This window comes from Coregonus clupeaformis, chromosome 7, assembly GCF_020615455.1.
Source record: "Coregonus clupeaformis isolate EN_2021a chromosome 7, ASM2061545v1, whole genome shotgun sequence".
Classification (NCBI taxonomy): Eukaryota; Metazoa; Chordata; class Actinopteri; order Salmoniformes; family Salmonidae; genus Coregonus; species Coregonus clupeaformis.
The window spans coordinates 8,708,694-8,852,872 of NC_059198.1; the positions used below are offsets into that span (position 1 = coordinate 8,708,694).

Genomic DNA, 144,179 nt, shown 5'->3' on the forward strand with positions numbered 1-144,179 from the left:
GAGTGTTTTCCATGGATGAGGACTCGCTGTCTCGTGACTGTGAACCATTCTTTGAGTCCGATGGAGAGGAGGAGAGTACTGATGGTGAGTGTATGTGTGTAGTAATATTAGTTAATGATGATCTAAGGATCTTAATGTGACTCCTCTCTGCTCCAGGCTCGTTAAGTGAGGATTGTCCTCCTCCCCCGCGCAGCATGGCCATGGGACAGTCGTTCTCATCCCGACACCCCAAACCCATGAACATGGCCCGCTCCCTCCCCGTGTCTGTTCCTGTATGGGGCTTCAAGGGCAACAGACCCCCCCAGGGAGAAGGCCACAGTGGGGAACGGGTCAGTCAACCTTAATTTAAAAACACACATCCAACATACAGCTCACTTTCTGTCTGTCAATCAGTCATTCTGACACACATACCCACTAACTGTCTCTCTGTGTTGCAGGCTGGCGTAGCTGACCTGGATCATATTGCTGCCAGCATGAAGGCCCTGTTGGCCCCAGGAGCCAACGATGGAACAGAAATGTTTGGAGGACTACCTCGCCCTCGCCTCAACACGGGAGACTTCTCCCTCAAACACTGAGAGCCAAAGAAAGTGAGGGAGTGAAGGAGTGAGAGAAAGAGTGTGTGGATGAAAGCAAGCTAATTGATTGGCTGGCAGGTGGGCAGTATATGATACTAACAACAGAAAAGTACCCCAGTGTATTAGCTAATCACTAACCAAACATTTGGTAGTAATAACCGTGTACACCGAGAGGATTAACTGACATAACATATGCTGGTATACACACTAAGATAATTTTCAACACATTACACCCATACACTACAAGACAACTCACTACATGCAACTTAACTTCAAATGTGCTCATAGTGACCCACTGTACTGACCAACATGGACACTAACATTATTTGAAATTATTCTAACTGACACAGGCGCTGACTCTGTACGTTGTGGGACTTTCCAAGTAGAACCGTGAAGGATGGGTCACCCTTCTAGAAATGGTTGGCTCTAGGGGGCTTTTTAACATGACGCCTGTAGCTTTTCAAATTGTGAGTGAAGGGCACTATGCCTCCATGAAACACGCCTTTTTGTATTTCTACCTTGCCAATGAATGAATGAATGAATGACTGGTAGAATGATTACTGTTACTATCTGGGATATAATGACACTATTATAATAATATACTCCAAATGTCTTGAATGAGTGAGTTGGAGAGCGAAAGAAAGCAGTGGAAGCGAACGGAGATGTATCCATCTCCCAACATTTCAAAAGCAGATAAATGTTTAATTTGATTACCTGAATGGATTAAATAAACGTAAGGAGCAACATCAGTGAATCAGGCTGTTGGTTTTCTGTGAGTCTTTTGACACTGAATGTTATTTGGGTGCGGTATAATGGCTGTCCTATAGAGGGCAGTATCAGATTAAGAAGTATACTGAACAAACATATAAATGCAACATGTAAAGTGTTGGTCCCATGTTTCATGAGCTGAAATAAAAGATCCCAGACATTTTCCATATGCACAAAAAGGTTATTTATCTCAAATTTTGTGCACACATTTCTTTACATCCCTTTGGGGGAGCATTTCTCCTTTGCCAAGATAATCCATCCACAGGTGTGACATATCAAGAAGCTGATTAAACAACAATATCATTACACAGGTGCACCTTGTGCTGGGGACAATAAAAGGCCACTCTAAAATGTAGTTTTGTCATACAACACAATGCCACAGATGTCTCAAGTTTTGAGGGAGCGTGCAATTGGCATGCTGACTGCAGGAATGTCCACCAGAGCTGTTGCCAGACAATATAATGTTCATTTCTCTACTATAAGCCGCCTCCAATGTCGTTTTAGAGAATTTGGCAGTACGTCCAACCGGCCTCACAACTGCAGACCACGTGTAGCCACGCCAGCTCATGACCTCCACATCCGGCTTCTTCACCTGCGGGATCGTCTGAGACCAGATACCGGACAGCAGATGAAACTGTGGGTTTGCACAACCGAATAATTTCTGTCAGAAACCATCTCGCGGAAGCTCATCTGCGTGCTCGTCGTTCTCATCAGGGTCTTGACCTGACTGCAGTTCGGCGTCGTAATCGACTAAAGTGGGCAAATGCTAACCTTCAATGGCCGCTGGCACGCTGGAGTATTCTCTTCACGGATGAATCCCAGTTTCAACTATACCGGGCATATTGCAAACCGTGTGTATGGTGTCGTGTGGGCGAGCTGATGTCAACTTTGTGAACAGAATGCCCCATGGTGGCGGTAGGGTTATTGTATGGGCAGGCATAAGCTACTGACAACAAACACAATTACATTTTATCGATGGCAATTTGAATGCACAGAGAAACTGTTACGAGATCCTGAGGCCCATTGTCGTGCCATTAATCCACCGCCATCACCTCATGTTTCAGCATGACAATGCACAGCCCCATGTCGCAAGGATCTGTAAACAATTCCTGGAAGCTGAAAATGTCCCAGTTTTTCCATGGCCTGTATACTCACCAGACATGTCACCCATTGAGCAAGTTTGGGATGCTCTGGATCGACGTGTACGACAGCGTGTTCCAGTTCCCGCCAATATCCAGCAACTTTGCACAGCCATTGAAGAGGAGTGGGACAACATTCCACAGGCCACAATCAACAGCTTGATCAACTCTATGCGAAGGAGATGTGTCGTGCTGCATGAGGCAAATGGTGGTCACACCAGATACTGACTGGTTTTCTGATCGACACCCCTACTTTTTTTTAAAGGTATCTGTGACCAACAGATTCATATCTGTATTCCCAGTCATGTGAAATCCATAGATTAGGGCCTAATGAATTTATTTCAATTGACTGATTTCCTTATATGAACTGTAACTCAGTAAAAATGTTGAAATTGTTGTAGTTGCGTTTTATATTTTTGTTCAGTGTAAATAGTTGAACTTTATTGTTACACAGTTGTATTTATTCATCACATTCATAAATGAACACAGTTAAATCTAATATAAAATGTTACAAGCTACACACTCTACTCTAACACTAACTAGTGCTGTAACAGAAAGGAGTCACAGTACTAATAAATAGTAATACTCAATACAATTGTAATTCTAAAAATTATCATAATATAACCTAGTAATTCATACTTAAGTTGTCCTCATGCAACAGAGAGATAACAGCAACACTTAAAACCGTAGACATGATGTGAATCTATTACAGATTACAAATGATTTCATGTTGTGAAGATTCCATTATTCTCTGCTTCAATTCTGCATTCTCACACCAGTGCTTGTTCTCCAAATATTAGAAACGTATCTTCTCTTCTGTCCATTATACCTCCCTCTCTTACTCCTTCCCTGACCTGTTATTCCATCCCCCTCTCAATCTCTTCATCTCTCCTTTCTTACACCCTTCCTGTTATTGTCCCTCTTTCTTCCGGATCCAACAGAAGGATTTACTGCCAACCCAGAAACAAGGCAGAATCTTCTCTTTGAGGTTAGTTTTGAACTTGTGTATCAGTCGCACCTCCTTCTCCGCCTCCCCTTCTCCTTCCACGATGAAGAACTTGATGATGCCAGCGGGCTGGTCCAGGTATATGCTCATGGTGTTGCACAAAGGGAGCTTGACCTCCACATTCTCCCCATTGTGCCAGACGTGGTAGCAGGAGCCGGCCCAGCCCGCACCCCATGAGCTCTCATTCTCCCCCAGCCCACATGGCCCGTCCTTCCGGCGCATGCTCTCGTACACTGCCCCAATCACCACCCACCCTCTCTGCCCCAACAGCCCTTCCTTACACAGCACCTGCACAGAGTAGAGGGCGGATAGTGGAAAGGGAAGATAGAGATGTCTTAGAGGCAGGCATGCACTGATGGCATGTCCAAAAATGTAGGCACACTTTAGTTACACAATGGCACTATGATGTGTGCCCTGTAACTGAGGATGGCAGACCAACCTGTGGTGAATGCTCATATCTCTCCGGTCTCATGGGGTATGGACACACCTCCTCTGACATACGCGACACCTTGAGGTTGCTCTCGGATATCCACAGCAGCTTCTGGGCCGTTTTGTCATCCAGGGAGAGGGGGATCCAGTCTGAGGGGAGAAAGAGGAAGAGAAACGATGAGGTAAAGAGAGAGGAATTGAGTTGAGTGGTAGGATGAATATGGATGAGATGAAAGGGTCGGAGAACAGATAAGGTCAGATGAGTACTGTGATATTATTGAGATATGTACAATCTCTTGTGTGTAAGCCGTAAAGCGGATATACTGTCAACCAGGTCATAATTGTGCATTTCAACATTGTATAGGCTGTGGGCAAGCAGGATTTAGCATCAAATGCATTACATAGAGTGAGGCCCAAACTGATAAAGAGCCAATTACATGGCCTTACATTTCATGTGGTCAGCCCTGGTGGTGGGATCATGAATATTGGGCTCGTACACCGGCGGCACCTCTGTGATGAGGAGAGAGAGAGAAAAGTGTGAAATCCAGTAACGGTATACTGATGAGATGATCCAGTTTGAATTACACCACCAGTCTAATGTAATTCCTGGGATGCCATTGTTAGTCAGGCTTTTCAGTAGTAATACATGCAGTATTACAGAAATCATACCTGCAGGAGCGGCCTGGGATTTTCTTCCTACAGAAAAGAGGCAAAAATAAATGTTATCTTTTAGATTTTTCCCAGATAGAACATTATCTTGTGTCAGATGGTTGTTATCTATTTATTCACTGTGCATTTGTAGAATTTGTGCTAGTTGCAGTTACTGTCCATGATTCCTTCTCTCCATTCCTTCTCATCATCTCTCCTATCCTTGCCTCTACCTCCCTGCTCCTGTCACTCTCTCCCTTCACCCCCACCTCCCTCCCACTACTTGCCTTTATGCCGTATATCACTGTGGAGTGTGTGTGCTATTCTGAGTCTTTTCTCTTAACACTGATTAATGTAGTTTACCCATACCAGCCCAGGTTTGGGTTACGGCTTAAAGACATGCCATGACTAAACTTACATCCGCTAAGGACACACATCACAGCCACTGACACCAGGGGTCAGGCCGTTTATAAGACTACACGTTGTGTCTGATGGACGTTATTTCACGTCACTGATGGTATGTTTGTCTCTGCTGCTGCAGTACTCTGGCTGTTGTTTAATCTCTGGTTCTCCCTCATGTCCATTCATTTTTCATCCCACTTTCTCAGAAAACTGGGTGCTATTGCTGTCCCGTTTCCACTCGGACTGTCACCGTCCGTCAGTCTCCTTTCGTCTATGGGCGACATTAGCTCAAATTACTGTTGATTTTCAAAGGGTCATCCATCTCCCTCCTTTCATCTCATCTCTCATTCTTACCTATCAGACTGCGTCATTGCTCTGGAGCTGGGGATCCCTGGACAAGAGAAGCCATCTCATATATGGCAGACCCTCCAGGTTTCAGGGCGTTTAGTGATATTTGCAAGCAAAATTGCTTGATTTTGCTATGGCAATTTGCAATGATTTAGTCAATTTCGTCACCAAAATGCACTGACTGGGGTAAAAGTTTGTTGACGTGGCTTGATTGAACCATTTTATACAGTAATAGTGTGGTGATTGGTCAAATTTGCAACCCCTCGCATAATATGCAGAATCGCAGAATCCTGGAGGGACTGATACGGGTATTTTCTCCTTTACGTGACACACACATGCACACATAGGATACCGGTATGCACGTGTACCCTACACACCCGCCCACGTGAGAACTAGATACAGAGTGAGCGTTTCCATTTCTTTTCTACATCCATTGGGATGCCAACGTGCTCTCAAATGCCCCACATGCGTGTTTGAGGATGTCACTGGATAGCAAGCTTTCAGTGATGGAGGGGATAGCAGAGAGCGTGAGCGATATGTCTTAATGGTTCTTCCTGACAGTCTGCACCATTGCAGGAAGCCAGGCCCTTCGTTAACACCAATGGAGTGGTCAACTGGTCATTGATTACGCCGGCCCTGCCAACACATCGCTGGAAGGATTGGCCAGTCTGTCCTTTTAACCCGGCTCTTTTGCTCAGGACAGTCCGTGCTGGCACCCGTCTGAGGGAAACCTAACTCTCCAGCTTTCACGACTTGTCTTCCCAGTAGCGGAGAGGCAGCCGACAGGATGATGACCATGAGGAATAATGTGAGCTTGTTACCACATCGGCAGAGGCCAAGAGAAACTGGTAGGATGAGCAAGGTAAGAATAAGGCTGAGAACATCGCTGTCTTCCTTGCGTGAAGCATGTGTGCCAAAGAAGCTGCCACCTTACTGTAGAGGTTATGATGTCTTTCGACAACTTCCCATCGTGGTTGGCTGAACTCTGAACCACTGGTCTTTCCAATCAAGCTTCCATGTTTGTGACTTAAAAGCATAAACTAATATATGGCATTACGAGATGAAAATGAACATTCTAAATATACATTACACCGGTGTCAAGGTCCATTATGTTGCAGCACCCCTGCTTCCCATGGCTATGTAGCATACAGCAGTAAATTCACTTGTAAGTGCCATCCAGAGTGTGAATTATGCCTTGACATTCGGGGATCTCTATTTCTTTAACTGGACCTCCACGTGAATTTGTTTTAGGGGCTTTATAGTAAAGACGTGGTTTAACTGTAAAAATGTATTACCAATGAATGTGTCATGAACACAACCAGTCATAATGTTTTCATCTGATTGTCAAAAAAAGTAGGTTAAGTAGGTTACCTGCGCACGTTCGTCTACTCCAAAATAAGTCCAGCATCCGAACAGTGCACTGTGCACCAGGTAATAGAGACATCTATTACAAACACCATAAGTCTAATGACCTTCAGCCTACAAAGTGACGTGTATTCATGGATGCCAAGGGAAGCCAGTCTTCCCCAACAATGTTAACAATAAAATAAACAAACTAATTAAATGGAGTGGCCAATCAGATTTAAAGGGGGGGGGTGCACTCTGGATACGCCACTGTATGTATCCTGAAAGACTGAACAGCTGCACACTGCCCAAAAGAGATTCAAATGACTTTGACAGAAGGTATGCATATAATGTGTACTGTACTGAACAACAAGTAGAAGTAAAGATCAGGAAAGGTTTGGCAAGAGAGGAAGGGAGAAGGTCATCTGATCTCGGGAGTCAGGACATGGGCAGTAGGGAGGAAAGAGGTTGATGACAGGTCACTTCATCCGTCATCCCTCTCCATACTCTCCCGGAATCCTCCCTTATAGGCACAGAGGGATGGGAGAGGGAGGGACACAGAGAGAAATAGCAAGAGTCAGCTAATGGGATAGCCAGGGACAGTTAGTAGATGGCAAAAGTAAGACATTGATGGAGGGTGTCATCAAGGGATTCAGGAGAATCATTGCGAGGGTAGAGAGATTTAAGAGGGAGAAACATACATTTTAAAGCAGGGATGGGCAACTTGCGGTCCCAAAATGTTTTAAGTCTTACTGTTGCAAGTTAGAATAGTAGAATACACAAGGTGCAATTTCGAAATTTGGTTGTGCATTAGCAGTTTTTCCCTTGTTATGTCAGTCGCTGATAGTCGCTTAATTAGCCCATGTCAGCATAACATTTGTATATTGGCAAATTAGTTAAGTGGCCAGCTATCTAAACTTAGTAATCATGGTTGAATTATCGGCCGGGGGGCCCCATTGATTTTGTTAGTCAGTGATTTTGTTAGTCAGTCTCACTCAGATATCAAAAAACCTGCAAACATTTCTCTCCAGCCTATGGAAAAATTTGTAGAATTGCATGAAATGTGTTATAAAATTGCTAAATCCTCTCTCCAACCCCATGGCAAAATGTGTAGAATTGCAGCAAACTTGCTTTAAAACTTCAACATTTTCTCTACGCCCCATGGCAAAATGTGTGGAATTGCACGAACGTAACTCTAAAATGTAAAATGTTTCTCTCCGCTGTCAAGAGGGGCGCTGCTAAAATGTTTTGCTCGCAAAGTAGTGGTGGTGGGGGTACGCACATATGGGTACCCGCGAGCAACTGCGGCCCCACATGAGTTCAGATTTTTTGTGGCCTCCACCCCCATCAAAGTTGCCCATCCCTGTTCTAAAGTAACATGGGATGGAGCATTTGATAGGCAATCTTGCAATTTGAAAGTGTCTGATCCTCATTTTGAAGAGAATGCTTCACAGGCAGTGCATTCGTAAAGTATTCAGACCCCTTGATTTTTCCACATTTTGTTACGTTACAGCCTTAATCTAAAATGCATTACATTGTTTTTTCCCCTCATCAATCTACACACAATACCCCATAATGACAAAGCAAAAAGGGAAGGGGTCTGAATACTTCCCGACATCCAGAAAATATCCAGAGTCACCATGGAGTGAGACATCACCCTGCCTGGTTACTATGAACAGGGCCGGGGCCCGGCAGGGGTGAGGGGGGATATGAGGGGGCTCTGGCTCCCCTGTGGAGGATAAGCTCAGCCAGATACCCTGCTGCTCTTAATGGGGTCACTAGCAAAGCCCCGGACAGTTCGACAGATGGATAAACAGATACTCAGAGAGATTGATGAGTTGACACAGAGATAGAGACATTTTAAAAAAGAGAAGATGGGTGGATGAATGTTCAGGCACATAGAGACAGTGGCAGAAAATGACAAACAAGGGAGGTTGCTACCTCAGGTCAAACATAGGGGTCAAGCGCATTGGAATCCATTGAACCAACAATCAAATTGTGAAATCATATGATGGAATTGGCAGGGGAAGGATTGGAATGGAAGTTCAACAGTATTGGGGACAGCATTTGAATAGATTTCTTCTGATCTTGGAAAAGCAACACATTTGTCTAATAAACCAACATTTGTCAATTTCTAGAGATGTTTTTGAAGATGAGTATGATGTTTATTCACAGTAACAACGACATTCAGGTCACATGATAGGTGTGCTGCGGATGGACAGAAGCTAATCGGAGAATGAAATGTAGACTCGTCTTCTCCTCCCTGGTAATTGGAGGAAGGCCAGTCGGCCATGTTGAGGACATCTGTAGATGCCTTTCAGAGGCCAGGACGATGACCCCTCTGACATGGTAGAAAAGAAGCTGCTTATGTTGGACGTGCTCGTCAGTGGTCTGCGCGACCCCCCTGGATGAGATGGAGCTCTCTGCCCGGATCGGGTTCGGGAACAGCGGGATCTCCACTGATAAGGAGATCACGAGATGTGACAGAGAGAGGTGAAGGGAGCTGGCCAAAGCTCAGATCCATCCCTCTGCCCTCCGTTATGAAGTGTGTAAAAAAACCCTCGCTGTGATCCATGCCGATGATGAAATGGAGATGGATGGAAATAAGCATGGACAGACAGATGTACAAACAAACAGGAGGATACATGACAGCATTCTAGAAGAAAAAGAAGAAGAGAGAAAGTCATTGGGACGATGTCAACATGAGATGAAATGTGATGGGCTCCAATTAGAGGTCTTCACGGGTCTAAAAAGTTGGACCAGGACCCGAGGACAATCAGACCCGAACCCGAATGGACCTGAGGACAACTCGACCTAGACCCAACCCGTACCCTAACTGGTCCGAATCTAGACCAGACCCGAGTGACAAAAACAGTATGTTTATCAGCCAAGTTGCTCTTCTGGTTAACAAATAGGTCTTTACAGTATATGTTGGCTAGGCCTTCTATAAGTCAATAAATTCACCTTATTAGCATAAAATAAATATGCTATAGGCTATGCAGAGCCATGGTCAGGTCCAATCAAACAGGACCAGACCCGGACCCGAGGGACAAGTTAGAATTTCAGACCCGAACCCGATCGGGCTCTGGACCGAACTCGGGTATATCGGGTCCACCCGGACCCGTGAAGACCTAGCTCCAATTGACTTTGAAATAATCGATGTTTAGTTGTACATTGTCATGAAAAGCAATGCAACTGTCTAAATTTGAATTGGCAATACGAACCTCAGAGGTCAGATTTTCACAGAATCAAACAGGCATAAATAAAACGTTGTGTTTCACAGCCAGGTACTTAAGTTACTGTCCATGACTTCACACTTCATTACTATGGGAGCCAAAGGATGGCAGTGATGGGGAGTGATGGGATATTGAGGGCACACTGGGCTAGGGCTGGATACATGTGAAGGATCCATAGCAGGGTTGGACGGACAGAGGGATATATGGAGAAGCACAGAGTAAGAGGAGGAGGAATATAGCAATATAGAAAGGGTGGACGGGATCATTGGCAGCATCGAGAGAGGTTAGTTTCATGGAGCGAAGTGACAGACAGAGATGAGGTGTGAGACCTGACATGGCCAACGGGCCAGTGAGGCTGTGTGAGAGCTGACTGCTGAAAGAATGGATTTGATCCAGTTGGAACATTGTGGTCTGGAGAGGCGAGGGGAAAACAGTTTGATGAGCTGATTGATGAGATGAGGGAGAGATTTGGCAGCAAGACAGGCGGAGAGAGGTACTTGGCAAAGTGGGCCTGTCAAAGGAATATGATACAGCTTGTGTAATTGGTGGCCAATAAACAACATGTTATCGACATCATAAATTCATAATAAAATACCCAGTGATGAGCACTGTCTATCTGTCTGCCTGTCTGTCTCTCTCTCCTTAGCTAGCCTTATATATAATAAAGTCCATATGCCAAAACAGTAGTTAACACTTAAGATTCCCAGTAGCTTAACCATAACTGAACAAGCAGGTATTTCACAACCTGACACTCTTATATAGACTCCACCATGTCCCATAGTCTACATATAGACTTCACCATGCCCCATAGTCTACATATAGACTCCATCATGTCCCATAGTCTACATATAGACTCCACCATGTCCCATAGTCTACATATAGACTCCACCATGTCCCATAGTCTACATATAGACTCCACCATGTCCCATAGTCTACATATAGACTCCACCATGCCCCATAGTCTACATATAGACTCCACCATGTCCCATAGTCTACATATAGACTCCACCATGTCCCATAGTCTACATATAGACTCCACCATGTCCCATAGTCTACATATAGACTCCACCATGTCCCATAGTCTACAGATAGACTCCACCATGTCCCATAGTCTACATATAGACTCCACCATGCCCCATAGTCTACATATAGACTCCACCATGTCCCATAGTCTACATATAGACTCCACCATGCCCCATAGTCTACATATAGACTCCACCATGTCCCATAGTCTACAGATAGACTCCTCCATGTCCCATAGTCTACAGATAGACTCCACCATGTCCCATAGTCTACATATAGACTCCACCATGCCCCATAGTCTACATATAGACTCCACCATGCCCCATACACCAGTGCTAAAATGTGTGTTCCAGTACGACACAGTGAAATGGAGGTCGGTTCCTTTGTTGATTTAAAACAACGACTCGTTTCTTAATCCTGGGGCTCAGAAGAGCGGTTTGTCAGGAAAGACAACACTAGCAACATTACACAATACGGATGTTGTTTTTAGTGCGAGGAAGGCATAGTAACTTGATTAACTTGATGTTCAGAAATACACCAGCCGCAATAATCATAATTTCACTAGTGTATAGTGTCATCTCAAAAGTGTTCTAACATTTTTTACTCAATAGTAATGCAATTATTTCCCATTTATTATTTAGTTGAGTTACTGGCAAACTACGATTAATCATTTGGGACATAACAATAAAATGTCAATAACGTAACAAAAATCCTAAATTATTAATTATTTGCCTGGTGTATGATAAAGCAAAACCATTTATAACACAACAAAACGTAAAACATGTATTCATGGGAATGTGAAATATACATAAAAAATAGTAATTTCTATCATGTCTCAATCGGGAAAGCCAATAAAATGTATTATCAATGTAATGCTGATTGACTGATTATTACATTTGCTTTGGTTTTGGTCCGCTTTCAATTACATAATTTATTGATACACAGAGAAGATCATGAACCCTTACCTGCTTTCTTTGGCACAGGCATGCTTTCGTTACTGCTTGGAGCGTAGTTTGGCAATGGCATGGTACCCTATGGTCTTCAGCAGAGATAGTGGCTGGTCCTCTCTCCATGAACACTCTTATTTCCTCAGGGAGAACAGGGAGGGGGTCAGGACAGGAGGTGCCCAGGTTGGGAGAGGAGGGGTGTCTGGGTGAGGGTTGGTTAGATGTAAGGGGTTACCGAAAGGGTTGGTCCTGTCATCTGAAACTTCTGCAACTCTAGTGAACCTTTCTAGAGCACAAAAATGGACACAAGCAAACACATACTGTACAGTATGTCATAAACACTATACTCCTTTTACATACATACTGTACAGTATGTCATAAAACTATACTCCTTTTACATACATACTGTACAGTATGTCACAAACACTATACTCATTTTACATACATACTGTACAGTATGTCACAAACACTATACTCCTTTTACATACAGTGAGGGAAAAAAGTATTTGATCCCCTGCTGATTTTGTACGTTTGCCCACTGACAAAGAAATGATCAGTCTATAATTTTAATGGTAGGTTTATTTGAACAGTGAGAGACAGAATAACATTTACACAGAATCACATTTACACGCTGACACTCAGGGGCAGCAGAATGTAAAGGCACCACATATGAGATTCTCCAATCTGAAACGTGTAGTGGAGAGAGAGACAGGATGTGTATTACGTTATGTAACCATGGAAACCGTGCATTCTTTGCCTTTGACCGCTTAGCCAATGAATTTTGACGTGAGAAGCGAGGGACGCCGATCCCAAAAGGACTTTGAACAATTTACATTGACCCTATGACAAAAACAGTCCACAGTGTGAATGTATTTATGTAGTGTACAGTGGATGTGTAGTGTGGAACTAAGTGCAGAGCTATTGAATTACGATTACATTGCCCTTGCAGATACTGTATGATTCTTGGTCTGCGGGCTTGTGTTGAAATGTTCTAGCTTGTGATGTGAAAAACCATCCTCAGACACTGACTGGGCAGGTGCACCTGACCTGCTACCTCCTATCTCCACATCATTTCAAACAGGAGGATTTCCCCTCATCCACAAGTCTCTGTTTCTGTATCAAAATAACTTCCTGTCAGGACACAGTGTTTCATTTGGAGACATCTAGCTATTAGAAGAGGCATTTTAATTAAGTGTAAGTGCCCGCTTACCGCTGGCCTCCAGAAGACCAGATATGTTTAGTGTGTGGTATGCTAATAAACATCAGTATTCAACACCCACAGCTAAATACTGTCAGTGTGTGGACTTACAGAGTATTACACTAAGACCTTTCAGCACTCCCAGGGTTGCTCTGCATCATTATTATACAGACTAATACCGCCACGGTATATTCCATACAAGTAAATGTCCACTGACTGAGTTATCTGATAGCCAGTGTTGCATTCCATTTGTTACATGTTATGATAATGTTATAGTGGTATGGTGAAATGACTAAAATAATGGCACACTATGAATACTGTACCTTATAGATTTAGAAACATCATTGTATGTGGGACTGTAATGCTTTGTATGCCCTTGCGATCCTTTCCCTTTTTTGACGCCCTGTTGGGAGCCTGTCACAAGCTGATTGAAAAGCCAGGTGCTTTCCTCCTCTTACATTTCTCATTGACTTTGCTTTTTAGTCCAGGACAAGGCTTGATCTGTGTCTGGGAAACCGCCCCATGGTGTACCGTGTATACATGAGTTACAAACAGTTCACTAAATAGGCCCTCAAAGGAATAGGACTTGGTATCCTACATTGTACTTACAGAGTAGGGGTACAGACTAGGTACACATTAACCAGCATTAAATATGTTTTCCCTATAGCTGCGGCAGAGCAACATAAACCCCATAATACTCCTTAATCACAGGACATCCCAAGCCGGGGGTCCCTGTCCACACACGGTGTCATGGTGACATTGTTGGTTTCTTAGCGACAGGGAGCCCAGAGATTTATGTGGCGCCACCGGCATGCAGGCGGCAGCCCATTTGGTCTGTACAATTTATCTTGCTCTCTTCACCCTTCACCCTCTACCTTCTCTACCCTTTCATTTATTATCCTTCGATTTGTCTATTTTCCCCCCTTTCCCCTTTGGCCATCCTCACTTTTCCTAATTTATTTTGGTTTATCTTGCTTAGTTATCTGTGGACTGTGATATATTCTCTGTCCTTGACACCATACATCACTCCATAGTGCTATGCAGAGCCTTATATTGAGAGGCTTTGGTTAATATACACACATCCATGGGACCCTGTATTACCCACTACTGCCTTCAGATCTGGAACCCAACGTGTGTGTGAGTGGGTAAGTTAAAGCATATGAGCTGGACATGTGTAATGGGACATTTTTATTGTATGTGTCCACATAACTGAGTATGTGACTAACTGTGTGAAACTGTCCTATTATAATCTCCTGTTCTTGGGAGTATCAACGGGAACTGAGAGTTCCGCCCAAGAACAGAAACTATAAAGATATGTGCTTATCACCCAATGCTTCAGAATTCAGACTGTCTGCACTGTGCTGTGTAACTCTGTTATTCTCCTGAGCTCAGAAAAATAAAGAATCTTAGTTTGACTTGGACTCAAGCAAATCCTTATCTTATAATATCCACCACACATGGAAGGAAACATTTGAACTCCTCACATAAAACATCAATATACCGCTCACTTTTGCTGGTAGACATGTTCTGTAACATAATTATCCAATTTGATCATACATCAAAACAGTGTTTCATCTAGAAACTACAGTAAGGACTTATGTATGCATTTTCCTGAATCCCTTTTTAAAGCTAAGCAAAAAAACTCAAAGATTCCATTCTTGAAGATTCCAACTCTCATGTGCACCTGTGTCATCTTCCCCCTGCTTCCTGGTAGACAGGCATTCATCAGGCCTGGTGCTGATAGGCTCCTCTGGATGCAACCTGGACTCAGAGGTAACGTAACATAGTTAATGTAAATCCGACACCCCCCCAATTAGTATGATATGTTACGTTTCCTATGGTAAGTATTCATTTGTGGATGTCCATCATCCATTTCGTATGATATGTTATGAATTACAATTTGTATTATGTTACAAATTGCAATTCGTACAATATATTATGAATTGAAATTTATGAATAAGGATGGATTTTTCATTCAACAAAACAAAACATCGGTGGTTAGTTTGAGAGAGATTGGAAAGCTGCAATAAAAAAATTGTGACCAACTTTTTCTTTAGTTTGTAATTTTTTCAGAAGTGGGTTACAGGTACAACATTCAAAATCATATAATTCAGATACATTCATACATTCAGTTATATTTATATTTCATACTTCCCTGTACCTGTGGGCTGCCAATCAGAGACATATTTTTCTGATATAACTTTGCTTGAGTGTTTTCTACTGTCATATGTATGGATTGACCGCCAATCCTGCCTTCCCACCTGACACAGTGGCATATCTTTTTACTAACAAATGACTTTGTCACGCTCTCCCTTCTACCATTCAAGCTCTCATCTTTCCCTTAGCTGTCCTCGTTGCCTCATCACTTCCTTTCTCAAGTTAACAGAGCGAGATGGGAGGAACATGGAGATGGGGATAAGGATAGGGTTGAGGGGAAAGGTTACAGGGCGGAGCCTAATGTAATGCTGTGTGTTTGTAGGACCAGTGGGTTATTCTGAGAAAGTGGTAGCTGCTGATGGGGAGGGACAGAGGGCACTAAAGCGATGGAGCTCAACACTGATCCTCTGAAAATAAGGGGCTATTCCTCACAGCTGCAGACATAGACTAAAAACAGACGAATGGATGTTGAGATTGACTGACGAGGGGTGGCCATGTTGACACAGGGGTTCCAGAACATTCTGTCTCTAAAGCTATACTGCTGGGATTCTACAATCCCCCTAGCCTGACTCATACTTATAAATATGAGGGGGAGGAGAAGTGTGATTGGAAGACTGAGACAGAGTGAGAAGGGTAGCGACAGAGAGGGAGATGGGTAGAGACAGAGAGGGAGAAGAGTGGTAGAGAGACAGAGGGAGGAGGGTGGTAGAGACAGACAGAGAGGGAGAAGAGTGGTAGAGACAGACAGAGAGGGAGAAGAGTGGTAGAGACAGACAGAGAGGGAGAAGAGTGGTAGAGACAGACAGAGAGGGAGAAGAGTGGTAGAGACAGACAGAGAGGGAGAAGAGTGGTAGAGACAGACAGAGAGGGAGAAGAGTGGTAGAGACAGACAGAGAGGGAGAAGAGTGGTAGAGACAGACAGAGAGGGAGAAGAGTGGTAGAGACAGACAGAGAGGGAGAAGAGTGGTAGAGACACAGAGGGATGAGGGTGGTAGACACACAGAGACAGAGTGAAGCTATGGCTTAGAATTCAGCAAAGATGAGATGGGAGTAAAGGCTGAGCCAGGCAGAGAATTAAATAGAAGATGGGAAGCAGAAGGATTTTTACAAGGAGGAAGAGGATGGACAGAGCAGCAGATCAGAGAAGACATTTTAGGATAGGGGTTGGACTTAACTGGTGACACAATAGTGTCCTGGCAACACTAATCTGTCACTGTATTATTGGACTGTGAAGCATGACTGCTTTGATGTGGTTTTATGTGCCCGCTTGGATATGCGTGCCAGTCAAGCCATGCAATAAAATAGAGATGAATGGCAGGACAGGGTATGTGGTCTGAATGACAGGAGTTCTCTGACACTGCAATAGCTAAACACATGATAAACACACCTAATTACACTCTACTGTCTACTGCTATTACACAATGTACTTTTAAAATGACCACAAAAAAAATGCTGCAAATATTGTCCATGGTGACATGTTCACGAAAGTGACAATTTCCCTTCTGTCATCCTCTATCGAATTGCATTCATGTTGAACAAATCTTCAATAAGGCATCATTATGGATGGGCAGAGAAAGAGGACATCTAGTGGAGTAGAGTAGACTGAAAACAACTCCCATTTCTCTCTTTACCCAGCATGTCCCCACCCACCCCTCTCTTGAATACATATCCAGTGGCATCATACTGGCTAGTGGCTATCAATACAATAGTCAGACAGACACAGTTATCAGGTAGTAATAAATACTTTATTTCTCCCATCACATCAATACTAAAAGTTCATGACATACGTTCTCAAGGTTAGCTCATCTGTTCATATTAGTCTAATTATGTGTAACAGTGTGTTGAATGGTGTGAGTGCATTTCTCTACATAATTATGTACAACTAGAAGAAATTGCTCCACATAAATCATGTTGGCATGGCGATCATCGGCCTCCTCCATTAGCTGCTCCACCCCCGGACTGATCCTGAGCTCCTGACATCATCAGGAAGAGAACGAGGGGAACAATGTACATCCACTGGAGAGAGGGAGAGAGATGTTGATGTTATCATCAAATGATACCCTGAGTTAGATTAACATCTTGTAAGACTACAAGCTGTGATTAGTGATGCTTCTCCTGCACAACAGTCCCACAGTTTCATCCCGTTCAATGTCCACCTCACTCAGCAAACGAGAGAAGGACAAAGAGAGTGGCTGAGAGAGTGAGGTGAACAGTGAAGTGAAACACATCTCAGGGTCAATGCCAATGCAAGTGTGTAAAAGAAGGAGGCACAAAATGACTGTGGTGACTTTGGCTACTTAAACTGTGATAATCTAATCCAGTTTAGCAATGAGCAATGTGTATGTTATCCAATCCTATTTTACCAGAGTGCTTCCGTTTATTACTAATCAAATGGGACACACCTGGATTAATTAAGGTCTGCGGTGACAAAAAAACCCCATCATTAGTACTAGATCATTAGCATTGACCCTGAATGACAAGGACAGGAGAGGAGGAACAAACAGGAACAATTATTAGTGAAAAATGTGTTAATCAAATCAGTGAACAGTATTAACACACATATACATAGGCTTGCAAGAAGCAGAAGAGACACGGCGCGCGGCACAGACATAGGCTGACAGCCCAGAGTGAGTTGCTGAACGAGCCAAAGTGAGAACAGTACTTGAGTGGGAATCAGCTCTGCTGCTCTTCGGCTCCCCCTGCTGAGGGTTGTGCCGAACTGCTGGCCATGAGGAAGATTGCGCCTCCCAGAATCAAATACCACTGGAACACAGCACAGCATAGCACTAAGTCAACAAACGGCACAGCACAGCACAGCACTGAGTCAACAAATGACACAGTCACAACCAGCAACACAGACTCATAGACAACAGCACTGATTAAATCAAACACAGCAATGGAAGCACTGTACATATAACAATACAGCACAGAGCCCTATACTATGAACGCGGTTTGAGGAGTTAGCGAGGTAACTTTGGTCTACTGAGTTCAACTCGGGATAACCGGTACCACGAAAGTGGCTCACTTTTTAGCCAGGTACATTTCTATGGCAACGAATCCTTCAGAACTACCCTGCTCCCATTCAGGTTAACTCAGGGCTAACTCCATTTATCCTGAATGAAGTGTCTAAGCTGCGAGTCGAGGAACAACGAAATCAGATTCCCTCCCTCTTGCAAAGATTGCGTCATCATCCCCTTCTTTTGAGGAAGACGACTTTGTGTGTTAAAATACGTAGAGTTAGCAGCAGGCGGACGACCAATATCCACCGTCATAGTACAGATAAAGCCTGAGCTGGAATGTGAACCTAACTGAAGCTGGCTAGCTTTAGAAAACCCTTAGTAGCGTCAATCGTAGTATGCCCCTCAGGACAGGACATATCCTGTCCTGAGTAGCTCTGTTGTTAGAGCATGGCGTTTGCAACGCCAGGGTTGTGGGTTCGTTTCCCACAGGGGGCCAGTATGAAAATGTATGCACTCACTAACTGTAAGTCGCTCTGGATAAGAGCGCCTGCTAAATGACTAAAAATGTAATATCCTGACTGGCAGAGGACAAAACAAAAAGACAAACAACAACATGCAGATAGACACTGAGTATACCAAACTTAGGAACACCTTCCTAATATTCAGTTGCACTTTTTTGATGCTAGTGGTTGTATTCATTTGGGATCTATCCCATCACACAACTGTCCCATACTATGTTTGGAATATTCATTTATCGCACAGAATAGGTCAACTTTTGTACTGTGGGGGATAGTAGATTGACATAGGCTAGTGCTTTTGCTGTTTGTTAGGCCTACTCATCTTGCTGGCTGACGAAAAGTAAATGTGGACAGTTCTTCCAATATCTTCAATATGCGCCTCGGAATTGGATAAGGACGCACGCAATTGGATTAGGACGCACGCAGTTGCATCCCTGATGTGTCGGTCTTCACTTGTAGCCTGTGAGAAAGACGTGATCACGTGACGGAGAGCCATTTGAGTGAGAGGTGCTTTAGAGCATGCAGCCGGGAGAAGGGAATTATAATTATTATATTCAGCCCAAGGGCACAACGGAACTTTTTTCAAATCATTATTAAGAGTCGCATCATGCAGCCTTAGAATGTATTACAAATCAAAACATATAGCCCAACGTTTGTATCACAACTAAAGTTACATAAATAACTCTAAATTAAGCATGTAGGAGTACCTGTTTCTTTGTTAACTGCTCAACACAGAATAGCCGCATGTGCGCACTCCCTCAAATCGTTTGGAGAAAATATCCTTTCTATTTTATTCAGCTATGTTCAATTGTGTTCTTCATACTATAAAATAATGCCACGGAATTCTAAGCAAATATTGTCTGCTAAATGAACTAGTGCAGCCCACAGCCATATGGCATCGTCAGATCAGGGCCTAACATAAGGACAACTCAGTATGCTTTTCTGTTCTTCTGAAATAGACTACATTTTCTTCATATCATGTTTCTTTAGACCTGTCTAAAATAAATAATGGATTTATTGTGAATGTATAGGCTATATTTCATGGATTTATTAGACTTTTTTAAAATGTAGATGTTCCAAAGGTCTGCATCAGTGGCTTGTAGGCTATGCGTGGAAGACAGGAGATGCTAAATGTGTTTATGTTAATTAACGGTCAATTACCGTGAGACCGGCAGTTATTTCCTTGACAATCACTGGCTGACGAAATTTCATGACCGCCACAGCCCTATCTACAAGATGTCAAAAGCGTTGATGTCCTTTGGGTGGTGGAACATTATTGATACACATGGGAAACTGTTGAGAGCAAAAAACCCAGCAGCGTTGCATTTTTTAGACACAAACCGGTGCGCCTGGCACCTATAGTCCCTTTCAAAGGCACTTAAATATTTTGTCTTGCCCATTCACCCTCTGAATGGCACACATATCCAATCCATGTCTCAATTGTCTCAAGGCTTAAAAATCCTTCTTTAACATGTCTCCTCCCCTTCATCTACACTGATTGAAGTGGATTTAACAAGTGACATCAATAAGGGATCATAGCTTTCACCTGGATTCAACTGGTCAGTCTAGTCATGGAAAGAGCAGGTGTTCTTAATGTTTTGTACACTCAGTGTATATATAACGGAAGAGAGCAGCTCAAGACTGAACAGCAGAGCAGAGAGTTTTAAAGACTTGAAGAGCCCAGGGACAGTCATAATGACACATGGCACAACCACAGTGCATGACACAAACCACAGATGTCTATTCACACTTACATATTTGGCAAAGAAGGATTTCTGCTCCTGTGGCTTCCCTTTCTTTTCATGTTCTATGTCCATGCGCTCAATAAACAGAGCAGTCTCCGGCCTGGGGGAGAGGATGATGAAGGATATTGTTAGACAGAGAAAGAGAAAGGTTGAAGTCGACCACAAAGAGTTAGAAAATCTAATCAAATGATGATTTGATAGATCCAGAATCATATTTCTGTGGCCAGAACATCAATGAGGACTGAGGACTCACTGGGGTGCATTGGTAGGCGCTATGACAGTCAGCGTAGTGTTAAAGGCCTCCAGATCAACTTCATCCTCCACCTCTGTCCCCCGACACGCGCCTGGAATGGTCACTATGGAAACGCCGATGAGGTAGCCAGAGACATCAGTGTGGAGGGTGATGACATCGCTGAGGTGGGACTCAACCAAAGAGCACTGAGGGAGACAGAGAAGAAACAGATATGTTTACAAAAGAAAATGCCAATGAGGTGTGTTGTCTTTATAATTTCAGCCTGCTATGAGTGTGAGACACATACCGCTCTGACGAACGCCGTCAGGTAGCCATCCATCTGGCGCTCTGTCTGCCTGTCGGTCGACAAAGACACTCTGGACACTCTGATTTTGTACAGACCATCCACAGCAGCCACTTCCTGTGTCAGAGGGCAGTATGGATACAGATTCAGAACAAAATCCTGAATGCTGACAGTAAACTCCAAACCACATCTGCCTCTCCCTTCCTCTCCCACCTTCAGAGTGTTCCTGTCCTCCTCTGATAGCTGGCTCTGGGAGAGGGACACACTGGTCTCCCTCCCGCCCCTCAACTGCAGAGCTCCACGCACACGGAACCGAGACACATCATCTGAAAGAGAGAAATGGTATAACAACACATGATGAGCACCAAGAATGTGACCTCAACATCTGCTTCATTTGGTAAATGGAACCTTGAAGAATAGCGTATCATCACAGATAGACAATACATACTCACCAACTTCAAAGGAATGCTCAAGAGGCACAGAGAATCCACTGAAGTCTGTGTCCAGCCCATCACCAGTCTGTGGAGAAGGAAATACAGGCCGTTTTACTAGCCAGAATAGATTTCAACCCTACTCTTGCATACAGGTGCACTGGGGTTGGACAGGCTTCCTGTTTAGATTAAGACACCGCAGAGCCGGAGCGAGATATGGCTTGGAAAACGTACCTCAATCCAGGGATGAGAAATGGTGTTATAATCACATCAATAAATTGGTTATAACAAACTCTGAACACGTGACAGCAAAATGGGTGCAGAGGACGTGACAAATAAACTCGAAGCCGGGGAATATGAAAATGTATGCACTCACTAACTGTAAGTCGCTCTGGATAAGAGTGTCTGCTAAATGACTAAAATGTAAAAATGTAAAAAATGGAATGTTTGCTGATTGCGCAGGAGGTAAAGGGGAAGTCAGATGCGTGGAATTAATTTGACTAGTTGTGTAAAATACTGGAGATCAAGAAAAATAAGGTATGGAGCAAGCACTGCGTGCATATTAGGCCTATGTGTGCCAAACAGGTGTTGTTAGATTACAATATAATTTTTCGGACCGTTTGGAACAACGTAAACAACACTAAATAAATGATAGAGTCTGTTGTAACAGTTTTTTGTTGTTTTTTGTAAAGCCTTTATTGCAGCAAAGACTAAAAACAGTCTCACTCATTCGTGAATCTAATTTCCGAAATGGAACGGTTTAGGCCTATGTATTGTTTACGCTAATTATTCAATGTTCGCTTTGTTATTTTACTTTAAAACTAAAATGCTTGATTGTATTTCACATCATGATTGACTCGTATGCTGTATGATGACATGAACTAATAAATTATTGATTGATGCTGTAGCCTATATAAGTATTGAAATATAGGCCTAAGTAAGTTAAGGTATTAAGACTAAACAGGATGCACTCTTAGGCCTACAGCTCAATGGTGGTTACACAAGGCTGCTATACTAAGCCTACTAATGATAATTACATTACTTATTATCATAATGATGATCATAATAATAATAATAATAATAGTAATAATAACAATAAGAAGGCGATCAAGGAAAAAGGAGGGTTATTATTATCATCATAAAGAAAAGAAATCGGACTATTTGGAACAATGTAAACATCACTAAATAAATTATAAATAATACCAGAGAAGCTGGTCTAATGAAAAAAAAAGTGTAAAGCCTTTATTACAGCATAGCAAAGATTAAAAACAGCAGAATTTGTGAAATTGTTGTGAGGCTTGGTGCTCACGGAATCAGTAGTCTATCAACCAAACACTCAAACAGGCAACAGAAGCAGGATCTGTCTTATTTCTGTAGATATATATGGATGATTTATAAAGCCAGGCACATTTAACAGTTAGTCTATTGATTATAGACCTAATTAAATGAGGGTTTCCTCTCTCCTCATTTTTCTTAGACAATTAAGGCAAAGGATGTTTTCTCGTCTCCTAACTCTGCTACTGCCTCCGCAGCATTGTTCTCAACACCAATATGCTGGTTAACTTTGCTATTATGCACATAGCAACATGGTCTAAGAAAAGGTGCCAATTCAACAGAGGACTGATGTGTTTCTGAACCAAGGACAGTGACTACTATCCAATGCGGGAGAAAGCGCATTTGTTATAAAATAACAATTTTTATTTGTGTTGCACCATTGTTCTTACATAATATAACCATATACAATTTTAGTAGCCCGTCTTACACTGATGGCCTGTGCCATCCCAATGGCCTCCACAATGGATCAGTACACTCAGACAGGTGCGAATCAGATAGGTGTCTTGTATACCATGATTTTTTTTATTTTAGAAATCTCGGTCGACCAACAGCCTATCGACCAAACAATCGACCAGTCGACTAAATGGGGTCTTAACCTAAACAGGAAGCCTGACCGACCCTAGCGCAGCAGTAAACAAATGTAGGGTCGGAATCTATTCTGGCTAGCAGTTTTACTTACTGCATGGGCAGTTCCCAGGTCAGATCTGCGGAGCAAAACATTTTCAACAGAAGTGCTGGAGCAGAAAGTACAATTAGCTAGCTAGGGCCCCTTGGATGATGTAATAGAGAGATCTACCCTGGGAACACTATACAATGGGCAGTTTAGATGTAAGAAGACATTTCCACAAATTGGTCCTGCCATTCAAACATAAAACATGGTGGTATTGATCTGAATTCTTGGCTTGATTAACAGCGCGTAACGTTATGTGTTGGACACATCCGTGCAATATTACAAATGAAAGCCATGGCGTGACAGATAATCAGCAGCACCACCACCAAGGCTGTCAAAGCCACCGACAGTACCTAGATAGCTAACTTAACTAACTACGGCTAGCTAAGCAACATAATAGCTTCATATCAATCTAGCTAGCGTTACTGTAATTTTAGTGTTTTACTGTAACGCTAGTTTCGCTGACTACTTAGCTACGTGTTTGATAGACGGTGAAAACATTATTTGCACAGTAACTAAAGTTGTATTTGCTGCATATTGAACACCTGTTTTGCATGCAAGCGTTGTCTTCATTAATTTGGTTAGTTAGCTAAGGTCAGACGGTTAGTAAGAGCTAACAGCAAGCACATTAGTTGTCTAAATTTATGGAATTAGATAAATAACAGTGGTTTTGACATACCCTTCTGCCAGTGTTGCAACACGCAAAATCAGCACACAATATAAGTATTGTGCCAATAGTTGACAGCAACAAAAACGACGGTCGTAGTGAAGCCATTTTGTCGGTCTGTGTGTCTCTTGCGTCAAAGTGAACATGGAACTACAATGTTACGCGATGACGTGATAGACTGGAGAACGAGCACCAACCTGTAGTAAACTGCAGGTGGCGATAGAGTAGCGTTGATAGCAAACTTAATTCAGGACTGTTGATATGGAGGACTAAAAGTGCCACAATTAAATAAATAAATACACCATTAAATAATTACTTAAATGTGTCATTAATTAATTAAATGTGTCATTAATTAATTAAAATTAGAATTAAATACATAAATGTGTAATTAAATGTATCATTAATTAATTCAAATACCGATTCATTTTATGTAAAATACATATATAATTATTTCACTATTTACATTTACATTTCATGGTCCTGCGTTGGAGTGATTCATGAATTACTTAAAACTGTCAAACTGACCCATCAAAAGTTGGTAGGCGGAACCTAACGCCTGATTGGTTACCCTCTGCATCAAGCCAAAACAAATCAATTCCGGATAATGGATTGATGCAGAGCTACTGAACACATTCCAATACACTGGGTGGCGCTATTCACCTCTACGTTGGTTTAGTTACACGGTTAAACAGTACTTTCATTGCAACGGCTAAAAATCAAGAGAAGACTCGGTCCTGCTAGCCCCAATGTTGAGACGCTGTGTAGGTGCAGGACAAAATGTCTAAAAGTTGCCCGGAGCTGCTGAGAGAAGCAGCGAATTTGATTGAGGAAGCTCTGAGCAGAAGTCCAACGGCTCCCGCGGCACCGGTGACTCCGGCAGCTCAGTCACAGCAGATACCGGCGCTCAATCACGTACACCTGTCCAAGGTAAGCTAAGTAATTTCATGTTAGCCAGGTGTGCTACTATTTAATGATTCGGGACACACGTGTAGGTTAAATTAGATCGACTCGAACATGTATTTGCATGCGGTATTATGATGCTTCGTGCGTGACACGTTTATTGTTAATGGGGGGAAGCATAAACCTAGCTAGTTCGCTAATCGGCTAAATGGTGTTAGCTGGCTTGAGCATCCCAAGATAGAAGTAGAGGCTGTTTTAGCTGACTGGTGACCATTGAGCTGTTACGTTTTTCTGTGTTGCAGCGGAGGTAGCAAGGCTCTTTGCGCCATATAACATTGGAGCCAGAAGGAATATGACGAGACGACCAGCACAAGTCCAAGTTAGTCAAGAAGCTACACACACACTGTCTGTTGTTTGGCCGACCACAATGCGGATAAAATTCCAAGCGTACTGTTTAAAGCTGAACTTCTTACTTCAGGACTTGGAGAGCAAAAAGTAACACTTTCAGGTCAGTGCTAAACTAGGCATTTACCAAAAGTAAAAAAAAGTTTGTACTGTCTGTGGCTTGTTGAAATTATTTGCATTTCTTTTTATAGTGACTCAAACTTAATTGGTGTTCATAGTGTCAATAATAGTTATCACAGGCTTATTTGCTTAATTTAAGGTGAGGTGAGTTATGATTTTGTTTTGTTTTTTTCTCAGGGAATGACCACGATCCCATGGTTATAACAAATAAACTGATGGAAGTGTTTCCGAAGCTCCAACAAGGGGAGGCTTTGAATTTCTAAAACTTGTAGGATCTACTCGCAGTCTAAATCTTGCGTTGCTTCAGTGTCCCAGCACTGGATACACCCTTGCCTATCTGAAAGATCCATCGACGATGATTGGACAGGCTACAATCTACATACGTCCACTTCAACAGGATCTACCCTTAGATTGTGTACATACATTTACAGAGACTTAGTTTAATTCATAATCAAAACAAAGATTACTGGTGACTTTTAATCATTAATTAAAAGCCATTTGTTGTTGTTGTTTAGGAGAGCTCACGTCCTGCCTCTGGTCCAGTCATCCCCTGCATCACTTGTCAGAAGGAAGTTCCCTTTTCAGAGATGAAGCTGCACAGATTGAGCTGCAATGGGTATGTACTTCTTAAAGCAATGCAAGGGTAGCATAATTTATTTTCTTTGGGAATATGTCTCTCTTATTGTTGTGCACACAAATAAGCGAGTATGACCATCATTTCAATTGTGTTAACTTCAAGGACACCCATGCAGGAATCAGAAAGAGAACAAGAGGGAGGCCAAAGTGAAGAAAATGATAGTGAGACAGCCCTAGTCAGTGACAGTGTTCCAGTGAGGCCTGAAACATCAGCTGAGAGTGCAGTAGTACCGGCAGTGATTGTCAACGAGGAGTTGGATCGCAAAGAAACAGACAGTGGTTTGTGTCATCACAATAGTGTTGCTATAAGATTGTGTGTAACTGAAAAGTTAATAGAAAGATAACACCTGTAGGATATAATTAGATAAGATAATACAGTTACAGACAATTAATAACATGCAACTGGGTTTTTCTATTTTTCTAATATTTAGTTGTAGTTGTTTAGTAGTGCTGTTTTTATGTCAACTCAGCGTTGTGACAGGTTCTGAAGATGTTGGGTCTCACGTTTTGTCAGTGAAATGAACAGAATTTTCCTCCTGTTCTGTAGAGTGAGAGGATATCTGTATATGCAGGTAACATGCCAACCTCACAATATGTCTCTCTGTAATAGATAACTTTATTGTTGTTGTTTGTTTAGAATGGAAGCTTATTAAAGAACCCACTCAAGCTGCCAAAGTTTTCAAAGAGAATCTGCTAAGGGAACATGCAACTGGGAAACCACTTAGAATGAAGATGGATGTAAGGGACTCTGAAGAGGACAGGGAACGGGAGCTTCTCTTATTCTATAAACAGCAGCAAGAATGGGCATGTCCACTTCATTGTACTCTGGTTGGTAAGTAATATAACATTTATAATATAAATACATTGTTACGAACCCCGTGGCTCTAAACATCTAGGGTGGATGGACATGAGACCCGTAACATAAATTCATGTAAATTATTAGTGTGGCATGGAATAGTGAGAACAAATAAGACACAACTACCATGAACTACCGTCAAACACAAAGTGTTTATTTATGAACACACGGTAAGGGTTTGGGAAAAAGGGCTGAGCAGGACCCAAGAAATGAAACAATAGTGTAAAACCCCCTAAACTGATCTAGCCTGCCTGAAGAACCGCTAGGCTACTGCTAGTCATACAAAAGTACAGTGGGTGGTCCGCTCAGGTCTAACTAGTGTTTTTAGACAGATTTCTTCCTACGGGTAATGTACGCCCAAGGGCAACTAGCTTAAACTCCCCTTTTCCCAGAAACACACAAAGCTACCAAACAGGGTAATCAGCAATTAAGTAGTACACAATACACAGGACACCACAGTATCCGCACTCACCTAACAAAACAGTAGTCTAACAGAATTTACCAATCATAATAAACAGCAACTTAGTGAGTAACCAAAAACAGGACACCACCGTGTCCATACTCACATCCGGAAATATTCTCTCTCTACAAACACAAGACTGGTTTTTATACAAGGGGATGTGTGATTGAACAAACGAGTAACAGGTGGTGCAATGCACAGGAATGTTCACTGATTGGTCCAATCAGCAGACACCTCAACGACCACCAATCAGGAACATACAGGACACCTGTGATTAGGGCAGAAGGAGAAAAAAAACACAGGACACAGGATACCTGTATCCGTAACACTCCCACCCTTAAAAGAGCAAACCACAATGGTTTGCGACACACATACTATCACAACATCCAAAATTCACAAATCATCCTCCCGGGATAACAAAAAAAACCTAGATCATTACACACGAGACAAAGCGTCTGCCAACACATTATCCAACCCCTTCTTGTGGCGGATCTCCAAATTATAATTTTGCACGACAAGTGCCCAACGCATAAGGCGTTGGTTCTGGTTGTACATCCGGTGGAGAAAAACTAAGGGGGTTATGATCAGTATACACTATCACTGGTAATGCACTGGAACCAACATAAACTTCAAAGTACTGCAGAGCTAACAACAAAGCTAGAGCTTCTTGTTCAATGGTGGAATAGTTTGTCTGACATTTGTTAAATTTCCGTGAAAAATAACAGACAGGATGGTCCACTCCACTCTGGTCTTGCTGCAGTAGAACAGCCCCAGCACCTCTGGCACTTGCATCTACCTCCAGTTTAAACGGTCGTTCAAAATCTGGCGCAGCAAGAACAGGAGTACTACATAAGAGTGCTTTAGCAGTGTTGAAAGCAGTACAACAATCTTCAGACCATACAAATTTTCTCGCCGGACTGAGCAAATCCGTTAATGGAGCAACTACAGCAGAGAAATTTTTTACAGAAACTACGGTAGTAGCCAACCATCCCTAAAAACGGCGTAGCTCTCTTCTGGTGGTAGGTGCGGGAAATGCGTTTATAGCCGAGACCTTGGCATCTACAGGGCGCACCTGACCATGGCCGACCTGTTTACCAAGATAAGTAACAGTGGCCTTCCCAAACTCGCACTTTGCTAAGTTCAGGGTTAGAGAAGCGGTTGCAAGACGTTCACACACTACCCTTAGAGTGTTAACATGATCAGACCACTCAGTTGAATAAATGACCAGATCATCAAGGTAAGCACTACAATTAGGAACTCCAGCCAATACTGTGTTAACCAGGCGTTGGAAAGTGGCTGGTGCGTTCCGCATCCCAAATGCCATGACAGCATATTGTAGGAAGTGATCTGGGGTCACAAAGGCAGAGATGTCGGAGGCACGTGGGGTTAACGGCACCTGCCAGTAACCTTTTAGAAGATCTAGTTTGGTTACATAAGTAGCAGCACCAACAGTATCAATACAGTCATCCAGTCTGGGTAACGGAACGAGTCGGGCACTGTGACAGCATTGACCTTCCGATAGTCCGTACATAATCTGGATGTCCCATCAGGTTTAGGAACCAGAATGCACGGAGAACTCCAAGGACTTGAACTTGGCATAGCCAGGTTATTCTCCAGCAAATAACCGACCTCACCCCTCATTATCTTTCTCTTAGCGACGTTGACACGATAAGGATGTTGCTTGATAGGTGCAGCGTTTCCAACATTAATGTCATGTTCTAACACATTTGTACATGTAGGAACATCATTAAAAAGACATGGAAAGCTGTGTAATAGTCTCACAATATCATCTGACTGTCTGTCCGTTAAATGAATCAGGCTTGACGGGAGAGACAGCAGCATCTCTGAATTGGGCAATCTAGCACACTGCTGCTGAGTATTGCGCAACTCCAAACCATCTCCGTCCACATCATTAACATGACCTCCCACTACAGCCGTAGCAGCAACAGAGACAGCCGACTCGGCCAGTTTCTCTGGACTGTCTACCTGAGTGACGGGTCTGGTGTGGTATGTCTTCAACATGTTAACGTGGCACACACGAGATTGGCGTTTTCTATCAGGAGTCTGTATCACATAGTCAGTTTCAGTTAGTTTCTTTTCAATGACATAAGGACCAGAGAAACGTGCTGACAATGACGCTCCTGGCACAGGCAACAACACCAGAACTCGGTCACCTGGCTGCAGTGAACGAGAAACAGCCTGTGTGTCATAGCGTCGTTTCATCCGTTTCTGTGAGGAAGACAGCGCTTCCTTTGCTAGAGCACAGGCAGCATGTAGGCGCTCACGAAAGCGACTAACGTAGTCCAACACATTTTCTTTCACACACAACTCTTGTGACAAAAACTGATCCTTAAGGACTTTCATAGGTCCTCTCATGGTGTGTCCAAACACCAGTTCAGCTGGGCTGAACCCTAGGGATTCCTGTACTGTCTCACGGACAGCAAACAACACTAGAGGAACTCCCTCATCCCAATCTTTCTCAGATTCCAAGCAATATTTACGGAGCATAGACTTCAGGGTCTGATGCCAACGTTCAAGCGCACCCTGAGACTCTGGGTGATATGCACTTGACACACGGTGTGTAACTGACAAGGATTTTAACACTTGTTTGAAAAGTTTAGAAAGGAAATTCGTACCCTGATCAGTTTGTATCACCTTAGGTAATCCAAAAGTTGAGAAGAATTTGATCAACGCTTTACTCACCACCGGAGCAGTAATCCTTCGCAGAGGAATGGCCTCTGGGTACCTGGTGGCCACACACATAATTGTCAACATAAACTGGTTACCAGATTTTGTTTTCGGTAATGGTCCAACACAATCAACCATCACATGTTCGAATGGTTCACCTATGGCCGGTATGGGACAAAGAGGCGCGGGGGAAATAACCTGGTTCGGTTTCCCAACTACTTGACAGGTGTGGCAAGTCCGACAGAACTGAGCCACATCTTGTTTTAAGCCAGGCCAAAAGAAATGTCGCAAAACTCGATCATAAGTCTTGGTGACTCCCAGATGTCCGGACCACTGGTGATCATGAGCGAGGGATAAAACATTTTGTCGAAAGGCTGTAGGAATCACTATTTGGTAAACAGCATTCCAATCTCCACCAGCGTCAACATGGGATGTCCATTTACGCATGAGGAGATTACCATCAATGAAATATGCCATGTTTTTCTTCTTTAGCTCGTCCTCTGAGACAACACTAGAAAAACATTTAGCCAGGCTAATGTCAACCTGTTGGTTAGCGATCAGCTGCTCACGAGTAACTGGTAACTGTATTGCCTCAGCAACAAGTTCCACATCCTTCTTCCTTTCTCTGGGCTGTTGGTCAGACTGCACCAGCTTACCAGAGGTAGCACCCGAACTATCCTCTGGGTCACACTCTCTGAATAGAATCGTGTTTGACAAATCTATCACTTCACCCACTTGTCGTGCTTGAGCACGTGTGACAGCACAAGCGGGGAACACATCTGGATAACCCTGTGCCAGCTCCTCGGAGAGAGACTGGTCACTTTTATCCAATACCTCCAATACGGGTATCACCTTTCCTCCGGCAATATCGTTGCCCATTATAAATGTCACACCTTTTACTGGCAACATAGGACGTACACCAACTCTGAACAATCCACTGACTAACTCAGAGTGTACGTTCACAAAGTGCAATGGCACTGGGACGAAACCCATTTCAATTCCTTGTACTAACACACTGGAACCACAATATGTATTACTGGACAAGGGCAACACATCAGCGAGTATGAACGACTGCGCCCGCACCAGTATCTCTGAGGATTCTAACTGGACGCTGAGACGCTTCGTCATCTGATATAGAAACAAACCCCTCAAAAATGAACGGTTCATAACTGTGATCTGGGACAGGGACTTTCAAACCACATTCAGTATGAGGCCTCTGTCTTGATTCCGGCCTTACAACCGTACGAATCAGCCCAACACCCGTTGGCGGCCTGGCGTGCTGAGGCATCCCCGGTTTGCGTTTAAGCAAAAAGCAATCACTAACCAAATGTCCCACCTTATGACAATAGAAACAGTGATGCACATCTTTTGGGCGTGCTGGATGTACTGCTGGTCGATTAGGATTAAAAGTTAGCAACTCCGCAGCCCTGCTCTCCGTACGAGCCGAAAACACGCTCTTATGCGTCAACACAAACTCGTCTGCCAATACAGACGCTTCCGACAGTGAGGATACTTTCTGTTCGTTCAGATAAACTACAATGCGTTCCGGTAAACAATTTTTAAACTCTTCTAACAAGATTAACTCCCGTAGAGAGTTAAAATCAGTTACCTTACTAGCACTGTGCCATTTGTCAAACAGATTTCCTTTGTCTCTAGCAAACTCCACATACGTCTGAGTAGGAGACTTTTTATGAGACCTAAATCTCTGTCGATATGCCTCAGGAACAAGCTCATAGGCACGAAGAACAGTAGCTTTGACCACTTCATAATTCAAACTGTCTTCAAGAGGTAGCGCTGCCAGAACCTCTTGGGCTTTACCTGTTAGTTTACACTGAAGTAATAGGCACCATACCTCTTCGGGCCATTTCAATGCTACCGCTATACGTTCAAACACACTGAAATAGGAATCAACCTCTGACTCCCTGAACACAGGTACCAAGGTGATCTGCCTACTAATATCAAACGTAGCAGATGACACAGCTGGTGAGGATGGCTCACTAGCAGGCATAGTATGAGCAGAGACTAACCTCGCTGTTTCTGCCTCCAGTTCCATTTTACGCAACTCCAGTTCCATCTTACGCGTCTCCAGTTCTTGATCAAGCCTACGCGTCTCCAGTTCCATCTTACGCGTCTCCAGTTCCTGATCAAGCCTACGCGTTTCCAGTTTGTCTAGCCTGATTTGTGCCCGCTCTTCCGCCTCCATTTGGAGCCGTGTCAAGCGGACATCCATCCTGGCATCACTGTCAGTCAGTGGGGAGAGTGGGTCATAACGGGGCAATGTGGCTGGAGCCTTAGTCTCGTCCTCAGACACTGATGGGCTTACAGGAACAGCAACCACCTCCTCCACAGGAGCAGCAGACTCAGGCGGCGGTAACTCAAGCACTCGCTCGTTCAACAACATCGCTAGCACTACTTCCCTAACTTCTGCTTTCACTAAACCCCTCGGTATGGGTACAGAAAAGTGGTCAGCCAAAACCTGTAGATCCACTCTACGGCAATTCTCAAAAACCCCCCACGTAGGGTTTTCCAAAAATGCCTCCAACTCAAAAGTAGCCATCCTACTAGCAACACGAGCCGTCGACTACTGAACACACACAAAAAAAAACAGGTAGTTACAGCTGCTAAGCTCAACACTGAACCAGACACTAACTAATTTACATGAGTAGCATGGGATAGATAGGATCCCGGATGAGCCCCCACTTTATGTTACGAACCCCGTGGCTCTAAACATCTAGGGTGGATGGACATGAGACCCGTAACATAAATTCATGTAAATTATTAGTGTGGCATGGAATAGTGAGAACAAATAAGACACAACTACCATGAACTACCGTCAAACACAAAGTGTTTATTTATGAACACACGGTAAGGGTTTGGGAAAAAGGGCTGAGCAGGACCCAAGAAATGAAACAATAGTGTAAAACCCCCTAAACTGATCTAGCCTGCCTGAAGAACCGCTAGGGCTACTGCTAGTCATACAAAAGTACAGTGGGTGGTCCGCTCAGGTCTAACTAGTGTTTTTAGACAGATTTCTTCCTACGGGTAATGTACGCCCAAGGGCAACTAGCTTAAACTCCCTTTTTCCCAGAAACACACAAAGCTACCAAACAGGGTAATCAGCAATTAAGTAGTACACAATACACAGGACACCACAGTATCCGCACTCACCTAACAAAACAGTAGTCTAACAGAATTTACCAATCATAATAAACAGCAACTTAGTGAGTAACCAAAAACAGGACACCACCGTGTCCATACTCACATCCGGAAATATTCTCTCTCTACAAACACAAGACTGGTTTTTATACAAGGGGATGTGTGATTGAACAAACGAGTAACAGGTGGTGCAATGCACAGGAATGTTCACTGATTGGTCCAATCAGCAGACACCTCAACGACCACCAATCAGGAACATACAGGACACCTGTGATTAGGGCAGAAGGAGAAAAAAAAACACAGGACACAGGATACCTGTATCCGTAACACATCAGTACAGTTTATACCACTCAAGTAGCTTATATGTAATTGTTAAATGGGAGAATGGAATGCACAAAATTATATAATTGATAAAAATGTTATATGTATGTATGTGAATATTGTGCACAATATACTCTTGTTATCTGGAATAATCAATATTAAGGATGCTATTCTAGAATTACAGCCAATAGAAGTTTTTCTCCCTTTCTTGTTAAATGTTACCAAATCCAGTTACCTGTATTAGGCCGCCACTTTTTTTTCCAGTGTTATTATCAGTATTTTATTTCAGGTGATGTTGCTATCGGAGAGGGAGTGATGCGGTACTTTATGACAACAATCATATCCAAACTCCAGTTTGGATTCAGTCTAGATCTTGGTAAGTATCTTACTAATTTTTTGAAGGTTAATCCATCTATAAATTGCAGAAATGTCTGTCTGTAGCGCATGTCTCTCAGTTAGTCCGATGGATTTCAAACTTGACAGGTGTCTTGCTCTGGTCACGAGTAAGTGCAGTGCCAAGTTTGACGACGTTTGGATAAACGCAAAAGATAGCGTTACATATATAGGTAAAAGAAGCACACATTGGCTTTTGCCGCTCTTGCTGCTTGCCATTCTCACACTGCATGCAACGCTGACTGAGCACCTGTTTGTGTCGTGACTCACTCTACACCGCCTCTCTCTATGCGCGCGCACACACACACACGCGTACACGTACGTTCTGGTGGTTGATGAACGCGGATATGTGCTGTTTAGCGGAGGGCCGGTGGGCAATGTTTTGTGTCAGGTAAGTCTGTAGTAGGGTATACAGGGGAATTGAATTTGAAGTGGTTTGGGGTCCTTCTGTAAGTCATTTTGGAGTAGGCTACAATTTGGTTTAAGTGAATTCTACAAGCAGCAATACCACAGGCCAAGTAATCGCCACTAGTATGATGTAATATATCTATCTATCTATCTATCTATCTAACTATCTATCTATCTATCATACATTTTTATTTAATGTATTTAAGAGGTTAATTGTTGTGACTTTATTCCCTGCTCTCTTGGTACTTTACAGGAGGAATGGGCCGAACACTGCTATTTGAGGGTGAACCTGACCATCTTGTTCCAGCAGCATCAGAGGCACTTATTGAAAGCAACCTCTTCCGGGTTGCAGGAAGGATGTTGGGCCACACCTTTCTGCATGATGGTCCCCATGTCACAGGACTAAGTCCTGCTGTAATTCATGTACTGTTCAATGGGGACCCTGAAATGGCTACTGTTGTTACAGAAGAGTGTCCTGATCTGCACATCAGGAGCATCATAGAACTGGTATGTAACCTAAAAGAAACTTTGCCATGTAAAAAATATTGCTTGGGCAGATATAATAACTTGTATGGTCTTAATTCTAGCTTGAACATGAAGATCTTACACCGAACAGAAGGACACAGTTTCAGATCTTTCCATGTCTTGGGATCTTCCGGCAGTCACCAAAACAAATCGGAGATGGCTACATAACAAACTTCTACTCCATGCAGTGAGTTCCTGCTGGTTAAGTGACAGAATTCATCGCTGTACTTGTTGAAATTATAGAATGTGTTGTGAACCCTGGCTTGTTATGTTAACACGAGAGTTTAAGTACTAGAGTTTTAATGGATTTTTATAAAGCACTTTATTGTGTTTATTAACATTTTTCCTACTGTGCCAACTTTTGTCAAATTTGGGTTAAGGATTTGGGCTGTAATATGGGTCGGTCTGTCTCTTAGGTCGTTGGGAGGACCATGCGCCAAATTAAACAGTTGAGAAAGGGACTGAAAGATGTGATGGTATGGCCCCTGCTGACATCTAGGCCGGATGTTGTACCACTTCTTTTCCCCAAAATGGCTGAAATGCAGTTCACACCCCAGGTAAGTCAGTAATTTAGTTATATTTGTGACTTAACTTGATGAATTTACGTGTATTTTCAATGACTGAGATGGATATTTTTCCATTTTCTAAGAATTTGATCTGCATAGTCCTTCACCAAAATAAGTTCTCCCTTTTTTTTAAATTACAATTTTTGTTTTCTTTAAGATGCTCCTAGAAAAAATCACATGGCCAGTTGAGGACAGTGATGATGAAGACTTTGACTTAGACACCACCTGCCGCATCACTGGCTTTCTAAGGATGTTCATTGAAACAGGTATAAACCTTATTTTCTCTCTTTACAAATGCTTCTATGTCTCATGGATAGATATGATCAATTACAGTTGAACTAAATGTCTTTAATCCATTTTATGACTTTTAGCTTCATCAGGTACCCTGGCCCAGCTGCTGACATTCTGGGTTGGCTGGGAGATGCTTCCTCCTGAACTGAGAGTGGAGATTTCTGGGGAACCCTTCCTACGTCCTCCACATGCTTTGAAACCCTAAAGCTGCCAGCTCATTTCAAACTCTACATGGACTTTGAGAAAGCACTTGTCGCTGCCATAAAAAGTACTGGATTTGGGCTTGTTTAAGTTTTTTCAGACGTCAATTAGGGCTGGGCAATATTTTAATATTATATCTATCGTGATATAAGACTAGATATCGTCTTAAGGTGCTTTTCCATTACCAGTACCTACTTGACTCGCCTCGCCTCGACTCGCTGTGCGTCCGTTTCCCATTGCAGATTTTAGGACGAGGCGAGTAGGTACCATGTAATGGAAAAGCACCATTAGATTTTGAAGAAGTGTAATATCGTTACATGGTAAGTTTAGTCTTTTCCTGGTTTCAAAGGCTGCATTACAGTAAAGTGATGTCATTTTCTGAACTTACCAGACTGTTCTAGCTGTTCTATTATTTGCCTTTTACCACTTAGTCATTATATCCACAATATGATAGTTATTTATCCGAAATCTAAATGTGGAAGATATTTTGTGAATGCACCAATTGTCAACCTTACAATATCGTTGCAATATCGACATCAAGGTGTTAGGTCAAAAATGTGATATTTGATTTTCTCCATATTGCCCAGCCCTAATGTCAATGCATACACAGTTCAGATGAATTGACACAAGTTCAGTGTCTTTGAAAACATTAACACACTGTGCAGTAGTTGACTTTTTTTTCTTCCATTTACTAAAATCAAACTGTTCTGCACCTTCAGTGCTAACAGTACAGCATTCATGTTAGTCATTCTGTGGACCATAATGAGACAGGAAGCTTCAAAGAAACAGCTTTTTTTTCCTTTCTTTTAAAAGGAAAGTAAACTTTCAGTTTTTCCTTGCTTGTTCTAACACAACAAATAAAAACATGGGTTGGACATCAGTCTAAGATTCTTGATAACACTTCCACAGTCTCTACATATAGTCTAAGTGCATCAGTAACAGAAACTCCTGGAGCTGGCAAAATTGCAACCTCTTCATCTGAGAGCTCACGGGCCAGCTGAACCTCGGGGACTGACACAGTGCCTCGATGAAGGCAGTGAGGTCCGTTCCAATCGATCCCATATTCTTCAGGAACCTGAATGGATGACAAGCATAATCAGTCTTGTACTTAAAACTAGTTTGACATGTCCTTACACAAGATTGTTATTTTTGGTCACCAAGGCAGTGAGAAATGAAATGTTACTTATTCCGTTTTTTAAAATAATACAGCTTTGCATAGTATGCACTGTAGAAACTACAGCTCACAGGTTGATGTCTTTCCATAAGCGGGCTTCCTTCACCTTTCAAAGGGGCAGAGCTCCAAATTAAAATACATTTAAATAATGCCCATATTATTATCTACTCACTTGGAACATGCACACCTCTTGCATTCAGGTGACCACGCATTAGCTTGTAGCCGGTGTTTGGATGACTTTGTGAATTTCACTTACAATACGGTCTAACTCCTCATCATTCACAGCTGAATAGAGATCTGTCTTTCTGTACAAACAAGAAAAACACAACATCAAGTAATGTTACCTTAAACGTCATATTCTTTCCGAGTGTATGAGAGCAGCAATTCATAAACAGAAAACTCATGAATTTAGTGTAAATACCTTAAACTGTATTGTTGCATGCGCCTCCTGATGGTCCTCTTTGACACACCGAACATCGCTGCAAATTTGAACTGCGGGAACTCCACAAAGAAGTTGATGCTCCAGAACTGCACTCGGTATGTCAAACGCCAAACGCCCCGGTCCCTGTGTGTGTTGGGCCTGAAGTGCCCTGGTACCAGAGAAGCGGTGGACAACTTCTTCTAGATTTGCAATCACTCTGTGGTCGATATCTTCGTCGGAAAGTGCGGAAATGACTCCAACAACTTCAATAAGTTCCTCTGCTTTACTAGCTACATGCTCTGGGTCAGCAGGTCCTGCTTCTACATCCTCTGCTAAGTTTAAAATGTCTCTAACCAACTCCCTGGAAAGTTCACGGAGATCCTCCATTGTCTCTATCCAGGTTGGCCTACTCTACTTCAGACCAAAGCAATGGATCAGACTAGATTCGCGTTAGCCCCGCCCACTGACTTTGATGGGTCAGTTTGACAGTTTTAAGTAATTCATGAATCACTGCAATGCAGGATCATGAAATGTAAATGTAAATAGTGAAATAATTATATATGTATTTTACATAAAATGAATCGGTATTTGAATTAATTAATGATACATTTAATTACACATTTATGTATTTAATTCTAATTTTAATTAATTAATGACACATTTAATTAATTAATGACACATTTAAGTAATTATTTAATGGTGTATTTATTTATTTAATTGTGGCACTTTTAGTCCTCCATATGTTGAAACGTCTAAACAGGAGATTGAAAAACGAAAGGTTGGCTTACTCTTTGGTGACTCAGGTGTGAAACGTGTCGCCAACCCTCACAAACGACACAATTCAAGAACGCTTACCTACATGTAGGCCTAAATGTCAGGTAAATGATATCTTTAAAAAATAATCATTATTACAGTTCCTCAGTGTAGGATTAGGAAGCAAGCTCAGTTTGCGAGCATTTTTGTAAACGTGTGGTTAGCGTGTATTTGAATCAATTATTGATATTTTAAAAAACGTCGAATAAGATAAAATAGTACTTTATTAATCTCCCAAAGGGGAAATCTGATGGCACCAGCCAATACATGCAACACCAATAAATACACAATAAAACACAACAAAGGAAGCACACAGACGCTAAAAGCAGAACATCAAACGAATATAAAAAACAAATGTGTTCATGTGTTAATGTTAAGTGTTCATGTGACTTATTGAAGAACACGTGATTAGTCTTGTTCAAAATGTGTATGGAAATGGGGCTCCCGTTCTTTGCGTTTTAATTTCACTGTCTTAATATATTACCCTTCTTTAACTAAATAATGTATAGGCCTAGGGTTATCCATGAGTCTAATGATGTATATTATGGACTTGAAATATATTATTTACTATATGACATAGAGAGGGAGAGCATCATTCTAGTAGATAGGTTACACAGATACTCTCACATTGTCACACATTCAATACAAGCAACAGGGGCCAGGAGGGTTTTCATGTACTATCCCGTCTCTCTTGAAACCACGTTTCTGTCTGAATGTGTGAGTGTTCTGTATGGGGCATGGCAACCCCCCCTGCCATGTGATTCTCTCAAATTCTCCCTTTGAATCCATTCCCTCTTGCAGGGGCTGCCCATTACTCTCTGTCACCACTCTCAGACAATGGTACTGCCTTCCTGTACACCCCTCCATGCTATTCTTAGGACAATCAGCACCATGTACACAGCACATCCCTTCATGTGAAACTGTAGGATGACCTTCAAAAGGAATAATCTGTTAGGGTGGTTCATCACGAAACTAGAACAAAATACGATTTTCACGTAATTTAATCCATAGAGGGGTCCTCTGGAGGAAGGATTGTTGACATATATTTGACATTTGTATCTTAAAGCATAATTGAGAAATAATTAATTGAATATGGAATATTTGTGACATTTTGGCCTTACCCAGGCCTCCTTTAAGACTCCATAATGTTTCATCTGTAGCTGCTACAAAGCAACAATTGGTGTCAACAATCTTTCCAAAAGACCCTTCTATGGATTACATTTTGTTGAAATCCCCGAAATCATCTTCTTTTGTTGTAGTTTCGTGAGGAATCAACCGTTAATATCTTATGAGCCCCTACTGAGAAGTTAAGAACCTTGAAAGATGAGAGTGGGTGGACCAGTTGGCGTATCGTCCTTAACATGTATCTCAAATTAGAATTTGAATGTTAAAAGAATCGAGTGTCAACCTCTACTATGGATCATTCAGTCCTCTCAGGACAGATCTATAGTAGCAGTTCACATCTTTTAATATTTCATTAATTTACAGTATTCAGCTGAGTTTTATGGTAATGAAATTTCATGTTATGTTAATTAGTGAAATGTGAAATAGCCTGAATGGAGTTATGAATAGTCATATTAGAATGACCAAGATCTCATAACAAAACATTAATACATGACAGAGATTGAGATCTCTTTGCATCTCATTCACCCCTCCTTTCTTCCTCACTCCATTTCACCCTCCATGGACATTGTCATCTGAAGTTGCACACACAAAAAATTGAGGGTCTTCAATCTCTTTCCATCCTTCTGACTTAAGTTCTATCTCCCATATTAAAGTTATAAAGGGCGCTTATTGGTATTGCAAGTTTATGGCCAGATGGGCAAGTTGGGGCGAGAGCAAATAGTTGATAGAAAACTCAAGTCACAATACTCAGTGTATATTTACTACCATGGACACATGGAATTATAGCCAATGCCCCATGGCTTAAGGTATAAGCTTCAGAATTCACAAAGTAGCGTAGCCTTGATGCATTATTTGGGACACATATTTGTAATTTATATTTCTGGCTTGGAAATATGTTTGCCGGGCACATGTAAGAATAATGGAACAGTGTCACATATGTACGTGCATGCCCCTGAGAGCAGTCTAGGTCAACGTCCTTGAAATTAAAGCGTTTATGATTGCCAAAATCTATTCAATCAGCAGTTATATATTTGTATTTCGAGAAGAAAGAGAGAGAGAGTGTGTGTGTGTGTGTGTGCATTCGTGCATGGGTGTGTGTGTGTGTGTTTGGATGTTTGTCTGGATATGTGTGCATGTGCTTGTGTATTTGTGTGTGTGTGTGTGCATTGGGAGGATGCTTCCAGAGCTCATTACCTTCTTTGACCTTGTCCCTCTTACCTCACTGTGAGAGCAACAAACCGCATAAACTATAATGTGTTGACAGTCAAACTCGCTGGAGAACAAATCGTGTTGTCGTAGCCTAAGAATAAAATGTTGTTGCCCAAACTAAATTGGTCTTGACTCAATTTTACTTTTGTTTGAGTGAATAAACTTTCTAAAAGGTGCTCAGATCAGCAAGCTCTCTGTAGCTAAGTTTCCTTGAACTTGTCCAGAGATTTTTTATCCATTATCCATTTAGGCAAAGTGGGCATTACAGTTTTTCTCCATTGGTTTGGCTCATTTCTTGAAACAGAAATTACATTCTCAAAACTACATGGACAAACCTCCAAACCACTTGGCAATTGTTCACAACAGAATTGAATTTCTCATTCATTTCATCAAATTGCAAATGTCTAAGTACATGTCTCAATGTCTCAGTACATCTTTGCAAATGATTAAGTACAGGTAGCCTACATTTAGCACAATTTCCAAGTGAATAGATCTTGTTGATCTAAACTGATTGTTGATTCTCAGTCTAATGGTTGTTCGCTCCAAAACGTGTCAGCGTCATTTCATTGTATAAGTCATCACATGCACAATAGTCTGTTCAATTGTCAAAATTAGTCAAGAACATAATACCATGAATACCATATATGAATCCCTTGGAACATTTGATAAATTTATTACAGCAATTGACAGTCAGGTGAAACTAGAACTTGACTAACGAAGGAGGAGTTTCACACATCTCAGATGACCAATCAAACAGTATGTTTAGTTACCTGACAGGTGCTGTCCATGACTGTGAATGCTGCCAAACATGTATGTAAAGAGCTTGACCATGCAGGACCAGTACAATTTCTGAACATGGAGGCACCTGGCCAAGTAAATGAACAAGGGCAACTGCCTGCTCGAGGAAGAGGAAGAAGAAGAAGAGGAGGAGGAGGAGTAAGGGTGCGTGGTGGTGGAATAGGGGGAAGAGGCCGAGGAGCACGAAGACACCATGCTGTCCCGGATGAAATTCGGGCCACAATTATAGACCATGTCATCAACCATGGCCTCACAATGGCGGAGGCAGGTCGCCGAGTGCAGCCTAATGTGCCTCGCTCAACAGTCTCCTCCATCATCCAAACCTTTCGCAGGGAAAACAGGTATGTAGTCAGTCAATGATGGAATTATATGTTGTATAGGACAGGACACTGTGCATAGAGCAAGAAATATATTTATTTACATATTTACCTATTCATTTAGTGTGTGTGTGTGATAGGCCTACAGTAATATCTTACCTCAATGGGATGTTATGATACTAAAAATGACAAGAAAAACATTGGAGAAAATAAACTATGGAATAGTTTATTTTCTACAGTATTGATGATACAGTTTACAGTAGTATTCCAGTCACTGTGCAGTGATGCATTAGAATTGTGGTAAAGTTACTGTAAGTAAAACAACAATACAATTACATAGGTAACTCATTCTGTAAGGAATACATAAGGTATACATTACGAATGGAGTGTTGTCCTTTGACTTCTATATCTAGGATTGGACGACAACCTTGCACAGGTGGCAGAGGAAAACTTCTCAATGAACAACAAGAACAAGAGATCTGTAACATGGTGATGGCAAATAATGCCATCACATTGAGACAGATCCGCGCTGCAATCCTACAAGACAATGCCATATTCCAAAATGTCAACTCTATAAGCATCTCCACAATAGACCGGATATTGAAGAAGCATCAGATGACAATGAAGCAAATTTACAGGGTACCATTTGAGAGGAACTCTGATAGAGTGAAAGAGCTGCGGTACCAGTATGTACATGTAAGTCAGTTACTGGTTGTCCATCATTATAACATTTTTACAATTAAGCAGTGGTTCCCAAACTTTTTTGGCTTCAGTACCCACTTTACCTGATTTGTGTATCCAGGTAATCCAGGTATGGAAGTATTTGATTTATCTGACTTCAACATTTCGCCTAAAAACTGCAGCTTACTGTATGATGCAATTATCATTATAATCCTTATTTTGAAGAATATAACATACAATAAGAAAAGGGGTCAAAGAGCTGCAATTAGTGCCTCCCATGTAAATCTATCTAATACTGTGGGTTTTACTGTAACATTTCAGTAAGTCTAGTCATTGATGATTTCCCCCTCCCCTTTCTGTCAAATACCCCTGTAGTACCTCTGCATAGGGGTACATGTACCCCAGGTTTGGAACCACTGGAGTAGTGGCCAGTAGTATATTGAACTTGTGGAGAACATAGAACATTCCTATGTAATTGTCTGTAACTGTAGTGTATGACTCTTCTGTATGACTGATTTGATGTTTTTCTTTTTTACGCTATTGTAGAGAATAATGGCATTGGAAGGAAACGAGACCCATCACATCCTCGTGTTTGTGGATGAAGCTGGCTTCAACCTGGCCAAGGGCCGAAGACGTGGCCGTAATATTGTTGGCCACCGGGCCATGGTGGATGTCCCAGGCCAGCGAGGGGGCAATATAACTATGTGTGCTGCCATATCGGAGAATGGTGTGGCCACTCACATCCCCAGTCTTGGCCCATACAATACACAGAAGCTCCTCATCTTCTTGGACCGCCTTCATGTTGATTTGATCCCTGAAAATGAGAGCGGTCTCGTAGGGCCCTCACCTACCACAATATGTCATTGTATGGGACAATGTGAATTTCCACCGTGGCCCGCTCATCAGGGCCTGGTTCACTACTCATCCAAGGATGGTCATGGTGTTCCTACCACCTTACTCTCCTTTCCTCAATCCTATTGAGGAGTATTTCTCCGCTTGGAGGTGGAGAGTGTATGAGCATCGGGCTCAAGATCAGAGGTCCCTGCTCCATGCAATGGACGCTGCGTGTGAGGATATTACAGGAGATCAGTGTAGGGGATGGTTGCGACATGCACGCCGTTTCTTCCCTCGTTGCATCGCAAGGGAGAATATACGCTGTGATGTGGACGAGAATCTGTGGCCAGACAGACAGCAGCGTGTGGATGGCCAGGAGGGTGAGGACAGCGACCAGTGAAGAACTGTTAGTTGTGAAACTCCAGCTTTATTTACAGCACTGTAGGCTGCATATAATTTTCATTGTTTTTTGTTTGTGTGTTTATATTACAGTATATTATGCTGTATACATTTTCTTTTACTCTGATGTATGGAAGTTACTTTATGTGTGTGAATGATAATGGTTACAATTTCCTTGGCAGTATGAGTGCAATGTGTGATGTCAAACCTTGGAGGCTACTCTTACCCTAAAATCCTATTTATTTTTTTCAGTTTTATACACAATTGTATTCTGTTAGCTAGACAAAAAACAGTACAGTAACCATTGTCAATGAAGGACTGGGCTAAGACTGAAAGGTGGACATGAGGGATATTTCAATGGTCCTCTGCCATAGTGACAAAACATCTAAACATTTTGACTTGCAGTGCTTACACAATGCCAAAGGGACGAAGCATTTTGGGGGGCACTGACTGTTTAAATGAGAAGGAAATTTAGTTTTGACACATGCGTGAACTGTTTTGGGAGAGGTATGAGCTTTTGCAGGTGAACCATGGTGTTGTGCCGAACCATCCACGTTATTTTGGCTAAAGCACCAAGAGTGTTGAGAACGTCCGGTCTGTTTCAAGAAATGAGCCAAAGCAATTGAGAAGGATCTTTGCCATTTTCGTGGCACTGACTCCTTATATGGGAAAGGAATTTAGTTTTGAAGCATGAGTGAACAGTTTTAGGAGAGATATGAGCTTTTGCAAGTGAGCTATAGTGTTGTGCTGAACTGTAAGACTGTTTTGCCAAATGATCTTAGAGTTTTGAGAATGTAATTTCTGTTTCAAGAAATGAGCCAAACCAATGGAGAAAAACTGTAATAAACTGGCGACAGCCTGTATGCCCTCCCACCTATCTGTTTCATGTCTCAGGTAGCCTGCAAAAGCCAACATAATAATAAGCCATTTAGCAGACGCTTTTATCCAAAGCGACTTACAGTCATGCGTGCATACATTTATTAATTTTTTGTGTATGGGTGGTCCCGGGGATCGAACCCACTACCCTGGCGTTACAAGCGCCATGCTCTACCAGCTGAGCTACAGAGGACCACGGATTGAATACAATAATTGACTAATATTTGCCATATTCTAATCATTCTTGTGCCAACGTATCGCCACGGTCCGTGCCATGGTGAAACTTGCACTCATGTAGATCTGAAATAATTGGATGGTGAAACTTGCATCCAGCCAACCAGAAAAGCAAGGCGAAGCAATTAATTCATTCTTGAAAGTCAGGACATGTCATGAACCCTGCATCCTGAGTCGGTTCCTGCCTGTGTTGCCATTTTTCTGCTCGGAATCTCCAGGTTCCTGAGGGTTCGTGAACGCTCCCGGCCTGGTTGCCAGGCGACGTTGCTAGGCGGGAGATCTCCCGATTAACCGCACCTGCATCTCATCAGCGGTCTGCACACCTGGTCCTGATCATCACCCTTCTTAAGCCCTGACCTGACATCCATTCCCTGCCGGATCGTTAGCCATGAACAGTATGTTTGTCAGTGTATCAGCCTTGGAGTTTCTAGCGTTAGTTTTGTTGTTTTGCACCTTGTTGGCTTGCCGTGTACTTACCTCCGTTTTGTTTCTATCTGCAGTCAATCTCCCGGAACCTTCACCCAACCCCTGCCTGGTTGTCGGCGCCTGCCGAGCCATTCTTGGGTCTACCACTGCACCTCCACCAACTCATCTCCGCCCGTCCGCTCTGTCCCCTGGATTATTCTACATCGTTTTTGAATCTGTTAAATAAATACTCACCTTCGTTTCAACTCACCTTGTCCTGGTCTGCTTCTGGGTTCTGGCTTAGTAAACCGTGACAGAACGATCCGGCCAGAAATGAACCCAGTGGACCTGGACTCTGTTCGCCATGCCATTACCCATCAGGAGAAGATGTTGGGACAACATAGCACGGCGCTACAGGAGATAGCTTTGTCCGTTCTGAACTTTTCTACCAGTCTGACGAAGATCCAGGCTCAGCTCAGTTTGCCGGTGGAGAATCCACGACCGGTTTCACCCATCTCGCCTGCCGCTTCTGGAGCTGTGCCCTTCCGTGAGCCCAAGGTTCCGACGCCTGATAAATATGAGGGGGAGTTGGGAAGATGCCGTTCTTTCCTTATGCAGTGTGGATTAGTGTTCGATCTACAGCCCCACTCTTATGCCACAGACAAGGCTAGGATAGCCTTAGTCATTGAGTTGCTGCGTGGTCGAGCTCTGGAGTGGGCTTCAGCCGTTTGGGAACAACAGGACACCTGCATGGCCTCATACCAGGAGTTCACGGCCGAGATGAGGAAGCTATTTGACCATCCCGTCCGAGGTATGGACGCAGCTAGGCGCCTGTTTTCGCTCGCCAAGGAACTCGCAGCGTTGCCGACTTCGTGATCGAGTTCAGGACTTTGGCTGTGGAGAGTGGGTGGAATGAGGAGTCTCTGCAAGCGGCCTTTTACCAGGGGCTGTCGGAGCAGCTCAAGGATGAGTTGATCTCCTATCCGGAGCCTAGTGACCTGGACAGCTTGGTAGCCTTGTCTATTCGGGTGGATAACCGAGTTCGAGAGAGAAGGAGGGAGAAGCAATGGGGCCCGTCCACTTGTTCCCGGCGGTCGTCAAACTGCTCGGCTCGCTAAACTTGGGAGGACTTTTAGCGAGCCAGTTTCAACCTCTCAATACCTCTGTCAGACCCGTTTCCCGGCTACCCTCATGAACAGGAATCAGAGTCTAGCGATTAACGCTTTCGTCGATTCAGGTGCCGATGGAAGCTTTATTGATGCCGAAGTGGTGGAACAGCTGGGGCTTTCCAAGGAGCGATTACCGGAAGCCATTGAAGCTACCACTCTGAACGGCAGTAGTCTGGCACGTATCACGATGAGGACTGAACCGGTTAAGATGCTGTTGTCAGGGAATCATTCTGAGGTGATCTCATTCTTCATTCTGCCTTCTTCCCATGTTCCTCTGGTCCTTGGATACCCCTGGCTGAAAGAACACAATCCCACGTTCGATTGGGTGACTGGCAAGGTAACTAGTTGGAGCCTTGAGTGTCATGCTAACTGCCTCAAGACTGCCTGTTCCCATTCTGTTCCCAGTCAGGTGATTGAGGCTAGACCCCCAGATTTGTCCCTGGTTCCCGAGACATATCACGATTTGGGGAAGTGTTCAGTAAGCAGAGGGCTCTGTCACTCCCTCCCCACCGACCATATGACTGTGCCATAAACCTGTTCCCTGGAGCTGTCTATCCCAAGGGACGGTTATACAGCATCTCCCGACCTGAACGTGAGGCTTTGGAGACCTACATCAAGGAGTCCCTAGCGGCTGGTCTCATTCGTCCCCTCATCATCACCCCTGGGGGCAGGATTCTTCTTTGTGGGTAAGAAGGATGGCTCTCTTCGACCGTGTATTGATTATCGGGGGTTGAATGATATCACGGTCAAGAACAAGTATCCCCTGCCCTTGATGAGCTCTGCCTTCGACTCCTTACTGGGTGCTACTGTGTTCACCAAGCTAGACCCTACGCAATGCGTATCACCTGGTCCGGATCAGAGAGGGGGACGAGTGGTTGACGGGTTTCAATACACCGATGGGTCACTTCGAGTATCAGGTGATGCCGTTTGGACTGACCAATGCTCCAGCAGTGTTCCAGAGTATAGTGAATGACGTCCTGAGAGATATGATCGGTCTCTTTGTGTTTATTTACCTGGATGACATTCTTATCTTCTCGAAGGAACCTTCCAGCCACGTCCAGCATGTCAGGCAGGTTCTGCAGCGATTGTTGGAGAATCGCCTGTTCGTGAAGGCCGAGAAGTGCAAATTTCACGCCCACACTACATCCTTCCTCGGGTACATCATCTCCAGGGGAGAGATCAGGATGGACCAGGAGAAGGTTAGGGCGGTTCTGGAATGGGCCCAGCCCGGTACGAGATTGCAGCTCCAGAGGTTTCTGGGGTTTGCGAATTTCTATCGCAGATTCATCCGGGATTACAGCCGTGTGGCCGCTCCTTTAACTGCCCTGACTTCCAGTACCAGGACCTTCAGTTGGAACCCTGAGGCGGACCGAGCGTTCCTGGATTTGAAGAGGCGATTCACCAATGCACCGATTCTCTCTCAACCTGACACGGCCCGTCAGTTCGTTGTGGAAGTGGATGCGTCTGATGTGGGGGTTGGCGCCATCCTGTCCCAGCGATGCTCCACTGACGGGAAACTCCATCCCTGCGCCTACTACTCTCGTCGTCTTTCGTCTGCGGAGAGGAACTACGATGTGGGTAACCGGGAGCTTCTCGCGGTGAAGCTTGCCTTGGAGGAGTGGCACCACTGGTTGGAGGGGCGGAGCAACCGTTTATTGTCTGGACCGACCACAAGAATCTTGCTTACGTGCAATCGGCTAGACGTCTCAACTCCCGTCAGGCCAGGTGGGCTTTGTTTTTCGGACGCTTTAATTTTTCCCTGACGTTCCGACCTGGGTCTAAGAACGGCAAGGCGGACGCCTTGTCCCGGATGTTCTCCAAGACGGAGGAGAGTGGGGCCAAGACCGAGACGATTCTTCCCCGGAACTGTGTCGTGGGAGCAGTTATGTGGAGGATTGAGGAGGAGGTTATGGTTTTCACCCCCAATCTAATGGTCAGGCGGAGAGAGCCAACCAGAAGATGGAATCCACGCTACGCTGCCTTGTCTCCTCCAACCCCACCTCCTGGGTCTCTCAGTTGCCTTGGGTTGAGTATGCCCACAATACTCTCCCTACATCTGCCACTGGGATGTCTCCCTTCCAGTGCCTGTATGGCTACCAACCTCCCTTGTTTCCTTCTCAGGAGAAGGATCTCTCAGTGCCCTCTGTTCAGGCCCACATTCGTCGTTGCCACCGGACCTGGCATCGGGCCAGAAAGGCCCTCCTTAGAGTTTCTGACCGGTATCAGCTCCAGGCGAATCGTCGCCGGATTCCCACCCCCACCTATACCATCGGAGATAGGGTCTGGTTGGCCACACGGGATCTTCCTCTGCGGACTGAGTCTAAGAAACTGTCACCGAAGTTCATTGGTCCGTTTGTGGTGGAGAAGGTGATCAATCCTGTGGCGGTTCGACTCAAGTTACCTAGAACGCTCAGAGTCCATCCCACCTTTCATGTCTCCTGCCTCAAGCCTGTTCTCCTCAGTCCTCTGTTACCCCCTCCGCCTCCTCCTCCTCCCCCTCGGATGATCGGAGGTGGTCCTGCCTACACGGTGCGCCGCATTATGGATTCCAGACGGCGGGGCCGGGGTTTCCAGTATCTCGTGGACTGGGAGGGGTATGGTCCTGAAGAGAGGAGTTGGATTCCTCGGCGCCAGATCCTGGATGCTGACCTCCTTCGTGACTTCTACCGCCTCCATCCTGGCGCTCCGGGTAGTCCGCCCGGTGGCGTTCGTCGGAGGGGGGGTACTGTCATGAACCCTGCATCCTGAGTCGGTTCCTGCCTGTGTTGCCATTTTTCTGCTCGGAATCTCCAGGTTCCTGAGGGTTCGTGAACGCTCCCGGCCTGGTTGCCGGGCGACGTTGCTAGGCGGGAGATCTCCCGATTAACCGCACCTGCATCTCATCAGCGGTCTGCACACCTGGTCCTGATTATCACCCTTCTTACAGTTTTTCTCAGTCGCTTTGGTGCATTTTTCACATCATCCCTAACATGTGCAAAATAATAAGTGCATTTCTCAGAACAATTTGTACAAACTGCAATATACAATAGATATGTTTCTAAAGCTAGTCAGTCACTAAAAATCCTTAGTACATCTCTCAAAAGTAAATATTCATGCCAATGATCATGTCAGTGTCATCAGAATGATAAGTCATTGAGTCATTGTTCACGAACAAGGTTGTCAAAATGTTTAGGCATGTTGTCAATGGAACTGTGTACTTTGACAGTATTACCTGATGTAAACTTAGGCTACAGTTTGGATGACAGTTACTGTATTGAAAATGCACAAGGCTGCACTTCTATGGCATATATCAATTTCAACAGTACTATTTACATATTACTGTATGTGGGTTATTGATTGAAAGAGACTGGACAACCCAAGGGGCACAAAGGAAAAAAAACTAAATTAGAAAGAAACACAGGAAACCACCCCTAAGGCACAACTTTGCCCACAGCACTGTTCTAGTGCTGTCTCTACACATCCAGACGTTCCTGTCTGTCAGCCCACATATTCTCATCCACATCACACCGGATATTTTCCCTTCCAATGCAACGTGGAAAGAATCTTTTGGAATGCCTTATCCATCCTCTGCAGGCGTCTACTGTGGTGTCCTCACATGCTGCATCCATTGCAGCCAGCAGGGTCATCTGTGTGTGTGGCTGACGATCGTACACCTTCCACCTCCATGCTGAAAAGAACTCCTCAATTGGGTTAAGGAATGGTGAATAAGGTGGGAGGAATTCTATGAGCATCCTCGGGTGGGTCACAAACCATTGCCTTATGATGTTTGATCGATGGAAACTCACATTATCACAAATGACCACATACTTTGGCAAATCCTCTCTAAACAGACCCCTCTCATCATCAGGGATGAGAGCCCTGTAGAGAGTCTCTAAAAAGTTGAGTAGATGCTGGGTGTTGTATGGCCCTAAAAGGGGATATGGGTTAGGACACCATGCTCCGAAATAGCAGCACACATGGTGATATTTCCTCCCCGTTGGCCTGGCAAATCCACAGTAGCTCTGTGACCGATGATATTCCGACCCCGCCTTCTGCATTTGGTCAGGTTGAAGCCAGCCTCATCCACGTATACAAAGTTGTGAGAGGGTTCACTTGATTCCAACTCCATTATACGCTATATCCCAGAACACACAGTTGAATTTGTTTTGGTAAGGAAGAGTGACATAAAATGTACATATATTGCATGTTCCTTCCACAGCAATGGAAATGTGTGCAGTTTATGCTTACTGTACTATGTAACACTATAAAATGTTGCTGTAAAGTAGTTACATAGATATATGTTTTACCTGTACATACTGGTACCGTAGCTCCTTAACTCTGTCCTCATTCCTTTGGAATGGTACACGGTACAGCTGTTTCATACTCATCTGGTTTCTATGCAGCACCCTGTCGATGGTTGAGATGCTAACCGTATGGATGTTTTCAAAGACATCGTTGTCTTCTATAATGGTCCTTTGTATTTCCCTGAGTCTCATGGCATTGTTTGCTCGGACCATGGTGCAAATAGCCTCTTCCTGTTGAGGTGTGAAAAGGCGTCCTCTGCCACCGGTTTGAGGTAATCTTGCAGTCCTATGTGTGGAAAAATGCAGTGATGCATCGCACACTTTCACATAGACAAAAACTATGCGAACACACATTTTACTGTAAAACATACAGGTGGGTGCATGTAAGGTGCAGTATGTATCTGTATAGAGTATATTTCTGTATGCTGTGAAATACAAGTGGACTACTGTAATATGAAGCATTGTAGGAAGTATACAGTATACTGCTTATATACAGTAACAGTGCACTGTACATTGGTGGACATACCTGTTCTCTCTTCGAAACGTTTGTACTATTGAGGACACGGTTGATCTCCCAATATTCGGCTGCACCCTTCGACCCGCCTCAGCCATTGTAAGGCCATGATTGACAACATGGTCTACAATAGTGGCCCTTATGTCATCAGATATGCGCCTATGTCCTCTTCTGCCTCTTCCTCTGTTTTGCCTTCCACCACGCATCCTTGCTCCTCTTCTTCCTCCTCTTGGCTGTTGACCCTGTTCATTTCCTGGTCCATCCATTATTGGAAAATTGCAACTCTGTGTTGTGGTCTGTCTATATATGCTTGCCAATTGATTCTTCATGAGATGCACCTTTGAGCAATTTAGACAACTGGTTGATTGTTGGTTGAACTAACACTTTACATTCCTTCATGAGTGAGGGTTAATTTCACCTGCACGATTCAGCAATTTACGTTTTTGTACAAAAGGTCTAATAGAAATGTGTAAAACTATGCTTGACAGTTTATGACAAATAGTTCAACAATTTTGCATGTAATGGCTTATGCAAGGAACTAATGCCTAGATGTTTTGAGGGGTAAGACTATTCAACAGAGAACCATCTACTATATTTTGATCAACATGACATGAGCAATTGAAAATGTGGAAAAAAGCTGACACTTGTACATTATCAATTGCAATATGTACAAAAGCAATTGCAATTTGTTCAAAGGAATAAGAAATTGCTTTAATGATGTGCACAAGTGACTAGATGATTTGGAATTTGTACAAGTAGTATCAAGAATTGCACTTTTGATCTAAGAAATGCACCAAAGCGACTGAGAAAAACTGTAAGCCCTGACCTGACATCCATTCCCTGCCGGATCGTTAGCCATGAACAGTATGTTTGTCAGTGTATCAGCCTTGGAGTTTCTAGCGTTAGTTTTGTTGTTTTGCACCTTGTTGGCTTGCCGTGTACTTACCTCCGTTTTGTTTCTATCTGCAGTCAATCTCCCGGAACCTTCACCCAACCCCTGCCTGGTTGTCGGCGCCTGCCGAGCCATTCTTGGGTCTACCACTGCACCTCCACCAACTCATCTCCGCCGTCCGCTCTGTCCCCTGGATTATTCTACATCGTTTTTTGAATCTGTTAAATAAATACTCACCTTCGTTTCAACTCACCTTGTCCTGGTCTGCTTCTGGGTTCTGGCTTAGTAAACCGTAATAATCCTTAGTAATCCTTGTCCTGTAAAAAACAATTATTTTTCTATTTGAAAAAGTAGATTTAGCAAGCAGTTGGCATTTAGAATAGAGTACCACAATATGAGTCATAATACCCATAAAACCTAGCGGTCAAACAGGGAAACGATTCCAATAGTTTTTCCACCATTCATTTTTTCCATATGGGATTTTAGAAACACTTAAAATAAGGGTTGTGTTTCATGTAGGCTTACCTTGGCTTGACGTTTTGATAACCGTGTAGATCTCTATAGGACAAGGTGACTTTTATCAACATATTCACCTGTATTTACCCCCCCCCAAAATGAAATGCCAATTAGCTGCTAATGTGCCTATCATAAAGAACTACAAATGCCATGATGATCTGGACGAGACTGCCGCATCGAGGCAAAGGTAAGAATCTCTGGATTAACTATCTAATATTAGCTAAATGTAGTAATGAATAAATTGGCTACATTTCTTTAAATTGACAATTCTGTGAACTGTCTTGTGCAAGTTTTAAATTGACACAATATGTCACGATCGTCGAACTGAGAGGACCAAGGCGCAGCGTGGAATGCGAACATATTTTTATTTTTTATGATCACACGAACAAAACAACAAACGATACGAAACGTGAAGTCCTACGATTACACAAACCAAACGGAACAAGATCCCACAACACACTGTGGAAAAGTATGGTACCCAATCAGAGACAACAAGCAACAGCTGATTCACGTTGCCTCTGATTGAGAACCACACCGGCCAACATAGAAACAAAATAAACTAGATACTCAACCTAGCACACAAAAACAACACACCCTGGCTCAAGAGCCAGGGCGTGACAGTACCCCCCCCCCAAAGGCGCGGACTGCGACCGCGCCAAACATAAACCGAACAGGGGAGGGCCGGGTGGGCATTCCTCCTCGGAGGCGGTTCCGGCTCCGGGCATGACCCCCACTCCCTCTCTAACCCCCAAAGCCGCCCTGGGTCGGGTCTGGCCCTGCTGGCCGGAGCTGGACTGAACACTGGTGGAGCGGATTGCTCTAGCTCCGGAGTGGAGCAGTTGACCGGTGCGGACCAGGCACCGGTGGAACAGGCACGGGCTGTGCCGGACTGACGACGCGCACCACAGGCTTGGTGCGGGGAGCAGGGACGGGCCGGACCGGCTGACGACGCGCACCATTGGCTTGGTGCGGGGAGCAGGGACGGGCCGAACCGGCTGACTGAAGCGCACCACTGGCTTGGTGCGGGGAGCAGGAACAGGCCGGACCGGGCTGACGACGCCGCACCATTGGCTTGGTGCGGGGAGCAGGGACGGGCCGAACCGGGCTGACGAAGCGCACCACTGGCTTGGTGCGGGGAGCAGGAACAGGCCGGACCGGGCTGACGACGCGCACCACAGGCTTGGTGCGGGGAGCAGGGACGGGCCGAACCGGGCTGACGAAGCGCACCACTGGCTTGGTGCGGGGAGCAGGAACAGGCCGGACCGGGCTGACGACGCGCACCACAGGCTTGGTGTGGGGAGCAGGGACGGGCCGAACCGGGCTGACGACGCGCACCACTGGCTTGGTGCGAGGGGCAGGAACATGCCGGACCGGGCTGGCGACGCGCACCACAGGCTCGGTGCGAGGGACAGGAACAAGCCAGACCATACTGGGGACACACACCACTGGCCCTACGCGGGGATCAGGAACGGGCCGGACCGGACTGGCAACACACCCCAGTACCTCTCGCCGTGCCTCTACATTCTCCTTCCCCCTGGTGACCAATGACTCCCGTAACCTGGCGGCCTCCTTTGCCAACCCGCTGAACCACTCTATCCCGGCCTCCTGCTGCCCCGTCGTCCACGGCGTGAGCCCCCCCCTAAAAGATTTCTGGGCGTCTCTCCTCCCCGTGGGCCAGGCCCCCGTGGGCCATGGCTCTCGCCAGACTCTCGCTCCTCTGCTCCAAAGTCCAGCCTCTCTCCTCCTCCCGCGGCTTGACCCAGTCGAGGTTGATATCCTTCAGAGTCACCTCTGGCGTCGGCTCCTGGACACGCTGCTTGGTCCAGTTATGGTGGGATCTTCTTCCGTTTGGTTTGTGTAACCGTAGGACTTCACGTTTCGTATCGTTTGTTGTTTTGTTCGTGTGGTGACTCAAATAAAAAGAAGTATGTTCACTCATCACCACTCATTGTGGTTCTCAATCAGAGGCAACGTGTATCAGCTGTTGCTTGTTGTCTCTGATTGGGACCATACTTAGGCAGCCTGTTTTCCACAGTGTGTTGTGGGATCTTGTTCCGTTTGGTTTGTGTAACCGTAGGACTTCACGTTTCGTATCGTTTGTTGTTTTGTTCGTGTGGTGACTCAAATAAAAAGAAGTATGTTCACTCATCACGCTGCGCCTTGGTCCACTGTATTCGACGATCGTGACACAATACCTATTAGCAAAGGTGTCAGCTAGAGATAACGTGCAGAAGCTTGCAGGGATTTGTAGTTTTGCATGATGTCTACTTTGATGCTAATTAGCATTTTTAAATCTGAGAGTAAATAGAGTCGAATATATTGATAAAAGTCACCTTGTCCGAGAGAGATTTACATGGTTATCAAAACGTCACGCCAGGGTAAGCCTACACTATACACAGCCCTTATTTTAAGTGTTTCTAAAATCCTGTATGGGGAAAAATAAATGGTGGAAAAACGATTGGAACCATTTCCCTGTTTGACCGCTAGGTTTTAGGGGTATTATGACTCATATTGTGGTACTCTATTCTAAATGCCAACTGCTTGAAAAAGTTTTACAAAATAAAAATCCACCCCTGTCCAACAGATAGAAATGTTGCCGATCTTTAGAACATTTCTCATATAGCTGCCGTTTCATTACATTTTAGTCATTTAGCAGACACTCTTATCCAGAGTGACTTACAGTTGCATACATTATTTTATTTTTCATACTGGCCCCCCCGTGGGAATCGAACCCACAACCCTGGCGTTGCAAACACCATGCTCTACCAACTGAGCTAAATCCATTACAAATGTCTCAATGTTTTTTTTTGCGACATTACTTTTGTTGAATATACCGGGGTCAATGGAAACTTGCCTAATGTGTCTTGTGTTAAAGGCGCTGCATGGTCAATCCGACGTCTGCATTGGCCGTGCAGCATTTACGGGGATACGGCCTCTGCAGAATTCAGGGCATTCATACTTATTGCGCTTCGCAGATCTGTTGTGAAGGAAGTTGTCAAGGAAGTGAGTTTGTGTTTATACAGGACCTCCCGCCCCCACCTAACGTCAACGGATCATGTCAATGCAGAACTATACGGAGCCCTCCGCATTGTTACAAAATTTGGGAGGTGCACAGCGATGCGGTATGGAGCTCAATTTGGCCTCTGCGTGCCTCCAGAGGCTCTGCACATGCGTCACACCCTCCATACGGAGTCTCTGCCCAAATGTTCAGATCAAGCATAAATTGGCTCTTAGACAGTCAAAAGTGATAAACAGAACAGTCAGACAATCAACCTGTCAATCAATGCTAATCGGTGTGTCAATCAATTAGCTAATGGGCTGGCTCCTGCTCTAACGAGTTAACCAATTAACAGTTTCCAGCCGGGTCACCCTCGTCGTTACTGCATCAAACTCCATTCACCTCTCTGGTGTCTTCCATTCCTCCTCACCCTCTACACCTTCCTTCTTTCCTCAGAGCTCTTGGATCCCCTCTAGGTGTCACCTGACAGCCTTTTCCTGGGGAGGGGGACTGAAGTGGAGAGGGAGGGGGGATAAAAAGGGATGAAGGAGGAAAAGCAGACAGACTAACAGACGAGAGAGTGCGAAGCAGTCAGAGGAAGAGATAGAGACACACTATCGAAGCTATGCCCGAAGCCAAGAAGCCAGGTAAGCAAGTCATACACATCGTACGCTTCGACACTGTTGTACAGCTAGTGTCCTCTTTGAACTTCTGTGTATCTATATTGGTCAGTGTTCTTCCTGTCATCGACCGAAACAGACTCTCTACTACTCCCATAGGCTGGTTCCCCACGTATGATAGTATGTTGTTGATAATGTGATACGCCGTTGTTTCTGCGCTTTATACCCCCACAGCGTCCACAAAAGTAATAGATTAAGTTTATTGCCGTATCTGTTGACTCAATGTGGGAAATGTTACGATAAGCATGACAAAGTGATGATTTCAAAGATCCAGAAATCTTCTGAATTAACATAGGTTGCATTCATTATGAAGGTAGACTGAGGTAAAGAGAAAAGTGGATGGCAGGAAAGATAGTGAGAATCTGTCTGTTTTTGTGATGGTGGAGAGTCCAGGCAGTGGCAAGGTAGAGGCCTATCTCATCTCAATAGTTCGTTTGGAACTTTTATTATTATTAGCATTAGGATAAGGTTTAAGGTTAGGTCTATGGTTAGAGTGGATAGTTAGTTAAAATGTTGTTGATAAATAATCGATCTACTGAACATCTACAAACCATCTATTTGACACTATCGAAAATAGCACATATCTGTTATAATGAGGTTATAGATCATAAGGAGGTTGATGGTATTATTTGCACAGATCTGTTCTCTTTTACACCACAAAGTCTCCCTATGTCTGTAATAGACCCCACTGTTGATATGGGGGGAAAAGAGGTTCAAGTGTGAGTACTTGTACATTGTAGACCTATACTCAGACAGCATTAACACCAGCAATACGTAGGTCTTGTATGCATGGAATTAGTTGTGAATACATTGCAGCCTCAGCATCTGTTGACAAAACATTGCCATAAGTGTCAGTGAAATTTATTGCCCATATGTAGTAATGTTTGTCTATCTGACGGGGATCTAAAATATGTTGTGGTCTCTTTTCAACAGTGACCTTAAGGCACTGTAAATCACATGGCAACATGAAATTTGAGAGACTCTGACTCAAACAGGGAGGGAGGGAGGGAGGGGAAAGATACACTCTTAGAAAAAAAGGTGCTATCTAGAACCTTAAAGGGTTCTTCGGCTGTCCCCATAAGAGAACCATTTGAAGAACCCTTTTTGGTTGCAGGTAGAACCCTTTTGGTTTTCCATGTAGAACCCTTTCTATAGAGGGTTCTACATGGAACCCAAAAGGGTTCTACCTGGAACCAAAAAGGGTTCTCCATTGGGGACTTTTTGGAACCCTTTTTTCTAAGAGTGTAGTGTGGAAGAACAGAGTAGAGCAGTAGCATAGTAAAGCATACCGATAAGATGAGGGGAGAAAGATGAACGAGATGATGTGTCGGAGGGGGTTATGCCATGTCAGGTGTGACCTCCTCACATCACTTCTCTGCACCTCAGAGGCTCAATCTGTCTGACCCTGATTGCCTGTCTACTTCACTTACACCTCTACTGCTAAACGCTTTCATCTGGCTAACCGATTAGTGTGGCCTGTTTGGATCCTTACCATAGACTATTAACTATAGAAATGTCTTCTAAGGGCATATCTTGTACTGTATTTACTATATGTTTAATTATTTTTTACTGTACTGTGTCATCTTACCTTACACACCCTTCATTTCACCACTGTTATTCCTGTTTATACTGCCTGGCTGGCTGGCTCAGAGTAATTCCAGCCCAATTTCTTTACGTCTCAGCCATGTGTTGCCAATCTAGCATCATGACATCATGTAGATCGTGTTCCTGTCACCACATTAATTCCATCCTTCAGACTGCTCCCCCTTACATTTCCACCTACCCCAAATCCTGAACTTAAACTCAGCCCGGAGCCTTCCCCTCCCCTCCCCTCCTTCTTCCTTCAGTTGGTCACACAGCTCATATGACCCCCCTCCCATCGTGACTTACTCTGCATGATTAAGAATGTCTGGGACTCAAGAAGCCACTGGGATATGGAGAAAGCACGCTTCCCAATAAACAGCATTAAGAATAGTTCTGCAGCCTTAGGGGAGGAGGCTACGCCTGTGTGCGAAGCCTTAGGAAGGGGATTGAGCAGACCAGAGAGGGAATACCTGCACTTGGTCAACCCAAGGCAACTTAGTGTTGTGGAAAATATGAATATTTGATTAGAGATATTAATGAATAGCCATGAATGTCTTGTGTTTTGGACATACAGTATATGATTGTGAGACACATTGTGGTATCAGTTACACTCAGGCTATATGAGGGGTGATAACAGGTGAAGAGTTGTTTGTTGACGCTGCTTCCCTTCATTGGGGGAGCGAAAATAACACAATTAATTATTCGCTGTAATGCAGTGAAAGACCAGCATCTTTACACCCCCCTCCCTTGGGGTCTGGAGCAGGGGCATGGTGCAGGGAAATGCCCCTAATAAAGTGTTATGATATCCCACCAACGTGTTTTGCGGTGGGGCCATTTGATTAGTGAAAGTTTATGTTTTCATGAACCCCTCCAGTTGAGGCTCTTCAGAGGAGGAAGGGAGGACCATCCTACTCAGTGAATTTCATAAACATTTAAATAGTGAAACATTTAAAAGTGATCCTTTTTAGATAAAACTATACTAAATATATTCACGTCACCAAATAACTCATTAAAACACACTGTTTTACAATGAAGGTCTATGGTAGCCTCAACAACACTCTGTAGGGTAGCACCATGGTGTAGCCAGAGGACAGCTATTTTCTGTCCTCCTCTGGGTACATTGTCCTCAATGCAAAACTTAGGAGGCTCATGGATCTCACCCCCTTCCATAGACTTATACAGTAATTATGACAACTTCCGGAGGACGTCCTCCCACCTATCAGAGCTCTTGCAGCATGAACTGACATGTTGTCCATCCAATCAAAGGATCAGAGAATTAATCTAGTACTGAAAGCATAAGCTACAGCTAGCTAGCACTGTAGTACATAAAATCTGGTGAGTAGTTGACTCAAAGAGAGAGAAAGACAATAGTTGAACAGTTTTGAACAAATTAATTTCTACAAAAATGAAGGAGAAGCAGCAGAGAGAGAGAGTGAGAGATTTTGTTGTATTTAATTGTATACAGAGAGGAATTATATTTATGTTAGCTAGCTGGCTAAGGCTATCCAACACTTCCAATTCAAGGTAAGCCACCGGTGTACCTGCTAAACTGCTTGCTGTACACTACTGCGTGATCGAGCACACAGCCATGAAATCTCCATAGACAAACATTGGCAGTAGAATGGCCCGTACTGAAGAGCTGAGTGACTTTCAACGTGGCACCGTCATAGGATGCCACCTTTCCAACAAGTAAGTTCATCAAATGTATGCCCTGCTAGAGCTGTCAACTGTAAGTGCTGTTATTGTGAAGTGGAAACGTCTAGGAGCAACAACTGCTCAGCCGCGAAGTGGTAGGCCACACAAGCTCACAGAACGGGACCGCCAAGTGCTGAAGCGTGTAGCGCGTAAAAATTGTCTGTCCTCGGTTGTAACACTCACTACCGAGTTACAAACTGCCTCTGGAAGCAACGTCAGCACAATAACTGTTCGTCGGGAGCTTCATGAAATGGATTTCCATGGCCGAGCAGCCGCACACAAGCGTTGGCTGGAGTGGTGTAAAGCTTGCCGCCATTGGACTCTGGAGCAGTGGAAACACGTTGTCTGGAATGATGAATCACGCTTCACCATCTGGCAGTCCGATGGACGAATCTGGGTTTGGCGGATGCCAGGAGAACGCTACCTGCCCGAATGCATAGTTCCAACTGTAAAGTTTGGTGGAGGAGAAATAATGGTCTGAGGCTGTTTTTCATGGTTCGGGCTTGGGCCCTTAAATCCAGTGAAGGGAAATCTTAACGCTACAGCAAACAATGACTTTCTAGATGATTCTGTGCTTCCAACTTCGTGGCAACAGTTTGGGGAAGGCCCTTTCCTGTTTCAGCATGACAATGCCCCCGTGCAGAAAGCGAGGTCCATACAGAAATGGTTTGTCAAGATCGGTGTAGAAGAACTTGACTGGCCTACACAGAGCCTTGACCTCAACCCCATCGAACACCTTTGGGATTAATTGGAACACCGTCTGCGAGCCAGGCCTAATCGCCCAACATCAGTGCCCGACCTCACTAATGCTCTTGTCGCTGAATGGAAGCAAGTCCCTGCAGTAATGTTCCAACATCTAGTGGAAAGCCTTCCCAGAAGAGTGGAGGCTGTCATAGCAGCAAAGGGGGGACCAACTCCATATTAATGCCCATGATTTTGGAATGAGATGTTCGACGAGCAGGTGTCCACATACCTTTGGTCATGTAGTGTATGTTGACTATGACGTTAGCTAATATGGTGACAACGATGCTTGGAGAGGTTTCTTCGCCTGGTCGCAGACAGCTGTTGTGTTGTGCACTGAAGTCCACAAGTGAAGTGAAAATGTGAGAGGAGGAGAGCGCGTATGAAGGTGAACTGTGTGATCAGGGGTGAATTCATTCAGCCAATTCTGTTGCAAAACGTTTCTTAACTCTTGTTTTAGTTGCAAAACGTAACGTTTTGAAACTGTTTGGACTAATGATTACACCCTAGATCAGCTAGATGCAGGCAAGAGTGTGCAAGGCAGTATTGAATGTGTCACTGTCTGTCACCTTGATTACTCCAATTTGTCTCTTGACCTGTGCAACCTCATGATGGGTAGAGGGCAAATTTGAGTATCATGTAGTAGCCTAAACCTATCGATGTTACATTGAGCTGGGTGAATGGAATATGACTGACAGTCATCCAATATACTGTAATAAAATTAAGGCCATGCTCATAAAAACATTAAATTGTCCTCCCTAATCTTAAATGGCACCGACCGCCACTGACCCCCTCTACCCACACTCCTTCCCACCCCTCTTCTGGACTGGTGCCTGCTGCCTGGGCAGAGTGGCAGGGAAAGACTGGTGTCTCCTGAGCCTCCTCCATCCTCTTCCACACCCCGCCCTCATGCAACCGAGGCAGTGAGTATAGCATTACCTCATACCAGGGCCGTCACCATGCCCCCCCAGGTATGCAGCTCTGGCTTGATGGATTACAGACAGATGCAGAGTCAACAGAGAGCCAGAGGAGTTTACAATCAGAGTGTGAACCGTTAAGCCCCAATATGTCATTAACTGAGACTTTATAAACACTCCGTAAGCATTTTGTGGCGGATAGGAACACTGGCAGTAGTATTTGGTAATGTCCTTTTATGTAAAAGTTTCTTTCTGCGCTTTGAGCCAGACCTATTTTAAGCGGAGAGATATGCGGAGGGAAGGGTAATGAATGGAAATTAATGGAAAAGATAGCGGACAGTTTGGGATGATATTTATGGGGTCTCGTTTATTCCATTCTGCAGATACCACTTCCCTAAAGAGAGGTGTCATTTTCCTCTCTGCCAAAGTGTTTTTTTGTTGAAAGCTTTTTATTTACAAGACATTCTATAATACTCGGCCATATTTACGACAATACCATAAACTCTCACCTGCTCTCTCCCTGCACTCTTCCTTTACCTGTCTACCACTCTTATTACCATGTCTCATCCTCTCTCCTCCGCTGTTCCACTATAAATCTTCACCCCACACGTGTGCCAGCGGACGGGGGGAGGGGTAGCGGAGAGAGACATCACTAGAGGAATGCATACAGGCTATAATTCTTATCATCATTACTGTCTGATAAAATACAGCGTGATATACTACCCTCCCAGGTTCCCTCCCCTCACTTCCCTTCCTATGTTCACTTACAGGCTTACCTCAGTACTGTAGTACCCTAGTAAATCTCCTCCCACCTCTTCCTGTTGCCATGTTGGAAAACATGAAAGTGGTTCGTTAAACAGATTAATTTATAGTTGCCAGCCCAGCGACTACTATAGCCCACACTTGCTGTGGTAAAAGACAGCTGCAGCGATTACACAGCACAACTACTGCACAGTGGAAACAAATACACCTGGCTGGGACCCACCACAACCTTCGCCAAGTTACAACCAAAAATAATTACTACATTAGAGTGGTATTAATGCTCTTCATAGCAAGACCTGATGCCAGCAATATAGGCCTGCATATATGTTATGGTATTCATTCAACTTACATTACTCTCCCTCCACCATGCCACCTTCCCTACTCCCCTACTACTACTCTTTAGAATATGCCCCCTCCTTCTCCCTTTGTCTAGAAACCACTGTATGAAATATACCTCTATAACTCATATCATCGGAACTGTCAAATAAAACCACCAAATGATGGAGCTATATAGAGAGCAGAGGCTTAAGTGTACTCCCATGCTGCCAAAAGCATCACTCTCTTCATCCTCATCATAAAACAGTGAAACTCCATCAGTCACACTCTGCCCCCAGCATGGATGACCGCCAAATGCCAATAATACCATTGATACTCCACCACACGCTCAGTGGTATAAATAGACCCCTTGAATATAAATTTCCCCTTTGAGTCCTTATGTGAGTATGCTCGCTTGGTGCTATAGTTGAATATATTTATGAAAATGTGAAAATGCCTGCATTATACGCAGGTTGACGTTTATTTTCATGAATCTTGCCCCGTAGGCAAAACTGAGCTTTTTCCACTAGATGGGCCAGCTGCAAAGTCAAAAATGGCTGTATCGTAAAACTTAATGAAAATTAAAAATGAGCTTTTTGGTTGTAATTTAAGGTTAGAGTTAGGCATTAGGGTTAGCAGTGTGGTTAAGGTTAGGGTTAAGGTTAGGTTTAAAATCAGATTTTATGACTTTGTGGCTGTGCCAGCTAGTGACCACTCTTCAGAGCTGCCTCCAGGGCATGATTCATGACGATAAATGCCAACCTGCGTATTATACCATGGTGACTTTTATAGGTAAACAAGCACATTCTGATAAGTGTAGATAAAGATGTAAGTCTATTTGTATCACATACTGTATGTACTGTAGGTTCTGCACTATATATTGTAATTCAATTACTCATTGAATTACAATACTACATACATTTACGAACACTGAACATTTTGTCTTTATTAGCCCACACAGCTACAAGGATGCACTTTCATGCCTGGTTTAAGTCCTCATATTGAAGCTTATAGAGACCCCAACTGATGTATAGAACAATCTTAAAATGATCTACTTTGGTTTAGTAACAAGCATCATGAAACCTCTTAACACAATACATTCATTTGACTTGGTGAAAATCACCTTTTTGGACCTAACTTGCTTACCACTTTTTCCATGTGGTTTCTTCCTTCATAGACTCCATGAAATGATGACTTCTTCCTAAATATTTGGTCAAATTATTAATTGTGTGTATGATTTCCTAGAAACAAGGGTGGCTCAACTCACCCCTTTGTCTCAACTTAACCCACTCTCCCCTACTGATATGCAGGATTTTTTTGGGGTGTGCAGCATAACATGTGAGTAATGTTAGGAGTAATGAGACATGTACAGTGCATTCGGAAAGTATTCAGACCCTTTGACTTTTTCCACATTTTGTTACGTTACAGCCTAATTCTAAAATTGATTAAATTAATTGTTTTCCTCATCAATCTACACACAGTAGCCTATAATGACAAAGAGAAAACTGGTTTTTACAAAGTGTTCAGACCCTTTGCTATGAGACTCGAAATTGAGCTCAGGTGCATCCTGTTTCCATTGATCATCCTTGAGATGTTTCTACAACTTGATTGGAGTCCAGCTGTGGTAAATTCAGTTGATTGGACATGATTTGGAAACGCACACACCTGTCTATATAAGGTCCCACAGTTGACAGTGCATGTCAGAGCAAAGACCAAGCCATGAGGTCGAAGGAATTGTCCGTAGAGCTCCGAGACAGGATTGTGTCGAAGCACAGATCTGAGGAAGGGTATCAAAACATTTCTGAAGCATTGAAGGTCCCCAAGAACACAGTGGCCTCCATCATTCTTAAATGGAAGAAGTTTGGAACCACCAAGACTCTTCCTAGAGTTGGCCACCCGGCCAAAGTGAGCAATCGGGGGAGAAGGGCCTTGGTCAGGGAGGTGACCAAGAACCCGATGGTCACTCTGACAGAGCTCCAGAGTTCCACTGTGGAGATGGGAGAACCTTCCAGAAGGACAACCTTCTCTGCAGCACTCCACCAATCAGGCCTTTATGGTAGAGTGGCCAGACGGAAGCCACTCCTCAGTAAAAGGCACATGACAGCCCGCTTGGAGTTTGCCAAAAGGCACCTAAAGACTCTCAGACCATGAGAGACAAGATTCTCTGGTCTGATGAAACCAAGATTTAACTCTTTGGCCTGAATCCCAAGCTTCACGTCTGGACGAAACCTGGCACCATCCCTACGATGAAGCATGGTGGTGGCAGCATCATGCTGTGGGGATGTTTTTCAGCGGCAGGGACTGGGAGACTAGTTAGGATCGAGGGAAAGATGAACGGAGCAAAGTACAGAGAGATCCTTGATGAAAACCTGCTCCAGAGCGCTCAGGACCTCAGACTGGGGCGAAGATTCACCTTCCAACTGTACAACGACCCATTTGCATACATTTCTAAAAACCTGTTTTTGCTTTGTCATTATGGGGTATTGTGTGTAGATTGAGGGAAAAAAACAATGTAATCAATTTTAGAATAATGTGGAAAAAGTCAAGGGGGCTGAATACTTTCCGAATGCACTGTATGTCACACGTATGTCACATGTCTGTAGGTTGTGTGAGGGGCACCAAGCGCCATTAACACAAGATGGGAGAACATGCTACCAATGGGACCTAGTCAGAGTGGGGGCCCCCTGGTCTCAGTCTCTAGTTAACACGTTCACTGTTGCCTTTAACTCACGGTTGTAGACGTGTTAAAGAGCCTATAGGCAGGTATTTCAGAAGCCCTCTAACATTGGCCTAAGGGAAAGGAATCCTCACCAAGCATACAGTAGATGCATTACCGAAAGGCCTAAAATATAGAACTCTAATGATACGATAAAACAAACGTATGTTCTTTGCAAGATATCACAGATTCAACTCTTTAAGACAACTCTTGCTAATTTATATACAGTACCAGTCAAATGTTTGGACACACCTACTCATTCAAGGGTTTTTCTTTATTTTTACTATTTTCTACGTTGTAGAATAATAGTGAAGACATCAAAACTATGAAATAACACATATGGAATCATGTAGTAACCAAATAATTGTTAAACAAATTAAAATATATTTTATATTTGAGATTCTTCAAATAGCCACCCTTTGCCTTGATGACAGCTTTGCACACTCTTGGCATTCTCTCAACCAGCTTCACCTGGAATACTTTTCCAACAGTCTTGAAGGAGTTCCCACATATGCTGAGCACTTGTTGGCTGCTTTTCCTTCACTTTGCCGTCCGACTCATCCAAAACCATCTCAATTGGGTTGAGGTCGGGGGATTGTGGAGGTCATCTGATGCAGCACTCCATCACTCTCCTTCTTGGTAAAATAGCCCTTACACAGCCTGGAGGTGTGTTGGGTCATTGTCCTGTTGAAAAACAAATGATAGTCCCACTAAACCCAAACCAGATGGGATGACGTATCGCTGCAGAATGCTGTGGTAGCCATGCTGGTTAAGTGTGCCTTGAATTCTAAATAAATCACAGACAGTATCACCAGCAAAGCACCCCCACAACATACAGTGAGGGAAAAAAGTTTTTGATCCCCTGCTGATTTTGTACGTTTGCCCACTGACAAAGAAATGATCAGTCTATCATTTTAATGATAGGTTTATTTGAACAGTGAGAGACAGAATAACAACAACAAAAATCCAGAAAAACGCATGTAAAAAATGTTATAAATTGATTTGCATTTTAATGAGGGAAATAAGTATTTGACCCCCTCTCAATCAGAAAGATTTCTGGCTCCCAGGTGTCTTTTATACAGGTAACGAGCTGAGATTAGGAGCACACTCTTAAAGGGAGTGCTCCTAATCTCAGCTTGTTACCTGTATAAAAGACACCTGTCCACAGAAGCAATCAATCAATCAGATTCCAAACTCTCCACCATGGCCAAGACCAAAGAGCTCTCCAAGGATGTCAGGGACAAGATTGTAGACCTACACAAGGCTGGAATGGGCTACAAGACCATTGCCAAGCAGCTTGGTGAGAAGGTGTCAACAGTTGGTGTGATTATTCGCAAATGGAAGAAACACAAAATAACTGTCAATCTCCCTCGGCCTGGGGCTCCATGCAAGATCTCACCTCGTGGAGTTGCAATGATCATGAGAACGGTGAGGAATCAGCCCAGAACTACACAGGAGGATCTTGTCAATGATCTCAAGGCAGCTGGGACCATAGTCACCAAGAAAACAATTGGTAACACACTACGCCGTGAAGGACTGAAATCCTGCAGCGCCCGCAAGGTCCCCCTGCTCAAGAAAGCACATATACAGGCCCGTCTGAAGTTTGCCAATGAACATCTGAATGATTCAGAGGAGAACTGGGTGAAAGTGTTGTGGTCAGATGAGACCAAAATCGAGCTCTTTGGCATCAACTCAACTCACTGTGTTTGGAGGAGGAGGAATGCTGCCTATGACCCCAAGAACACCATCCCCACCGTCAAACATGGAGGTGGAAACATTATGCTTTGGGGGTGTTTTTCTGCTAAGGGGACAGGACAACTTCACCGCATCAAAGGGACGATGGACGGGGCCATGTACCGTCAAATCTTGGGTGAGAACCTCCTTCCCTCAGCCAGGGCATTGAAAATGGGTCGTGGATGGGTATTCCAGCATGACAATGACCCAAAACACACGGCCAAGGCAACAAAGGAGTGGCCTAGCCAGTCTCCAGACCTTAATCCCATAGAAAATCTGTGGAGGGAGCTGAAGGTTCGAGTTGCCAAACGTCAACCTCGAAACCTTAATGACTTGGAGAAGATCTGCAAAGAGGAGTGGGACAAAATCCCTCCTGAGATGTGTGCAAACCTGGTGGCCAACTACAAGAAACGTCTGACCTCTGTGATTGCCAACAAGGGTTTTGCCACCAAGTACTAAATCATGTTTTGCAGAGGGGTCAAATACTTATTTCCCTCATTAAAATGCAAATCAATTTATAACATTTTTGACATGCGTTTTTCTGAATTTTTTTGTTTTTTGTTGTTATTCTGTTTCTCACTGTTCAAATAAACCTACCATTAAAATGATAGACTGATCATTTTTTTGTCAGTGGGCAAACTTACAAAATCAGCAGGGTATCAAATACTTTTTTTCCCTCACTGTAACACCTCCTCCTCCATGCTTTACGGTGGGAACTACACATGCGGAGATTATCCGTTCACCCACACCGCGTCTCACAAAAACACGGCGGTCCAATATGGACTCCAGACCAAAGGACACATTTCCACCAGTATAATGTCCATTGCTTGTGTTTCTTGGCCCAAGCAGGTCTCTTATTCTTATTGGTTTCCTTTAGTAGTGGTTTCTTTGCAGCAATTCGACCATGAAGGCCTGATTCACACAGTCCCCTCTGAACAGTTGATGTTGAGATGTGTCTGTGACTTGAACTCTTTTAAGCATTTATTTGGGTTGCAATTTCTGAGGTTGGTAACTCTAATGAACTTATCCTCCTCAGCAGAGGTAACTCTGGATCTTCCATTCCTGTGGCGGTCATCATGAGAGCCAGTTTCATCATAGCGCTTGATGGTTTTTGCTACTGCACTTGAAGAAACGTTCAAAGTTCATGAACTTTCCGTATTGACTGACCTTCATGTCTTCAAGTAATGATGGACTGTCATTTCTCTTTGCTTATTTGAGCTATTCTTGCCATAATATGGACTTGGTCTTTTACCAAATAGGGCTATCTTCTGTATAATCCCCCTACCGTGTCACTACACAACTGATTGGCTCAACCTCATTAAGAAGGAAAGAAATTCCACAAATTAACTTTTAAGAAGGCACACCTGTTAATTGAAATGCATTCCAGGTGACTACCTCATGAAGCTGGTTGAGAGAATGCCAAGAGTGTGCAAAGCTGTCATCAAGGCAAAGGGTGGCTATTTGAAGAATCTCAAACATAAAATATATTTTGATTTGTTTAACACTTTTTGGGTTACTACATGATTCCATGTGTTATTTCATAGTTTTGATGTCTTCACTATTATTCTACAATGTAAAAAATAGTAAAAATTAAGAAAAACCCTTGAATGAGTAGATGTGTCCAAACTTTTGACTGGTAGTGTACATTGTGGCCTGGGTCAGTGATGAAATTAGTGAACACTTCAAAGATTGAGCCTTTGAAAGTGATTAATAAAATGAGGCCACACATGGCAGAAGACTATCTGTGGCTTACTACTGTATCTGAGGGAGGAGAAGCACACGGAGAGAAGGAAGAGGGGGAAATGTCAAGAGAGATTAAGAACATTCCACAGAGGTTACCCTTCAAAAAGAGAGAGAGAGAGAGGGAGAAGTAGAGGGGGAGAGAGCTGAGAGTAGATATATAACAAATATTTATATATATATACGAATGTTGAAAGATACGGTATATTTTGAGAAAGAATGTGATATCCTTAAGTGAGTGAAGAGATGTGCACTTTTATGTACTGTGTAGCATAGTTCAAAAGCCAAATGCCCCCCCATTGCATTTCCATTTCTTATTGAATGGTAAAGAACTTGCCATTATGATTTGTCCCTGATTTAATCTGTAAATCTTAAATGATGATAATAACAACATATGATCGATTTTTCCTGAATAGATTAAAAGGGGTCTGAATACTTTCCGAATGCACTGTATTTGCCATATTCTAATAATTATCATGTGCCAACGTATTGCCATGGTCCGTGCCATGGTGAAACTTGCACTCCTGTAGATCTGAAATAATTGGATGGTGAAACTTGCCAGCCAACCAGAAAAGCAAGGCTAAGCAATTCAGGCATTCCTGAAAGTCAGGACAATCCATGTGTTGCAAATAAACATTATTTTTGTACACTGAACAAAAATATAAACACAACTGAGTTGCAGTTCATATAAGGAAATCAGTCAATTGAAATGAATTCATTATGCCCTAATCTATGGATTTCACATGACTGGGAATACAGATATGCATCTGCTGGTCACAGATACCTTTAAAAAGAAAGTAGGGGTGTGGATCAGAAAACCAGTCAGTATCTGGTGTGAGCACCATTTGCCTCATGCAGCGCAACACATCTCCTTCGGATAGAGTTGATCAGGCTGTTGATTGTGGAATGTTGTCCCACTCCTCTTCTATGGCTATGCAAAGTTGCTGGATATTGTCGGTAACACGTTGTCGTACACGTCGATCCAGAGCATCCCAAACATGCTCAATGGGTGACATGTCTGGTGAGTATGCAGGCCATGGAAGAACTGGGAAATTTTCAGCTTTCAGGAATTGTGTGCAGATCCTTGCGACATGGGGCTGTGCATTATCATGCTGAAACATGAGGTTATGGCGGCGGATTAATGACACGACAATGGGCCTCAGGATCTCGTCATGGTATCTGTGCATTCAAATTGCCATCGATAAAATGCAATTGTGTTCGTTGTCCATAGCTTATGCCTACCCATACCATAACCCCCCGCCACAATCAGGCACTCTGTTCACAACATTGACATCAGCAAACCGCTCGCCCACACGATGCCATACACGTGGTCTGCGGTTGTGAGGCTGGTTGGACGTACTGCCAAATTCTCTAAAACGACGTTGGTAGAGAAATGAACATTCAATTCTCTGGCAACAGCTCTAGTGGACATTCCTGCAGTCAGCATGCCAATTGCACACTCCCTCAAAAGAGATCTGTGGCATTGTGTTGTGTGACAAAACTGCACATTTTAGTGTATTTTTTTCCCCAGCACAAGGTGCACCTGTGTAATGATTATGCTGTTTAATCAGCTTCTTGATATGCCACACTAGTCAGGTGGATGGACTATTTTGGCAAAGGAGAAATGCTCCCTAACAGGGATGTAAAAAGATCTGTGCACAAAATTTGAGAAATAATATTTTGGTGCATATGGAAAATTTCTGGGATCTTTTATTTCAGCTCATGAAACATGGGACCAACACTTTTTACATGTTGCATTTATATTTTTGTTCAGTATATACAGTTGAAGTCGGAAGTTTACATACACCTTAGCCAAATACATTGAAACTCTGTTTTTCACAATTCCTGACATTTAATCCTAGTAAAGATTCCCTGTCTTAGGTCAGTTAGGATCACCACTTTGTTTTAAGAATGTGAAATGTCAGAATAATAGTAGAGATAATTATTTATTTCAGCTTGTATTTCTTTCATCACATTCCCAGTCGGTCAGAAGTTTACATACACTCAATTAGTATTTGGTAGCATTGCCTTTAAATTGTTTAACTTGGGTCAAACGTTTCGGGTAGCCTTCCATAATCTTCCCACAATAATTTTGGTGAATTTTGGCCCATTCCTCCTGACAGAGCTGGTGTAACTGAGTCAGGTTTGTAGGCCTCCTTGTTCGCACACACTTTTTCAGTTCTGCCCACACATTTTCTATAGGATTGAGGTCAGGGCTTTGTGATGGACAACAAAGTCAAGGTATTGGAGTGGCCTTAAGCCATTTTGCCACAATTTTGGAAGTATGCTTGGGGTCATTGTCCATTTGGAAGACCCATTTGCGACCAAGCTTCAACTTCCTGACTGTGTCTTGAGATGTTGCTTCAATATATCCACATAATTTTCCATCCTCATTATGCCATCTATTTTGTGAAGTGCACCAGTCCCTCATCCAGCAAAGCACCCCCACAGCATGATGCTGCCACCCCCGTGCTTCACGGATGGGATGGTGTTCTTCGGCTTGCAAGCAACCCCCTTTTTCCTCCAAATATAACAATGGTCATTATGGCCAAACAGTTATATTTTTGTTTCATCAGACCAGAGGACATTTCTCCAAAAAGTACGATCTTTGTCCCCATTTGCAGTTGCAAACCATAGTCTGGCTTTTTTATGGTGTTTTGGAGCAGTGGCTTCTTCCTTGCTGAGCGGCCTTTCAGGTTATGTCGATATAGGACTAATTTTACTGTGGATATAGATACTTTTGTACCTGTTTCCTCCAGCATCTTCACAGACTGGCAGACTAAATAGCCTTGGTTTCTCAAATGACTGCCTCGCCTGGTTCACCAACTACTTCTCAGATAGAGTTCAGTGTGTCAAATCGGAGGGCCTGTTGTCTGGACCTATGGCAGTCTCTATGGGGGTGCCACAGGGTTCAATTCTTGGGCCGACACTTTTCTCCGTGTATATCAATGATGTCGCTCTTGCTGCTGGTGACTCTCAGATCCACCTCTACGCAGACGACACCATTTTGTATACATCTGGCCCTTCATTGGACACTGTGTTAACAAACCCCCAAACGAGCTTCAATGCCATACAACACTCCTTCAGTAGCCTCCAACTGCTCTTAAACACTAGTAAAACTAAATGCATGCTTTTCAATCGAACGCTGCTGGCACCCGCCCACCCGACTAGAATCACCACTCTCGACGGGTCTGACCTAGAGTATGTGGACAACTACAAATACCTAGGTGTCTGGTTAGACTGTAAACTCTCCTTCCAGACTCACATTAAGAATCTCCAATCCAAAGTTAAATCTAGAATCGGCTTCCTATTTCGCAACAAAGCCTCCTTCACTCATGCTGCCAAACATGCCCTCGTAAAACTGACTATCCTACCGATCCTTGACTTCGGCGATGTCATTTACAAAATAGCCTCCAACACTCTACTCAGCAAATTGGATGTAGTCTATCACAGTGCCATCCGTTTTGTCTCCAAAGCCCCATACACTACCCACCACTGTGACCTGTACGCTCTTGTTGGCTGGTCCTCACTACATGTTCGTCGTCAAACCCACTGGCTCCAGGCCATCTATAAATCACTGCTAGGCAAATCCCCGCCTTATCTTAGCTCATTGGTCACCATAGCAGCACCCACCCCTAGTCTGCGCTCCAGCAGGTATATCTCACTGGTCATTCCCAAAGCCAACACCTCCTTTGGCCGCCATTCCTTCCAGTTCTCTGCTGCCAATGACTGGAACGAATTGCAAAAATCTCTGAAGCTGGAGACTCTTATCTCCCTCACTAACTTTAAGCATCAGTTGTCAGAGCACCTTACCGATCACTGCACCTGTACACAGCCCATCTGAAATTAGCCCACCCAACTACCTCATCCCTATATTGTTATTTATTTTGCTCTTTTGCACCCCAGTATCTCTATTTGCACATAATCTCTTGCACATCTAGCATTCCAGTGTTAATACTAATTGTAATTATTTTGCACTATAGCCTATTTATTGCCTTACCTCCATAACTTGCTACATTTGCACACACTGTATATATATTTTCTGTAGTATTTTTTGACTTTGTTTTTTTACCCCATATGTAACTCTGTGTTGTTGTTTTTATCGCACTGCTATGCTTTATCTTGGCCAGGTCGCAGTTGTAAATGAGAACTTGTTCTCAACTGGCTTACCTGGTTAAATAAAGGTGAAATAAATAAATAAATAAAAAATGTAAACTTCCAACTTCAACTGTATTTAGGGGAAGGCTTGACAGTAATGGGGCAGCAGAGTCATGATATTTGTTAAATATACACCATAGTATCCATCTTTCCCATGACCATATCTGATGGACCTGACCCTTGATGGCCTTTCTCATTTACCTCTCCCTCTAGCTCCTTCTCACTTTCTCTCATCTCTCTCTCTTCTTTTCTCTCTCTCTCTCTCTCTCTCTCTCTCTCTCTCTCTCTCTCTCTCTCTCTCTCTCTCTCTCTCTCTCTCTCTCTCTCTCTCTCTCTCTCTCTCTCTCTCTCTCTCTCTCTCTCTCTCTCTCCTTGGAGAAGTGGATAAGTCCAGTATGAATAGATAGGTTTAACACCATAAAAGCCCAGTGGAAACAGTCTTATGGAACCACAAAAGATAGGAATAGAAATGGAAAGACAAGAGAAATCAAACAAAGCAGACAGTAAGGGAAAGAAAAGACGGGGAACGTGAGACGAGAGAATTAGGAGTGAATAAAAAAAGATGCAGGACAAGAAAGAGGGAAATCTACCATGTGAAGTTACAGTATATCGAGAATAAGACCGTAAATGACCAAGACTAACCATAAGAACAGGGATGGATACGTTACACATTGACTGTGTGCATATCACTGTGCATTAACTTTAGCATTAGCGCTGAGGTTCAAGGGTCGGGGTTGCTCTCGCTCTGACTTAGCGCTGTACTTAGAACTTTTTGTATGAATACGGCAGATAGAGAGACACTGAGCCGGCCTGTGATAGAGAGAGTGCTGACAGGTCGTAACCAGAGAGAAGCCTTAGCCAAACTGGGCTGAAGGCCTGAAGGAGAGAAGGGGTTGGGTGTTGGTCTGACCAAAGACAATTACTTGTCAAATTCCGGCCTGTTTTTATAGTATCAAAACCCATCTTATTTAGCAATGGAATCTAGGGATGGTCTCATCTATCAATTTACTGTTAACCACCATCCTGGAACATACTGAATTTTTTTTTAAAAAATAAAAAATACTGTAGTATAGGGACAGGATTTGTCATTTTGATTGCTGACTTCTACACTGTTGTCACAGAGGAGACCGTGCAGCGATAGTTACTACATGTTCCATATTTCTCCTGTCCTTTAACAATGTCGTGATGGGTGGTTAAACAAATATTTTGTGCCAGCTTAGGACACAAGGCCTTGTCATCGGGGCTTACCGTCTCATGGCATGTTCTCTATGGTGCATAACTCCCATCCTAGTCAACAACAGTGGACTGAGCAGCGAATGGAGCACCAGAAATTCACTGACCCACTTCCCTTCCATCTATGAACTGGGCCTGCTGCAAAGGCACGGAACCTGGGCTAAAGATGCCATTTAATGCCCTGTGCGTCAAAGACCCCTCGAGACCTAAGACAGTGGGTGTTGCCAGGGCTAAAACTACATGTGCTGAGACCTGTTAACAGATTGCTGCCTGAAAAACAAACCTCATCAAAAATAGACGTGTCGGCTACTCAGTATGCCAAAACTGAGAACACAGTCAGGGTCATGCAAAACAACCAGAGTGCCAAGGCCAAGGCTGAAATCTCAGAATCGCAGTTTGGCACACTCATGGGACAATAGTTCTGCAAAGTCAGTTGTGATTGATCAGATGGGGATGGTTCGGGAGACCTGGTTGATGTTCTAAATTCTGTGGTTGGGTTGTTTTAATAGATTTTGCTGACTACAAATCCCAAGGCACTGAGACTATTTATGTTATCACTTTAACAGGTGCTCTGAACAAGGACACTGTCTGTACAAATTATAGCTTTGGATGGCAGATCCATGTGTCCTGCCAGAGTTTGAGCCAGAGATCATTACCGTTACTGTGTGGTTCAGTTTGTTTTGCAGTAACTAAGTCTTAATCTCTACATTCATTAGGCACCCTTGTGGCAGTATTGTAGATCTCAGATATTAGTACTTTGATGGTCTTAAACCCTATCAAAAGCATCTTAGTCTTGAGGCTGTGTTCTTTGATATTTTTAAGTCACATTATTCTTCATGATCTTCTCTTCAAAACTATCCATATATATATATATAATATACACACAGTAGCCACTGTTTCTAGAGCAGGTTGATGTTTATTGGGATTAATCTTGTCCTGGAGGCAAAATTTAGCGATTTCCACTAGATGGGCCAGCTGCAAAGTCAAAATTATTTTTAAGGTTAGGGTTAGGTATAAGGTTAGCAGTGTTGTTAAGGTTAGGGTTAGGTCTGATTTTATGACTTTGTGGCTGTGCCAGCTAATGACTACATGGCAGAGCTGCCTCCAGTACATGAGTCATCCCAATAAATGCCAACTTTTGTTTCTATATACAGTGTACTTTTACTTTGACTCCAATTCCAATACTCTTTCTTTGCCAGAGGCAGAGCCTGAAGAAATTGGTAAGAACTGCACAAAGCAAGGTTGAGTGAATGTACAACTCCTCTGTGGTTACATTAAAATGTGTATTTGTGTATTGTATGTGCTTATGTGTTATGTGTCTAAGTACCGGTATAATATTGTATGTACAATGTACATGGGAATGCATTAATGTATCAACATTCAGAATTTACACTACAGTGCTGTGTGCAGGCGTGGATTATGCATATCTAGACTTCTACATAATATATGTGCATTCAAATCATTTGTGAATGTTTGTATGTATGCATGTTTGCACAGTGTGGAGTCAAATATTGGTAATTCACAGCTGTGATTATTTTATATTATATTAACTATATTGTAAGTTTAATGGTCCATTATGTTTTCGAGATTAAATGACTAAAATGTAAATGTAAAATGAGATGGTATGGTTGGAATCTAACCCTTGCTCTCTTTACAGAACCTCTACATACAACTGATGAAAACTTATGTCACTCAGGATGTAACAATTAATTATTGTATATGTTTGTCCTTCAATTGTAGCGGCCAAGACAGATAAGGCTGCAGCAGCACCTGCTGGTGAGTCCACTCATGACAAATGGATGACAAATCCTGATACTTGAAATACTTCAGTGAATGGTTAGGCCTATACTAAAATCAATATGTCTGATTTTATTTTTCTCCTTTTTATTTTTTGCCAGATAAGGGTGGGTGAGAACAGAGCATGTGTGTGTGTTAACCTGTGTCCCTTTGTGTGTGTTTGTGTTAGTTGTGTTAGAGTCAGTAGGGCATAATCATCCCGTCATCATTCCAATGTAATGTCGGTTAACTGTTTTCCCTCATTCAGCGAAGCCAGCGGAGGATCATGGTAAGGCCTCTAAGACCAATCACAGAAGTAGCTTTCTGTGGGGATGAGACTGAGAGTTGCCATGCATGATTCTCACCACACACCACGACAGTGTTGATCAGATAGCACACCAGTACACTTAACATAGGCTTCACACATGTTTATATTCACTCCTATCACATTTTCCTACTGGTTTATGCCAGACAAAACAGACTATATTCATTTAAATGATATATTACTCATTATTATTTGTATTACCCAAGATAACAGTTTAATCAGTTAGTAAGAGCTACCTATGTTAAGGTTGAGGTTATGCTTGTTATGTGGGTTATTTTGGCAAGCACTGGAGTGTGTGTGTGTGTGTGTGTGTGTGCAAGAGAGTGTGTCTGGTTGCGTTTAGTTTAGTTTATTAATTCAACCATTAAACAAAAACAAGCACACATAGAACTTGAAAAAGCCATACATGCACATGAGTAAAATCATTGAGGATAACACAATAAAGTCAGGGACTTATTTCTATTGTGGTCCTCTTGAAACAAGATGGCTAGGAAAGATCCAACACAGTTGAACACAGCGAGATAAAATATTTAAAAAAAGAAGAAGAACATCTATCTCATCATTACAGTTACATCGTAGGGTACATTCATATAGGCACAGAAGACATCAAACAGTTTTTTACTTTATTTTATTGTGCGTGTGTGGTATTATTATTTATTGTGCGTGTGTGTATGTTGTGTGGTATTGTTATTTATTGTGTGTGTTCATGTGTGTGTACACTGTAAAAAAAAAGTTGATTCAACGTACATTTGTAAAACAACCAGCTGCAATAGGATTGTGAGTTTGCTCAACAAAAATGTTTTTGAGCAAACTCACAACAAATTGTATGTTGAATCAAAATTTTTTATTTTTACAGTATTTAGTATACACACAGCATTAAGTTGAAGTCAGTGTGTTATCTACGATTCATCAGAGAGATGGTGGAGGCATTTGCTTGTGGGTATACGAGTAGTTGTATGTGTGTGTGAGAGTGTATATGTACATGTAGGAATCTTAATTTGAGCCAGATCGCTACAGCAGGAAAATAATCCTGCAGTAACAGGAAATGTGAATTATTATGTTGATTTATAATTAATGGATATTTTTTGTAGGGGTTGATACATTTGACGTTAGGGCAAATCAAGTCTGACATTTTAAAGTGGAAATTACAAACTTTAGAATACTTTTTAAACCTTGAATACGCTACAAGTTTGCATTTCCTGCCGTGCAGGAAAATTCTGATCAACAAAAGAGGGATCAAATTAAGAACCTACAACAGACTCAGTCCGTTTGGTACAGTCTAGTTCATCTCACTGAAATTCTGTCATTGTATACACTACCGGTCAAAAGTCTTAGAACACCTACTCATTCAAGGGTTTTTCTTTATTTTTACTATTTTCTACATTGTAGAATAATAGTGAAGACATAAAACTATGAAAAGCACATATGGAATCATGTAGTAACCAAAAAATTGTTAAACAAATCTAAATATGTTTTATATTTGAGATTCTTCAAATAGCCACCCTTTGCCTTGTTGACAGCTTTGCATACTCTTGGCATTCTCTCAACCAGCTTCACCTGGAATGCTTTTCCAACAGTCTTGAAGGAGTTCCCACATATGCTAAGCACTTGTTGGCTGCTTTTCCTTCACTCTGCAGTCCGACTCATCCCAAACCATCTCAATTTGGTTGAGGTCGGGGGATTGTGGAGGCCAGGTCATCTGATACAGTACTCTATCACTCTCCTTCTTGGTCAAATAGCCCTTACACAGCCTGGAGGTGTGTTGTTCCATTGTCCTGTTGAAAAACAAATTATAGTCCCACTAAGCACAAACCAGATGGGATGGTGTATCGCTGCAGAATGCTGTGGTAGCCATGCTGGTTAAGTGTGCCTTGAATTCTAAATAAATCACAGACAGTGTCACCAGCAAAGCGCCCCCACACCATAACACCTCCTCCTCCATGCTTTACGGTGGGAACTACACATGCAGAGATCATCCGTTCACCCACATCGCGCCTCACAAAGACGCGGCGGTTGGAACCAAAAATCTCAAATTTGGACTCCAGACCAAAGGACACATTTCCAGCGGTCTAATGTCCATTGCTCGAGTTTCTTGGCCCAAGCAAGTCTCTTCTTCTTATTGTTGTCCTTTAGTAGTGGTTTCTTTGCAGCAATTTGACCATGAAGGCCTGATTCACGTAGTCTCCTCTGAACAGTTGATGTTGAGATGTGTCTGTTACTTGACCTCTGTGAAGCATTTATTTGGGCTGCAATTTCTGAGGCTGGTAACTCTAATGAACTTATCCTCTGCAGCAGAGGTAACTCTGGGTCTTCCATTCCTGTGGCGGTCTTCATGAGAGCCAGTTTCATCATAGCGCTTGATGGTTTTTGCGACTGCATTTGAAGAAACTTTCAAAGTTCTTGAACTTTTCCGTATTGACTGACCTTCATGTCTTAAAGTAATGATGGACTATCATTTCTCTTTGCTTATTTGAGCTGTTCTTGCCATAATATGGACTTGGTCTTTTACCCAATAGGGCTATCTTCTGTATAACCCCCCTACCGTGTCACTACACAACTGATTGGCTCAAACTCATTAAGAAGGAAAGAAATTCCACAAATTAACTTTTAAGAAGGCACACCTGTTAATTGAAATGCATTCCATGTGACTACCTCATGAAGCTGGTTGAGAGAATGCCAAGAGTGTGCAAAGCTGTCATCAAGGCAAAGGGTAGCTATTTGAAGAATCTCAAATATAAAATATATTTTGATTTGTTTAACACTTTTTTGGTTACTACATGATTCCATATGTGGTATTTAATAGTTTTGATGTAGTTACAATGTAGAAAATAGTAAAAAATAAAGAAAAACCCTTGAATGAGTAAGTGTTCAGAGGTCGACAGAGGTCGAACCTGTTAAGGAGGGTAAGAGCTTTTCTGGCTAAATGTGTTAGTTGCGTATGTGTACCCTATGTGTGAGTTCATATTGCATCATGTAAGGCAGCTCTACTCAACATTTAAGTCCGGTTCCTCTCACTTAAACCCTCTTATTTATATTGGCAGAAGAGCCACCTGTAATAAAGGGTAAGAGCTTTTCTGGCTGAATGTGATACTTACGTGAGTGTATGCAATGTACGAAGATAGCATTCTGTATGAACAGGTGTGTGTGTGTAAATCATGCCATATTTACTCAGCAATTACTCAAGTTCCTCTTCTATAATAATAATAATAATCTCTTCTAAAAGCCCTTAATTTTCTTGGCAGAAGCCCGGTCTGCTATAGAGGGTAAGAGCTTTTCTGGCCTAACATGTCACTTGTACGGAATGTGTGTGTGTGTGTGTGTGTGTGCGTGCCTGCGTGCATGGGTGTGAGTGTGTGTACGTGTGTTTGTGTGTGTTTGTCTGTGTGAATGCTGACAAGGTGCAATACTACTTATTCAGTTCATCCCCTAAAACCAGCCTGCTGCAGAGGGTAAGTGCTTCTCTAGCTGAATGTGTTACTTGTATGTGTGCGCATACTATTATGTGGAAGTGTACCTGTGTGACTGTATGTGTTTATGTATGTGTGGATATGTGTGTATAATGTGCATCATGCTAGCTTTACAAATGGACAAAACAGTTTCTCATTCTAAATTCTAATTCTACTCATGCTCAATTAATGCCCTGCTTAATATCTTATCATTTTCATTAACAGATGGTGTTACAGATGGTAAGAGCTTTTCTGGCCTAATGTGTCACTTGTAAAAATGTGTGTGTGTGTGTGTGTGTGTTTGTTTGTGTGCAGGACCGGCTCTAGCCTGTTGGGGGCCCTGAGCGAGATTTGGTTGACTAACAAAATCAATGGGGGCCCCCTGGAGTTCAGGGCCTCTAGGCACATGCCCTGCGTGACCGGTCGGTATTCGGCCATGATTACTACAAGTTTAGATAGCTGGCTAGACTAATTTACCAATCTAAAAGTTGTTAGCTGATATGGCATATTGAGTGACTGACATAACAAGAGAACAATTTTGAACTTGCACGTTGTATTCTATTATTCAACAGTAAATTGAGACCCCGACTGAGTTTTATTTGGGGGAGGGGGTTTGGGGGCCCCCTAGCGGCCTGAGGCCCTAAGTGACTGCTTTTGTCTCTTATGCCTGGAGCCGGCCCTGTTTGTGTGTACAAGTTACATCATGCTAACATAAAAATCTTATAATTTTCATTAACAGAGGCCCAGCCTGCTCCAGAGGGTAAGCTTTTCTGGCTGGATGTGTTACTTGTACAGAGTGGGTGTGCAATGTGCATCATGCTAGCATTACTAGTCATGTTAGTGAATGTGTTACGTGTGTGTCTACTATTATGTGGAAGTGTACCTGTGTGATTGTATGTTGATGTATGGGTGTCTGGTGCATCATGCTAGCATTACTAAGTTATTTCACACCCTGCCTAAAATCTTATCATTAACAGCCTGTTATAGATGGTAAGAGCTTTTCTGACCTAGCGTGTCACTTACATTTTTACATTTTAGTCATTTAGCAGACGCTCTTATCCAGAGCGACTTACAGTTAGTGAGTGCATACATTTTCATACTGGCCCCCCCGTAGGAATCGAACCCACAACTCTGGCGTTGCAAGTGCCATGCTCTACCAACTGAGCTACACGGGGCCCACTTGAACAGAGAGTGTGTGTGTGTGTGTGTGTGTGTGTGTGTGTGTGTGTGTGTGCGTGTGCGTGTGCGTGTGCGTGCGTGGTGTATTTGTCTCTATAAATGTGTACAAGGTGCATCATGCTTAACAACTCGTGTTAGTTAAATGTATCCCCTAAATCCTCATTATCTTTTATTAACAGAGGCCCAGCCTGCTACTGAAGCTAAGAGGTTTTCTGGCCTAACATGTCACTTGTGCATAATGTGTGTGGGAGAGTGCGTGCTTTCGTGCGTGTGTGTTTGTCTGTGTACCTGCAAAGTGCAACATGCTAGCATAACCACTGTGTTAGTTCAATCTGCTAAAATAATGTATTAACAGAGGCCCAGCCTGCAACATTAACACAGGCCCAGCCTGCAACATTAACACAGGCCCAGCCTGCAACATTAACACAGGCCCAGCCGCAACAGGGGGTAAGAGCTTTTCAGTCTGAATGTGTTAAGCCTTAATTTACATCCCACGCAGTATGCAACGCAACAACTACAATAAGCTAGGCAAAATGGCGATCCTGCATAGTTGTGTAGCTAAAATACGTAGACATGTGCAGCCCCGCAATTAGAAACTCGATGCAAGTACGCAGGAGGATCACCATTTAACGTAGCTAATTGCATGCTTGATATGCGTACATACGTATGGTATACAGTGCATTCGGAAAGTATTCAGACCCCTTGACTTTTTAGACATTTTGTTACGTTACAGCCTTATTCTAAAATGGATTAAATAAAAAAAATGTCCTCATCAATCTGCACACAATACCCCATAATGACAAAGCAAAAACAGGTTTTTAGAAATTTTTGCAAATGTATAAAAATAAAAAAAACGTATTTACATAAGTATTCAGACCCTTTGTATGAGACTCGAAATTGAGCTCAGGTGCATCCTGTTTCCATTGATCATCCTTGAGATGTTTCTACAACTTGATTGGAGTACACCTGTGGTAAATTCAATTGATTGGACATGATTTGGAAAGGCACACACTTGTCTATATAAGGTCCCACAGTTGGCAGTGCATGTCAGAGCAAAAACCAAGCCATGAAGTCGAAGGAATTGTCCGTAGAGCTCCAAGACAGGATTGTGTCGAAGCACAGATCTGGAGAAGGGTACCAAAAAATTTCTGCAGCATTGAAGGTCCCCAAGAACACAGTGGCCTCCGTCATTCTTAAATGGAAGAAGTTTGGAACCACCAAGACTCTTCCTAGAGCTGGCCGCCCAGCCAAACTGAGCAATCGTGGGAGAAGAACCCGATGGTTACTCTGAGAGAGCTCCAGAGTTCCTCTGTGGAGATGGGAGAGCCTTCCAGAAGGACAACCATCTCTGCAGCATTACACCAATCAGGCCTTTATGGTAGAGTGACCAAACAGAAGCCACTCCTTAGGAAAAGGCACATGACAGCCCATTTGGAGTTTGCCAAAATGCACCTAAAGGACTATCAGACCATGAGAAACAAGATTCTCTGGTCTGATGAAACCAAGATTGAACTCTGGCCTGAATGACAAGCGTCATGTCTGGAGGAAACCAGGCACCGCTCATCACCTGGCCTATACCATCCCTACGGTGAAGCATGGTGGTGGCAGCATCAGGCTGTGGGGATGTTTTTCAGTGGCAGGGACTGGGAGACTAGTCAGGATCGAGGGAAAGATGAATGGAGCAAAGTACAGAGAGATCCTTGATGAAAACCTGCTCCAGAGCCAAGACAACGCAGGAGTGGCTTTGGGACAAGTCTCTGAATGTCCTTGAGTGGCCCAGCCAGAGCCCGGACTTGAACCTGATCGAATATCTCTGGAGAGACCTGAAAATAGCTGTGCAGCGACGCTCCCCATCCAACCTGACAGAGCTTGAGAGGATCCCCCCCCAAAAAAACAAAAAACAAAACATTGTAAAGTGGTTGTACTACTGGCTATATTATTTGTAAGTCGCTCTGGATAAGAGCGTCTGCTAAATGACGTAAATGTAAATGTAATACGCAAGAAGACTCCAGGCTGTAATCGCTGCCAAAGGTGCTTCAACAAAGTACTGAGTAACGGATCTGAATACTTATGTAAATGTGATATTTCAGTGTTTTATTTTTAATACATTTTTGCTTTGTCATTATGGGGTATTGTGTGTATATTGATGAGGGCAAAAAACGATTTAATCCATTTTAGAATAAGGCGGTAACGTAACAAAGTGAAGGGGTCTGAATACTTTCCGAATGCACTTTATATTAGCCTTCACTTGTTTGTGTGTATCCTGTATACATATTTGCGGAAGTGTCATGTGGGTGTGGGTGTGGGTATTTCGGTGTGTGCTTCTGCATATAGAGTACCAGTCAAAAGTTTGGACACACCTACTCATTCAAGGGTTTTTCTTTATTTTTAAAATGTTCTACATTGTAGAATAATAGTGAAGACATCAAACTATGAAATAACACATATGGAATCATGTAGTAACCAAATACGTGTTAAACAAATCAAAATATATTTTAGATTCTTCAAAGTAGCCTCCCTTTGCCTTGATGACAGCTTTGCACACTCTTGGCATTCTCTCAACCAGCTTCGTGAGGTAGTCACCTGGAATGCATTTCAATTCACAGGTGTGCCTTGTTAAAAGTTAATTTGTGGAATTTATTCCCCCCCCCAAAAAAAAGAAAAGTTGGCTTCTAAGTTCTTTTATCAGAGGCGAAGCCCCCTGAGACAATAAAGGGTACTGTAACAAAAAGGATTGTAGTGAAGTGACTGTATGAATGCACAAATGTATCAGTGTGTGTGTGTGTGTGTGTGTGTGTGTGTGTGTGTGTGTATTTGTATGAACGAGCATGTATGCCAGTGTCATCATGGGTAAGCCTATGTATTTTTGTATGTCTTGTTTTTATGATCTAGTATTTCATATATTCACATATCCACATCTCTGCACATCGTGCGGTGCAACTTTTTACTCCAGTCACAGACTCAGTACACAGAGACAGTATATTTGGTTGTTGTTTAACCCTTCGCTGTCCGCAGTACTAATGTCTATGTACCAATTGTTTCTTTTCATTCAGAGGGAAGTGAGGGCGGAGATGGTAAGGAAAGGAAACAATACACAACTACCCCTCTGTGTTTGTGTGCTTCCCTGCTTCTTGTCAATCACCTGGTTAACGTGCATGTCTGTCAGTCTCAGTCACGGCACGGTATGTTGGTGTGTCGGAGACCTGAGTGTCCGTCACGGTGGACTGACAAACGGAGACTACTGAATCCTGGGATTGCTCTGGCGAAGGCCTTCATAGTCTGACTGTAGCAGTACAGACCATTGTATAGGGCAGTCAGTAATGGAAGAGATCCTGCAGGCCTATTTTATGGGTTTATGGATACTGTATCATTTATGTAGAGATCTTTAGGAATCATCTGTTGGTAAGTTAAACCCAGAGAATCAGTCTGACAGATAGCTGTTGAGATATCAGCGCCGACTGATACTAATTACTAGAGATCAGGGGTGAGTTTCCCAAAAACATAAAGATAATATTGGCAAAATGCCAAAATGGCATAAAGATCATCATTTTTCTATTGCTCATGAATGGATTTAAGATTATCTTTAGTGCTAAATATGATATGTATGTTTTTGGGAAATTCACCCCTGATCTGTTGAGATTAGACATTACATGATACAGTATCATGGTTTCGCCAAAGCATCCAAGTGAAGGAATTGTATTAAACATCAAATGATCTTGACTTGAAATTGATGCAGAGTGAAAACATAATCTAAATTACAAATGACAAAATGATATATACTGTATATATTTACTCTGGGTATATATCGTGACATGTGTGTATTTGTGCACTTACTAAGGTAATGGTTTAATAGAAGGATAAGTTGATGACAAGTTTTGCTGTTTTTTGTTGGGTTAGTTCAAATACTGTTCCTGCACAATACCATATCCCTTATCATTCATCACTATAAGTACTGTATTGCAAAAGATGTTGGTATGAAATATCAAGGTATTATCTGTTCCTGAAGTGTTAGAGTAATAATGAATTAAGTGATATTTACCTACAGTAATATTTCCCATAATACGCATTATCCCCCATAATAATCTGACTGAAGAATTTGGATGGTTTTGATGGTTTCCGGTTCTGTTGTTCCATTTTAAGGTGTTGTATATCGCTGCACTCCCAACCTCTCACAGTTTCAAACCGCAGTGAGTTTCCAATGTGAGAGCGAAATAGTGTAAAGAGCTGAAGGCAAAGTGTCCCTTGGGTGCTGTTCCAGGATCCGCTTGACTTACTCACATTCTAACTGAAACGATTTAAATCACACTACAGAACTGAGCCTGGATCTGTGCACAGGGGTCACTTGATTCCAATAAAATTAACTGAGCCCATAAAAGCAGAGAGAGGGTCATAGGCGGTGTGACTCTCTGAGTTTATGGAGGTGCATGACCTCACTTGACTCCTGACCCTTGTTCCATTCTCTCGACAACCTTTTCACCCGATGGATGCTCACCCGGGGTCCTACTCACTCTACTCGATTGGTCAATCGATATGGCTTTTTACTTACTTCTCTATGCTTATAAACTCTCTTTTTCCGTAGAGCTCTTGTCAGATTCAGAAGGTGAGAGAACAAATAAATTGTTTTCCGTTTGCATCGTTAATAATTCCCCTAAATTCTCAAGAATAGTAATGATGAGTACAGTGTCACCAACTGGTTTGAAGTTTGAATTTGACGACTGAGGAAATAACTCATTAACCGTTTAGTTTTTACCTCAATTTTGAAAAGTGTTCATCCAAGTTAGAGAGAGAAGAGAGAGATGTTTTGTGTGTGTGAGAGAGAGCACCTGCAGGTCAGGTTTTCATAACTGTTCAGTAGACGCTCATCTTTCAGATTACAGTAAAGATACTGTAGCTAATGTGTTCCCTCGCTGTGTTTCTCTCTCTTTCTTCCTGATACAGAATTGCCTGATGATGGTAAGACAAACAAATACTTAAGCTTGTATTTGTCTATCTGCTGACACAAAACAATGCAATCCTTTTTTTTAAAGGAGGGAGCACGTAAAGGAACAGGAGCAAGCAGTCATACTTTGATAATATCACAACATTAAAGAGCTATATTTACTTTTGTCAAAGTGGGAGATGACTAGTGGAAAGGGATGGATAAACATGTCTTCAGATGTGTTTTTAGTTCCTTGTTCATTCCCTGGAGGGCTTACCTTACTGCTGTTAGAGGCCCTCTTCTGGTTTTGACTAGACACTTGGATACTGACCCTCAGTTAAATATAAGACTGATGTCATGTGACATGATTTCTCATGATCATCCATTATAATAGCGGAGACATTTCAGGGAGTGGAAACATTTGCTGCAGCACTTTTCTCTGTCTTTGGGAAAAGCTGTTGCTAAATGTGGATACAAGAAGTCTCAATAAGTCACAGGGTGAACAAAGGCAAGCTTTACCTCTGACCTTTTGATCTTGCTGCCTAGTAGACAAAATATAAATACATTAATGGATGAAAGAACAACAAGATAGAGGGATTTATAAACAAAGGTTAGACGCTTTGGTCTAATGTTTGTTCTACTGTCTCTATTTGTCTGTTTACTGATGTTGTTGTGTCTATGATGTCTGACGAGCAGTCATCCATGACATTATTCTAACCCCTGACCTCTATGACCTCTCCCTATTTTTAGAGACTGTCCCAGGGGGGCAGTCCGAGCTGACCGGACTATTTGTAGAGAGGCCAGAGAGCACTACAGTAATCAAAGGTGAGACCCCGGCCCTCTTCCCCCTCTCTGAGACATACTGTAGCACTCTGAAGTTTGGATTGACACTCACATACGGATCATACATAAGAATCCTAACAACACCAGTATCTAGAGGTTAGAATTGCTGATTGTTGATGTAAATTGTGGGTGGCAGGGAAGAACGTCACCTTTGTGGCTAAAGTGGACTCATCTGACCTGCTGAGGAAGCCCAACATGAAATGGCTGAAAGGGAAGTGGCTGGACCTGGGTAGCAAGGCCGGCAAGCACGTGCAGTTTAAAGAGGCCTATGACAGGAACTCCAAGGTGTGTGTGTGTGTGTATCACTGTTTTCACATTCTCTCAAATCTGCACAAGTGAAAGTCTACTGTACATCTGTGTTACTCTTTTGTGTGTGTGTGTGTGTGTGTACCGTGTGTACCGTGTGTGTGTACCGTGTGTACCGTGTGTACCGTGTGTGCGTGTGTATATATTGTAAGGGTGTATGTCTTCCTCTCTCACCATCTCAACTAGGTCTACACATATGAGATGAGCATCATAAAAGTAGTGGAAGGAGATGCAGGTGGCTACCGCTGTGAGGTCACCTCCAAAGACAAGTGTGACAGCTGTACATTTGAAGTCACAGTGGAAGGTGGGTCCCTCCCAGGCCATCATTGTCAGCCATTTAGTCGTGTATCTGTCACTTAACCTGTGGTCAGTGAGTGTGTCAGTAAGTCATTCAATATTTGATACAGTATGTATAATGATGTGGGCGGCAGGTAGCTTAGTGGTTAAGAGCGTTGTGCCAGTAACCGAAAGGTCACTGGTTCTAATCCCCGAGCCGACTAGGTGAAAAATCTGTCGATGTGCCCTTGAGCAAGGCACTTAACCCTAATTGCTCCTGTAAGTTGCTCTGGATGAGAGCGTCTGCTAAATGACTAAAATGTAAATGTGGCAGGTAGATGTTATTCAGTGTCAGTACTCAGTCCATTATTCATCCAGATTTTTCAACTGTCTGTCAGTTAGTCCAGTGCTCCTATCACCGTTCCCTCCCTCTGTCATGTTTCAGCCGTACAAGAGGAGCAGCCCGCCAACATCCTGGATGCCTTCAAGCGATCGTGAGTGTCACTGTCAGGGAGGTTCCATTCAACATATCATCTGTCATTCTCTCCCACCTCACATATGTTGGTTATTCTCTCTATCTTTGCCTCTGGGCATCTGTCCCTCTCTGTGAGTATATCTTCGCCTGACTGTCTTTCTGGCTCCCATATCTGTGTTTGTAGGTGTCTATGGTGTCTGTGAGTTTTGGCTTCACTATATGTCTGTCATTGTACTATACATCTGCCTTTTCTTTTTGTCTTTATCTGTACATTCATGTCTATTTGTGTATATGTCACTTACTGGTGTGTCTCTGTGACTTACTGTTGTGGCTCTGTCACTTACTGGTGTGTCTCTGTGACTTACTGGTGTGGCTCTGTGACTTACTGTTGTGTATCTGTCACTTACTGGTGTGTCTCTGTCACTTACTGGTGTGTCTCTGTGACTTACTGGTGTGTCTCTGTGACTTACTGGTGTGTCTCTGTGACTTACTGGTGTGTCTCTGTGACTTACTGGTGTGTCTCTGTGACTTACTGGTGTGTCTCTGTGACTTATTGTTGTGTCTCTGTGACTTACTGGTGTGTCTCTGTGACTTACTGGTGTGTCTCTGTGACTTACTGGTGTGTCTCTGTGACTAACTTGTATGTTTGTTTGTGTGTCAGTTGTACATTATGTGACCATGTGTTTCTATTTCTGTGTCTGTTCAGTATGTATATCCCTGTATGTCTGTATCTCTGTATTCGGGTGTCTTCTCTTCCCTGTCTCCAAAGACTTGTGTTTCAGTATGTGTGCAGCAGCTCTGTCTCTCGCTGTAAAGCTGTAGAAAATCCCTCTGTTTGTTGGCATGGTGCTGCCGCCAGTCAGTTCGCTCTAGTCACTGTTTCAAATATGATTTCCTCTCCTAATAAGACAAAAAGCAAGGGTAAGAAAGGAAACACAACGTTCAAAGGACCATTTCATATTGTGTTTTTGTGTTTATTTTGTGAATTTCTGTAAAAAATAAAATAAAAAATGAAAAGATATGAAAAAAGAGATGAGATACAAGCGTGAATTAAAGTTTGAAAACCCAAGACGCCAAATAACCTTCCACACCACAAAGGTTGTTGGATGGGTTAGTGTTGACCTTGCCACAGTATGTGGCGGTCTTTGCGTTCCAACTCCCACTGTCAGTAAGTATGGAGAATCCAGTCATTGCGATTCATCCGTGTGTACCCCCATCCTCCTCCTCAGCGATTCCGCATCTGGCCTTGCTGCCTCTCTGTTATAAGGCAGCCTTGTCCTAAGCTTCTTCCAGAACCTGAATCCATTGTGTGTGTTCAGAATCCATTCTTTGGGATTCTCTTCGTGTGCTTCCATATTCCCACCTTTGGAATTCTTCATCTGTCCACTGTGTGTGTTCAGATCTGAAATAGCCCTTGCTTCCCCTCATGTGTTCTTTGTCATGTGAGGCTATTTCTGGTACTGTATGTCTGTCTAAGTGTGGCCCTTTTGAAAAGGCCTCAAGTGGAACTAGTGTATTTTCCCATGGATTACATACATTAGAGATGCAATCATGAGGTGTCATATGTGTGGATCTTTATGTGAGTGTAAGAAAAGTGCTGTGTGGGTGTGTATCAGCAGTACCTGTGTGTTCCACCTGTGTGTGTGTGTGTGTGTGTTATGTGTACATTTACACAGTATCTACTGTGTATATATGTGTCAATGTACAGCCTTGTACATGTACAGTGTATCGGTGTTTGGGTTACATTCAGTATTGACCTCTATTTGTTACTGTGTGTTCAAATGTGTGAGTGTGTGTGTGTGTGTGTACACTAGTATGCTGGTTTGTATGTCCCATTGAATTTAGGCGGGCAAAGTGTCAGTATGCACTTATTCATCCCACTATGCTCTATATGCTCACTCATTACCATCCTGTTTTGTGTTATCAGAGGCATAAAAGGCGCCAAAAAAGGGTAAGCCATGGCTACAGACACTGTGCGATACTGTGCGATCACAGTGTACTGTCTGTATATTTGTGTGTATATGGGAATTCCGTCCCTGTTTTTATGACTTTTATATCAATACTATATCATTGATGTGTCTTTACGTCAGAGAAAGTGAATGTGTGTGTGTGTGTGTGTGTGTGTTCATTCGTCTTTGCACAGTGTAGTGTAGTACCATCTACTGTATGTCCAGTAACATTCTTTCTCTTCCCTGTCCTCTTCCATATTTTTTGTAAACCAACAATGATTCACCACTATAGCATTGAAATAGCACAGATATTCATTGTTGATTGATCATAAGTAAAACCTTAATATACAACATGTACAGTGAGGGAAAAAAGTATTTGATCCCCTGCTGATTTTGTACATTTGCCCACTGACAAAGAAATGATCAGTCTATAATTTTAATGGTAGGTTTATTTGAACATTGAGAGACAGAATAACAACAAAAAAATCCAGAAAAACGCATGTCAAAAATGTTATAAATTGATTTGCATTTTAATGAGGGAAATAAGTATTTGACCCCCTCTCAATCAGAAAGATTTCTGGCTCCCAGGTGTCTTTTATACAGGTAACGAGCTGAGATTAGGAGCACACTCTTAAAGGGAGTTCTCCTAATCACAGTTTGTTACCTGTATAAAATACACCTGTCCACAGAAGCAATCAATCAATTAGATTCCAAACTCTCCACCATGGCCAAGACCAAAGAGCTCTCCAAGGATGTCAGGGACAAGATTGTAGACCTACACAAGGCTGGAATGGGCTACAAGACCATCGCCAAGCAGCTTGGTGAGAAGGTGACAACAGTTGGTGCGATTATTCGCAAATGGAAGAAACACAAAAGAACTGTCAATCTCCCTTGGCCTGGGGCTCCATGCAAGATCTCACCTCGTGGAGTTGCAATGATCATGAGAACGGTGAGGAATCAGCCCAGAACTACACGGGAGGATCTTGTCAATGATCTCAAGGCAGCTGGGACCATAGTGACCAAGAAAACAATTGGTAACACACTACGCCGTGAAGGACTGAAATCCTGCAGTGCCCACAAGTTCCCCCTGCTCAAGAAAGCACATATACAAGCCCGTCTGAAGTTTGCCAATGAACATCTGAATGATTCAGAGGAGAACTGGGAGGAAGTGTTGTGGTCAGATGAGACCAAAATCGAGCTCTTTGGCATCAACTCAACTCGCCGTGTTTGGAGGAGGAGGAATACTGCCTATGACCCCAAGAACACCATCCCCACCGTCAAACATGGAGGTGGAAACATTATGCTTTGGGGGTGTTTTTCTGCTAAGGGGACAGGACAACTTCACCGCATCAAAGGGACGATGGACGGGGCCATGTACCATCAAATCTTGAGTGAGAACCTCCTTCCCTCAGCCAGGGCATTGAAAATGGGTCGTGGATGGGTATTCCAGCATGACAATGACCCAAAACTCACGGCCAAGGCAACAAAGGAGTGGCTCAAGAAGAAGCCCATTAAGGTCCTGGAGTGGCCTAGCCAGTCTCCAGACCTTAATCCCATAGAAAATCTGTGGAGGGAGCTGAAGGTTCGAGTTGCCAAACTTCAGCCTCGAAACCTTAATGACTTGGAGAAGATCTGCAAAGAGGAGTGGGACAAAATCCCTCCTGAGATGTGTGCAAACCTGGTGGCCAACTACAAGAAACGTCTGACCTCTGTGATTGCCAACAAGGGTTTTGTCATGTTTTGCAGAGGGGTCAAATACTTATTTCCCTCATTAAAATGCAAATCAATTTATAACATTTTTGACATGCGTTTTTCTGGATTTTTTTGTTGTTATTCTGTATCTCACTGTTCAAATAAACCTACCATTAAAATTATAGACTGATCATGTCTTTGTCAGTGGGCAAACGTACAAAATCAGCAGGGGATCAAATACTTTTTTCCCTCACTGTATATTTGTATGTACAGTATACTGTATATTATTTTTGAAATGAGCGACTCCTCTAACCTGACCTGACCTAACACTGTAGGAAACCTAATTCTCTCACTCGTACCCTTTCTTGTCCCCAGGGGAGATGCAGGAGAGGATGCAGGTGACCTGGACTTCAGTGCCCTTCTCAAAAAAAGGTAGGAGTGGAGTTAACTCCATTATGAGCAATCACACATACTCTCACACTCTCACACAATCAATCTCCTCTCCCCCTCTCTTTCAGGGAAAAAAAGGCGAGGGACGAGCCCAAAGAGGAAGTGGATGTGTGGGAGATCCTGAAGGATGCTAAGCCATGTGACTATGAGAAGATCGCCTTTGACTACGGCATCACAGACCTCAGGGGCCTGCTCAAGAGACTGAAGAAGATGAAGAAGGTGGAACCCAAGAAGAGTGACGGTGAGGGGAGAGAAAGAGGGAGGGGGGAGAGAGAGATACTGAAGGAGGAAGTAGGCAAGCCGTGGGCATTTATACTTGAGAGTGTTTGGGAAAGGGAATGCAGTACTATAGTGAATGCCCGAGGGGCTCTAAAAGGGAAGTAGTCTGGTGTATTGTGTTGCTGGTGTTATTCTGGTTGTTGTGTCTGGTGTGTAAAGGCTGGAGACATAACAGTGGTTCTTTCCCGTCACTCAGCCTTCCTGAAGAAGCTAGAGCAGTGTTACTCCGTGGACAAGGGCAAGAGGACCCAGATGCATGTTGAGCTCCATGACCCCAACGCTCAGGTCAAATGGCTGAAGAACGGAGTGGAGATCAAACCCTCCGCCAAGTGAGACAGGCTGCTTTGTGTGTGTGTGTGTGTGTGTGTGTGTGTGTGTGTGTGTGTGTGTGTGAACATGCGTGATTGTCAGTATATTTGACTATATGAGCGTGAGTCATTCATTTGTCGATGGGTTGAGCGAGCGACACTCGATCACTAGTGTCTCTGTATGTCCTCTCTGTTTTCTGCCAGTGTCTCTCTCTGCCCTGTCTGTCTGTCATGTCAGGTATGTGTTTGAGTGCGTGGGCAACAAACGGACACTCACCATCAACAAGTGCAACCTGTCTGATGATGCAGCCTATGAGTGTGTGGTGGGAGAGGAGAAGAGCTTCACGGAAGTCTTTGTCAAAGGTAAACACTCAGCATCTTGACATGAGGGGAGGGAGTTGTTCCCTGCTTAGTTCTGTCAACATTTACTGTGTATGCAGTAAATGTTTGTATGTGTGTATTAATGTCTATGAACAGTATGTCTGTACAACGTTGTCGTCCTATATTTGTTGTCCAGTTTGTAGCGTGTCTTATGCGTGTTCTGTGTGTCTCGTTGATTTTGGGTAGAGGGGCAAAGATGCATTTGCTCTCAATCATCATGTGCTTTGCTCTCTCTCTGTGCCCACTTATTTCATCCTGTTTTTGCATTATCAGACCCTACAGCAACGGGTAAGCTTTCACCACACAGACACCATTCCAGTGCGACCACCACAGTGTACTGTATGTTGTTGTGGTTATTTAGACGTCCCTGTTGCTTCTGTCAGTGTCTATATCAATGCCGTACATGTTGATGTATCTTAACGTGAGAGAAGGTGTACGTGTGTGTAGCGGATGTCAGCTAGTGGAAGCTAGCTTAGCATCGATCGCACAGTTCAGTCACCTTCCGGAGACCTGAAGTACTGTCGCCCCCCCGCACCAAAAAGCATCCAGGGCTTTTGTGGTATAGCGGTTTTGGCGGAAACTTCTGAGTACGTTGTTGTGTTGTTGTTGTGAGCATGGTACTGTATGGAATCCCGCGGAGGACGGTACAGTGGTGCCGTGACTCAGATCCCAGAGTTGATGTCTATCATCTGCTGAGGTTGCTGCGGAAAAGGAGGAGGTCAGAGGGAGGTGGATGTAGAGGATGGCAGCTAACGGATGCTAGCTTAGCATCACACATTGACACAATGATGATGATGTCACCTTCCCGGAGACCTGAGGTAGTGTCTCCCCCGTAACACAACAGCTCAGTTTTCTGTTTCTATAGCAGTATTAACGGAGACTATAGAGTACATTGTGTTGTTGTGAAACATGGTATCGAATCCTGGAGCGGACTGGTACATGTTACGTGTGCGTGTCTTTGTGTTAGCACAGTATACAGTGCTGTGCCATGAAATGTTCAGCTTCATCATTCTTCCACTTCTTCTGCCTTATTCTTCTGCTTACTTTGGTGTTGAGTTTTCCTGTAAGTGTGGTTGTGTGTGTTTGTGTGTGTGTGTGTGTGTGTGTGTGTGTGTATAACTGCCCCCTGGTGTTTGTATGAGTTGTGTTGACGTCTGTGTCTCCACAGAGCCCCCGATCACCATCACCAAGCTGCTGGACGACGTGCACGTAGTGGTGGGAGAGAAGGTGGAGTTTGAGTGTGAGGTGTCAGAGGAAGGAGCCAACGTCAAATGGTGAGGGACTCATACTAATACCCTTTTTAGTCAAATGACTAAGTAACTAATCAATCAATCTATCTATCAATCTCTGTTACAGCTGTAGCATTTGTGTGTGTATGTGTCTCTCATAACTGTTAAACACTGTCTGTGTGTGTCTCACCCGTTCTCAGGATGAAAGATGGAGTTGAGCTGACCAAGGATGGGAAGTACAGGATAAAGAAGGATGGGAAGAAACACACTCTGGTCATCAGTGAAGCAACCATAGAGGACATCGGAATGTACTATGTTTACACTAACGGGGGAGAATCCAAAGGAGAACTGGAAGTGGAAGGTACCACTTCCAGATATCATACAGTATACTAAAAAAGTAAAATTTTTATTAACTTCATTTTCGGAAGAGTCCGAAATGCTGTCTCTTTCTGCTTTCTTTTCTGTCTCTTTCCCTCTCCTTCCCTTCATCTCTGCCCCTGGTGCTCAGCCAAGGAGCTGGAGGTTCTGCAGAGTATAGCTGACCTGTCGGTGAAGGCGTGTGAACAGGCAGTGTTCAAGTGTGAGGTGTCTGATGAGAAGGTGGTGGGCAAGTGGTTCAAGGACGGTGTGGAGGTCAAACCCAGCAACCGCATCAAGATGTCACACATCGGAAGGTATGGCGTCACATTGCTGGGGCTTTGGGGGGTCATTGAGTTTCAATAACTTCAGACAGGCTTGAACATCCTCAAATTCTCCTTCTCCATGGGACCTTGTCAGTACAGTACATATTCTCACTAGCTAGACCCACCTATGGCAGGTGTTTTTACTATGGCAACACTGGCCATGCAGGGAGAGAGCTTTCCCATGCGTTTTATGACTTGATTTTGCATTATGGAACATGTTGCAAGGGTAACTGTGCTTTGCATAATTGTGGGTCACTGCGAGTGTCTGTTGTCTCCTTGGTAATGTTGGGTTGCCGTTTGTTCTCCAGGATCCACAAGCTGACGATTGATGACGTGAAGCCACAGGACGAAGGAAACTACACCTTTGTCCCTGAAGGATACGCACTCTCCCTCTCCGCTAAACTCAACTTCATTGGTGAGAGAGAGAGAGACTCTCCTAAGTTTTACTGAGTACAATGAAGCAGAGCCTACATTTAAATGATACTGATTCATGTGTTTTCCCTGTTTCCCTCAGAAATCAAGATTGACTATGTTCCACGCCAAGGTAGGTGTGGCTATTGTCTCCTATCATCCGTTGGCATTACCTATTTATTACACTGTATTTAATACTGTGATAATCACCCAGGACCACCCGTCCCTCACTGACATTCCTCCGCCCCTCACAGACCCTCCCAAAATCCACCTGGACACCAGTAGCACGGGCAGCAAGAACACTATTGTTGTGGTGGCTGGCAACAAGCTCCGCCTTGATGTGGAGATCACAGGAGAGCCTGTCCCCACCGTGTGTTGGATGAAAGGAGACACTGTGAGGATCTTTCTGTTACATCCTCCTCACACACACACATCAAACCCCTGCCCCAGCATGCCTCTCTAAGGAAGGGGGGCATCAAAGGCAGGGTGTCACTCACATTAACCAACCGATTAGGCCATGCAAGACTCTGAGAGAAAGATGAAATAGTGTGTCCAGGTTACACCCAGTAGCTGAATCACCAGACAGTGTCAGTCCAGTAGTCTAAGTGCCCTCCCTGTTCCTGTCTCTAGGTGATATCGGAGGCGGAGGGCAGAGTGAGGGTGGAGACCAGGACCACTCTGAGCAGCTTTGTCATTGAGGGGGCGGAGAGGCCAGACGAGGGCCGGTACTCCATCATAGTGACCAACCCAGCCGGAGAGGACAGGGCTGAGCTCACCGTCAAGATCGTTGGTCAGTGGTACTCAATTCAATTCAATTTAAGGGCTTTATTGGCATGGGAAACATGTGTTAACATTGCCAAAGCAAGTGAAGTAGATAGTAAACAAAAGTGAAATAAACAATAAATATTAACAGTAAACATTACACTCAGAAGTTTCAAAAGAATAAATACATTTAAAATGTCATATTATGTATATATACAGTGTTGTAACAATGTGCAAATAGTTAAAGTACAAATGGGAAAATAAATAAACATAAATATGGGTTGTATTTACAATGGTGTTTGTACTTCACTGGTTGCCCTTTTCTTGTGGCAACAGGTCACTAATCTTGCAGCTGTGATGGCACACTGTGGTTTTTCACCCAGTAGATAAGGGAGTTTATCAAAATTGGGTTTGTTTTCAAATTCTTTGTGGATCGCTGTAATCTGAGGGAAATATGTGTCTCTAATATGGTCATACATTTGGCAGGAGGTTAGGAAGTACTCTCTCTCTCCTCTCTCTTTCCAGTCTTCTACTCTCCCCTCTTCACTTCTGTCCCCTTGCCTTTCCTGCTCTCCTCTTTCCCCCACATCTCCCTGCTCTCTCATTTTTCTCTATATATTTTTTGTTCTCCCCCTCTTATGCAATAGAGGTAAACATATATTTAAAAACAATTCAGTAAGAGTGATTCAATAATAGATGTGACATTAATTGATATTAAGTTAGAACCCATTCTGAGCTGGTGAGAACATAGCCACCCCTATGTCCTGTCCTGACTGTTTCTCCTGTCCCCTCCAGATGTGCCTAACCCTCCAGAGAACGTCAGGTGTATGGGAGTTGGCGAGGACACAGCCACCATTACATGGGATCCCCCCAAATTTGATGGGGGTTCGCCCGTCAAAGGTGCATCTTTCCTATTTTTACATCTATCTATTAAGCTATCAATCTCTCTTTTCTCATGCTATCTGTTAATCTCTCTCTCATTACATTGGTCAAATCTAATGATATCGCTCTGTGATGATGTCGCTCTATGATTATGTAATCTCGCTCTGTGATGATGTCACTCTGATGATGTCAGTCTGTAATGATGTAATGTTGCTCTGTGATGACATCACTCACAGGCTACCTGATGGAGAGGAAGAAGCAGGGTTCCTCCAGGTGGACCAAGCTGAACTTTGAGGTGTTTGAGTCAACCACGTACGAGGCTAAGAAGATGATTGAGGGTGTTTTTTATGAGATGAGGGTGTTTGCTGTCAATGGGATCGGCATCTCCCAGCCCAGCGGCAACTCCAAGCCCTTCATGCCCATCGGTGGGTAGACACTTATTACTATAGCAGTGGAGAGGCGCCTTTCAATCTCCAGATACTCTACTTATACAGTTTACCTCTTTCTTCCTCTCCTTTTATCTATTCTCTCTCTGTCTCTGTCTCTCAGCCCCTACCAGTGAGCCCACTCGTCTGACGGTGGAGGATGTGACAGACAGCACCTGTGCCCTGAAGTGGCGTCCACCAGAGAGGGTTGGAGCAGGGGGCGTTGACGGGTACATAATCGAGTGGTGCAAAGAAGGAGGTGAAGGAGGATTTTGGGGTTGCTGAATAATAATATTATTCCTTCTAATTCACTAATCTCTCCCATAGAATTCCTCTATAGAATTCCTATAAAACTCTATAGATAAACCATCTCATTTCTAAGTGGATGATAATGAATGCTCTTCTGCTATTGGTCCATTCCTTAGAGGATAACTGGGTGGTGGCCAATAAGGAGCCAGTGGACAAGAACACGTACCGTGTGAAGGGGCTGCCAACAGGAGAGAAGCTCTTGTTCAGAGTGGTGGCTATGAATATCGCTGGACGCAGCCCCCCCTGCACCTTGAAACAGTCTGTCACCATCAGAGAGATCATGGGTCAGACTCACACGCTTGCATGGACGCACGCACACACACACTTCTCCATAGACCTCTGACACACACAGTAAACACACCCACTTCCATGACTTCTATGTTGACATTCCTCTCTGTCTCCCTCCATGTCTCAGAGTATCCAAAGATCCGCCTGCCTCGCCAGCTAAGAACCAAGTTCATCAGGAAAGTGGGCGAGAAGATCAACTTGGTCATCCCCTTCCAGGTCTGAGAACAGCCAGCACCACACAGTAGTAACCTTCCCCGGGCTAGAGACAGGGCTGACTTCATGTTAGCTGGGTCTCAGTGTGTGAAAAGAAGAGCAAACATTGTCCTGTTGTGCCAAAACTAAACAGTCAGAAAATGAGATATTCTTGCCAGTCAACACCGTTCTCACTTTTGGGTGTTCCTCCTCCACTTCTCCTGTAGCAGCGTCTCACTCTTTAATTCAGTCAATCTCATTTTCATATCAACCCCCCCCCCCCCTCTTTTTTCCCCCCAGGGGAAGCCTCGCCCCGTGGTCAACTGGTTGAAAGACGGTGAGCCCCTGGAGAATAAGTCGGTGGGCATCCGCACCAGTGACTTTGACACCATCCTGTTCATCCGCTCGGCAGAAAGGGACCACTCTGGGACGTACACCCTGTCTGTCCAGATAGACAACATGCAGGACAAGGCTGACATGCACATCCAGGTCGTAGGTCAGTCACAGGCACCAACATCATTGGGGCTCTGGTCAAAAGTAGTGCACTATATAGTGAATAGGGTTCCATTTGGGATGCAGGCTATATATAACTGTATGTCCCCGCTCACCCTTCAGTGACTATACCTAGTATGTTTTACTACTTATTACAGTCAAATATGGAGCCACTATGATGCAATTACTTAAATCTAGGATGACACCCAAGAGTTTAAAATGATGATAATTCCTCATTTAATCCTCGGAGGGGATCTAAGACTCCAAAGTAGGGTGGGAATCATCAAAGAGGCTGATTCCTCTCTTCCTCTCCTCTTCTTAATTTTTCCCTCCTGCCCTGACTGCCACCGTACCTTCGCTTTGCTCCCTCCCTCCCCTCTTTCTCTCGTTCCTGCTCCTCTTAGCATCCGTGTGAGGGTCAGGGTGCTGTGTGGCTGGGTGGGGAGATTATGCGGTGGGGTTCCATTGGGATTATTGGTGTGTAGACTGGGATTAGGGTGGGATTAGGGGCCTTGGTCTCCTTTCCCCTGCTGGGAGGTGAGCTAATGAGAGGGCCAGCCTCTTCAGATCAGCCCCCACACACGTTTAGTCACAGCAGCAGCAGCACGGCAGAGACCAGGATTAATGACAAACATCCTGGAGTACTGACGTACATGAGACACACTCCACATGCTCCATTTTTGTTGTCTGTTAAAAGAGATCTCTCTCTCTCTCTGACACACATATGTACTTCCTCCTTCCTACTTTATCCTCCTTTCCTCTCTCTCTCTCTCTCTCTCTCTCTCTCTCTCTCTCTCTCTCTCTCTCCCCCCCCACAGACAAGCCAGGTCCTCCTATAAATGTGATGGTAACAGATGTGTGGGGCTTCAACGCTGCTCTGGAGTGGAAGCCCCCCAAAGACACAGGCAACACTGATATTACCGGCTACACCATCCAGAAGGCTGACAAGAAGACCCAGGTCTCCAACTCCCTCTTCTGTCTTTCCTCATCTCTCTCTATAGCTCTCTCTTTCTATACTGTGTATCCACCTCACCTCTCCTTCTCTGCCCTCACTTCCCTCATCCTCTGTTCTCAAACATCTGCCTCTCCTTCTTTTTCAACCTCTCTACTTCTCTGTAAACATCTTCCTCTTTCTCTCTCCCTCCCTCTACCTCTGCCTCTCCTTCTCTCTCTGGTCAGGGTTGGTTCACGGTGTATGAGCACAACCGCCGGCCCAGCTGCACAGTGTCTGACCTAGTCATGGGGAACGAGTACTCCTTCCGTGTGTTCAGTGAGAACATCTGTGGCCTGAGCGATGAGGTGGCCTTCAGCAAGAACACTGCCATCATAGGAAAAACAGGTAATACACTACAATACTACACCATACTATAGCCCCTGTGCATGCTCACGCAAACACGCGCAAATGTAGCCTGTCATTACAGCCATAAACAGTGATGCACTTTCAAAACGCAAGATATAGAAATAAACTGTGTTTTACACCAGCATTTTGAGATGAAGGTCATTCATAGCTAATAGCAGCCAATGTCAACTAGGGATATCATGTCACTTCTCTGGAGTCCAGAGCAAGCAGGATCATATGGCCTACCTGTATGTATCGGAGGTTGCAGGATCGGATGGAAACCATGGTTAGGGTAAGCACAAGCCTATAGTATGTCAATCTACAATCTACTATCCCCCATAGTACAAAAGTTCACCTATTCTATTGGTCAAATTGGCCTTCTGAGTGAGAAAGAAATATTCCAAACTTAGTCTGGGACAGTTGTGGGATGCCATAGATCCCAAATTAATACAACCACTAGCATCAGAAAACTTTTTAAAAGCAATGAGGCTGATGCAACAGATCAGAACGTTTAGTTTAAAATGTTGATAAACTATTAGGCGATTTCTTCACATTATAAGCGCAGCAATGTGCACATGACAGTAGGCTATAAGCGCGAATGTTCCAAAATGCAATCAATTAGCGGGAAAACACCATTCTCAAAAGTAACCGCAAATGAGATTATGCATGTAATGCTTTATTATAAAGGTGCATTTTTATGGTGAAAATTATCTTCTCCAAACTTGAAACTCACGCGCCCCCTATGTATGCCAGTTAGACTCTACACTGGTTGTAAAGCGGATTAATGTGCTTAATTTTAAGAAGTTATTTGGCCACTTTAGTGTGATACAAACCTTATCAAAACATATAAACCTATGGGCTAGGCTACATGAGGTGTGCGACTATGATTTTAAAATGTTGCATGCGTTTCTAGCCTTACTGCACACAACCTGGGCATCATTCACAAGTGATAATATATAATTCACAAGTGATAGGGTAATATTGTCACCCATCAGACTATTCTTGATTTAATCTTGTCTTTACATATACTAAATAATATATGTGTGAAATTTGTTTCGATTTAGAATGGACCATTATCATGCACCTCTCGAAACAGGGGTAGGGGGAAAAAATACATGTCATCTATGCTCTTAAATAGCGAATGGAGGACGCTTCACCCGTGGTTCATTTTCATGCCAGCCAGGTAGGTTATACTGTAGAAGAAATGTGCTTAATATTAGGAAAGTAGAAAACTGATGGGTTCCTCCTCTATTTAATAGAGGCCGTCAAAATGCTGTTTCCTCACGCAGTTGCTTAGCCAATAGAAATGTTGCACAACATGAGCTCATGGGCTCTCATGAAGTGCTTTGATTTTATTTTTGATCACATTTGCATTGATGTCAGCGTGGTTAGATGGACAATAGAGTGCTGAGTACCAGGCAGTTAGCAAGTTTGGTAGGCTACGAATGACCATCAGCAGCAGAGCTTGGAGAAGCCTAGTTACCATGACTAAACGGTCTTGTGGAATTTGACTGCGGTCATGACACGTGACCGCCAGTGTGGCCGTAATACGGTCACCGAAACAGCCCTAACCATGGTCTGTCTGTAGTCTTTTTCTTCCTCAAGAATATCGTAATAAATTCACCAGAATATGTTACATCTTCATCGCATAAGTATTGAAGGCAGTGCAATGTTACAGCTATCTTTAGAAATATACCCAGTACTAGCCATCCAAACTAGGCCTCTAAAGTATGAAAATTATCAATTAAATCGCCAGGTAGCCTATTGTTCTGGCAAATATGTGTTCGTAGCAGATTGCTAAACTTTATTTTATGTGGATGATTTAAACTTGTAAAATTTTAACAAGTGCTTTCTGGTCACTAATCTGGATATAAACCCACCTTTGTGTGTCAATGCTGATGACTGGTCATTGGTCAACAGGAAAGACGCGCAACTTTTTGGTTCTGAAGCATAGATAAGATGTTTTTGAGACAACAATTTGGTGCAATACTGTAGGCCTATGTTAGTAACCATTTTGAAATATAAAATTACAAATGGTATGTAGCCGATTTAAAATATGTGTGAAAAAAATATTTTTCACATTCAGTTTCAAACTCGTGACCCCCCAAAACCTTCTCGCGACCCCCCGGGGTTTTGAGACCCCCAGTTTGAGAACCACTGTACTACACCACACTACACTACACCATACTATACCAAATGTAGTATGTAGTTATAATAGATAACATGATATACCATGTGGTCCTCTGTAGCTCAGTTGGTAAAGCTAAAGCATGTCGCTTGTAATGCCAGGATAGTGAGTTCGATTCCTGGGACCCCCCAAACTTAAAATGTATGCATGGATGACTGTAAGTCCCTTTGGATAAAAGCACCTGCTAAATGGCATTTATTATTATTATTATTATTATTATTATTATTATTATATGGCCTGCTAAACACAGCCATCACAGTCCCCATCCATATCCACCCCCCTCCCTCAGATCTGGAGTACAACAAACCAGCCTTCAAAGAGAAGGACATGAGAGGCTCCCCCAAGTTTACAGCTCCTCTAGTGGACAGGTGTGTCGTTGCAGGCTACAGTACTGCCATCAGCTGTGCTGTCCGGGCCTACCCTAAGGTGAGGATGTGTGTGTGTGTGTATGTGCGTGCGGGGGGGATTTTTTTGACAATTTGAAAGTTTGCATAGAAAATAGATGCGACAATTACCTGCTAGGGTGCGTTTCCATTTAACTATCTTGTGTCGATAAAATTTTTGGTGTGACGTAATGATGTCACACCTAAAATACAAATGTAGCGGTTGAAGTGTTTCCATTACCCATTTAGGCAAATTTCACATTAATAAATTGGCAACAGCCTGTATGCCCTCCCACCTATCTGTTTCATGCTTCAGGTAGCCCGCATGAATATAATGCAATAATTGACTAATACAGTGAATTCGGAACATATTCAGACCCCTTCACTTTTTCCACTTTTTCCACATTTTGTTACATTACAGCCTTATTCTAAAATTGTTTCTTCCCCTCATCAATCTACACACAATACCCCATAATAACAAAGCAAAAACAGGTTTTTAGACATTTTTGCACATTTATTTTAAAAAAATAACGGAAATATCACATTTACAGAAGTATTCAGACCCTTTACTCAGTACTTTGTTAAAGCACCTTTGGCAGCGATTACAGCATCAAGTCTTCTTGGGTATGACGCTACAAGCTTGGCACACCTGTATTTGGGGAGTTTCTCCCATTCTTCTCTGCAGATCCTCTCAAGCTCTGTCAGGTTGAATGGGGAGTGTCGCTGCACAGCTATATTCAGATCTCTCCAAAGATGTTCGATCGGGTTCAAGTCCGGGATCTGGCTTGGCCACTCAAGGTCATTGAGACTTGTCCCGAAGCCACTCCTGCGTAGTCTTGGCTGTGTGCTTAGGGTCGTTGTCCTGTTGGAAGGTGAACCTTCGCCCCAGTCTGAGATCCTGAGCGCTCTGGAGCAGGTTTTTATCAAGTCCCTCTCTGTACTTTGCGCCGTTCATCTTTCTCTCGATCCTGACTAGTCTCCCAGTCCCTGCCGCTGAAAAACATCCCCACAGCATGATGCTGCCATCACCATGCTTCACCGTAGGGATGGTGCCAGGTTTTCTCCAGATGTGACACTTGGCATTCAGGCCAAAGAGTTCAATCTTGGTTTCATCAGACCAGAGAATCTTGTTTCTCATGGTCTGAGAGTCCTTTAGGTGCCTTTTGGCAAACCCCAAGCGGGCAGTCATGTGCCTTTTACTGAGGAGTTGCTTCCTTCTGGCCACTCTACCATAAAGGCCTGATTGGTGGAGTGCTGCAGAGCTGTTCTGGCTTGTGGTGGCCCATCGCCCTATTAAGACACTTAATGTTTCCTTTGGTGTTTCCTTTATTTTGGCAGTTACCTGTATATATACACTACCAGTCAAAAGTTTGGACACACCTACTCATTCAAGGGTTTTTATTTATTTTTACTATTTTTTACATTGTAGAATAATAGTGAAGATATCAAAACTATGAAATAACACATATGGAATCATGTAGTAAGCAAAGAAGTGTTAAACAAATCAAAATATATTTTATATTTGAGATGTGCCTTTTACTGAGGAGTTGCTTCCTTCTGGCCACTCTACCATAAAGGCCTGATTGGTGGAGTGCTGCAGAGATGGTTGTCCTTCTGGAAGGTTCTCCCATCTCCACAGAGGAACTCTGGAGCTCTGTCAGAGTGACCATCGGGTTTTTGGTCACCTCCCTGACCATGTCCCTTCTCCCCCGATTGCTCAGTTTGGCTGGGCGGCCAGCTCTAGGAAGAGTCTTGGTGGTTCCAAACTTCTTCCATTTAAGAATGATGGAGGCCACTGTGTTCTTGGGGACCTTCAATGCTGCAGAAATGTTTTGGTACCCTTCCACAGATCTGTGCCTCGACACAATCCTGTCTCGGAGCTCTATGGACAATTTCATCGACCTCATGGCTTGTTTTTTGCTCTGACATGCACTGTCAACTGTGGGACCTTATATAGACAGGTGTGTGCCTTTACAAAATATGTCCAATCAATTGAATTTACCACAGGTGGACTCCAATCAAGTTGTAGTGTGGTGGGTGATTTGAAGGAGTCAGGCGCAGGAGGGTAAATCACAGAATACAAAGTTTATTCCGGAATACAGAGTTACGCAGGATAGCGTCAAACAGTCCAGTGCGCAAAACAGGCGCACTGGAACAAAACAGGCACACAGGGAAAATATACCCCGGCAATACAAAACACACGGAGCTCAACCGAGCTACTCTCTCCTCACATTAAACAATCACCCACAAGGACAAGGGGGCAGAGGGAACACTTATACACATACTAATGAGGGGATATGAACCAGGTGTGTGTAATAAACAAGACAAAACAAATGGAATGATGAGATGAGGAGCGGCAGTGGCTAGAAGGCCGGTGACAACGAACGCCGAAGCCTGCCCGAACAAGGAGAGGAGGCAGCTTCGGAGGAAGTCGTGACATGTGGAAACATCTCAAGGATGACCAATGGAAACAGGATGCACCTGAGCTCATTTTCGAGTCTCATAGCAAAGTCTGAATACTTATGTAAATAAGGTATTTCTGTTTGTTCTAAAAACCTGTTTTCGCTTTGTCATTATGGGGTATTGTGTGTAGATTGATGAGGATTATTATTATTTTCAATCCATTTTAGAATAAGACTGTAACGTAACAAAATGTGGGAAAAGTAAAGGGGTCTGAATACTTTCCGAATGCACTGTATTTGCCATATTCTAATAATTCTCATGTGCCAACGTATTGCCATGGTCCGTGCCATGGTGAAACTTGCACTCCTGTAGATCTGAAATAATTGGATGGTGAAACTTGCCAGCCAACCAGAAAAGCAAGGCTAAGCAATTCAGGCATTCCTGAAAGTCAGGACAATCCATGTGTTGCAAATAAACATTATTTTTGTACACTGAACAAAAATATAAACACAACTGAGTTGCAGTTCATATAAGGAAATCAGTCAATTGAAATTAATTCATTATGCCTGTCAGGGCGACGTGTATGCAGTGAGCGAAGTCAAGCGCAGGACACTGAGCTACTAGCAGACAAACTTTACTTTCACAGTAATCAAAATACAAACAAAACCTCCAATCAGAGAGGAACAAAATACGCATACACCCGGACACTGCCGACCTCACGGAAAACAATCACACACAATAACTAATGAGAGACAGGGCGTTATAAAGGGAATACAATGTAACATAATGGGAAACAGGTGAAAACAATCAGGACAAACTAGACAAACACCGAAACATAGATCGGTGGCAGCTAGTACTCCCGAGCAAGGAGGAGGGGCAGCCTCGGCTGATTCTGTGACAATGCCCTAATCTATGGATTTCACATGACTGGGAATACAGATATGCATCTGCTGGTCACAGATACCTTTAAAAAGAAAGTAGGGGCGTGGTTCAGAAAACCAGTCAGTATCTGGTGTGACCACCATTTACCTCATGCAGTGCGACACATCTCATACACATAGAGTTGATCAGGCTGTTGATTTTGGCCTGTGGAATGTTGTCCCACTCCTCTTCAATGGCTGTGTGAAGTTGCTGGTTTTTGGCGGGAAGTGGAACACGCTGTCGTACACGTCGATCCAGAGCATCCCAAACATGCTCAATGGGTGACATGTCTGGGGAGTATGCAGGCCATGGAAGAACTGAGACATTTTCACACTTCCAGGAATTGTGTACAGATCCTTGCGACATGGGGCCGTGCATTATCATGCTGAAACTTGAGGTGATGGCGGTGGATAAATTGGCACGACAATGGGCCTCAGGATCTCATCCCGGTATCTCTTTGCATTCAAATTGCCATCAATAAAATGCAGTTGTGTAGCTTATGCCTGGCCATATCATAACCCCACTGCCACCATGGGGCATTCTGTTTACAACATTGACGTCAGCAAACCACTCGCCCACACGACACCATACACGCTGTCTGCAATCTGCCCGGTACAGTTGAAACCGGGATTCATCCGTGAATAGCACTCGAAGGTGAGCATTTGCCCACTGAACTCGGTTACGACGCCGAACTGCAGGCAGGTCAAGACCCTGGTGAGGACGACGAGCACGCAGATGAGCTTCCCTAAGACAGTTTCTGACAGTTTGTGCAGAAATTATTCGGTTGTACAAACCCACAGTTTCATCAGCTGTTCGGGTGGCTGGTCTCAGGCGATCCCGCAGGGGAAGAAGCCTGATGTGGAGGTCCTGGGCTGGTCTAAAAAAACTTTGGAGGCGGCTTATGGTAGAGAAATTAACATTCCATTTTCTGCCAACAGCTCTGGTGGACATTCCTGCAGTCAGCATGCCACTTGCACACTCCCTCAAAACTTGAGACATCTGTGGCATTGTGTTGTGACAAAACTGCAAATTTTTGATTGGCCTTTTATTGTCCCAAGCACAAGGTCCACCTGTGTAATGATCATGCTGTTTAATCAGCTTCTTGATATGCCACACCTGTCAGGTGGATGGATTATCTTGGCAAATGAGAAATGCTCACTAACAGGGATGTAAACAAATCTGTGCACAAAATATGAGCTAAATAAGTTTTTGTGCATATGGAACATTTCTGGGATCTTTTATTTCAGATCATGAAACATGGGACCAACACTTTACATGTTGCATTTATATTTTTGTTCAGTGTAGTTAAAATGTTTTATATTGTAAGCAGTAGACATATAATTAAATGTGGAGTGGAGTTTTATAGTTACACAGTGACATCACGTGCACCGCGTACCTTGAAAATGATTCGGCAATCATCATTTATTCAAAAAACACAGTATCCATCGTCATTTGTCGCAATAAATAATGTTTAAAAAAATGAAAAATCCACCCGTCGAATGGATAAAACTGTTGTCGATCTTTAGAAAATGTCTCCTATATCTGCCGTTTCCATTACACACATGACATTGCTTTTGTCGAATAAACCGGGGTCAATGGAAAATTGCCTAATGAGTGGGTGATTATATTTCAAGGCCAAATGTTGCCCCAATTTAACTCCCTCCCTCCTCTCTTAATCCCCCCTCTTCCCCCTCTCCTCACCTCAGGCTAAGATTGTGTGGATGAAGAATAAGATGATCATTGGGGAGGATCCTAAATTCTTGATGCAGAACAACCAGGGGGTGTTGACCCTGAACATCAGGAAGCCCGGCCAGTTTGACGGGGGCAAGTACTCCTGTAAGGCCATCAACGACCTGGGGGAGGACGAGGTGGAGTGCAGGCTGGAAGTCCGAGGTACTGGCACACACACACACTGTCACACATGCACAGATAGATGTGCACAAACACACACACACACTACAACTCCTATCATGCTTAGCCTGAGACATACTTTTATTGGCAGTCAATAGTTGTCTAACTAATCATCAGTTATCATCAGTTAAACCCATTATTACAAAGCTGGTCATGGATTCACAATCTATGACTTATGATTATCGCTTGTTGGGAACACTGATAGTATGTAGTTATTCCTAACAAGATTAAACGTAGAGATTGTGCGTGTATATGCAGGCAGTTGTACAGAATACAAATCATCTTATTATACTGAACAAAAATATAAACACAACTATTTACTGAGTTAAACTTCATAGAAGGAAATCAATCAATTGAAATAAATAAATTAGGCCCTAATTGATGGGTTTCACATGACTGGGCAGGAGCGCAGCCATGGGTGGGCCTGAAAGGGCATAGGCCCACCCACTTGGGAGCCAGGTCCACCCACTGGGGAGCCAGGCCCAGCCAATCAGAATGAGTTTTTCCCTACAAAGGGCCTTTTTACAGACAGAAATACTCCTCAGCCCCCCCTCCCCCTCAGACGATTCCGCAGGTGAAGAAGCCGGTTGTGGAGGTCCTGGGCTGGCGTGGTTACATGTGGTCTGTGGTTGTGAGGCCGGTTGGATGTACTGCCGAATTCTCTAAAACAACGTTGGAGGCAGCTTATGGTAGAGAAATGAACATTCAATTCTCTGGCAACAGCTCTGGTGGACATTCCTGCAGTCAGCATGCCAATTGAACACTCCCTCAAAACATCTGTGGCATTGTGTTGTAACTAAACTGCACATTTTTGAGTGGCCTCTTATTGTCTCCAGCACAAGGTGCACCTGTGTAATGATCATGCTGTTTAATCAGCTTCTTGATATGCCACACCTGTCCAGGTGGATGGATTATCTTGACAAAGGAGAAATGCTTACTAACAGGGATGTAAACAAATTTGTGCAGAAAAGATGAGAGAAATAAGCTTTTTGTGCATATGGAACATTTCTGGAATGTTTTATTTCAGCTCATGAAAAATGGGACCAACACGTTTATATTGAGAGAGAGAGAGAGAGAGAGATTAAAGGAGTGTAGTAAAGTAGGATAATCCCCCTCTAGCCTCTCTTTCATGGTGAGTTTCTCTCTCTGCCCTCCCCAGTTTTACAGGAGAAGAAAGGAGACGAGGAGAAGAAATGAGCGACAGAGTGACAGAGGAAACACCAGAGGATACAGTTCTACAGGAATCATAATGGATTATGTATAACAGGATAGACGTGAATAAATATGATTACAATAAAAAAAACTGGTGAGGTTTTCTAAATATGCTCTCTCTCTTTCTTCCTCTCTCTATCCCTCTCTTTCTCACATCCTCACCAGTGGCATGTCAAATACCATATCGGTAATAACTGAATGAATTATGATGATAACAGACCACTACATCGAGACAAGCTAATTGAGAGTAGTAATAGAGTACCTTAATAATAGCTGAATATGACAGCGCAGGGATGGATTCTTCTTATCTGTGACATGAACCTGTCAGTGCAACACACATAAAACAGTAATTTACCAAAGCATTGTCAGTGTTGTGTGTGAGGTTCCGGGTGGGTTTATCACTGCTGGTGGGATTTATGATTGTAATGCTGCTAGTGAAAGCATTGCAGTGTGACTGGCTGACTGTTTGTGTTTGTGTGTTTGTGTGTGTGTACACCTACAGTGAGGGAAAAAAGTATTTGATCCCCTGATGATTTTGTACGTTTGCCCACTGACAAAGAAATGATCAGTCTATAATTTTAATGGTATGTTTATTTGAACAGTGAGAGACAGAATAACAACAACAAAATCCAGAAAAATGCATGTCAAAAATGTTATAAATTGATTTGCATTTTAATGAGGGAAATAAGTATTTGACCCCTTCTCAATCAGAAAGCTTTCTGGCTCCCAGGTGTCTTTTATACAGGTAACGAGCTGAGATTAGGAGCACACTCTTAAAGGGAGTGCTCCTAATCTCAGCTTGTTACCTGTACAAAAGACACCTGTCCACAGAAGCAATCAATCAATCAGATTCCAAACTCTCCACCATGGCCTAGACCAAAGAGCTCTCCAAAGATGTCAGGGACAAGATTGTAGACCTACACAAGGCTGGAATGGGCTACAAGACCATCGCCAAGCAGCTTGGTGAGAAGGTGACAACAGTTGGTGCGATTATTTGCAAATGGAAGAAACACAAAAGAACTGTCAATCTCCCTCGGCCTGGGGCTCCATGCAAGATCTCACCTCGTGGAGTTGCAATGATCATGAGAACGGTGAGGAATCAGCCCAGAACTACACAGGAGGATCTTGTCAATGATCTCAAGGCAGCTGGGACCATAGTCACCAAGAAAACAATTGTTAACACACTACGCCGTGAAGGACTGAAATCCTGCAGCGCCCGCAAGGTCCCCCTGCTCAAGAAAGCACATATACAGGCCCGTCTGAAGTCTGCCAATGAACATCTGAATGATTAGAGGAGAACTGGGTGAAAGTGTTGTGGTCAGATGAGACCAAAATCGAGCTCTTTGGCATCAACTCAACTCGCCGTGTTTGGAGGAATGCTGCCTATGACCCCAAGAACACCATCCCCACCGTCAAACATGGAGGTGGAAACATTATGCTTTGGGGGTGTTTTTCTGCTAAGGGGACAACTTCACCGCATCAAAGGGACAATGGACGGGGCCATGTACCGTCAAATCTTGGGTGAGAACCTCCTTCCCTCAGCCAGGGCATTGAAAATGGGTCGTGGATGGGTATTCCAGCATGACAATGACCCAAAACACACGGCCAAGGCAACAAAGGAGTGGCTCAAGAAGAAGCACATTAAGGTCCTTGAGTTGCCTAGCCAGTGTCCTTACCTTAATCCCATAGAAAATCTGTGGAGGGAGCTGAAGGTTCGAGTTGCCAAACGTCAGCCTCGAACCCTTAATGACTTGGAGAAGATCTGCAAAGAGGAGTGGAACAAAATCCCTCCTGAGATGTGTGCAAACCTGGTGACCAACTACAAGAAACGTCTGACCTCTGTGATTGCCAACAAGGGTTTTGCCACCAAGTACTAAGTCAAGTTTTGCAGAGGGGTCAAATATGTATTTCCCTCGTTAAAAATTAGGTATGGGGAGTGGAGGGTGGGTATGGGGAGTGGAGGGTGGGTATGGGGGAGTGGAGGGTGGGTATTAGGTATGGGGAGTGGAGGGTGGGTATGGGGAGTGGAGGGTGGGTATGGGGAGTGGAGGGTAGGTATGGGGAGTGGAGGGTGGGTATTAGGTATGGGGAGTGGAGGGTAGGTGTGGGGAGTGGAGGGTGGGTATGGGGAGTGGAGGGTAGGTATGGGGGAGTGGAGGGTAGGTATGGGGAGTGGAGGGTGGGTATTAGGTATGGGGAGCGGAGGGTGGGTATGGGGAGTGGAGGGTGGGTATGGGGAGTGGAGGGTAGGTATGGGGAGTGGAGGGTGGGTATTAGGTATGGGGAGTGGAGGGTAGGTGTGGGGAGTGGAGGGTGGGTATGGGGAGTGGAGGGTAGGTATGGGGAGTGGAGGGTGGGTATGGGGAGTGGAGGGTGGGTGGTGGTTATGGGGAGTGGTGGGTGGGTATTAGGTATGGGGAGTGGAGGGTGGGTATGGGGAGTGGAGGGTAGGTATGGGGAGTGGAGGGTGGGTATTAGGTATGGGGAGTGGAGGGTAGTATGGGGAGTGGAGGGTGGGTATGGGGAGTGGAGGGTAGATATGGGGAGTGGAGGGTGGGTATGGGGGAGTGGAGGGTAGGTATGGGGAGTGGAGGGTATTAGGTATGGGGAGTGGAGGGTATTAGGTATGGGGAGTGGAGGGTATTAGGTATGGGGAGTGGAGGGTATTAGGTATGGGGAGTGGAGGGTAGGTATGGGGAGTAGAGGGTAGGTATGGGGAGTGGAGGGTGGGTATGGGGAGTGGAGGGTGAATATGGGGAGTGGAGGGTGAATATGGGGGAGTGGAGGGTGGGTATTAGGTATGGGGAGTGGAGGGTAGGTATGGGGAGTGGAGGGTGGGTATGGGGGAGTGGAGGGTGGGTATTAGGTATGGGGAGTGGAGGGTGGGTGGGGGGTGGGGAGTGGAGGGTGGTGGGTGGGTATTAGGTATGGGGAGTGGAGGGTGGAGGGTGGGTATTAGGTATGGGGAGTGGAGGGTGGAAATGGGGAGTGGAGGGTAGGTATGGGGAGTGGAGGGTATTAGGTATGGGGAGTGGAGGGTAGGTATGGGGAGTGGAGGGTATTAGGTATGGGGAGTGGAGGGTAGGTATGGGGAGTGGAGGGTAGGTATGGGGAGTGGAGGGTAGGTGTGGGGAGTGGAGGGTGGATATTAGGTATGGGGAGTGGAGGGTAGGTATGGGGAGTGGAGGGTAGGTATGGGGAGTGGAGGGTAGGTATGGGGAGTGAAGGGTAGGTTTGGGGAGTGGAGGGTGGGTATGGAGAGTGGAGGGTGGGTGGGTGGGTATGGGGAGTGGAGGGTGGGTGGGTGGGTGGGTATGGGGAGTGGAGGGTGGTGGGTGGATATTAGGTATGGGGAGTGGAGGGTGGGTGGGTGGGTATGGGGAGTGGAGGGTGGTGGGTGGATATTAGGTATGGGGAGTGGAGGGTGGTGGGTGGATATTAGGTATGGGGAGTGGAGGGTAGGTATGGGGGAGTGGAGGGTAGGTATGGGGAGTGGAGGGTAGGTATGGGGAGTGAAGGGTAGGTTTGGGGAGTGGAGGGTGGGTATGGGGGAGTGGAGGGTGGGTGGGTGGGTATGGGGAGTGGAGGGTGGGTGGGTGGGTGGGTATGGGGGAGTGGAGGGTGGTGGGTGGATATTAGGTATGGGGGAGTGGAGGGTGGGTGGGTGGGTATGGGGAGTGGAGGGTGGTGGGTGGATATTAGGTATGGGGAGTGGAGGGTGGGTGGGTGGGTGGGTGGGTGGGTATGGGGAGTGGAGGGTGGTGGGTGGATATTAGGTATGGGGAGTGGAGGGTGGGTGGGTGGGTGGGTGGGTATGGGGAGTGGAGGGTGGTGGGTGGGTATTAGGTATGGGGAGTGGAGGGTGGGTGGGTGGGTGGGTGGGTATGGGGAGTGGAGGGTGGTGGGTGGGTATTAGGTATGGGGAGTGGGAGTGGAGGGTGGGTATTAGGTATGGGGAGTGGAGGGTGGGTATTAGGTATGGGGAGTGGAGGGTGGATATTAGGTATGGGGAGTGGAGGGTGGATATTAGGTATGGGGAGTGGAGGGTGGATATTAGGTATGGGGAGTGGAGGGTGGATATTAGGTATGGGGAGTGGAGGGTGGGTATTAGGTATGGGGAGTGGAGGGTGGGTATTAGGTATGGGGAGTGGAGGGTGGGTATTGGGTATGGGGAGTGGAGGGAAGAGTCTCTCAGACCAAAGCCTCTCAGCACTGAGCTGGATACACAGGCTGGGTGGAGGGGATCACTGCTCAGCCATGTGTGTCCAGCATCATATATTTTAAGAATTACTACTTACTTACAACCAAACTCACACTCAAACACATACACACACTCACACGCGAATTAGGGTCTCATTAGCATAACACACTGGAGACTAATTAACGCACCCATCAACACTGCCCTAATTAGCTCTCCCACATCATTACTGAGCAAACGAATTACCGCTAATTAACACACCCGCAAAACAAACAGCACCGTCTCCGTTGGGAAAGACCGCCGCGCGCGCCTTGCACACTAAATTAGATCCTTGTACGCACCACAACCAACCAGGCCCATGGCGGAGCCTGCTATTCATCGGTCTGACAACCACAAGATTTACAAAAGATAAAAGTGGAGAGAACGCTGAGAGAATTTGATCAAGTGGGCTGAATTGTGAGGACTAGGACTATCCAGAGTCATGGCTCTGGGCCTATCTATGTTTAACATGCTTTCGCTGCAATATTCTGGGAGGGATTTAAATATGTATTTGACTAGTCCAGAATAAAGCCTGGGTTGGGGACAACTTCAGGGCTGAGTTGGCCATTGGACTGACTGACTGCGGCCTGTAGGCCTATGTGTTACCTCTAGAGGGAGTGAGAGTATAGTGACTCAACCACTGAGGGACCCTAACACTGACCAGCCCGTACAGGATCCTTTGATTGACAGGTCATTAACTACTTGATTAACCGTAGCATCAGGCCAAGCTTTCATAGACTCCTTATAGCAAGGTTTTTTTTCTGAAAAAGATACAGTACATTAGTCACGGCCTACACTTTATATAGACCGCTGTACTTAGGTATGGCCTACATAAGGGTCCACATTTATTGAAAGTGAAAGAACTAAAATGTTTTGCCATTGGTTTCATGTAGGAGGTCAGAAGTGAAAATAATGAAGTTTGCACACTTCATTAGTTGACATTTTAAAGGCAGAGGGAAACCCTGTAGGACATGGTTGTTTTGTAGTAGCTTGGCTTACAGTAGAACATTTAACTTTCAAACTAGCTCCACTGTATGCTCCGTCAAAGTTAATGTGTGATTCTAAATAGCTGTCCTTTGTTTTTTAAATGTTTCTATTTATGAAATAAGTGTTTTAAGCATTCCTGATTTAAAGCACAGAGCTGCTATGAAAATGTGATCTGAAAAGTTTAGGGAAACAACTCCTCGTGAACACAAACAAAGGAGACGTAACATGGAACCAATGCTCCATCTGAGCTTTCTAACCATTTCATGCTCTCAGAAGTCACTTTCTGTTGCTAAGCAATCAAACTAATTGTACCTGCTGGGACGACATTTACACGCTTTCACATATTTTAATAGTTTTTAAATAAAACATCTAGGTCTCTCGCTCTCTCGCTCTGTCTAACACACACAGACACATTGTGGTTTTTTGGGAGCTTTAAAAAAAGTGTCTCTGAGGAGAAATAATGCATTTTGTTTTGCTTCTCCCGGTGACACACCTCAAGGCTTTTAAAGTTTTCAATTCCTGAATGAATAATGAATAATGAATGATGAAACCGGGCCACCGCAGCCCAGGAGTAGACCAGAATCTCTATCGCCATCCCAATATTAGCACACAGCTCCTTCTCACACAGCTAGAGACAGAGAGACATCTACAGAGAGTGACAGACAGACTAACCCGGCGAGAGAGAGAGCGAGATGGGAGGGGGGTGAAACAGAGAGGTGTTCAGAAGAGACAGAGACAGAGCTCCTGAAACAGTGAGATGGAGAGAACTATAATTATGCCACTAATTATACATGCAATCACAGAGTTGGAGGGAGAGGGAGGGAGAGAGAGGGGAGAGAGGGAGAGAGAGAGAGGGGAGGGGGAGAAGGAGCAGGAGAGGGAGCGAGTCTCCACCGTGTAATTACAGTATAAGAACCAAATGAGACACAGAGGAAACACAGGAACATCATACAGTACAGCTCATCCACCTATACATAGTCCACTCTCTCCTACCAACTCACTGCATAGATGTCTCATTACAGCATAGATACTCTAACACAAGCCATGTTCGGTAGCTAAAACACACACACACACGTGCACATACATATGCATTCACACGAGCACACAAGCATACATTCATAACCAATCGCTCTAAACAAGATACAAGACTAAAACAGACAGGTCGTTCAAAATTGACTTTGAAATTGGACGTCTATCCATGTCCTGAGGACATTGGGAAATGCCTTCAAAGCCGGCCACTAGGGGTAACAGTGAGCGCTATAACCATCAAGTAGGCTTGGGTCAGAAGGTTGCGTGTTCGATCCCAGTCGTGGACACTGGTTTTTTATTTTGGGTTTTAACCCATCCCAAACCTTAACCCTTACCTTAACCATTCGGAATGACTGCCTAAACTTAACCTTTAACTTCAAAATTTGATGTTTGGGGAAATGGAAAATACAGAGAAGCAGGAGCAACATAAACACTTAGGAATTTAACATTTGGTGCAACTTAGAAATGTGATGTTTGGAGAATGTGGATGACCGTCTAATTCTGCAGTGAGACTATGAGAGCTTGTTGAAATAAAATTTAAAACACACTCATCCATCAACACAGTCTCATTTTTATTTTTATTTTTTGTTGTTACAGTATGCTCTATTCCATATCAGCATTCCCTGTGTCATCGTGTTCATTGATTAACCTCTTAAGGATCGGACCCTTATTTTCGCCTAAAATGACATACTCAAATCTAACTGCCTTTACAGTGGCTTGCGAAAGTATTCACCCCCCTTGGCATTTTTCCTATTTTGTTACCTTACAACCTGGAATTGAAATTGATTTTTGGGGGGTTTGTATCATTTGATTTACACAACATGCCTACCACTTTGAAGATGCAAAATATTTTTTTGTTGTGAAACAAACAAAAAATAAGACAAAAAAATAGAAAACTTGTAGAGCCACCTTTTGCAGCAATTAAAGCTGCAAGTATCTTGGGGTATGTCTCCATAAGCTCCATAAGTCTCCTCTAGCCACTAGGATTTTTGCCCATTCTTCGAGGCAAAACTGCTCCAGCTCCTTCAAGTTGGATGGGTTCCGCTGGTGTACAGCAATCTTTAAGTCATACCACAGATTCTCAATTGGATTGAGGTCTGGGCTTTGACTAGGCCATTCCAAGACATTTAAATGTTTCCCCTTAAACCACTCGAGTGTTGCTTTAGCAGTATGCTTAGGGTCATTGTCCTGCTGGAAGGTGAACCTCCGTCCCAGTCTCAAATCTCTGGAAGACTGAAACAGGTTTCCCTCAAGATTTTCCCTGTATTTAGCGCCATCCATCATTCCTTCAATTCTGACCAGTTTCCCAGTCCCTGAAGATGAAAAACATCCCCACAGCATGATGCTGCCACCACCATGCTTCACTGTGGGGATGGTGTTCTCAGGGTGATGAGAGGTGTTGGGTTTGCGCCAGACATAGCATTTTCCTTGATGGCCAAAAAGCTCAATTTTAGTCTCATCTGATCAGAGTACCTTCTTCCATATGTTTGGGGAGTCTCCCACATGCCTTTTGGCGAACACCAAACGTGTTTGCTTATTTTTTTCTTTAAGCAATGGCTTTTTTTCTGGCCACTCTTCCGTAAAGCCCAGCTCTGTATAGTGTATGGCTTAAAGTGGTCCTATGGACAGATACTCCAATCTCCGCTGTGGAGCTTTGCAGCTCCTTCAGGGTTATCTTTGGTCTCTTTGTTGCCTCTCTGATTAATCAATCAATCAATTTTATTTTATATAGCCCTTCGTACATCAGCTAATATCTCGAAGTGCTGTACAGAAACCCAGCCTAAAACCCCAAACAGCTAGTAATGCAGGTGTAGAAGCACGGTGGCTAGGAAAAACTCCCTAGAAAGGCCAAAACCTAGGAAGAAACCTAGAGAGGAACCAGGCTATGAGGGGTGGCCAGTCCTCTTCTGGCTGTGCCGGGTGGAGATTATAACAGAACCATGCCAAGATGTTCAAAAATGTTCATAAGTGACAAGCATGGTCAAATAATAATCAGGAATAAATCTCAGTTGGCTTTTCATAGCCGATCATTAAGAGTTGAAAACAGCAGGTCTGGGACAGGTAGGGGTTCCATAACCGCAGGCAGAACAGTTGAAACTGGAATAGCAGCAAGGCCAGGCGGACTGGGGACAGCAAGGAGTCACCACGGCCGGTAGTCCCGACGTATGGTCCTAGGGCTCAGGTCTCTCAGTTGGCTTTTCATAGCCGATCATTAAGAGTTGAAAACAGCAGGTCTGGGACAGGTAGGGGTTTCGTGAATCGCAGGCAGAACAGTTGAAACTGGAATAGCAGCAAGGCCAGGCGGACTGGGGACAGCAAGGTGTCAGCATGCCCGGTAGTCCTGACGTATGGTCCTAGGGCTCAGGTTCTCAGAGAGAAAGAGAGAACGAGAGAATTAGAGAGAGCATACTTAAATTCACACAGGACACTGGATAAGACAGGAGAAGTACTCCAGGTATAACCAACTAACCCCAGCCCCCCGACACATAAACTACTGCAGCATAAATACTGGAGGCTGAGACAGGAGCGGTCCGGAGACACTGTGGCCCCATCCGAAGAAACCCCGGACAGGGCCAAACAGGAAGGATATAACCCCACCCACTCTGCCAAAGCACAGCCCCCGCACCACTAGAGGGATATCCTCAACCACCAACTTACAATCCTGAGACAAGGCCGAGTATAGCCCACAGAGGTCTCCACCACAGCACAAACCAAGGGGGGGCGCCAACCCAGACAGGAAGATCACGTCAGTAACTCAACCCACTCAAGTGACGCACCCCCTCCTAGGGACGGCATGAAAGAGCACCAGCAAGCCAGTGACTCAGCCCCTGTAACAGGGTTAGAGGCAGAGAACCCCAGTGGAGAGAGGGGAACCGGCCTGGCAGAGACAGCAAGGGCTGTTCGTTGCTCCAGAGCCTTTCCGTTCACCTTCACACTCCTGGGCCAGACTACACTCAATCATATGACCTACTGAAGAGATAAGTCTTCAGTAAAGACTTAAAGGTTGAGACCGAGTCTGCGTCTCTCACATGGGTAGGCAGACTGTTCCATAAAAATGGAGATCTATAGGAGAAAGCCCTGCCTCCCGCTGTTTGCTTAGAAATTCTAGGGACAATTAGGAGGCCTGCGTCTTGTGACCGTAGCGTACGTATTGGTATGTACGGCAGGACCAACTCGGAAAGATAGGTAGGAGCAAGCCCATGTAACGCTTTATAGGTTAACAGTAAAACCTTGAAATCAGCCCTTGCCTTAACAGGAAGCCAGTGTAGGGAAGCTAGCACTGGAGTAATATGATCAAATTTCTTGGTTCTAGTCAGGATTCTAGCAGCCGTATTTAGCACTAACTGAAGTTTATTTAGTGCTTTATCCGGGTAGCCGGAAAGTAGAGCATTGCAGTAGTCTAACCTAGAAGTAACAAATGCATGGATTAATTTTTCTGCATCATTTTTGGACAGAAAATTTCTGATTTTTGCAATGTTACGTAGATGGAAAAAAGCTGTCCTTGAAACAGTCTTGATATGTTCGTCAAAAGAGAGATCAGGGTCAAGAGTAACACCGAGGTCCTTCACAGTTTTATTTGAGACGACTTTACAACCATCAAGATGAATTGTCAGATTTAACAGAATTAATGCCCTCCTTGTCTGGTCCGTGAGTTTTGGTGGGCAGCCCTCTCTTGGCAGGTTTGTTGGTGCCATATTCTTTTCATTTTTTAATAATGAATTTAATGGTGCTCCGTGGGATGTTCAAAGTTTCTGATATTTTTTTAGAACCCAACCCTGATCTATACTTCTCCACAACTTTGTCCCTGACCTGTTTGGAGAGCTCCTTGGTCTTCATGGTGCCGCTTGCTTGGTGGTGCCCCTTGCTTAGTGGTGTTGCAGACTCTGGGGCCTTTCAGAACAGGTGTTTATATACTGAGATCATGTGACATATCATGTGACACTTAGATTGCACACAGGTGGACTTTATTTAACTAATTATGTGACTTCTGAAGGTAATTGGTTGCACCAGATCTTATTTAGGGGCTTCATAGCAAAGGGGGTGAATACATATGCACGCACCGCTTTTCCGTTATTAATGTTTTAGAGTTATTTTTCCCATTTCACTTCACCAATTTGGACTATTTTGTGTATGTCCATTACATGAAATCCAAATAAAAATCCATTTAAATAACAGGTTGTAATGCAACAGAATGGAAAAAAACACCAAGGGGGATGAATACTTTTGCAAGGCACTGTAGCGTAGCTCAGGACCTGAAGCAAGGATTTGCATATTCTTGATACCATTTAAAAGGAAACACTGAGGTTTGTGGAAATGTGAAATTAATGTAGGAGAATATAACACATTAGATCTATTAAAAGATAATACAAACCAAAAAACATGTTTATTTTTGTAAAATGTTTTCATCATCTTTGAAATGAAAAGAAAGGCCACAAAATAATATTGCAGTTTAGGCGCAATTTAGATTTTGGCCAATAGATGGGATCAGTGTGTGTCCAAAGTTTCAGATTGATCCAGTGCAGCATTGCAATACTGGACTATTTTGTATCAAGTCTGCCCAAATGTGCCGAATTGGTCAATTGATACATTTTCAAGTACATAACTATAGTTATGTACTAAGTACATAACTATAGAGAACACATCTGTGGTCCTTTGTAGCTCAATTGGTAGAGCATGGCGCTTGTAATGCCAGGGTAGTGGGTTCAATCCCCGGGACCACCCGTACGTAAAAATGTATGCACGCCAGGGTAAGTCGCTTTCGATAAAAGCGTCTGCTAAATGGCATATTATTATATTATTATCTAGATGGCCGGGCGGGGTGGGTGTGGAGCCAGAGACAGCAGGGGTTCAAACTGTAGAACCCAGTTCCTACATTTGAATAAAAAAAAAATTTAGGCTAATTGACATAATTTGAGTCAATTGGAGGTGTACCTGTGGATGTATTTCAAGGCCGACCTTCAAACTCAGTGCCTCTGCTTGACATCATGAGAAAATCAAAAGAAATCAGCCAAGACCTCAGAAATAAAATGGTAGACCTCCACAAGTCTGGTTCATCCTTGGGAGCAATTTCCAAATGCCTGAAGGTACCACGTTCATCTGTACAAACAATAGAACGCAAGTATAAACACCATGGGACCATGCAGCCGTCATACCGCTCAGGAAGGAGACACATTCTGTCTCCTAGAGATGAAAGTACTTTGGTGCGAAAAGTGCAAATCAATCCGAGAACAACAGCAAAGGACCTTGTGAAGATGCTGGAGGAAACAGGTACAAAAGTATATATATCCACAGTAAAACGAGTGCTATTTCGTCATAACCTGAAAGGCCGCTCAGCAAGAAAGAAGCCACTGCTCCAAAACTGCCATAAAAAAGCCAGACTACGGTTTGCAACTGCACATGGGGACAAAGATTGTACTTTTTGGAGGGACTGGTGCACTTCACAAAATAGATGGCATCATGAGGAAGGAAAATTATGTGGATATATTGAAGCAACATCTCAAGACATCAGTCAGGAAGTTAAACCTTGGTCGCAAATGGGTCTTCCAAATGGACAATAACCCCAAACATACTTCCAAAGTTGTGGCAAAATGGCTTAAGGACAACAAAGCCCTGACCTCAATCCTGTAGAACAATTGTGGGAAGAACTGAAAAAGCGTGTGCGAGCAAGGAGGCCTTCAAACCTGACTCAGTTACACCAGCTCTGTCAGGAGGAATGGGCCAAAATTCACCCAACTTATTGTGGGAAGCTTGTGGAAGGCTACCCGAAACGTTTGACCCAAGTTAAACAATTTAAAGGCAATGCTACCAAATACTAATTGATTGTATGTAAACTTCTGACCCACTGGGAATGTGATGAAAGAAATAAAAGCTGAAATAAATAATTCTCTCTACTATTATTCTGACATTTCACAATCTTAAAATAAAGTGGTGATCTAAGACAGGGAATTTGTACTAGGATTAAATGTCAGGAAAACTGAGTTTAAATGTATTTGGCTAAGGTGTATGTAAACTTCCGACTTCAACTGTATAACATGATGCAGCCATCACTATGCTTGAAAATATGGAGTGTGGTACTCAGTAATGTGTTGTATTAGATTTGCCCCAAACATAACACTTTGTACTATAGGGGGTATAGCTCAGTGGTAGAGCATTAGACTGCAGATCAAGAGGTCCCAGGTTCAAATCCTGTTGCACAAGCATTTCGCTACACCCGCTATAACATCTGCTAAACACGTGTATGTGACAAATAAACATTTGTTTTGATTTGTATTCATGACAAAAAAGCTTTGCCACATTTATTTCAGTATTACTTTAGTGGCTTGTTGCAAACAGTGTGCATGTTTTGAAATATTTTTATTCTGTACAGGCTTCCTTCTTTTCACACTGTCAATTATGCTAGTATTGTGGAGTAACTACAATGTTGTTGATCCAGCTTCAGTTTTCTCCTATCACAGCTATTAAACTCTGTAACTGTTTTAAATTCACCATTGACTTCATGGTGAAATCCCTGAGGGGTTTCCTTCCTCTCCGGCTACTGAGTTAGGAAGGATGCCTGAATCTTTGTAGTGACTGGGTGTATTGATACACCATCCAAAGTGTAATTAGTAACTTCACCATGCTCAAAGGGATATTCAATGTCTGCTTTTTAAATGTTTACCCATCTACCAATAGGTGCCCTTCTTTGCGAGGCATTGGAAAACCTCTCTGGTCTTTGTGGTTCAATCTCTGTTTGAAATTCACTGCTCGACTGAGGGACCTTACAGATAATTGCATGTGTGGGGTACAGAGATGAGGTAATCATTAAAAAAATAATGTTAATCACTATTGAGTCCATAAAACATATTATGTGACTTGTTAAGCAAATCTTTACTCCTGAACTTATTTAGGCTTGCCATAAAAAAAGGGGTTGAATACTTATTGACTCAAAACATTTCAGCTTTTCATATTTAATTAATTTGTAAAAACTTTCAGGAAACTAAATTCCACTTTGACATTATAGGGTATTGTGTGTAGGCCAGTGACAAAAACATCTCAATTTAATCCATTTTAAATTCAGGCTGTAACACAACAAAATGTGGAAAAAGTCAAGGGGTGTGAATAATTCCTGAAGGTATTGTAACCCAAGAATGACAGCCATTTTAGTCAACTGTGTATCTACTTATTGTCATTTGAGTTTTGAAAATAACAATGTGTCAACCTTTGCATGCATACAGTAGCTCTGTCTATGAACTTCACAGTGGAAGATTAACAGCCTATGAATTTCCAACTTATTAAAATTGCTAGGTGGCTAGTATTACAGAGAAACAACAAAACCTTTTTGTTTTATTTATTCATCAAGAAGGAATCAATAGGCTACATAGCTTGATCAACTGCATTTACAAACATACCTCCTGCCCAGCACCGGCCACTCAAATCAAATAAAACCCTGTGTGTGTCACTACACTCTCTCCTCTACTGATGATATTGCATGCACTAGAGCAGTGGTTCCCAACCTTTTTCGGTTACTGTACCACCAACTGAATTTTGCTCTGCACGGAGTACCCCTAAAGTACCCCCTCATGTACATTTAACAGTAGGCCTATGGTCTCATGATTGAAGTACCCCCTGTGGATAGGCCAAGTACCCCTATGGGTCCTAGTACCCCTGGTTGGGAACCACTGCACTAGAGTATATAGTGTCCTGCCTAGGCATCTCTTTGCTCTGTGCACCTTGGAAGGAACCACTTACTAGGGAGAATAAGGGGGGGCGGATAGTCTTTGCCTGGTCCAGTCAGTGTGACCCCTCCGCAAAATACCACTGACAGATCTTTTTATAATTAGTTATGATAAAATGTGGACTTAAAAATGTTGTTTTGTAATTTGTTTAGGCCTAGCATTAACCGGCTATAGCAAACACCCATATAGCGGATGTTTTGGCGGTGTCGGAGGTGGAACTGCGTTGGAGCCGTCAAATCTGTGACCTTGCAGGGGTCCAGAGAAACTGCATTACGCCAGTGAGCCACACCTGCCCCACCAGCGTTAGAAGTTCAGAATGAGAAAGTGTAGGCTATATAGAAATAATTACGCTCAAATTGAAAAATAATTTAACTAAATAATGAGGATTTCTATCGTAATCGAGGTATAAATTACATCTCACATTCCAGTGTTCAAACTTGTAAACAAGGCTGCATGGCATTTCTGTTAATGCGACGCCGTGCGGCCAATGGCAATGTCAGCTTTAGGTATAATACCAGGAGCCGCTTGTGGATTGGACAGCTCTAACACAGTTCCACCTCTGACACCACCAAAACAACCGCTATGTGGATGTTGGCTAAAGTGGATCTGACTGAATAGAGCCCTTTAAATCTGAATTTGTTAAAAACAGGACAAATCTGAGGGGGCACATGCCTTTGTGCCCCATATGGGCAGAATGCCACTGTGTGTGTGTGTCCGTTTGTCTGTGTGTATTTGTTAGTGTCTCTGTGCATCTGTGTGTGTCTCTGTGCTCGTGAGTTTCATCATGATATCATCCCCTGTTCTTCTCTATCCCAAACGGTTCCTCCTCATAAAGTCCCTGCCTGACTTCCAGATCCTTGAATATAAAACTCAGTCTCTTCATGGCCATTGTTGTGCTTCAGCCTGTATCAGTCATCTCTCTCATTAGCGCGGCCCAGCCCACTCACTTCCCTCCCCAGAGTCCAGGGAGCTGAACCACCTACTAATCTCTGCACTTTGGGAGATAGGGCCTGTTCTCATGGGCCCCACAGCACTAGGAAAACCCTGTGTGCTCAATTCCATTTGCTTACTCTCTGCACATCTTCAAAGACCCAGATAACTGAATATACCTTTTATTCATTTCAAGGCTCGGTAATTCTTTTTTTCTCTCTCTCACCGCGTAAATCTTGAGCAGGTCTTTGGGGAATTGACTTGTGAATAAAGTGCTTTCATCTGCAGTATGTTTATTACTGTGTTATGTTATATATGTAGTATTACTGGGGTACTTTACTAATGATTCATATTCTCACAACATTTTTATTCATGTTATTTGATAAACAGCAAAAACTGATGTGCTTTTTATTCTGCTTCTGATTGGTGTTTTTTCTTGGGGACACTTGCGTTTTAGGTGAGTGAACTCATCTGCTATCACAGACTGGCAGAAGGAAAACGCCCGGAGGCCTTTTCATTAAAACAATTACGCTAATTACACTTTACTGGCTGTAGGGGAATGGAAATGCTTTTATTTTAAGACAGAGCGGGAGAGAAAAGAACAAACGTTTGAAAAAAATTATATGAAAAGGTGGGGGGGGGAGAAAAGAATACACCGAGATATTCCCCCTCCTCTCTTTCTCTCCCCCTCCTCTCTTTCTCTCCCCCTCCCCTCTTTCTCTCCCTTCCTCTCTTTCTCTCCCCTCCTCTCTTTCTCTCCCCCTCCTCTCTTTCTCTCCCCTCTTTGTCTCCCCTCCTCTCTTTCTCTCTCCTCTCCTCTCTTTCTCTCCCCTCCTCTTTCTCTCCCCCTCCTCTCTTTCTCTCCCCTCCTCTCTTTCTCTCTCCTCCTCTTTCTCTCCTCTCCTCTCTTTCTCTCCCCCTCCTCTCTTTATCTCCCTTCCTCTCTTTTGCTCTCCTCTCCTTTCTTTCTCTCCCCTCCTCTCCTCTCTTTCTCTCTCCTCTCCTCTCTTTCTCTCTCTTCTCTTCTCTTTCTCTCTCCTCTCCTCTCTTTCTTTCTCTCCCCTCCTCTCTTTCTCCCTCCTCTCTTTCTCTCTCCCCTCCTCTCTTTCTCTCTCCTCTCCTCTCTTTCTTTCCCCCTCCTCTCTTTCTCTCCCCTCTTTGTCTCCCCTCCTCTCTTTCTCTCTCCTCTCCTCTCTTTCTCTCCCCTCCTCTTTCTCTCCCCTCCTCTCTTTCTCTCTCCTCCTCTTTCTCTCCCCTCCTCTCTTTCTCTCCCCCTCCTCTCTTTCTCTCTCCTCTCTTTCTCTCTCCTCTCCTCTCTTTCTCTCTCATCTCCTCTCTTTCTCTCCCCTCCTCTCTTTCTCTCTCCTCTCCTCTCTTTCTCTCCCCTCCTCTCTTTCTCTTTCTCTCTCCTCTCCTCTCTTTCTTTCCCCCTCCTCTCTTTCTCTCCCCTCTTTGTCTCCCCTCCTCTCTTTCTCTCTCCTCTCTTTCTTTCCCCCTCCTCTCTTTCTCTCCCCTCTTTGTCTCCCCTCCTCTCTTTCTCTCTCCTCTCCTCTCTTTCTCTCCCCTCCTCTTTCTCTCCCCTCCTCTCTTTCTCTCTCCTCCTCTTTCTCTCCCCTCCTCTCTTTCTCTCCCCCTCCTCTCTTTCTCTCTCCTCTCTTTCTCTCTCCTCTCCTCTCTTTCTCTCTCATCTCCTCTCTTTCTCTCCCCTCCTCTCTTTCTCTCTCCTCTCCTCTCTTTCTCTCCCCTCCTCTCTTTCTCTCTCCTCTCCTCTCTTTCTTTCCCCCTCCTCTCTTTCTCTCCCCTCTTTGTCTCCCCTCCTCTCTTTCTCTCTCCTCTCTTTCTCTCCCCTCCTCTTTCTCTCCCCTCCTCTCTTTCTCTCTCCTCCTCTTTCTCTCCCCCTCCTCTCTTTCTCTCCCCCTCCTCTCTTTCTCTCTCCTCCTCTTTCTCTCCTCTCCTCTCTTTCTCTCCCCCTCCTCTCTTTCTCTCCCCTCCTCTCTTTTGCTCTCCTCTCCTTTCTTTTGCTCTCCTCTCCTTTCTTTCTCTCCCCTCCTCTCCTCTCTTTCCCTCTCCTCTCCTCTTTCTCTCTCCCCTCCTCTCTCTCTCTTCTCCTCTCTTTCTCTCTCCCCTCCTCTCTTTCTCTCTCCTCTCCTCTCTTTCTCTCCCCTCCTCTTTCTCTCCCCTCCTCTTTCTCTCCCCTCCTCTCTTTCTCTCCCCCTCCTCTCTTTCTCTCCCTCCTCTCCTCTTTCTCTCCCCCTCCTCTCTTTCTCTCCCCTCCTCTCCTCTTTCTCTCTCCCCTCCTCTCTTTCTCTCTCCTCTCCTCCCTTTCTCTCTCCTCTCCTCTCTTTCTCTCTCCTCTCCTCTCTTTCTCTCCCCTCCTCTTTCTCTCCTCTCCTCTCTTTCTCTCCCCCTCCTCTCTTTCTCTCCCCTCCTCTCTTTTGCTCTCCTCTCCTTTCTTTTGCTCTCCTCTCCTTTCTTTCTCTCCCCTCCTCTCCTCTCTTTCCCTCTCCTCTCCTCTTTCTCTCTCCCCTCCTCTCTCTCTCTTCTCCTCTCTCTCCTCTCCTCTCTTTCTCTCTCCTCTCCTCTCTTTCTCTCCCCTCCTCTCTTTCTCTCTCCTCTCTTTCTTTCCCCCTCCTCTCTTTCTCTCCCCTCTTTGTCTCCCCTCCTCTCTTTCTCTCTCCTCTCCTCTCTTTCTCTCCCCTCCTCTTTCTCTCCCCTCCTCTCTTTCTCTCCCCTCCTCTCTTTCTCTCCCCCCTCCTCTCTTTCTCTCCCCTCCTCTCCTCTTTCTCTCCCCCTCCTCTCTTTCTCTCCCCTCCTCTCCTCTTTCTCTCTCCCCTCCTCTCTTTCTCTCTCCTCTCCTCTCTTTCTCTCTCCTCTCCTCTCTTTCTCTCTCCTCTCCTCTCTTTCTCTCCCCTCCTCTCTTTCTCTCTCCTCTCCTCTCTCTCTTTCTCTCTCCTCTCCTCTCTTTCTCTCTCCCCCTTCTCTTCCGCTCAAATGATTAAATGCTTTATATCTGTAAATTTTAGACTGTGAGTAAAGAGAGTGATGTCATTAGTAGTGTTATTAGGTTCCCCATGTGTGTATAACCAGGGTCTTACAATCAGATCCAGGAGATAAAATCACAGCCTGCTAAAGTGTCTTAGCAGCAGTAAGATATCCATTATATCCAATGCATCTGAAGTAGGCCAGATTAGATTTCACACTTTTGACAGCTGGTCTTTTTTTGGGCCATTTGAAGTCAAGTCACAGAGCGTATTGTCTGTATCTGTGTTCTTCTTCTGTAGGAGACATCTTTTTACATTGCTAGTCTCACCGTCACAATCAAAGCCCTAATATGAAAGAAACTCCTCTTACATCAACCAAACTGAAAAAAATTAACTATTTGATGGTTGCTAGGCGCTAACTCTGATTCAGCTGCAGCAGTAGTCATGGGATCAAGTCATGCAGACACTTATTTAGGATTACATGGTTATAGAAACTTCAAAATATTACTGTTGCAGAGCCTCCACGAAGCAATTAGCCATATGTAACCATTACGTGCTGGCTGTATCCTGGCCCTGGCCATTCATTCCCAGTGCTACACTATAACACCTCCCATCTATTAGGCCCAATAAATGAGGTACTAAATATGTTTGACTGGATGAACCCTGTGGTGAGAGCCATTTGGCCTAAAACGCCTGTCTACTTTATGTGCTATCTGGCTATAGTAAGTGAGCATCACTTGGCTGTGAAATAACCATCCGGTCTCCAACACATACGGTTTACCATTGATTCTGGGTACGATTTGGCTTTTCTCTCTCTCTCTGGTTGTTGGTTCATGGTGTTGTTCCGTTGTGTCCTCTGTGGCAATCCCACCTGTAGCCAGGAGAGGGCTGCTCAGGGAGGCAGGTCTGGATGGATCCACGTTGCTCAGCTTCACATAGGGAGTGCAGCAGCAGCACTGTTCACGGTTCACATGATCCAGAGAGAGACTGCATGCTATAAGCCAGGATCAGAGGCAGGAGCCCAGGGGGAGGAGTTAGAGTTTGACAGACAGGTCAGTATGTTTCTGCGTAACACTTGAGAAGACTCAAGGTGCAGGGAGGAAGGAAAGGAGGATTGGGAACACTCAGACATAATCATGCTTAGCTCACATGGCAGGTAGACAGCAGAAGGAATATGCTCTCACACTTACGCAAACCGGCTTACATGCTCACTCTCACACTCCTGGAGACATTTTCACATGCTCACCAACACACAACCGTCGCTTGCCAATTCTTGCACAAACACACTCGTACACATGCACACACACACACACACACACACACAGACAGACACACAGACACTAGTTGACTGGATGCAATAGCAACACAGTGCTGATATGGAGGGAGCGAGAGAGAGAGAGGAGGGAGAGAGAAAAGGAGGTAGAGAGGGGGATGAATGCAGCAGTTTTGAAAGAACGTTTGGCTCAATTCAAATAGTTGCCATGGTTTCAAGATGTTTCCATGGAAACGCAAGCTGCCAATAAAATGAATTTGAACTGAAGCTTTGCAGGGAGATGGCAGGAAGGTGAGAGAAGGGTAGGGGAGAGGATGGTAACGAGGGAGAGAGAGAGGGGTACTTCGGACCCTCAGACAGACAGCCCCTATGAATACAAAAGTCACTTCACGGGGTTGGGTGTAGGGGCAAGGGCGGAGGTGGGTGGGAGTTTCGGGTAACAAGGAGGAAGAGAAAAACAGAAACACAGCACGCTATGGAAGCAAAGGGGGTTAGAGTGGACTATTTTAGGCCACAGGTTGTCATAGTAACAGTGGCCTCACAGCACAGCTAAGGCCAGGTGATAAGGGGGGGGGGGCTGATTAACATGTGTCCAGTCTAAAACACGTCTGTGTGTGAACCAACCTCCTCGCAATGCATGCCATTCCACTAACTCAGGCTGCTTTCAGAGAAGTGTAGCCTGGGGAGAGGGAATATATATATATATTGTGTGTGTGTGTGTGTGTGTGAGAGGGAGATGTGAGGGTGTGTGATGTGAGGGTGTACGATCATGATGTTTCATACTATAACTGCTCCTCTAAGTACAAAACAAGGCCTTTAATGTCTACTCAGTCAGTCAGCACGTCTGCTTTTGTTCCCCATGCTCTTTGCATCTCTCTCTCTCTCTCTCTCTCTCTCTCTCTCTCTCTCTCTCTCTCTCTCTCTCTCTCACTCTACCTGTCCCTGCTTCCACTTCTTTCTCTCTCTCACTGTCTCTCCCTCTCTCTGAAGGACAGAGGTATTCCCACATTTCTCGGTCGCCATGGTAATGCTGCAGCAAGCAAGAAAGAGAGGCCGCAAGAGGAAGGGGGAGGGGAGGGGAGGGGAGGCTGGGGATGTGTGAACAATGCTAATGCTACTTCACTGATCATTGATTGTGTATCCCCCCCCCTCTCTCTCTTTCCTTCTTTCCACCTCTTTCCCCTCTTTTTACCCTCATTACTCTCTTCATCTCACTGTGTCCTTCTCCCTGTGGTTTTAAAAGCCAATCTTTAAATAGTACTGTCATTGTTATCATTATCATTATTGGTTCATTTAGCAGACGTCTGTATCCAGGGCATGGTGGAGAAGTGACATTGGTTCCTTGGTTAATACAAATATAGACAGGATCCATCAATATCCCTAGGAGTCATTATCAGTCTAATGGTGAAACTCTTCCTGTCCCATCCCACTATAAATAATGCCATCTCATTACACCACTCCCACCAGTCCAGGAGTAAACAGGCGTGTATGTGTGTGTGTGTGTGTGCGTGTGTGTATATGTGTGACCGCAGTGATGCTAATGCACTATAGCTAGCAGGGCAAGCATAGCATATCACACACCAGTAGCAGCAGAGGCACCTGGGCCTGGGGGAGCAGGCAGCCAGCCAGGCAGGTATACAGGTAGCCAGCCAGGCATGCAGGTATACAGGCAGACAGCCAGGCAGGCAGGTATACAGGCAGGCAGCCAGGCAGACAGGCAGGCAGGCAGGCAGGCAGGTATACAGGTAGGCAGCCAGCCAGGCAGGCAGGTATACAGGCAGCCAGGCAGCCAGGCAGGCAGGTATACAGGCAGCCAGGCAGCCAGGCAGCCATCCAGGCAGGCAGGTATACAGGCAGCCAGGCAGCCAGCCAGGCAGGCAGGTATACAGGCAGCCAGCCAGGCAGACAGGTATACAGGCAGCCAGGCAGCCAGCCAGGCAGGCAGGTATACAGGCAGCCAGCTGCAGAGAGCCTGTCTAAGAGGGCTGAGGCTGACTCAATACACCAGGTAGTGGAGTGAAGTAAATAAGAGCCAGTCTCTCAGGCTGCTTCACACAGGTGTCCACCGCTGCAGGCTCCACTAGTGGCTTCACATCCTGTAGTTAGTTAGCCTACCTGTTGTTCTATCACACTCAGGCACACACACATGCATGCACGTGCGGACGTATGGACACACACACATGCGTGCACGCACACACACACAAACACACACACAGTCTTCCAGGACCACAGTGTCTGCTGCCTGTCATTACTCCTCTGCAGCTAATCGGTGGATTGAAGGTATTGATTAGATAGAGTCACCTCTCCACCTCCACCTCGCCATGGCTCCACAGCCCCAAGTCACTCACTGGTGCAACTCTTTCAACCAGTTGACACTGAACTCCTTGATCTGCTGTGTACAGAGAGATTGCCTACCTTCAGTACATCCAGTATATAATGCAGCCAAGCCACACTGTATACTGTACCTGCATGTCAATCACCACAGTAAACTACACTGTGTGCAGCAATCCACTCACTGTCAATTCACTGTTTGTTTGTTTGTTTGTTTGTGTGTGTGGATGTGTGTGCTTTATCTACGCTGATCTATTCAATAAGTTGTGTCATCCATGTCAATCATCACTAATGTATAGGAAACCTGTGTGCGACGCTACCCATAATTCTACAGGGCGTGCGACAAGCCGTCGATTGCCTGTCTAGTGTAGATATTAATGTATTCAAAGCCGGGTGTGTGTTTGTACGGCTGTCTACCAGTTGTTCTCTGTTCTAGTCTGGAATGCTGAATATGAGAGATAATTATCCTATCACATAGATAACAACAGTCTCAAATCTTCTGTCTGCAACACTCCTCCGTGGTCTCCTCAGTCAGAGCCCTGCCTGTCACGCGGCTTCAGGATTTGGGAAGCCATGGAAACAGACGTGTGGATGAGTGGCTGTCAGTGTCACTGGGGTCTGTGCTGAAGCCGTGTGTTCTGTCATACTGTGTTGAAAGTCAACAGTCCGTACAACTCTTCCTGCCACCTACTTTCAAGGGCTCTTTACCACGTAGTCACAGTCACACACACGTTGGCTGGTAGGCTAGTGTTGTGTTATGTTGATGGCTCTGGCTGTGTGGCATGGAGTGCGAACTGTGAACATATGTCTGCCTTCAAATAAAAGACGTCTCTTCATGGATAGTTGTGCGTGAAATATGGTCCCTTGATAAATTCCTATAGATATTGCATTTCATGTGTTTTCTTTTCTACATTTACTGGTATACATTCTGTCAAAATTATATTCATAATATATGAACCTGTCGGAGCTGCATGTAAAAACATGCAGTTTGTTGAGATGTGAATATATGAATGTGTATGTACACTCTTAGAAAAAAAGGTTCCAAAAGGGTTCTTTGGCTGTCCCCATAGGAGAGCCCTTTAAAGGAGAATGTTTGGTTCCAGATAGAACCCTTTTGGGTTCCATGTAGAACCCTCTGTGGAAAGGGTTCTACATGGAACCCAAAAGGGTTCTACGTGGAACAAAAGGGTTCTATCTGGAACCAAACATTCTCCTTTAAAGGGCTCTCCTATGGGGACAACCGAAGAACCCTTTTATGTTCTAGATAGCACTTTTTTTTCTAAGTGTATAAGCTTGTGTGTGTTATATACTGTCCTGTATGTACGGTCATCAGATAGTGTGTTATATACTGTCCTGTATGTACGGTCATCAGATAGTGTGTTTGTACATTGTATGTGTCATGTGCTTGTTGTGTCATCTCTCTCCCCGCCTCTCTCACTCACTCTCTCTATCTCCTCTCATTCTCTCCTGCTCCGTGCTTTCTAATCAATAAGTAATCTCTCGACGTCGATTCCCTTCTTCTACCACAGGAAAACAAACGTCCTTCCACAGGACAAACAAAGGAAAGTGAAAAGAGAGGGAGGAAAGGGAGAGAGAGAGAGGATCATTTGGCAAAAATACTGTAAACCTGATAAAATACCTAAACAGTGCCACCCAGGAGGAGAGAGGTGAGCGAGAGGGGGAAATTGAAAGGGTAGTTATGGGATGGATGATTAGCTCCTGTCTCCAAGGTTACACTTTACAACTGTATCACCGCAGAGCGAGCAAGCGAGCGGAGAGGGAGGGAGGGAGGGAGGGAGGGAGGGAGGGAGGGGGGGGGGGGGGTGACGTGACATGGACAGTCCATCACAGGGGACTGAATTAAAGAAGACAGAGGCACCTTCCTTCACAATGAGGATTAATGCTGGTCCTGACCTCCAGACTAAAACACCATGATACCTGCGCCACACTCAACATGGCTAACACTAACCATGACCAGCAGACCAGAAACCAAACAGAAAAGACAGGGTGGGATGGGAGGGAGAGGGATGGTGAAAAATGGGTGACATACGACAGACCTCAATAAGAGTGAGCAAGAGAAAACGCTTAGATTCCAGCCAACTGCAAGAATTGACCTTTTCAAAGCAACAGAAAAAAAGGAAACTTGTTTGCTTCTCTCTGTCCCCTCCTCCCTCTCAAATCGCTATCCATCTTGTCTGTGTCCTTTCCTCCTCTCTCCTCATCCTTCCATCAGTTTATATTTTTCCTTTGTGGTTTGCTCGGTTAAAACCCCTTCATATCCGACAGAACTGATTCTCACCGCAGAATGAATAAGGAGCTAATCGTTGGAATGAGTAAAACACGTACTGCAATTTTCAGAGTGAAAAACCTTTAGGGTTGCAGTTCTATTACATATGAAGAGCCCTGGATTTCACGCAGTCCATTTTTTTATCTTAAATAAGTTGTCGCTGCTGTACCCTTGAGTCATGCAGATCCCACCATCAGAGAGGTGAAAATTATAATTGTTAGAATGGTTTTGCATAATCTATTCAGTGTGACTGTGTACTGCACCCTAGGTAAGATGTATGCTATGGGAGTGATGTAGCATCAGCACTTTGAAGGACATGTTCACACACAAGACTCCCATGATTAAAATGCTTGTTGTTTCTTACTTACCTGGATTACTGCCCATCCACAGATTCAGAGATAGATACCAGGAATACAAGCAGACTCACAAGGGCATACTGTAGACACATGCACAAGAAGCAACACGCAAACAAATGTAAAATTATATGTTTAAGTACACACATATGCACAGCACATACGGTATACAAAGCAGGCCACTGGTTTTCAGCAATTCTGCTTCTCTCACGAACACACACACAAACACACATCATTGGGTTAGCCAAGAATTGTAACCCTGAGTCAGTAGCATTCAGAAGCTGACCCCTTGGCTAACCTACAGCCAGCACGAGAGCAGTGTATACCGCAGGCTAAAAACGGTGAAACACACACACACACAGACTCACACACACACATATACACACACACATATACACACACACAGACAGACAGACACGCACAGACAGATGTCAGGCGGGCGCAGGTGGTGGTCAGCCATCAGGGTCATAATACACACCCCGCAGCCAGCCAGCCAGTATACAGCCATACTGTAGTGTCAAATCAGCTTTAACACACTGACATAATGCCTTTCCTTCTAAACACACACACACTATGGTACACACACACACACACACACACACACACTATGGTACACAAACACACACTATGGCACACACACACACACACTATGGTACACACACACACACTATGGTACACACACACACACACACACTACGGTACACACACACACACACACACTATGGTACACACACAAATACAGATGTACACAAAAGAAAAAAAAGAATTTTACATATGCATTGAAGAATTACACAGTTCAAACAAAAAGCCCATACATATTTAAATCTTACATTTCAAATTCTAATTTCTACACACTGAGATTATACACACTCAATCAAATACAGATACATACACATAGAACTCTCTCTGAGACATTCAAACTTCACTTGTCACTCAAAATAACGACCAGCATCTCAATTGGGATTATGTGAAAAAACAACGTTATTTTTATTCCATACATTTCTCAGTATGGCACATGAACAGAGGTCGAATGGTCTGAAAAAGATTTGGCACGGAACCTTTAAGCAGAACAAATTACCCCTCCTCCATACACACGTGACATGTTTCCAGTGTTAATACACACACCCATGGTTAGAACAGGTTAGAACAGAGTCATAAGAAACAATCACAAGAACAACCATAGTCAATATTGCAGAAGAAAAGACGAAGCGAACTAAAAGAACAGATGGAGCCCATGTTTAATTAAACAGAGGGAAGGAAATATCTCAAGTGTCTGCTTGTTGTAGTGTTAATTTTCCCTTTTTTCCTGAGAGAGGGTTAGGGTTGAAGTAACGCGTACGTGTGTGTGTGACTCAGCGAGGCAGGGCCAGGCAGGGACTGATGCTTTATCTACATTTCTGAGGGACAGGGTGAGAAAATGGAGAGAAGGAGAAAGGGGGGTAAGTCAGCCATGTTCCTTCGCTTCCCGTGGGTGAGGGTTGGAGTCATCGGCCCCTCCAGCACTGGGTGACATATAAGCACTGCAGCGTTTCCCATCATGTCCCTCTCTCTTCTTCACACACACACACAGATACACGCGTTACATACTCTTACACACGCATTCTCTTATACCCAAGCACACTGCATGCACGCACAACCGTGCACAAGCACACATATAGACAGGCACACACACTCGTACACACACAGATATATACACAAATACAGTGTATATATACACACAGATACAGTGAAGCATACCCAGGCCAGTACCCAGACAGGATAAGGAGTGACAGGACGTCTCAGTGTCCTCTGACAGTCAACCTCCTCTCTCTCTCTCTCTCTCTCTCTCTCTCTCTCTCTCTCTCTCTCTCTCTCTCTCTCTCTCTCTCTCTCTCTCTCTCTCTCTCTCTCTCTCTCTCTCTCTCTCTCTCTCTCTCTCTCTCTCTCTCTCTCTCTCTCTCTCTCTCTCTCTCTCTCTCTCTCTCTCTCTCTCTCTCTCTCTCTCTCTCTCTCTCTCTCTCTCTCTCTCCTCTCTCTCTCTCTCTCTCTCTCAATGTGAGGTAAAGGTATGGTAATCGTGTTAAGTAACACCAGGGTTTGAGCGCATTAGAAGTCACACTCTGCCAGCTGGTGGCTGATGGTGCGGAGCAGGGTTAAAATAAAGTGTCAAAGGGGGGTGTGCTGAGGGTGTCAGAGACGGAGGTTGAAGAAGGAGACCAGCATGGATAAATAAATCAGCACCAATGAGGACAGCAGCACGCATCCAAGACTGACAGGGGGAGACGACAAGTAAGAAAAAAATAAAGTGAAAAGACAAAATCAATATATCCAGTTAAAGGGGCAAACATTTTTTGCCTTATAAATTCATGTTGAAAGACCCCAAACACCAAATGACCTCAGGTTACATCACTGATGATGTGTCCATGAGCATCAATAGATGTATTCATTCAATGTACCCATTGATTCTTGAAGAATCTAACTTATAAATGCCTCATGGGCTTAGTTCAACTGTCATTCCCCAAAATATTGGCTTGTTTTACTCCAATGTTTGTCAACAAAGGAAATGTAAACAAACACTGTATAGCCTTAAAACATGGTTAGAACTAGAATGTTGATATCATGGATGGTCAGTCCTTGCATCCATAGCTGTCTATGAATTTGAGAGTGGTTACATATCTCCAGCCCAATCCCTCAGCCTTTTACCAAAACAATGGCGGGGAGGAGCTTTGTTACAACTGAGCGTTGCCCCATTAAACTTGATTTCATATTGATGAATGTTTACTGCTATCTGCTTCTCCCTTTCAAGCTGTTTCATTGCACTGATGCTGGAGGTAATATAATAAAACAAATCGATGCCATTTAGCAGACACTTTTAAGTGACTTATAGTCCTCAGAGCCCTGACTCCTCCTCCAGCTCTCCTCTGCTGCCTGGCTGACTAGGGAGGTTCTGACCACCAGTGTTGGCGTCTGGTTTGGACTTGACCCTGCATCACACTGGGTCGCGGGCGCCGCTCTATCCCCACACAAGGAAACGACTATCAACGCTTATTGATAGTATTCCTCTCACACCGTGGTTATTCTACACTGGCCCTCCATAGGGTGCAGCGGAGCAGACCGCCATTTGCACTTCAAAGCTTTGTAATGTACGCTATGGCCGCCGCCCAGCTTCAAACAAACATCAGACACAGCAGAGTGTGATTATGAGGCCGAGACAAGGGACCCATAAACTGTAAATCTGTGTGTTGTGTTGCTGTGGAGGAGAGGAGAGCAGAGGAGAGCAGAGTAGCAGAGGGGGTTGAATGTGTATTGCTGTTGGAAGACTTGACTGTGAGCTTGTCCTCTGAGAGGAGAGGAGCACAGCTGCTGGCTCAGCACATCCTTTAACAGTCGCCGATGGTTCAGGACATTCCGATATGAAACCAACAACTCCACAACACATCCCCAAACAACAGGGAAGGGTCCCGAGCATTGCAGGGGATATCAGAGTGTTCTAGAACATCTGTCATAAGCGGTTCCAATTCTCAAATCTAGCACACTTTGGATTAGAGGAGTCAAGTTCTCTAATCTAGAACTTCCAAAAACAAGGATCTTAATGTTCTAGAACCTTCAGAATGAAGTGTTCCATAATGTTCCTTCTCAGAACAGGGTGTTCAAAGACATGAAGAACAGTGTCCCAGCTGAATATCACAGCTACAATGTGCTCAGGAATGCCCAGCCTGATGACTAGATCCATTATGCTGTACTCCACAATTAGAGGCTTTTGAGCATGTCCCATTAGAGTGTTGGAGTAACAGTGATGGCTGCTCCCTGTTAAAGGATAATTTTGCTTTTTTGCAACCAAATCTCTATTTTTTATGTAAATGGCATGTTATAGAAGGGTCCAGTTTGCGGAAATGGATAAGCTCTCAAAATAGTGATGCAGGTCTTTAGATGTTATACACATGAAATTGTGTCATTCCGAACTTTATCCGCAATGTTATATAAAAAAAATTTGCGACTCGAGTGATACCTCTCCGTCCATTCTAGCAGCAGGCTACACGGAGAATGGAACAGCTGGATAAGGGAAACATCTTGAGGTGCACAAAATGCAATGTAAAGTTGCGGATAAAGTTCGAAATGACACAATTTCATGTGTACAACATCTAAAGACCTGCATCACTATACTGAGAGCTTTGCCATTTCTAAAATGACGTATTTGGGTGTTTTTGGAGCCTTTGTTTATGTTTTTTCAGAGCCTCCTTACTGCACAACGAGGATGAGGAAGTGAATAACTGGTTGGGTTAAGTTTCTCAAAAACATGTGAAATCTGAAAAATAGAGATTTGGTTGTTAAAAATAAAACTTCCCCTCATATGAGCCTCTCCACCTGAGGTTTCCTGACCTCTAGGACAGCACAGTCATCGACAGAAAATGAAGTCATCCACGATGAGACACTGCTAATCTCCCCCGCGTCACGGCACGCTAACACTCACATGTCCCCTCATTTCCACATCTCAGCCACCCAAGTCAACCAAAACGGACATCTTGTGACAGAGGACATGGTTGCCAAGGAAACAATGAAATAAGCCATATGTTAATGTCTCTCTGTTCTCAAATTAAGGACACCTTCACAGAACATAAAGCCCCAGCCTCTGAACCACAGCGCTGCTGGGAGCTGGCGAGAGGTTTGTGTTAAGCCCACCGCACAAAGAAAGCCCCTTTCAATCAATCAGTCAGTCAATGTCAGTCAGTCAGTCAATCCGCTCATGCCTATATGTGCTTGTGCGTGTGTATGTGTGCATTCCTACGTATGTGCGTAGGCAACAGGGAGGCCTGTTTGATAAGTGGCTGCAGGCTCTTGTACAAATCACACGGATGGTGCAGACAGACGTCCATGAGCATCTGATCTCAACCTCCACAAAACGTCACAGTGAGAAGATGGACAGAAAATACTCTGAGCCAGCGCCACACACACAATCAGAATATCCAAGAGAGCATCTAAAACCAGCCTAGTCGACCGGCCTCACAGTAATAAAATCACCCACAGACTGCTAGTCTGACAATGATGTAGTTAAACTAGGAGACTAGAGACTAGAGACACAGTGGCACACAGAACTGCATCTGAACGTACCACCGTCTCAGTCGCCATCATCCTCATCCTCATCATCTTCATCATCATGATGTGTGGCAATAGCAAGCTGCAAGGTTTCTCTGGGTCTGTATTCATAGGCCTTCTGATGGCCATTAAAAAATATGATAGCAATTATAATGCTTATAAACTACAGCGGTTCGACGCTTTTGGCCTTGACAACTGGGAGGAACATTTGCATTTGGCGCTGGTGCGCATGCATCATTGACACTATGAGTATCAATAATGTAGCGGCTCCACTGTCGTTTCACGGCTATTTTTAAATGGTTTGATGACAGAATGAAATTAAACTCTACGCGGGAAGATAGCAACGACTTACTAATACTGTGGCTTACATCTGTTCACAAACCACATATGGGACTGGCTCCAATGGTGGACCTGGCTGGTTCCCTAAATGTGTTGTCTCACCTAAACAAGGCTATGCTCACCTCAGGCTCAAATAAGGCCCCTGAAACATGACTACCTAAAAACACAAAGTTCACCTCCTAACTTTTTAGCTGCTCTGATCAGAACACAGCATGTTCTACAAATTAAGATAATTAAGATCATATCCTAAATATATCAAAAGCCTGATTAATATTGTCTCATTAGACCAGGACCTGAGCTAGAACAGCCAAACATGTCAAGACAACCGAGGCCATCGGCCCCTGTCCAATTAGGAAACACTATAGCCTTGATTGGCTGGTTAAACAGTGAGGATAACTAGGGCTGTGTGACACACAACTTGACCCCAAGCTTGTAACCTCATAATTGACTACGGGTTGAGAGAGGCAGAGGCCAGTGGAATGCTAAAGAGACTGGTCGTGATAGAGCAGACCTTTGATCTCTTGGGCTTATCCCAATAGGCAGAGGGGAGAGGGGGAAAAAACCCGGCTTAAGTAAAAATCTCGTTTTTACTTAAAGTGTCAGTGAGAGGATCATAGAACAGCCTGGAGCAGAGGGAAACAGACAGAGAGCTGCTTTAAACTGGGGATTTAAAATGGAGGTCTGACTGGCCCCCTCCCTCCCTCTCTCTCTCTCTCTCTCTCTCTCTCTGCGTCCTCCTTACACAACCTACACAGTCCATACACTCACCTAGCAGGCGCATGCACACACACATACACACACACACACTGATATAGCTGCATTCTAAATAATGGAAACCATATCAAGTTGCCATAGTAATCGAAAATACTACTGTAGGTACCGTAATTGAACGCACACAAACACACACACACCCTCGCACACATACATACTTTACTTATTCCCTGAATGGTTGAGCGAGCGGGTCTCTTCCTGCACAGTAAACACAGCGTTTCCATTAGTGTTGAGTGTGTGTTCAGTGCTGTGTGACTCAGTCACTGCAGTGCTGTTACTGGGACTGTGGCACTGGCTAAACTGTCTCGTTCTGCCACTAAGCCTCTCTAACTTGGCTCTTCTCTGTGACACTTCATAAGAGCTTCATAAGGCTTCATAATGCTTTCTGAGGTGACGAGACAGGCACGGAGTCACATCCAGAGTACTGGGGGAATAGTTGTTGTCAGAACCACTGAAGACACACACACACACACACACACACACACACACATGAATATGTAAATAAGTAGTGAGCGTAATAAAGATCCCTGGTGTTGGGAAAATAAATATGTTAATAACTGTTGCAGGGGATATGAGTGTTAATCACAAGTGTAAGGTACCTGAATACATTCAGCACTGGTGTAGGGAATATGCAACTGACATATAGAAGCGATATGGATGATGTGAATCACTGCATAAGTTACAGGAAAGCGTAATTCAAAAGTGTGTGTAAAGGATATAGATACAGTACGTTAGTCACTGGAATAAGCCAATGGAATATGTTAATTATTTCCAACATGAATGTGTAAATCACTTGCATAAGCGCCGTGAAAAAATATAAATGTCTGTTGTGAGGACGATGGATATGTTAATAGCCTTCTATACTATTTGCATCAGAAACCCAAATCAAGATGCTATGATGAGGACTGTCGCAGCTGCAACAGTTGCCAGGGAAACCTGGCGTCAGGAACCTGTAGGGGCATTGTGTTAGGATATGGGCACACTGTGAAAGGTGATTTGCTACTGTTGGAAGAACACTGGCCGGCTTGTAGAGATATGGTGTCTTAAAGGAACATGATTGACGAGGGCATCGGGCACCTTATGAGGCGCAAGCTGTGACGCTGTTTGGCGCATTAGTCTGAGGGTAGGTAGTCATGGAAACAGGGTGTTGACTTAGCGAAATCACACTCGGAGCACTGATAGCTATGACATTCTGAAAAGCACAGAGTGAGAGAGAGCATGAGCAAGCTTGTAAATCAAAGCAGGGTCTATCCTGTCCACCTTGTGCAGAAAAAGACCCCATGCCGGCCATTTCACATTCTGTGTGTCATCTCAAGCACAGCTGTATTAGCCAAAGGGATACACACAAACAGTGATATTTCAATCAAATGGAAAATAACTTGAAAAAACTAATGCCACCAAGTTTCACAGAGTTCAACCGTCATTTTGTGTGCCAGGTTTTTTAATTTTTCAATGTGACTTCTGCTAACAGAACATCTTTCAGAATTATAACCAGTGTAATTAGCGAATTATAATACCAATAACAATATTACAATTGAGATAACACTTGATTTAAAAAAAGATAAAAAGGAAATAATCAAACTAGATTAAAAAAACAAAATGAAAAAACACATCATAATATTATTTTTTTTAAGAGATCTATACGTTTCTATATTTTTCATTTATTTGTCCTTTTCCTTTAAAAAAATGTCACCCATCATTATATATTTCATCTAGGCTTTCTGTCTCTTTCATTGAATAGGTTTCTCTTACCTTTCAAATGCTTCAAAATGCTGTCCTCCTTTAGCTCCCTGCTGCCATGAATTCCATTCACACATGAGAACACTGACTTCAAGTTCTGATATAATCCTTTGCAAACGAGCAGTCTTCATCAAAGGTTCATGTCCTGTCTTTTACACAACAGAATAAAATGAGGGGTCCTGATTGGCTGAGATTGGTGTTGTTGTACAAAACAGAGGAGTTTCTGAGGAGGCATGGGCTGTGAGGATGCCATGTGGGAGCGGCCATTTTGAGGACCATGTATTTCCTGTTTCTGCAGGTGGGTGTTTGGTGTCATTGTGGTGGTTGAAGGGATCGTCATCATTCCATGTGTAATCACTCCCCACAGGATCAATTATAAACATCACTTTCATAAGGATGTACAAGGCTGCTCTGCCACTTATACACTGAGTTTACAAAACATTAGGAACACATGCTCTTTCCATGACATAAACTGACCAGGTGAAAGCTATGATCCCTTATTGATGTCACCTGTTAAATCAACTTCAATCAGTGTAGATGACAGGTTAATGACACATTTTTAAGCCTCGAGACAATTGAGACATGGATTGTGTATGTGTGCCATTCAGAGGGTGAATGGGCAAGACAAAATATTTAAGTGCCTTTGAACGGGGTATGGTAGTAGATGCCAGGCGCACTGGTTTGAGTGTGTCAAGAGCTGCAACGCTGCTGAGTTTTTCAGGCTTAACATTTTCCTGTGTGTATCAAGAATGGTCCACCACCCAAAGGACATCCAGCCAACTTGACACAACTGTGGGAAGCATTGGAGTCAACATGGGCCAGCATCCCTTTCGACACTTTATATGCCCTGACGAATTGAGGCTGTTCTGAGGGCAAAATGGGGTGCAACTCAATATTAGGATGGTGTTCCTAATGTTTTGTACACTCAGTGTATATAATAATAATAATAATAATTATAATAATGATAATGATAATTATAATAATAATTTGTTCTCAATATCATGATATATTGCATGTAGGTATACTGAATGCATGATGTTGAAACCGATCACATTGCAATTTTAGATATTACCATTTGAATCAGAGAGCATGCTAAACCTATAGCTGCTTTTAAGAGCTATCTACAGTATACGGTTGTTATGCATTTACTGTTCACTATTATTATTATAATTCTAAATAATTATTATAATTATCATCATCATTATTATCAGCATTACAATAGCCATATTGTTTGTATCAAAGGGCAACGTTTTGTAATCATATTTCATATATTTTCATTAAATGGAGAGTAAAGATCCCCCTTCTCCATTGACCCTGTTTATGTAAATGTGCATGAGAGGGAACGCTTTGTGATGCTACAAAAATTTAAGCCAAAATAAATTCAATCAAACACTCTGCCAGTTTCCCCTTTTAGCTCTTGCTCATCCAAAACCTGTACTACAGTATGTCCCTTTCCAGCACAGGAGCAGGCAGGGGAAATGTCGGCCATCTTGTTTCTAGCCAAACAAAGTTTTCATAGTGATGACTGCTATGACAGCAGTTCATATATTCTTCAGAAGCTGTGGCTATTTAGTCAGAAACTTGGTAAAGATTCTTCATAATTTATCTATTCGAATGAAAATATATTTATATATTATATGTACTTTCACAGTTTATTTGTATCTTTCGTAGTCCTTTTTGCTATTACATTTTTTTTAAAATGATGATTCACCCCATTTTCCTTCTTCTCCTTTAAAGAGAGTAGCCAGTCAGGTGTGAAAGAGGGGAGAAAGTGAGATTGAGCCCACTAAGTAAAACACAACCGTTGTTGATGTTGTTGTTTCCTCTTCCTACACAGTGCTTGTTGTCTGACACTAAACGGTGTTCTGCTCAATGGTTTCCTTTCTGTCCTGTTCCACAGAGTGCATCTGGGCAGCCCTGTACTGCTCTGAGAGTATCCCAAACACTAATCCGCCTACTTCAATAGAGTGACTCAGATCTTATCTCTATATATACTGTACATGGTGATCTGTATATAGTTATAACTGTTGTGATTCTTATTGTGTCTGAGTATTGAACCTGGTCACCTGATTCAGTCTGGGAATGCTGCTGATGGATATATAGATTGCGAGGGCTTTTACTTTGGCACAGATATGCGCAAGTTTGGCACATAGTTGTCAATCTCATAATGCACTGTGTATGTGTTAGCTGAAAGAGTGTTCCTGTCGTTGTGTCGGGCTGTGTGTGTGTGTGTCTTGGAGTGTCTCAGAAGATGTTAATGCTTGGACGGGTGTTGAGCAGACACAGTAGAGGTGTGAGAACAATCTACCCCTTCACTCACTCACGTACGGCTTGCTCGTCTGTCTGTTTGCCTCTCTCTCTCTCTCTCTCTCTCTCTCTCTCTCTCTCTCTCTCTCTCTCTCTCTCTCTCTCTCTCTCTCTCTCTCTCTCTCTCTCTCTCTCTCTCTCTCTCTCTCTCTCTCTCTCTGTAATATTTCATATTCTGCCTGCCTACACTTCCTATCAAAATATGGCCATGGGGATACTACAATCAGACTCCTCTCTCTCTCTCTCTCCCTCCCTCCATCTCCCTGTTTTTCTGTCTCTTCATCTCTTTCTCTTTTTCCATCTGTCTCTGTCTTTCTCTCAGATCTGAGTCTCTTGCACATTCTCCTTGGAGCCACTCTTGAAGAGCAGAGGCTCGATCTGAGGGTTCTGGCCTTTCCCCAAGAGCCCCTTCAGAGAGCTGTGGATGCCCAGCTGGGGCAGGGGCACAGGGGAGGGCAGCGAGCCACCCGTGGGGGTGCCACCGCTGGTGGAGGTGGGTCCCTGTGCGCAGGAGTTGGGGGTGCTCTGGGTCTGGGAGCAGGGGGAGAGGGAGGGATTGTTGTTGTTGTTGAGGCCCATGCCCAGGCCCATCATGTTGTTGTTGAAGTGGTGTGCCTTGTAGTAGTGGTTGAGGTGCTCCTGTCTGGCCAGGTTGGGCAGGTTGACCATCTCCGGGTGGTGCATCCTCAGGCTCTGCCCTCCTCCTACTCCTCCCCCTCCGCCTCCATCCCGAGAGACGGTGCCTCCCCCCGAGATGCCGCTCCCGCGTCCGCCGGCACCGGCGCCAATCTCGTCCTCCACGTTGATGATTTCGATGGCGCGGGTGGGGCCGTGGTGCTTGTGCAGCTGGTGCTGCTTCCTCAGCTTGTAGAAGACCACCAGCATCACGGCTGCCATGAAGGTGATGGCCACGAAGCAGCCAATGATGATCTTGGTGGTCTTCATCACGTCGTCAAGGCCAGAGTAGCCCGTCTCAGCAGTGATGGGCACAGTAAAGGTGGGCCGGGTGGCCCGGGACGAGGACAAGGACCAGGCTGACAAAGAGGAGGCGGTGGTAGGGACCCCCCCCCTCCACTGGTGGCCAGATGGGGTAATGACGTATGACTCATTGTGGCTATTCATGACACCCGCGTAGACTGTCGGGCCCTCGTTGGGCTCCACCGTCTCCACGGTGACAGTAGTGAAGTAGCTGACGCCAACGTCGGCAGCAGTGACGTTGAGCACGGCGGTTGCCGTGGTGTTGCCAGCCGAG

The 144,179-nt window shown here is 44.0% G+C and overlaps 6 protein-coding genes across 40 annotated transcripts in view; 3 read left to right on the forward strand and 3 right to left on the reverse strand.

The window, feature by feature from the left end:
• LOC121568968 overlaps positions 1-1,329 on the forward strand; it is a 5,664-nt gene extending 4,335 nt beyond the window's left edge. Inside the window, exons 4-6 of the mRNA XM_041879509.2 lie at positions 1-84; positions 157-329; positions 438-1,329. Of these exons, the coding sequence (XP_041735443.1) occupies positions 1-84; positions 157-329; positions 438-575 (395 nt within the window). The 3' untranslated portion in view covers positions 576-1,329. The remainder of the gene's footprint in view (positions 85-156; positions 330-437) is intronic.
• Positions 1,330-2,852: 1,523 nt separating this feature from the next.
• LOC121570384 (tripartite motif-containing protein 16-like) lies at positions 2,853-12,057 on the reverse strand. Its single transcript, XM_041881842.2, has 5 exons — positions 11,884-12,057; positions 4,587-4,613; positions 4,365-4,427; positions 3,928-4,067; positions 2,853-3,776 (listed from the first exon to the last, which is right to left on the reverse strand). The coding sequence occupies exons 1-5, from the start codon at positions 11,942-11,944 to the stop codon at positions 3,393-3,395; spliced, it is 675 nt and encodes a 224-aa protein (XP_041737776.1). The 5' UTR covers positions 11,945-12,057; the 3' UTR covers positions 2,853-3,392.
• A 4,889-nt stretch (positions 12,058-16,946) lies between these two features.
• On the reverse strand, positions 16,947-24,215 carry LOC121568966 (ER membrane protein complex subunit 10). 2 transcript variants are annotated; one of them, XM_041879508.2, is made up of 8 exons: positions 24,095-24,215; positions 21,432-21,498; positions 21,193-21,305; positions 20,983-21,096; positions 20,697-20,881; positions 20,453-20,543; positions 17,883-17,983; positions 17,148-17,236 (listed from the first exon to the last, which is right to left on the reverse strand). In XM_041879508.2, the coding sequence occupies exons 1-7, from the start codon at positions 24,188-24,190 to the stop codon at positions 17,894-17,896; spliced, it is 756 nt and encodes a 251-aa protein (XP_041735442.2). In that variant the 5' UTR covers positions 24,191-24,215; the 3' UTR covers positions 17,148-17,236; positions 17,883-17,893. The 2 variants fall into 2 exon arrangements, with proteins under 2 accessions (XP_041735441.2, XP_041735442.2); XM_041879507.2 differs by lacking the exon at positions 17,883-17,983 and having other exon boundaries at positions 16,947-17,236.
• A 1,540-nt stretch (positions 24,216-25,755) lies between these two features.
• Positions 25,756-35,977, forward strand: LOC121568965. Its single transcript, XM_045221603.1, has 10 exons — positions 25,756-25,922; positions 26,023-26,123; positions 26,247-26,422; positions 26,781-26,975; positions 33,914-34,000; positions 34,679-34,932; positions 35,013-35,137; positions 35,367-35,507; positions 35,674-35,782; positions 35,888-35,977. Exons 1-8 carry the CDS (start codon positions 25,863-25,865, stop codon positions 35,401-35,403), a joined length of 1,035 nt encoding a protein of 344 aa, XP_045077538.1. The 5' UTR covers positions 25,756-25,862; the 3' UTR covers positions 35,404-35,507; positions 35,674-35,782; positions 35,888-35,977.
• Positions 35,978-56,235: 20,258 nt separating this feature from the next.
• On the forward strand, positions 56,236-108,676 carry LOC121568964 (myosin-binding protein C, fast-type). Of its 32 annotated transcripts, none has more exons than XM_041879469.2 (38): positions 56,265-56,313; positions 75,141-75,161; positions 75,682-75,717; positions 75,840-75,845; positions 75,986-76,006; positions 79,285-79,305; positions 79,714-79,728; positions 80,228-80,248; positions 83,721-83,741; positions 85,247-85,267; positions 85,606-85,620; positions 86,336-86,410; positions 86,565-86,713; positions 86,921-87,038; positions 87,456-87,504; positions 89,413-89,436; positions 91,502-91,558; positions 91,645-91,817; positions 92,052-92,184; positions 92,402-92,526; positions 93,713-93,818; positions 93,974-94,134; positions 94,282-94,447; positions 94,765-94,871; positions 94,971-95,000; positions 95,122-95,261; positions 95,498-95,657; positions 96,425-96,529; positions 96,748-96,936; positions 97,061-97,195; positions 97,362-97,529; positions 97,661-97,749; positions 98,026-98,221; positions 99,036-99,175; positions 99,397-99,556; positions 102,034-102,170; positions 107,158-107,344; positions 108,522-108,676. In XM_041879469.2, the coding sequence occupies exons 1-38, from the start codon at positions 56,292-56,294 to the stop codon at positions 108,557-108,559; spliced, it is 3,537 nt and encodes a 1,178-aa protein (XP_041735403.1). In that variant the 5' UTR covers positions 56,265-56,291; the 3' UTR covers positions 108,560-108,676. The 32 variants fall into 32 exon arrangements, with proteins under 32 accessions (XP_041735406.1, XP_041735412.1, XP_041735415.1 ...); XM_041879470.2 differs by having other exon boundaries at positions 79,288-79,305; XM_041879472.1 differs by lacking the exon at positions 75,141-75,161 and having other exon boundaries at positions 56,236-56,313.
• A 32,869-nt stretch (positions 108,677-141,545) lies between these two features.
• LOC121568963 (leucine-rich repeat-containing protein 4B-like) overlaps positions 141,546-144,179 on the reverse strand; it is a 32,837-nt gene continuing 30,203 nt past the window's right edge. For all 3 annotated transcript variants that reach the window (XM_041879465.2, XM_041879467.2, XM_041879468.2), the window contains one exon: positions 141,546-144,179. This exon is cut by the window's right edge and continues 1,022 nt beyond it. In XM_041879465.2, the coding sequence (XP_041735399.1) occupies positions 143,246-144,179 (934 nt within the window). In that variant the 3' untranslated portion in view covers positions 141,546-143,245.

What these genes read in the sequence shown, in the direction of transcription:
- LOC121570384 (XM_041881842.2), bottom strand. Translation starts at nt 11,944, where the DNA reads ATGCCATTGCCAAACTACGCTCCAAGCAGTAACGAAAGCATGCCTGTG. An exon ending in GCCTGTGCCAAAGAAAGCAG is followed by an intron (nt 4,614 to 11,883) that starts GTAAGGGTTCAT and finishes TCTTTTCTGTAG; the next exon opens with GAAGAAAATCCCAGGCCGCT. An exon ending in CAGGGCTGACCACATGAAAT is followed by an intron (nt 4,068 to 4,364) that starts GTAAGGCCATGT and finishes TTCTCCCCTCAG; the next exon opens with ACTGGATCCCCCTCTCCCTG.
- LOC121568965 (XM_045221603.1), top strand. Translation starts at nt 25,863, where the DNA reads ATGATTGGACAGGCTACAATCTACATACGTCCACTTCAACAGGATCTA. An exon ending in CACAGATTGAGCTGCAATGG is followed by an intron (nt 26,124 to 26,246) that starts GTATGTACTTCT and finishes GTTAACTTCAAG; the next exon opens with GACACCCATGCAGGAATCAG. An exon ending in TCGCAAAGAAACAGACAGTG is followed by an intron (nt 26,423 to 26,780) that starts GTTTGTGTCATC and finishes TTGTTTGTTTAG; the next exon opens with AATGGAAGCTTATTAAAGAA.
- LOC121568966 (XM_041879507.2), bottom strand. Translation starts at nt 24,190, where the DNA reads ATGGCTTCACTACGACCGTCGTTTTTGTTGCTGTCAACTATTGGCACA. An exon ending in TGAGCATTCCTTTGAAGTTG is followed by an intron (nt 21,306 to 21,431) that starts GTGAGTATGTAT and finishes TCTCTCTTTCAG; the next exon opens with ATGATGTGTCTCGGTTCCGT. An exon ending in AATCCTTCTTTGCCAAATAT is followed by an intron (nt 17,237 to 20,452) that starts GTAAGTGTGAAT and finishes CCCTCTCTCCAG; the next exon opens with TGGATGTACATTGTTCCCCT.
- LOC121568964 (XM_041879469.2), top strand. Translation starts at nt 56,292, where the DNA reads ATGCCCGAAGCCAAGAAGCCAG. An exon ending in GGCAGAGCCTGAAGAAATTG is followed by an intron (nt 75,162 to 75,681) that starts GTAAGAACTGCA and finishes CTTCAATTGTAG; the next exon opens with CGGCCAAGACAGATAAGGCT. An exon ending in AGGAGAACTGGAAGTGGAAG is followed by an intron (nt 94,135 to 94,281) that starts GTACCACTTCCA and finishes CCTGGTGCTCAG; the next exon opens with CCAAGGAGCTGGAGGTTCTG.